This window comes from Moschus berezovskii, chromosome 8 (assembly GCF_049115385.1).
Source record: "Moschus berezovskii isolate FMDL1 chromosome 8, NW_MosBer_1.0, whole genome shotgun sequence".
In the NCBI taxonomy this organism is placed as follows: domain Eukaryota; kingdom Metazoa; phylum Chordata; class Mammalia; order Artiodactyla; family Moschidae; genus Moschus; species Moschus berezovskii.
In genome coordinates this window covers 85551911-85673806 of record NC_142467.1, presented here as the reverse complement: position 1 = coordinate 85673806, position 121896 = coordinate 85551911, and the positions used below count along the sequence as shown (strand labels likewise).

The 121896-nt window shown below is 41.3% G+C and overlaps 1 protein-coding gene across 4 annotated transcripts; it reads right to left on the bottom strand.

Annotated features, from left to right (window-relative positions):
- Window positions 1-4465: 4465 nt before the first annotated feature.
- On the bottom strand, window positions 4466-78375 carry GRAMD2B (GRAM domain containing 2B). Of its 4 annotated transcripts, XM_088838812.1 has the most exons (16): window positions 78105-78374; window positions 33333-33452; window positions 32391-32431; window positions 30836-30837; window positions 30014-30125; window positions 27637-27703; window positions 26639-26742; window positions 22483-22578; window positions 20544-20615; window positions 20351-20431; window positions 17508-17619; window positions 16713-16835; window positions 16065-16152; window positions 13391-13495; window positions 9970-10063; window positions 4466-5696 (listed from the first exon to the last, which is right to left on the bottom strand). In XM_088838812.1, the coding sequence occupies exons 1-16, from the start codon at window positions 78166-78168 to the stop codon at window positions 5655-5657; spliced, it is 1323 nt and encodes a 440-aa protein (XP_088694938.1). In that variant the 5' UTR covers window positions 78169-78374; the 3' UTR covers window positions 4466-5654. The 4 variants fall into 4 exon arrangements, with proteins under 4 accessions (XP_088694938.1, XP_088694937.1, XP_055285229.1 ...); XM_088838811.1 differs by lacking the exons at window positions 30836-30837; window positions 32391-32431 and adding an exon at window positions 56722-56827 and having other exon boundaries at window positions 16065-16155; window positions 78105-78375; XM_055429254.2 differs by lacking the exons at window positions 30836-30837; window positions 32391-32431 and having other exon boundaries at window positions 78105-78369.
- Between the last annotated feature and the right edge of the window lie 43521 nt (window positions 78376-121896).

The window sequence follows — 121896 nt, the reverse complement described above, 5'->3', positions numbered from 1 at the left end:
CATTTCCTTCTCCAGGGGATCTTCCCAACCCAGGGATCGAACCCAGGTCTCCCACATTGGAGGCAGACGCTTTAACCTCTGAGCCACCAGGGAAGCCACCAGGGAAGCCCCCAGGGGCAGGCAATCCCTAGTGCCAGGTCCTGGGGAAGATTTCTGTTAGTTCCTACTGTGGCCCATGGATGTGCAGACAAAAAGGAATAGAGTTCACAGTCATAATCTTTGTATGGAGAAAGAGTGAAGGGGCAATAGGATCACTGCCTGGTCAGGACCAAGAATGAGGGAGGGCAAGAGCCTATACTGCTTGGGTCCAGAGATTACTGGCTATTCACAATTCCACCATTGTAATAAAAGAAGTATTCTCATTATTTTGTATTTCCTTCCAGGGATTTGTCCACAAAGCTGAATGTTTTTATGTAGAAGTTGCCATATAATTTTGCACTCAGCTTTTTTCACTGAACATAACATCAAATATATCTTGGTGGCTTTTAAAAATATTCTTTGAGGAAGAATTCTTCTCTATTCTCTATAGGAGACAGAATTAAGACCTAGAACAGCCATTTAGGAGATTAAAAACAGACACTGAAAAAGAATTTTGCCTTAGCAAGAGTAGCTAAAACCAAAATTTCTTCTTTTTTAAAAATTGAGGTATAATTGACATGTCCCATATATTAGTTTCAGGTATATGACATAATGATTCGATACTTGTATATATTGCTAAATGATTACCACAATAAGTCTAGTTAACATCAGTCACCATACACAGTTGATGATTTTTTTTCTTGTGATAAGAATTTAAGATCTACTCTAGCAACTTATAATTATTCAATACAGTATTATTAACTATAGTCACCATGCTGTATGTACATTACATCCCCATGACTTATATCATAACTGAAAGTTTGTACCTTTTGATCTCCTTCACCCATTTCAACCACCACTTCCACCCCACCCGACTCTGGCAACCAGGAAACTGTTCTCTGTCTATGAGCTTGGTTTTCATTTTTATTATTTTTTAGATTCTGCATATATATGAGATCATAGATATTTTTCTTTGATTTCTACAACTTAGCATAAGGCCCTCAAGATCCATCCATAATGTCATAAATGGCAAGATTTCATTCTTTTTATGGGTGTGTGTGTACACACCCCACATATACTACATTTTCTTTATCCATTTACCATATATAGACACTTAGGTTGTTTCCATATTTTGGCTAATGTAAATAATGCTGCAGTGGACATGGGGGTGAATATATCTTTATGAGTTAGTGTTTTCATCTTCTTAATATAAATACCAAGAAGCAGTATATTGTTGGATTCTATGGTAGTCATTTTTTTAAGTTTTTGAGGAAACTCCATACTGGTTGCATCAACTTACATTCCCAGCATCAGTACACAAGGGTTGGTTCCCTTTTCTCCAAATTTACCAGCATTTATTATTTCTCATCTTTTTAATAATAGACATTCTAACAGATATGAGGTGATATCTTATTCTAGTTTTGATATACATTTTCCTGTTTAGTGACTTTCAACATCTTTTCATGTGCCTATTGGCCATCTGTATGTTGTCCTTAGAAAAATGTCAATTTAGACAAAAACTGTTTTGAATCCATTTTTGAGTGAATTTTTGTGTATAAGATAGAGGTGTAATTTAACTTTTTTGCATATGGCTGTCTAGTTTTCCGCTCACAATTTATTGAATTTTCCCATTGAATATTCTTGACTCCTTTGTCATAATTGGCCATATATGTGTGAATTTATTTGTGAGCTCTCTATTCTGTTCCACTGATCTATGTGTCTGTTTTTATGCCAGTATCATACTATTTTGATTACTGTAGTTTTGTAATTTAATCTGAAATTGGGGGTGTGGTGCCTCCATTTTTGTTCCTCTCTTTTGGTTGCTTTGTTTGGCTCTTTAGAGACTTTTGTAGTTCCAAACAAATTTTAGGATTGTTATTTTTGTGAAAAATGCTATTGGAATTTTGATAGGGATTGCATTGAATCTGTACATTGCTTGAGTAAGGCTTAGCATCTGGAAAAAACAAAAGTGCTGGAAATACTAGTGGTTAAATATGCTCCATTTAATGTCTTTGATTTTGTTTTGTAAAGTCAAGAACTGGTAATATCATTATTAGCAAGGACAGGCTTAAAAGAAGTGCATGAGAAGTATTATATCACTGAGTTCCTTTGTAAGAAGACCAGGTTATGGATCCCAAATGACAGTATTAACTGTTACAGATTAGTAGAATTCTGACTTTAAGACAATCCTTGAGAGCAAAATCTACTGGGCTGTCTATAACATGTTAGTGTCCATGTTATAGGTGTCCATCCATCCTTTAGATCATCAGAAACAAATAAACAAGGAAAGTATCACCCGAATTGAAATTTTAGGATACATAAATCAAAACAGCATGCAACACAATTAACATATAGTTTGGAAAATTTTCAGTCTGACTGTATGAATTTATGAATTAAGGTGAGTTGTGGAAGGCAAGGAAAAAGCATTAAATAATGTGTCTGGTAGGGAATTCTCTGTGAGTCCAGTGATTAGGATTCTGTGCTTCCAGTGCAGGGGGCCTGTGTTCAATCCCTGGTTGGGCAACTAAGATCCCTTAAGCCTCATAGCACAGCCCGCCCCCCCCCCCAAAAAAAAATGTGTCTGGTAGAAAACAAATTTATGGTGACAAAGGGAAAAGGAAGTGGAGAGGAATAACTTAGGAGTTTGGGATTAGCATATAAAAACTATATATAAAACAGATAAACAACAGGGTCCCACTATATAGTATAGGGAACTATACTCAATATCTTGTAATAACCTAGAGTAGAAAAGAATATGAAAAGGGTGTGTATATGTGTGTGTGTGTATATATATATATATATATATATATCTGAATCACTTTGCTGTACACCAGAAATAAACACAACATTGTAAATCAGTTACACTTCAAATAAAAAAAAACAGGAGAGAGACAGGAATGTATTTAGTTTGAAAGGATTGCTCTTTCTGCATCTGTATGTAAGTGTATAATAATTTTTATTTTCTAAATAAATTAGGCTTAATACATTAAAAAATGTGTCAGGGATGGTTTTAAATAACTACATAAATGAATAGCTGGGAAATGCCTTGGAGTGTTGTGTATATTTAGGAAAATATCTTCAATATTCACACAGCTTGAGAGATCAGTAATCATGTCTACTTTCCATATGTAAGACTGGTAATTTCTATTCACCTAAATAGTATGTTTTTAATCACAGATTGTCTATGTAAGTCTGAAGATAGGTTCATTTGTGTCATATTTTAGATTGAACATGTAAGTGACATCATATGGTATTTTTCTTCTTCTGAGTTACTTCATTTAGTGTGATACTCTCTAGTTGCATCCATGTTGCTACAAATAGCATCACTTTTTCGTGGCTGAGTAGCATCCCATCGTGTATATGGACCACATCTTCATCTATTCATCTGTCCGTGGACGTTTAGGTTGTTTCCATGTCTTGCCTATTGTGAGTAGTGCTGCTGCGAACACAGGGGTGCATGTATCTTTTTGGATTAGAGTTTTGTCCGGATATATGCCCCGGAGTCAGATTTCTGGATCATATGGTAGCTCTAGTGTTTTGAGGAATCTCCATACTGTTTTCCATAGTGACTGCACCAATCTTCATTCCCACCAACAGTGTAGGAGAGTTCTCTTATCTCCACATTGTCTCCATAAGGCTTACCTTTTTTATGCTATTTTCTGTGCCAATTTTTGACAGTGACATTCTAAATAGTGACATAATTTAAGTGCTTTGCTACTATTCAGTAGATGTCACTAAGGTTCTGCCCTTAAGGCTTCAAAGAATATTCTTGTATGTAAATCTTTGAGGAAATCTCTTATTGCTTTGGGATAAATTCCTGGATAGTCTTACTAATTTAGTGAAATAACTTTTAAAGACTCCTCACACAGTTGCAAAATTCCTCTCCAGAGATGGCTGACACTCCTGAATCTTTAATGGTTTTAACTATAAAACATTGATGTAGAACTTTGATAACACCTGTCAGACATGCAAACATTTTAAGAAAAAATGAATACGGTTCCTATTAAAAGAGTATACTTCTTGCCCCACAAGACTATCAGCTTTAGAAAGATTATCACATTTAATTCTCACAATGACACTTTTCCTTGGTACTTTTATCCTCATCAACAAAATGGGGGAAAATAACCAAATATCTGCTTATAGTCACATAATTCAAAATGAGGACCCAGGAATCATGCATTGATGTTCTGATATCAAAGTTCATTTTCTTTCCCCTATATTGTTGCAACACAAGAACTTAAATCAGTGTTTTTGCAAGTGAGTATTAGGGAGGAAAGAAGTACGGGTGAGTTGGAAGTAGTAGAGAGGGATGAGAAGCAGTTAAAAAGCGGTTAAAAAGTCTTAGTTACAAGAAGTTACAGACTGACAAAAGACAGTGTTAGCAAGGTATTTAAACCAATGAGTATTTATTAAAAGCCAGGGGTGCACCAGGCACAATTCCTGTCCAGTAGGCTAACAAATACAAATGATGTAACCAATTCACTTATTAGCTTATCTGATTAAACAAAATACATTTCATAGAAATGATTATAAAATGCATTATAGATAAACAGAATATCTTTTATATTAATAAATCTTAGGGTACCTAAATAATTATTAATAAAAACCATCCAACCCATATGGTAAATAGAAGTTAGCAAACCACCAGTTATATATTTTAGTCAGCAAAAGAGAAAAGCATGCTACCATCATGCTGATGGGTTTCAAAATTAATTATAGACATCCTGTTTCAAAACAGACACAGTCCACCTACAATCTTAACATGCAGTATCTTCCATCCAGTATCAAATCACTATTATATTTTTTGGTTTAAAGATTAGTTTTGGTTTCAAAGTCAGTTTAAACTTAGTATTTTAGTCTCAAGTCTCACAGATTCTTGACCTGGGGTGGGTGAGAATCAATCCTATCAAGTATTAATGAGAGGAACAAAACAAAACATAAAATGGGATAGTTTAATCAGCTTTGCCTGATTTTCTGGCCAATACGTAGCTGAGAAGTTAAGATACACATGTAACTTAAACCAGAACATAACATCAGAAAGGGAAAAAAACCCCAAAACTCAAATGTTACTTGTTTGAAGCAAGTTTGTCCATCAGAGTTTTTTTTTTTTCCCCCTTTTGGAAAGTCATGGCAAATTCTTTAAGGGACTGCATCGAGTTTGTTGGCACATGATATATCCCTTACGTTGAAGGCTGGTTGAGGCGGGGGTGGATACAGGAGAGAAGAGGCAGATGGGTAGGACTGAAAAGGCTGGAGTGGCATGTTTGCTGACACAGTCACAATAATCTGCTGAACCACAGTCATCCAAGTGTCCGCTGGGCCCGTCCTGAGACCTCCAGAGACGGGTCTGTTTTCTTCAGGCAGCAGCACTGAAAACTTCCTCAGAGAGTCAAGGTCAACTTTTATTGCACAGGAACCAGAATTATTCCCCATTGCCCCCTTTCCTGAGCCTGAGACCTCCGAGGCAAGCGAGGCCGCCCGCCCGCTAGCTCCTCTGGCCAGCAGGGGGCGCTCCACCAGAGCACCCCGGGAGCAGCTACTTCAAGGGAAGTGCGAGGCATTGCGTGGCTCCAGCTTCAGTCACCGTTCTCAAGCAGCTTTTGTAAGTTGTTTTGTATCTTGAAATAATGGAGAGAAAAGCTCCTGTTATTACATAGAGTGGAGTATACAGTAACGGCGTATTTGCTATGATTCATATAATGCTTGAGATTAATCTCTTCTATCTTGAATAAAAAGCTATACATGGGTTAAATTTAGATCAGGCAAATAAATGCATTATCATGGCATAAAACTGTTTGACAGTCCACTTTAACATGAAAAAAGATAGGGCAAAAAATGAAAGAATGGCACAAAGATGACCATGTCAGTAGAGACTAAGAGAAATAGAGCAAAAACCTTGGCGACACCAGGTGTGACCCAAATGCATTCAGAGACAATGGGAAACGGTCCTTGACAATGCCCATGTAATGGTCTGAATCGGACAAACACCACAATATAACATTTCCCAGAAGACAGAATTTCACAGGACATTGCCTATCTGTGGATCTCAAGACCACAGGATAATGTTGGGCATTGAAAATGGGTTTGGTAAATGTTTGGGTAAATGAATTTGAAAGAATCCAGAGCAGGGTGTTTTTAAGGACCAACACTGTGAAGGGAATGGGAACTCTGTGGAACAAGAGAAAGAGAACATAGTCTTCTTTTGCAAGAATATTCTGTGATGTCCTACTGGTATCCACAGAGTAAATGGAGAGGAAAAGGTCTAAAAACTATGTCCCAGGAACTTCACGGATGCTCACCTTAACCACACACACGTTCACACACAGAGGCAGGTTTTCTACGCAAAGGTAAGGGCTAGAGACACTATATAACAAGACTAGTCACACAGTAGGTGGCACAGTAGGGAAAAGAACAGATATCTGACTCCATACAGAAGTTTATGCTTTTTCTTCCGCACTGCTGCTGCTGCTAAGTCACTTCAGTTGTATCCGACTCTGTGCGACCCCACAGATGGCAGCCCACCAGGCTCCTCCATCACTGGGATTCTCCAGGCAAGAATATTAGAGTGGGCTGCATTTCCTTCTCCAATGCAATGCATGCATGCTAAGTCGGTTCAGTCGTGTCTGACTCTGTGCGACCCCATGGACAGCAGCCCACCAGGCTCCTCTGTCCACAGGACTCTCCAGGCAAGAATACTGGAGTGGGTACTGCTCCAACATTAATGCCACTTCCAGTACTAAGAAAATAAGTATTTACTTCTTTACCTGCAGAGGGCACTGCCTTCATTCCCCATATTCTTACTTCACAACTTCCCTACCTATCCCATAGGACCAAAGATAAATGGAAAAGCAGGAGTGGGAAGGGAGAAAAAGAAATGATAAAAAAAAATTGATATACAAAATATTTAAAATGCCTTACAAAGACAAAAACCCCAAAAGTAAAACAAAGAGGATAAATAGGCAGTTTACAAGACAAAACCCATAAGAAGAATATATATATATGAAATGATGTTCAACCACAGTATTAATCAGAAAAATGTAAATATAAACCATGAGATCTGACTTCACACTCAGTCTAGAAGGTGGGAGGGGGCCAGAATGGGCTAAGATGGTGTCTACATTAGAGAATCTGAGACATTTGAAGATAGACTAATTAGTGGACAAAGTCTTGTGCAGTGTATCAGTGGCAAGTAAAAAAAGAGGAAGGAGTTAAAATATTCTTTAGTTTTCCATAAGAATGATTGAAAGGGCAGTGATGCCATGAACAGAAATGGGTAAGATATGAGCGGGCAGATCAGGAGGCTGAGACATGACCAGTCCCTGTGGGAGAATAAAAGAGTTGCTGGTGTTGAGTAGAAACAGCTGAGACCTGGTTCCTACCTCCCCATAGCTGCTGCGTCATCACCAGCCTGCCTCTGGGGAGGGTGGGGCTGGGGGTTATAGCCTGAGCAACAAGCGCAAGGGTGTGCCCTGGTGACTGTTTTTATGCTAAGATTCCTATGAGCAATGTGTGCAACTTATGATTATTTATAACGTCAACACGTGCATTTTGACCCTAAGTCTCCTCTCTCCCGCTTCTGCTTTGGGACACAGGTTTATTTTGGCACCCTAGCCGAGTGGCTGGGTTCTGCGCAAGATGTGGCCAGCTGTCTCTCCTACTTTCCTGTCCCTCATTACAGAAAGTGTTGTCCCTGCCAGGATCCACAGGAGAATGGGAAGAAATGCACAAGAGGGCGGCTGGGTTCTGCATGCTTCCCAGTGAATATCACCATGTGCCAGCGTGAACAACAGAGAAAATTACCACTCCATTCTCCAGGTCAGCAGGGAAGCCAAACATGTCTAAAGTGAAAGTCACTCAGTCACGTCCAACTCTTTGCGATATAGTCCATGGAATTCTCCAGGCCAGAATACTGGAGTGGGTAGCTTTTCCTTTGTCCAGGAGATCTTCCCAACCCAGGGATTGAACCCAAGTCTCCTGCATTGCAGGCAGATTCTTAACCAGCTGAGCCACAAGGGAAGCCCAAGAATACTGGAGTGGGTAGCCTATCCCTTCTCCAGCGGATCTGACCCAGGATTCCTGACCCAGGAATCAAACTGGGGTCTCCTGCATTGTAGGCAGATTCTTTACCAACTGAGCTATCAGGGAAGCTCTAAACATGTCTAAGCATTTCATCAAAGAAATTTTATCTTCAATTCTAGCAACTGATGTTTTAGAAAGGAAAACAGTTCTGGTTGCTACTCCATACCTTCTCTAGCTTGATTATGGATCGAAAAGAGAAAATGTCTGAGTCTGCCCACTGATACAGTGATTCAGTGGGAATTATCTGTCATGCCTTGGTTTAGAACAGAAACCTGTGGACTCCTTTGCTCTCCATACTTAAGTGGTTAAGTGCTAGATACCATCTTTGGTATCACAGGACAAACTTAATTTGACTCATTTGTGTTTTATGTTTCTTCCCAAGTAAGCATAACTGTACTATTATGGAAATCCACCAAATACCAAGCATTTGTGGCAGCAATTAGAATTGAATAATTCATGAAGCCTTTCCTGAGATAAGGATCAAAACAAAGCATCAGAGGGGAAGGGATAGACATGCTGAAAGGAGAGATAAGAAATGCTAACAAGGTTTAACTTCAGGATATTTCTGGCTGCCTACCATTTTCTCCTGTTTGCCTCACTCTTCAGTGACCTTATCCCCAAGCGTAAGGTTGGATTTTTGGGGAGCAGTAAAGCAGAGGGCTTCTCAGGACAAATGTGGGAGTCAGACCAGGCTCAAATTCCAGCTCTGTCAACTTTCTGGCTCTGCCTCCTTGAGGACGTTAACTTGAAACTTTGATCCTTTTGTCAGATGGAAACAATGACATCTACAAGACTGAATGCAAATATCTTATGTATGGTGGCAACCAGTCTGGGTGGAGCTGGGGCTGCCCTCTCTGGTCAGGACACTCCCCTACAGTGTCCCTCCCTGGAGCGCCATGTCAGATATCACTTATCCTTGGGGCCTAGGACAAGAAAATAATTTCTAACCAAGGAGGAAAACAACAAAACCTACTATTAACAACAAGAAAAATGAGCTGAAACGTATTTCTTTGTGAAAAATCCCCTGGTGAGGTTTAGTCTTTTCAATGGCCTGTTGCACACCCATGTGTGTGTAACCCCTGCCCTATGGTGGTAGGGGGCCTATAGTACCAACATAAACCTGTGTCCCAAAGCAGAAGCAGGAAAGAGAGGATTTAGGGTCACAATGCATGTGTGGACATAATAAAGTCATAAGCTGCACACATTTCTTCATAGGAATCTTAGCATAAAAACTGTCACCAGGCAGTAAGACTAATCTAGACAGCATATTAAAAAGCAGAGACATTACTTTGCCAACAAAGGTCTGTCTAGTCAAGGCTACAGTTTTTCCAGTGGTCATGTATGGATGTGAGAGTTGGACTGTGAAGAAAGCTGATCGCCGAAGAACTGATGCTTTTGAACTGTGGTGCTGGAGAAGACTCTTGAGAGTCCCTTGGACTGCCAGGAGATCCAACCAGTCCACTCTAAAGGAGATCAGTTCTGGGTGTTCATTGGAAGGACTGATGCTAAAGCGGAAACTTTAATACTTTGGCCACCTCATGCGAAGAGTTGACTCCCTGGAAAAGAGTCTGATGCTGGGAAAGATTGAGGGCGAGAGGAGAAGGGGACGACAGAGGATGAGATGGCTGGATGGCATCACTGACTCAATGGACATGAGTTTGGGTAGACTCCAGGAGTTGGTGATGGACAGGGAGGCCTGGCGTGCTGCTGTTCATGGCGTCGCAAAGCGTCGGACACGACTGAGCGACTGAACTGACTGACTGGCTGAGGCAGTAACAGTGAGTGCCCCAACACAGGAAAGAAAGCACTCACCTTTTCTAATCTCATTATGTTAGCTGTAAGCTCTTGGCACAAAGCCTCCACATTTAACTGTACTTGTGACCCCAGGCCAGATGGTGCTGTCTGTCTGTAAGAACCAAGAGAAAAATTACTGTGGGCAGGAATGGCAAAGAAACAAGTGGAATGAACACATTTTAAATTTATTTGAACAGAAAACTAGGTTATAATAGAAGACAGTGTGCATTTAACCTGCTGACATCAGAAAGGCCCTGCAGTAATCCACAACTCCAGACTACATGTTTAGGGGACTAATTCTACAAAGATCAGCTGGAAATCCCTTAAGCTATTTTTGTCTAAGTGGCTGCATTGTACCTTGGCTTCCGAACAAGAATCAATTATTCTCAAGCATGTGGTTTCTTAGACTCCTTTTATTAATTGCTGTTACCTTCTCTCTGTCCATGATGGCATGCATTTTTAAGGAGTATTGCTTTTCTCAGTCATATTCATACTGTTTATGGGAGAAGCAATCATTTACACTAGAACTTTCATAATGTTTGGGCTTCCCTGGTGGTTCAAATGGTAAAGAATCTGCCTGCAATGCAACAGACCCAGGTTTGATCCCTGGGTCGGGAAGATCCCCTGGAGAAGGGAATGGCAACCCACTCCAGTGTTCTTGCCCGAAGAATTCCATGGACAGAGGAGCCTGTCTTTAATCAAATTTCTGTTGATGTATGTGACTTCTGTATTTCCTTCCTTGAGACCTGCCATATAAATGTAATTGCCCTTGTCTAGTAAGTAATATAACTGATGTATTCACTATCAGCCACTCGAGTGTTAAAGGCATGGGCTCTTACTCTGGGGTCCACTGGGGTCCTATACCAGCTAAAACTGTAGGACATTTAGAGATATGTATACATTTTCCTGCAGAGCTGCTCAAAAACCATTGATCAGATTATCATGTTAAAGTCAAGCAGCATGGTTGGTATCTCCTCTGTTTCTTGGCTGTAATTTAATTTAAGCTGTAAAGTTTTTTTTTTTAAGTATAGTTGCTTTACAGAATTTTGTTTTTTGTCAAATCTCAACATGAATCAGCCATAGGTATACATATATCCCCCTCCCTCCCATCTCCCCCCACATCCCACCCCTCTAGGTTGATACAGAGCCCCTGTTTGAGTTTCCTGAGCCACACCACAAATTCCTGTTGGCTACCTATTTACATATGGTAATGTGAGTTTCCATGTTACTCTTTCCATACATCTCACCCTCTCCCCTTTCCCCATGTCCATAAGTCTATTTTCTATGTCTGTGTCTCCATGGCTGCCCTGTAAATAAATTTTTCAGTACCATTTTTCTAGATTCCGTATATATGTGTAGAATACGATATTTATCTTTCTCTGACTTACTTCTCTGCATAACAGGCTCTAGGTTCATCCACCTCATCAGAACTGACTCAAATGTGTTCCTTTTTATGGCTGAGTAACATTCCATTGTGTATATGTACCACAACTTCTTTATCCATTCACCTGTGGATGGACATCTAGGTTGCTTTCATGTTCTAGCTATTGTAAATAGTGTTGCAACGAACAATGGGACACATGTGTCTTTTTCAATTTTGGTTTCCTCAGACTGAATCCAGTCCCCTGCATTGGGAGTGTGGAGTGTTAACCACTGAACCACCACGGAAGTACCTGGTGAAATCTTTTGGTTTCTAAATGAGGGATCTGAGACTCAAGGTACTGATTTATCCACATGAAATTCTGACAGTCCACAGGCTGTGAATCCACTAACAAAGCTAGTACAATGTATATATTAAAAAAATGGTTCTGCACCAACGAAAGCAGATTACAAGTGTGGATTTAGCTAGCTGGGCAGCATGGATGGATGACCCTGGATGAAGAAAGATACAGAGGAAATTCAGGTTCTATTAAATTACTCTATTAACAGACTTTCCCATCACAGATGTTCCCTGAACTCATGTCATATGTGACCTCTGTGATTTTCCTTTTAAATGATTGCTTTTCAGACTGTTACCTCCTCTTGGGTTGACTATCTAAATAGTAGAATAAATATTCCATTTGACTTTCATTAATAGAATTTCCCCCTCATTGTCACCAAGTTAATTAAATGATAACAGGACAGGAGGTACATTTCCCTAATAAAATCACTTATATCACTTACATGATAGTGAACTAATATTTTTACAGTAATGTAGAGTCGCCTCCTAAGCTCTAGGTGTATTATTAACATTCTGAACAACATGGGAGAGAGTAAGGGCAGGGTATAAATCTATCCCAAACCATTCATTAGACTTCTTATTATTGGTTCAAATGTATGTTCATGGTACAAAAAAATCTGTGTAACAGTATACACATAAGCCATAGAACAAAACTTTTAGGTAACTATTAAGAGTGTCAAGAAAGGCCCCAGAATAGTATAGCATAATAGTTCTTAGAGTGTAGACCCCAGGCCAGCACCAGAAGCTTGCAGAATGGGCCCTGCAGTCTATTTTAATAAGCTGTCCAGATGATCCTGATACACAATGAAAATATACTGACTCACTTCTCGGCTATTCCTTACACTCAAGGAACCACTGGTGGTCTAAGTTTCTATGGTCATATAGACCTGAATCCTGATTCTGTTGGATTTTTTTTTTACAAACTATTTCTCTGAGTCTCAGTTTTCTCATCTATAAAGGAGGGAATCACACCGATTTTTGAGGGTTATGGTGAAGATATAATGAGAGAACATTGTTGGTGTGTGAAAGTATCTATTGTAACAGTGTCTCTAGCACATGGTACATACTCTAAAAAGAAATAACTCCACTTTTAAAACTTCAGCTAGCAGTATGCTTTTATTTTACTTTTTAGGGAATGTGTCAAAACCCTCACGTAAATGGGTTTATAGGAAAGACCGATATGTCAATAGATTTAATTAGTTGGGGCCTATTAAAAATACCGTGGTAGAAAATCTTTACAGACACATTCAGCTAATTACTGGTCACATGGATCTTAATAGTGGTCAAGACTTTTGTAAATAAGTGAGTTCCTATAAAGAGCTATAAATGATGAAATGTGCTGGGTTACTTGAAATTGCTTCTTTTTTGTGAATGACTTGACTCACTGCCATTTTACGAAGATAAACTTGAATATTTTAATAAATGGGCCAAGGTCACAACAGAGCTTAGGATAAGAGAACAAGATAATGTAAAATTAGGCTTGTTTCTTGCCTTCTTGCTGGCAACACTATAGCAACTCAAAAACATGCAGAGTCAGGTCATTCATTTTTTTTCTCCAGGGCCCACCTACCTCTTTATTTTCTACATGTACACTTAGCAAAACGTCTCATACAGAATGTATCCTCAATTAATGCTTGCCAGAAGGATGCCAGGCTCAGGTCAAACATTATACTAATGTGAAAAGCAAGCAGAAGACAGCACTGGAGGGAACTGTCTTACTCGGTCTGATGGGTGTCCACAATGGAGGTTAGTGACCCCAGCTGCTCCTCCAGAGTGTTAATTCTGTATCTCATGTAGAAGGTGGAGATGATCAGTCCACAGACACTGGAAAGGGATAAAAGAGAAATTATCAATGGGTTAATGGCCAGGACCTGACTGATGTTCCTAAAGCAATAAATGTAAACTCTGTACATTTGAGGCAAAGTACCAAAATAACTTGGCTACAGAGACTTTAAAAAGCTCATTTTTTTTTTTCAACAGACTGATGTTTGCACCAAACTTTAGAACTAGGATATTAAATTCTCTAGTCCCTCAATTTACAAATAATGGCCATTCAGGAATCTTACTCAAAGCCAGCCAATGTAGATTGTCAAGCTGGGGCTCCTCCTCCCACCAGGTACTGTCGGAAGTCCTGGCCAGTGGGTGTCTGGTCTTGTGACTCACAAATTCCCTGCTTTATCTGAAAACCAAACCGGGCACATCCTCCTCGGTTGGGAGGAACAGCCTAGAACTGGGTCAGGCTATTTTTAGAAGAACAACTGGTTACAGAGTGGAAGCTGAGGGGGAAGTTAAAAAAAGTCAATGCCTAAGTTTTTATTGAAGGGGATTACTTTTCTAAAAATTGAAGTACAGTTGATTTACAGTGTTGTGTTAATTATTGCTATACAGCAAAATGATTGTTATACATATATTTATATTGTCTTTAGTACTATTTTTTAATATTTTAAAAAATATTTTCCATTTTTTAAACATTCTTTTCTATTATCCTGTGGTTTATCATAGGATATTGAATGTAGTTCTCTGTCCTATACAGTTGGACTTCGTTGTTTGTCTTATACAATTATGTTTTATAACTGTATATAATTTGCATCTGCTAACCCCAACCTCCCACTTCATCCCCTCACCCCCTCTTGGAAGCTACCAGTCTGTTCTCTGTGTCCATGCTGCTGCTGCTGCTAAGTCGCTTCAGTTGTGTCTGACCTCTGTGCAGCCCCACAGACGGCAGCCCACCAGGCTCCCCTGTCCCTGGGATTCTCCAGGCAAGAACACTGGAGTGGGTTGCCATTTCCTTCTCCAGTGAATGAAAGTGAAAAGTGAAAGTGAAGTCACTCAGTCGTGTCTGACTCTGTGCGACCCCATGGACTATAGCCTACCAGGCTCCTCTGTCCATGGGATTTTCCAGGCAAGAGTACTGGAGTGGGGTGCCATTGCCTTCTCCCTGTGTCCATGAGTCCGTTTCTATTTCACAGATAGGTTCATTTGTGTCGTATTTTAGATTCTGCATATAAATGATATCAGTATGATATTTGTCTTTCTGATTTACTTAGTGTGATAATCTCTAGTTACATCCATGTTGCTGCAAATGGCATTATTATTTCATTCTTTTTTATGGCTGAGTATTATTCCATTGTGTATATATACACACACACCATATCTTTATACATTCATCTGTTGATCGACATTTAGGTTGCTTCCATGTCGTGGCTACTGTGAGTAGTGCTACTATGAACATAGGAGTGCATGTGTCTTTTTGAATTATAGTTTCGTCTGGAGATATGCCCACGAATGGGATTGCCGGATCACATGGTAGCTCTATTTTTAGTTTTCTGAGGAAACTCCATACTGTTTTCCACAGTGGTTGCACCAGTTTACATTCCCACCAACAGTGTAGCAGGGTTCCCTTTCTCCATGCTCTCCAGCATTTCTGGGCTTTTTAACAATGGTCATCCTGACTGCTGTGAAGTGGGACCTCATTGTAGTTTTGCATTGCAATTTTCTAATAACTAGCAGTGCTGAACACCTTTTCATGTGCCTCTTGGCCATATGTAGCTATTCTTTGGAGAACTATCTATTTAGGTCGTCTGCCTATTTACCAGTTGGGTTGTGTTTTTTTGTTGTTGTTGGGTCGGATGAACTGTTTGTATATTTTGGAAATTAAGCCCTTGTTGGTCACATCATTTGCAAATACTTTTCCCAATCTGTGGGTTTTAATTTTGTTTACAGTTTCCTTTGCTGTGCAAAAGCTTGTAAAACTTTGACTAAGCCCCATTTGTTTATTTTTGTTATTATTTCTATTGCCTTGGGAGACTGACCTAAGAAAACATTGCTAAAGATGTTTTGCCCATGTTTTATTCTAGGAGTTTTATGGTGTCATGTCTCATGTTTAAGTCTTTAAGCTATTTTGAGTTTAGTTTTGTGTATGGTGAGATGGTGTGTTCTAACTTCACGGATTTACTTGGAGCTGTCCAATTTTAAGGGGAGGACATTTTAAAGTTGTTTTGGTTTCTAACTGGAGGACATTGGATAGACAAAAAAAATAAACAAGAGCAAAGATGCGTCATATTTCAGGCAACAATTTCTCTACTAAGAGTATCTACTCAGAACTTATTCTTCTGCTGGATCTGGTATATTTTGCTCTTCTTTCTTCCCTTCTCCACTATTTATTTCAGTAAAAAGGGATGAATATGAAAATGTGACCTAAGTTTAAGAAAAAAATGTTGAAGTAGGAGATGAAAATTCCCCCCGAAAGATCTGGGTCACATTAGAGACATTAGAGATTCATGGCTCTTGACAAAGTGAAGAGATTTTTCCTTTAGTGAAATGAATCATTTTCTTAAGTCATTAACAGTAAAATACAAGTCTTAAGTCATTCAGAGGAAATACATTTACTTACACAATTGCATAGAATATAAGAATATGGTGGAGAGTTGGACATTTCTCAGACTTTACTCTGGGTATGAGTCCAATGGTTTCTGACTGACCTGCTGAATGGAAAACAAAATATATGTTTTAAAGTGATAACATATCTCCTTCATGCAGCAGTATCCCTATAGGGAAGAAGTACTTGAGAGACAGAATTATTTCCAGGCAATAGGAATCAGAGAAAATACTATCTGAAGCCTTCCAGTTTTCATTTCAATCAGTGGTTACAATTCCTTCCCACATGTTTCATTCAATACATATTTGTTGAGAGCCTTCTCTGTGCCAAGCCTTGGGATAGAGTGAGTGACCAGTTATGATAATAATCAGTAAATAATAATTAAATAATTTAGTTTTATGGGTAATTTTTGAATCATAGTCTCAATGTATTCAGAATGATGAAAGGTCCTCTACAAAAGCGATTCATCTTTGTATCCCTTACAGTAAAGCACAGAACTGGGTACTGTCTGTTGAGCGAATAAATGAACTAATATGCAAAGACCTACAGCAGGAAGGGAGGAGAGGGAACAGGAAAGGCAGTCATAAAGTGAAACACGAGGATCTTTTAAAGTTACAAGCAGATGCCCCCACTACCCGCCTGCCATCGTAATCCATTCCTTACCATGCCCAGGGAGACTCTTGGCTTTTCCCTCAGGTACTCTGTTCACAAGGGGATCTGCCCGAGTTGGTTTTGCTTCTCCCTTGGAGACATTCAGAACTGTCTGGGATTCTGTCACATGGAAATCTACCAAGATGAAACAGGGCTGGGTAAGTTTTCCCTCCAGTGCGTTTACACACATAGGATCAACCACAAAGCAAATCAGTCCCTGAATATATACATAATGGTCGGGAATATAAATGGATCTTCTCACAAGCTAGTTGAGTGGTTTGGGGATGAAATTCCATGTTTAAGCAAATAAGAAATAAAACGATACAAAGGCAGTTTGTCCTTATCCCACTGACTCATGGGGATCATTCGGCCATAATAATTAATAATATTATAAAGAAGAGGTAAGAAAATATCGCATGCTTCTATCTTTCGACCACTCCAATATCATGTCTATTTAAGAGATGATTTTTTTTCCCACCACACCACACAGCTTGTGGGATTTTAGTTCCCCAACCAGAGATTGAACCTGGGCCTGCTGCAGTGAAACCGTGGAGCCTTAACCACTGGACCATCAGGGCATTCTCAAACAGACTTTCGTTACATGCATATAAAGAGAAATGGGTTTTTACCACATAGGCAATTTGTTTCCCTTGAACTTTCAAACTACCCTTTGTTTAGAGTCCTGTTTTAACTGTAAGCTCAGAAGATGTGTTGTTTATTGGTTGGTTTTGTTTTTTTGTTTTTGGTTGAGGTAAGGATGCTTTGTGGAGAATTAAGTTTCAGTAAAGATACAAAAATCTCCCAGACCTCGAGAGTTCTCAGATTCAGGGGTCTGAGATCCAGAACTACTGTATCCTTCCATGTCTTGCCTTCTTTGCCGCACCACTCCATCCAAATCTGAGAATTCATCGTTGAAATCCTGAAGGGAAATAACGAAATGCGAAGAGGCCATTATCCTTCATTCAACATGCAGGCCTTTCACTTAGGCCTGACCTACAGAATACAAATAGTGAAGGATTACCCCATACTACTGGGTTTCCTCAACAGAGTATCTGGTTACTGATTTTCTGGGCAGTCAGAATTCTGTTAACACACAGTGGCCAACTTGTTTGAAACAACAAATGTCTAGGGAAAAAACTGGAATGCTGATGACAGAAAAGCTTCCAGGTAAAGCTGGAGAAGTCTCACTTGCATTGTGCAATGAGAAAAAGTGACTGAAATACATATATATAACAAAAAAGTAGCTAGAAAGTTCTAAATGTATGTTCTAAATGCAGAGTCCTTTGGACAGCAAGGAGATCAAACCAGTCAATCCTTAAGGAAATCAACCCTGAATATTCATTAGAAGGACTGATGCTGAAGCATCAATATTCTGGTCACCTGATATGAAGAGCTGACTCAATGGGAAAGACCCTGATGCTGGGGAAGATTGTGGGCAGGAGGAGAAGGGGGTGACAGAGGATGAGATGGTTGGATGGCATCATTGACACAATGGACATGAGTTTGAGAAAATTCCTGGAGATAGTGAAGGACAGGGAAGCCTGGTGTGCTGCAGCCTGTGGGACCACAGAAGAGTCAGACGTGACTTAGTGACTGAGCAACAACAAATGCAGAGAAAGGTTTTTTCAAATTATAGTTTTAATAGAGGTATTGGAAACAGAAAAGGAAAAATGGCTTAAGCAAATTGGACACTGAAGGGAAAGTTTTAGCTTTTTTCTTCCCTCAAACAAATCAAAACAGGGTCAGTAACATACTTCTAAATGACAGAAGGGTTATATAGGAGTGTGGAGTTGGGAAAAGCAGGATGTTTTTGCTGTGTACCCTACTTGTTCCCCAAAGTGCTTAAGAAATGAAGAGACAAGAGATGTCACTAAAATTTGCCAGTGAAAATTTGTCACTAAATTTGCCAATTAAGCAATTAGGCAAAGGTACAATTAGGTGAGCTTTTCACAATTTATTTAGCGACCAAGTGAAGAAAAGGAAATATGGCCTGTAAGCAAATTACCAACATTTCACCTTCAATTAGCTGTCTCTTGATCATTTCAACAGCCATTGCATCTTCACACAAGAATTTACAGGGGAAAGAAAATTAAACAATTCAAATCTCTTCAATTTAATAAGTATTAATGGAATGCCTATCTTAGATCAGGCAGTATGCAAAGCTCCATACATATGATTTCATGACTGCATTTAATCTTCACAGCCATGTAAGGACCTTGGCATTTTACCAGATGAAGAAACTGAGTCAGAGTAATTAAAGAGCTTGCCTGATGGCATAGCTCAGCTGGCTGGAACTGAGATTTGAAACCAGGTTTGATGGATTCCAAATCATAAGTGTTTTATCCTATTTCTCACTGTTTTTTTAAGGTAGTTTGTTTTTTTTAATTGAGATAAAATTCACTGGTTTAAGTATACAATGTAGTGGTTTTCAGAATAATTACATTATTGTACAGCCATCACCCCTGTCTTATTTCATGATATGCCCATCTTCCCACCAAAAGAAACTCTATCTATTATCAGTCACTCCAATTTATCCCTCCTTTCATCCCCTGGCGACCACTAATGCATTTTCTGTCCCTATGGATTGGTCTATTCTGAACATTTCATACAAATGAATCGTACAATATGTGGCCTTTTGTGTCTGCCTTCTTCCCCTTAGCATAATGTGTTCAACATCTATCCACGCTGTATTATGTATTGATAGTTCTTCCTTTTTATGGTCAAATAATATTTCACTATATAGATATATTACATTCTATTTATCCATTTATCAGCTGATGGGTATTGGGGTTGCTTCCACTTTTGGGCTGTGATGTATAATGAAGCTATGAACATTCTGGTTTAAGTTTTTGTGTGAACATGTTTTCAATCCCAGTACTTTTTAACAGCTCTGAAGAAAAAATAAAGATTTGTAGATGTTGAAACTCTGGACTCATCCCACTTCACCAAAGGTATTAAAAGATTTAACAATCATCAATTCAGGAATAACTATTTGAACAACATGGCTGGGACTTCTTGGGCTCATATTATACCATGTCAGGTATGAATCTTGTACAAATGGGGGGAGCTATTTCCCTACTCTGTAGTCAAAAAGTCTAAGGGAATTAAAGAATCTCTGTGCCTTTCACTTGGGCTTTAAAGCTTCCTTTTTCCACAGTTATTTCTAGCTAACCCTCTTCCACAGTTATTTCTGAGTATCCCTCATCATCTACTAAGCTGTAAAATATTTGAAGATAAGAACTAGTTTTGATTTTTCCTGGTGTCTTTATGGGTATACCATGCTAACATGGTGCCTTGAACACAGAAGATGTTCAATGACTTGTGGGACTGAATCATGCCTTCCCCAAATAAATTAGTGAATCCCTCTGAACAATACTGATAAATACATCAAGATTTGATGAATCCCTTTGTGGACCTGTAACTGGCCAAGTCAGCCCACTAACATGTTTCTTTTCTTTTGCAGGATGGCTCTTCAATTACCTGAATAAATTTATGACTTCCTATGGTCCTCTCTTCTTCAGGGCAGAAACTATGCCTCATATACCATGGTCCTAAGTTCCTCCCACACGCTGGTCATGGTGTAAGGAGCAGTGCCATTGTGGGACCTTCTCACTTTCTTTTGCATTTTGATCATTATGTAGGCAACTCACCAGAGGCAGAGATGAAGGGCGGTCTGCCCGGAAACTGTTTTCAAGAGAAGATGGACTGGGACCACTGCCAATACCTGTATTCTGAAATTATCGAAACAAAATTATTTTCACAAAATGGAAAAACCAGATCAACTCCAAAACTAAGAAATACAGAAGAGAGACAGCAGTTGAGGCTCAGAGATGTCATACTCACTTCTAAGTGTCCACACACAGATTTCAGTAGTTTGTAAGTTGAATCTCTGGAGAGTAAGGAGACAAATATGTACTGAAAAACAAAATAATAATTATTAACAGATACTGCTTGACTAGAAGTAAGAGTTAAAAATTTTATCTATCTATATTTTTTCAAACAATGTAGCCTACATTCTATATAGAGTCTATTCTCTCATTCCTCTCACTCACACATTGAGTTTTTATTCCATTCCTGGAATAAAGTGATTATGTTCTCCCACAATAGCAACAAAACTCTCAAACCCAACTTAAATGATAGAGAAATGTATAGCAAAAGGCAAGCTCTGATACCCTAACCTTGGTGCCCCAGACAGGCTTGGGCAGAAAGAGACCTGAATAGTAAAGAAAGGCCCGTGGTGTTTTTGCCAGGTCTTCTTTTAAGTCTCTCTCCCTCCCCTCCCCACCTCCTTTTGAGAAGGTATTTAACAGTTCCCAAGGGTCTGCTGTCTCTGCTCTGACCTAGATTTCCACTGAAAATTTCCCAGCCGCTCTCACAGGCTCATTTTTTTTCAAGCCACTTCCAGATTCTTTCTTGGACAAATATGGAGATTTCCGAGTGGATGCTTATAAGTACGTTATGAGAAAGAAGTAAAGTCAGAGCTAGACAAGTCATTTGGAGACAAATAACACAAGGAAAAATGATTTTACCATCAACCATATGTTAACAATAAAAAGGCTCACTCTTTTTCCATCTGTTTGAATCACATAATCTTTTTACACTCGCTTTCCAAAGTTTGTGACTTCCCTCTCTTGCTCAACCATGAGAGAACTTGATATACTTTCCAAGCAAATACTGTATTCCAAAGTAGTTAACATTATGGGTTCTGGCAGTAGATGGACCAAGTTGCAAATTTTGGCTCCATTACTTACCAAGTGGGTGACACTGGGCAAATTGCTTATTTAATCCCTCTTAGTTTCTGTTTTCTTAACAGTCCCTACCCCTCATAGTATGGCAGTGTGGAATAAATGTGTACACACAAGGAAAGTATCTTGTGTACGTCTGGCAAGAAGTACCTGATACTTGCTAGCCATTAGTATTAAAAAAAAAAAACTCACAATATCTATCAACATATTTTCTAGCTCATCAGAATAGCGTTTTTTAATCTTCCCTTCTCTTTCCTTCCCTCTTTAAGTTATTCAGTAGGGTTAGAAATTAGCTTTTATGCTTTCATAAAAGCAGTACGGAAAAGATATAAAAAACAATTTCAAGTGAAAAATGAGTAACGAAACCCTTCCACTGCCTCTCTCTTGCCAAGAGGAAAGAGACACTGCTCTCCATGCAAATATCTCAGGTTGTCCATGCCTGGGGTAGCCCAAGGCCAATGACAACTCCAGAACTTCTGTATTGAAGAGGGGCAGTTAAGGCAACCTGGAAGCAGAGAGGGCCTAGATTGGGCCTGAAGCTGCACCCGAATAGCAGACCCCACTTTTATGTTTTCAGGTTGGCTCTGGAGAGGCACCAATGGAGGTTACGGGGAGACTGGCCACCCCCACCCCAGGGACTCCTCCTATCACCCTGCCTCACCCTGTGAACAAGGCAGTGGTAGTGTTTTAAATAATAATAAAGAAGTGAAATATATTCCTTTAGCCTGACCTGACCTGAAAGATGTTAGGGAAAGGGAAGTTGGGAAAGAATTTTAATTTTTTGGACCTTGGTCAAGCAAGTATAATGAAGTCAGCAGGAAATTCAAAACAGGCAATGATCAGAATAAATCACCTTGTCAAGGGAAACCACACTATACAAATGTCTGAAGGGGGCTGTGATTTTAAAAATTAGTCTTCTAGAGGAACTCCCAATTCATGGTATTTATGCTTCAGGGTCTTGGTACTTGGCAAGAGGCCCCTAAGGCAATGAAACCCAGAGCAGGAGAAAGCAGTGCCCACGCCTGCTGCGGACTCACCCTGTCTGTGACTGTCGCTATAATCAGGGCATTCGGCACCAGGAGGGCAGTTTTGGTTTTCTTTATCAAGGTTACTGAGAAAGCTGGAATTGAGATCTGAAACAGAATCACTGAGTTAACATGGGTTCAGGCTTCACAGAGCAGCATTCCAAAGCTTCATGTTAAAGGAAAAAGAAAAGATAAAACCAACAGCTGGCTCCTCAGTCTCCATGAAAAGGGAATCTTAAAGAGTGGTATGGGTGGGTCAGCGAGGTCTCAAAGTGGTGTTTACAAAGCTGGAGGATAAGTGTGGATCATCGAGTCTGTTGAAGGGTTTGGTGGGAAACCTTTATCTTTAGACATGGGAAAGGGAAAGTGAAAGTCACACAGTCGTGTCCGACTCTTGGCGATCCCATGGACTGTAGCCCACCAGGCTCCTCCATCCATGGAATTCTACAGGCAAGAGTACTGGAGTGGGTTGCCATTTCCTTCTCCAGGGGATCTTCCCAACCCAGGGATCAAGTCTGGGTCTCCTGCATTGCAGGCGGATTCTTTACTATCTGAGCTACTAGCGAAGCCCCTGAAGAATGCAAAATGTACAGTCATTTTAAAGGTGATCCTAAGCCCCTAAAGAAATTACGTGCTTGTGGTAACCCACTCTGAGCTCATCTCCAACCACCCTGCTCTCCTCTGTCCTTAGGGGAAGAGGCTGAAAGCACTGGTGTGGTAGACCCATTTGGGGACAGGAATCCTGGGACCTGAATTCTCAGTTCTGTTACTATCTACATGAACCATCCAACCTCATAAGCTGTCCTTTCTTGGCCTTAGTTCCCTGACTTATAGAGACAGTCTTACCTACTGCCCAGGATTTTCTGTGGATTAAATAAGATAACAGATGGAAAATACCTAGCACTCAATAAAAATGTCATTCATTTCCTCATCTGTCTCTTAAAAAAGAGAATGGGTAAAATAAAAGAACTCTTAAGTTCTTTTCTGATTCAGACAATAAGAAATAATGACGATTACAGCAGCTACCATTAGTTCACTAGATGAAAATTTCATTTAATTATGACATTCCTATAATGGAGATATTCAACAGATAAGAATGTTTGTTTAGAGAGGTATATGACTTTCACCAGGACTTTCCTGGTGGCTCAGATTGTAAAGAATCTGCCTGCAATGCAGGAGACCTGGGTTCGATCCCTGGGTCAGGAAGATCTCCTGGAGAAGGGAATGGCTACCCACTCTAGCATTCTTGTCTGGAGATTTCCATGGACAGGGGAGTCTGGTGGGCTACAGTCCATGGGGTCTCAAAGAGTAGGCCATGACTGAATGACTAACACACATGACTTTCTCAGGGTCATAAATAAGTTACAAAGATAGAATCTGAACAAATCTGATCCAAAATAGGGGTTCTTTTTTATACAATGAACTACAAGAATGTACCAGATGCCACAAATAGTAGATATTCCTCATATTTTAATCAAACACGGTTGATTTTTATGAGATCAACCAGGTTTGATCTCAAAGGAAAATGGATCACATCACTTTGATTCCCGAAAACAGAGGCACCCACACTCCTGGTAACAAGGGCCTGAATTCGCCCACAGGTGCACACATTCACGTGAATATAATTTTGTAAAAATGCTTTATGTATTCCGAAAGAAATCAACAAGGTCAGCTGGGGGGAGGAAGGCCTTATGCTAGTACTTCCAGCTTGAACGACCAAAGCTGAACTTGTAATTTTCTTAAGCTTAAATTTAGGATATTTGCGTTCATACTGAGGTTTACAAGATGGAGTTGTTCTACTGCCCCAGATGGGAAGACTATGAAGAAAGAGGGGCTGATCTAAATTAGACACTAGAGGAAAGAAAGCTATTTCACCAAAGAACTCTACTCACAAAACTTTTGAAGTTGGGGAATAATTCAGAAGTGATAAACTGGGATTATTTTGGAAAAAAGAACTTAGTATCTTCCAAGAAAGATGATGATATAACACTGAGTCTAATTTCGATTCTCAGTAGCAACACAAATGCACAGTGACAAGAGCTATAAATTTGGATTTTTGCAGAATCTGAGGCATGGAACACCCTTAAGATGGAGTTTTCAATCAATTGCTTCATAAGTATAAAATGACAACTAGATAACACTGGAGAAATAAAGCATGAATCATTTCTCTGTTTGAGCTTAGATGGAATGCGATACATGCCTGTAATTTTACTAGCATCTGAAAATACACACAGGCCGAAAAGATCTTGATTAAATTAAGATTACACTTTATTATTAACATCTCTCCAGGCAGGGTAGGGTGCTTAGAAAATTCCCCTTCCTGGTGCAAACTGTTTGACTCCTTTTAGTTCATGCTAGATCGCGTTGGGCCAAGGTCTGTTGGCAGGGAGCAAATTCTGCCAGAGGACTGAAGCCCAAGTTTCCATGACACCATTCTCAGTGGGGAAGGAATGTGCAAGTCACTATTGTTCTTATCTTCCCACCCCTCTTAGATTAGATACAGCACAGGCAAAAGCAATCCCATGTGTCCTTGTCTTGAAATAACCAGGTCAATCCTTTTTTTTTTTTGGTCAGTTCTTTCTTAGCTAGAGGAGGGATTTTGAAACCATTACTAGAATAATATTAGCTTGAAACCACTTACTGGCTTTGTGAATTCCTCATCCCTTAACAAAGGCTAATTCTTTGTTCTCTAATGTTTTCAATGCCTGCTGCTTTGGTCAGAGGTGTTGGCTTTTGCTATTCCTGAGAATTACCTTTATCCCACAGAACTGGAAATCAGTCCCCTTATCCACTCTATGCACAAGAGCTTATAATCCAGAAATCTAGAAACATGGTGTGATATTACTCAATATGGCTTTCCATTATACCGATTCAAATAATACTGTGAATCTAAACTATGTTTATCTCAGCACAACTCTATACAATAAAAATTACATGTTTGATGCTAGTCTGCTGACTCAAAACCAACATAAAGAATTTCCACTATATTTGTTAAGTGACCTTTATTTATAAGACTGCCAGTAGCTTTAGGGAGAGTATTTATATAAAACATATCTATCAGTCAAAACAAAAGGAGTTTTTAATCAGCTACTTCATGAATATAAAAGTTGTTTATTCATAATCATGAATCAGAATGATTAAAAACTCACCAAGGTCACGCAAACCCCAGGTGTCTCTTTGCCTCCTTGTTCGGCTTGACTCAACTGTGTGATGTGACGTCATAGCTCAAAGGGAAAGAATGTCAGTGGGAAGGAATGAGCTTTTTCCTTTCTTACACCAAACTCCCAAGGGCCTTGTTTTAAAAGGCGGTGCCCTGGGAAAACTACCAACTCCTTCAGGCTATTCTCCTTAATGGCTCAGGTATCGTGGGACTCTGTTCCCCTAAATCTGTATTTAGTGAGAAAGAAAAGATGTCAGCCTACTGGAGATTGTATATGACTCCCAGACCAGGACCAAAATGCTCCAAAGCCTGCTCATTTTGTACTAGTGACAAAAGGAGCTCTAATAAGTAGCTTATTTATAGGCCTGTTTGCCTAGATTTCTCATGGTAACTGTGTGAATGTGGTGTAAAATTTTTTTTTTAAAGAATTGTTTTGGGTTTAACGTATGTCTTTGAAACAAATTACCGCACACCCTCCATATGAAGAACTTTGAGTGTGCTGGTGACATCTTGGTAAAAAGGATTTAAGGCAGGATTTTAGGAGGGATATATGTAAGGAAATGAACGAAAAGAGTGCAGGTTGGGGAAAAAGAGAAGTTTGTGTCATCTGGAGGCATTTAGGGGGCTTCCCAGGTGGCGCTAGTAGTAAAGAACCTGCCTGCCAGTGAAGGAGATGGAAGAGACACGGGTTCTATCCCTTGGTTGTGAAGATCCCTTCGAGAAGGGCATGGCAACCTACTCCATTATTCTTGCCTGGAGAATCCCATGGACAGAAGAGCCTGGCAGGCCATAGTCCATAGGGTCACAAGGAGTCAGACATAACTGAAGAGACTTAGTACTCATGCAGAGGCATTTAGAACCTGTAGTATTTGGGACTACAGTAAAAGAAACTTGGTATAAAGGTATAATAATGACACAAATATTTACAGACATTGCTACATTTAACAATTAATATTAACAATATGTAAGAAAATGCAGGGTTAGTTTTCTTTTTAAAAAAATACTAACCTTAGTGTCTTTTCCAAAGACCTTGGAATGAAAACAAATCCAGTTTTCTGATACAAAGAGCTTCCCTTGGTATAATATTTCTTTCTGTAGAGCACACGTAAAACCTGAGAAGATATACACAGGTATAACATCACTTACAATTTCCATTTAAAATGAAAACGAAAACTGTATATATTTGTTGATGACTCAGGGATGGGCAGAGATAACACACTCATATGCTCAAAAGATCTCTCCCCTGTTTTTCAGTCATCTTTAGTGGAATAAAGCTATGGAGATGAGAGTTTGTTTTTTAATTCCAATTCTTACAAACTTCAGTATAAACATCAAAATAGAAAGGCAAGGCTGTCATTGCAGATGAGGGTTCAGAATGATGTTTCAAAAATCTGTTTGGGAAGGTGTGTCGTCCCTGTGCTAATGTTGACACTGCTGCCTGCCCCTCCTTCCCTGGGATAGTCATAATGACTCTTTTGAAATAGATGGTCTCATTGTGGGAAGAGCACATGACCCACACCTTCCTGTGTGGAGATAATGGTAGGAACCCAGCATGCTGCCTTAGCATTTGTGTACTGAGGGAGGCTGGAATGGAACCCTGGGTCCCTCTGCTCCCAGGTGGATCCAAGCAGGTGCTGAATGGTGTGCTGGGCCAGGTGTGACGGCTGAGCCCTGAACAATGCAGGGGTCGACATGTCTGTCAACCTAGGTCTGTGTTGCCTTCTTCCATTCTGGTCTTGCTCGTTATCTTAAAACTCAGCACGGTCCAATCACAATGCATCTTAGGACAAATATGGAAGGTGAGGACATTCTGGAAACCTCTGGGACAACTCTGTATCACATGGAGAGAGTCAGTTCCCCATTCTACTCTCTTATCTCTCAAAGTGCTGGGTGAGAGCTGAGTGAGGTCAGCATTATGGTCATTCCCCTTGGTGATTCAGTCCCCAGACTCTTTCACCCCCCAAACCAATTAGCATCTTTTCAAAGTCAACCAGGTCAGAACTCACTTTGCCTCAGGGGCTCCTCCGTGGGGACATCTAGAAACAGTTTGTGGAAGTGCATGTTTGCTTTGTCCTAAAAGGAAGACAAAACACAGACAGAAGTCACTGCTCTCGGCGTTCTTGTCAAACATGAACAAATTTTCACTTCAATTGAAATTACATAACAAGTCTCCCCACTCTTAAATAAAGAATCTTTAGGAATTCCTTCTCCCTGATCTTATAGTCTCCAACACAGTCCTTCAGTGAAAAACAGTGGAGATCACAAAATCCAACAAGATTAGTAACTTGATGACTGGACATGTATCTACAATCATGAAGTAGCTGCTGGACAGCCTTCTGCAGGAGTGGCTAGACGAGGGTATCCCTAATAAGAAATGAGGTAGAACTGTCAGAAATCTCACCAGGTAGTGAATCCCAGGGCACTCAAGATCCCAGTACTCTCAGAAGAGGGTAGTGGTTAAAAGCTCTGTATCATATCAGATAACCCTGAGTTTAAGTCTTGGCTGCACCTCTTCTGTGGTATGTGATCCTGGCCTAGTAACTTAACCTCTCTGGGCCTCAGTATTCTGTAGCTGCATCAGAAGGATGTCCTAGGGCTTAAATGGGGTGATACATCTCCAGGACCTGCTACTGGGTTTGTCCCTATCACTATTACCGTGGTGAAGGTATTTCCTTAACCAGTGCTGGGGGAGATGACAATTAGGATTTCACATGAAAGATTTAGCTCTCCAGGGCAGTAGAAGGCTGAAGAGTCTGAAATGCTACAAATCACTTCATCTTCAAGGCACCTGTATCCAGTTATGATAACAATGTATAGACAGCAATTTACAGCCGGTAAAGGGCATTCACAAAACACCACTCCCAGCTCCACAATAACCTGGGAACTGATGTTCGTACTGCACAGTTCAGGGACCTGTGCCTCAGGGATACTTGGGGACTTAACTGGCTCCACATATCTACTAAGAGGCAGAGCTGGGCCCTCTGTCCACAGGATCACTCTTCTTCAAAAGCATCCAGCAGGCAGAATCTTATGAGCAGAAAAGAGATACCACAAACTGGCCCTTGATGATTTATTATTTAAACTAGAAGTGTTCTCAATGGCATAAATGGTCCTAGTATTGCCATAAAGGTCATTCATATGACAGACAGTCCCCCCAAGACAACTAATTCATAGATGAACACTTCACATAAAGTAGGTTAGCTCCTGCTGCTTCTTGGAGTACATCTGGCATCCAGAAAGGTCCCTTTGATTAAAGCGAGATGTTGTTCTAAAACTTACGGTTACCAGTGGGGAAAGTGGGGGTGGGAGGGAGGCATAAATTGGGAGGTTAGGATTGATATATACACACTGTTATAAAGAAACAGATAACTAATAAGAATCTACTGTATAGTGTAGTAAACTCCAGTCAATACTCTATAATGGCCTATATGGGAATAGCATCTAAAAAAGTGGATACATGTATAACTGATTCACATTGCTGTTCAGCAGAAACTAACACAACACTGTAAATCAACTACACTCCAGTAAAAACTTAAAAAGCTAGGTGTTCTATCAGAGCTTTGCTGAGATTTTCTTGTTAATGGCTATAGCGAGTACTTGCTGCATGCTTGATTTAAAAATATCCTGGGCCATGAAATCTTAAAAAATGTGAATAAAAATCAAATTTTAAAAAGGCAGGGACTGATCTAAATTAAACGTGACATGACAAACAAATGCAATGCATGGCTCAATTGGATTCTAGAGAGCAGGGGAAAAAAAAAACCTCTGGAAAAGACATTGACTATTGGGACAACTGTGGAAACTGAAAACGGATTTTACATTAGTAATATTTTCATAAATTTACTATTCAGTTAAATTTCTTGGGTGAGTCAAGTTTCTTGTTCTAGTGGTTAGGAGACACATATTCAAGTATTTTTAGGAGTAAAGTGTCAAAAAACCCCAAACTGTTGACCCCAGTATGTCATACTCTATGACACAGATCTGTCTGGGTATATTTCAGAGCAGATTCTTCTGGAGAAGAATCAAAACCCTGTTCCAGGTTCTCCTCCTCTGTATGCACTTGGGAGGCCTTCTATTCACACAGATGCCTTATCAGACTATAACTGCAGTGCAAGGCTGTCACAGCTCTCCTGGTCTTGGCTAATTATTAGACAAGCACATGAATCTGGGTTGGCCCCTGCTCTCTGGGCATTTGTCAGAGTATGGGGCCACAGTGCAGGACCCACCACCATTCAGCATATGCTGCAGGGTCAGCTGTGAAATCCAGTGTTCTCTAAATCTGTACCTGCGTTAGTCCTGGCCCTTGAGTTCCTTCCTCCAGCTGGCTTCAAATCAATGCCCCTTTGGCCCTCTGAGACGATACACATCTCATTCCTAAATTACCTGGCTTGAAGATGAGGACTTTTTCCTTTCAATCTTAGAGTCATTCTTGCTTTCAGTTTTACAGTCGCTTTTCTCATTTGCTAAAGGGGCACCATCGAAACTGGATTTTGACCTGAGGAGAGAAAATCCAGGGAGTCTGTAAAATTAAATCTTTTATGCTACCCACTAATTTTATTACTACATCTTAATTATCACGCCAGCTCACACCAAAGCGTTTCACTGGTTTTCTCTTCTAGATATCAATGATCACTCAGTCCTCTAAAGGCATTTACCCAGCATGTGATGGGGGTGATTTCAGCAGCTGGTCATCCCAAACTGCAGAAATCATACCTGATGGAAGAAAGAAGTACTGATCGAGCTGTGAAGGTAATTATATCATCTCAAAAGTACTGCAGGCAGTATACAGAGTAGTACTGGAGGCCAATAACGGAAGCTGCAGCTATAGTTCAATCCAGGAATATTTTGGTTTCAAAATTCTGTCAATACTTCACAAGTGTTAATTGAGTGAGGTGCTGCATGAAATGCGTCAGAACAGACAAGGCAGTCTTTATCCTTAAGGAGCCTGTGCACACATCAAGCATCTCTTTAAAAAGGCAGTATGTGATACAGCATCAAAACAAAGCACATCACAGGCGTCAGAAGGAGATACAGAGACAATAAGTCCAACAGGAGGTAAGAGAAGAGACCAACAGGACACGGGTTTAATACACTGGGCCTGCCGAACAGGATGAGCAGGAATCGGGTATGAGGAAAAGAGAGGCAGATCATCACAGAGTGGGAATACAGAAGTGAAATCACGATAAAAAAGACCATTTTTGCAACTCCTTCCTTGGTGCTCGTGAGGGCAGAGGTCAGAGCTCCCCGACTTCTTTCCCAAACAATTCCAGTCCTGCTTCTCCATGTGGGTAGCATTTGCATCTTCAACCATACAGCAAACCACAGCCATGTCAGTGTGGATTGAGTGCACGACTTTTAGAGGTATATGCATGAACAAGTTTCGTGATACAATTATATAGATTTTTTTCTGTTTCTTGTGGGGAATATGGCACATGAAATTTACGATTCCACAACAGGATTCTTTAGATCAGGTACAGTTAAAAACAATGTTTGGTTCAAAGTGAATTTAAGAAGACTCTTAAGCAATTGGGGTGGCATATGGTAGGCTGCAGTCCGTGGGGTCGCTAGGGGTCGGACACGACTGAGCGACTTTACTTTCACTTTTCCCTTTCACATATTGGAGAAGGAAATGGCAACCCACTCCAGTGTTCTTGCCTGGAGAATCCCAGGGACGGGGGAGCCTGGTGGGCTTCCGTCTATGGGGTCACACAGAGTCGGACACGACTGAAGTGACTCAGCAGCAGCAGCAGCAGCAGCATGGGTGTGACACAGAAACAGAAATGAGGTTAGAAGAGACTTTAGGCTCTGGTTTTCTCAGCTATGAGGCGATGGACCATGCAATGTCCGAGGCCTCTGCCAGCCCCAATAGTTTGAATCCAAGATACCTATCATTCAATTCAAGGCACAGACATTTGGATTCAACTACTGGCCATTGAACCAATTTATGGATATAAATGCCTTTAGAATTCTAGGAATTACTTAAAAAAAAAAAAACTATGAGTAAACATTTGTATTCTACTTGAAAATAAAATTGTTTTTACAAAGGTCAAATTACCTATTATTTATATTAGCTACTAATTTGAATTTATCACCTCTATTGATTCAAATTAATAAATGTTAATGGTACTGTCAAGGCAATGATCAGACCTTTCAAAGAACTATGGGCTGTAAGCAACTGTGACAGAAGGGCCGCTGTGCCCTTGGTTTCAAGTGGCACAAGCCGAAGGGTTTGTCTGCATAGCACTGGCCTGAAGTAAGGGTGGGTGGGATGTTCATTTACATACATGATTTCTTTGTGCCTTTTCAACTTCTCACTTCTTACAAATGACTATGAGCAGGACCTGAAGCCTAGTGCAAAAATTTTTATTCAAAAATTCAGAATTTCCAGATAGTGAGAGCAGAGCCTTCAACCAAGTGCAGAGCCCTCTGCACTACACAGATCACACACTGGAGAAGTTTCACAAGCCCTGGGGCTTGGTGTAAGACGATGAATATTAGTCTCGTGTAAAGCCTGGGGAAGGCGGAGTAACACGTGTAGTGCATTTCAGAGCACCTGTGGTAGCCAGTCAATGGTGCTGAAAGTCACAAGAAACAACAGGCTTTAAGTCTTTGCTGAGTAAGGCGGGATGCTCTGACAGGAAAACAGCTGTAGAAAGAACGGTTGAAAGTGAGATGCAGCAAAACAGACTTGCAGAAAAGATGGAGAGAGAATTGGGAGTGATAGAAAAAAAAAAGCAGGGGGCAGAGTAAAGACTTAGGCTTGGTCCTGTGTGAGGAATAGATTAGCAGAGAAGACATGGGCTGGGGTAGCCAGGAAGGAAGGGAAAAGTGGGAGTCACTGAATCATCCTTTCGCAGAGGCCCAAAGACGTAGAAGGCAGCAGTTCTGACAGTTCCAATAAGGGGAAGAGAGCTATCGCTCCACTCGGCGTAGATGAACGGCCAGAGTTACTTGTGATTGATCGTTGGCTTAACCATTCTCCTTGAAGGGCAGAAAAGCAACTTGAAGTTCCTACTTCTTGCTTCCATGTGGAAAAAAGCACACAATTGGTACCCTTGAGAGTGCTGTGATTCACAGGGTCGCAAAGAGTCGGACACGACTGAGCGACTGAACTAACTGACCGACAGAGTGAAGGGGAGCAGAGGTCCATGTCTCAACCTCCTCTCTCCTCACAGCCCCACACCCAAACTGAGCCTGGTTTCCAGCACTGGCCCCCGGAAACAGGCAGTGCACCCCCTGCCCAGGGATCCCAGGCAAGGTTTTCTCCCCTACTCTCTTTTCTGTGGCTGCCAGGAAAGTGAGACGGCAGGTGTGCACACCCGTAGGCTGAGCACACAATTCAGCTGGGGTGGCCTCATCAGTAACCCTGCCAGTCTTTCCAGGTGCTTTCTAACTCTGTGCCAGAGAGGGGGCCACCCCGGCTTTATCACGTAGAAAATCAGTGCTTAAGAAAAGGGCAGAAAGTTTGCAGAAGACTGGGGCGGGAAGGAGAAGAGAGACTGCTAGGAAGAGCTCAGAGAGAAAGCAGGTGCCAGTGCCTGGATGTGAAGGAAAAACACCTCACTTCTTTCTCAGGGGCGTCCCCTGCCTGTAGGAGAGCTTCCATCTTAGCCACCACCATAAAACTAGAAACACCAGCTCTTTCCAGCAACCCCTCCCCCTGAAAAGCCAAAAAAACGGAGGGGGTCATGTGAGGACTCACCGCAGGGAAATGGTTCTTTTCTGGTCCTGGGACTCGGCCTCGCTGGACAGGGTGGGAGACAGCGCTGCTGGCGACCTGCATACCTTCTTCTTCTCCTCCACACCATTCTCAGCCTCTGAGCTGGGGAAGAGAAAACGCTTCACCTTAGACATCCAGGGTGGGGAGGGTGGAAAGACGATGACGTGACCTCACTTTTCTGAGAGTGGAATGATCTTCAATCCTGTGACAGGCTGAAGTCAACAAGGACAGCTGTGCCCTTCCCATCCCTCTATTTTGGCCCCTCCGCTGGTGCCAGAGGAGGAGCAGCTCTGGGTCATGCCGGCTTCAGATACACCTGCAGGTTTATGTGCAGGTAAATGTCTGGCTTTGCAGGCACTCGCTGGCTCCCAGGTCTGTGGCGCATGAGCCCTGTACTGCCCGGCTTGGCCCTGCCCAGCACGGAGGTGGCAGATCGCCTGGAGGCTGGGAGGGCCTCCTGAACCTGCTCACGTGTGGCCTCCTGCCAGGTGTGAGCCATCCCCCTGGGAGCTCCCACCTGTTTTGTTTGCACTTACATCACTTATCACCTTTTGTTGTAGTCCTATAGGACTTGGCTTGGGTGGTTACTAATTTCACCAAGTGCCTCTCTCAGCAATTACAATCTCTAATCGGCACCACCACCTAGGCTAGCTGGGAACTACTACCCACATTTCACAGAGGAAGAACCTGAGGCTCTTACATGGTGAATTACTTGCCCCAGTTCATAGAACTGGCACCTGTCTGAGTTGGGATTCAAACTCAGGTCTGTCCATCTGAGAGGCTTTTGTGTAGAAGGCCATACTCAAATTTTCTTTCTGTGTATTCATCCATCCCCCCAACCACATATCTATCCTCTGAGCCCTCTTACTAGTTCTGTGATGTGGGAGCCCCCGGCTGGGGTGAAAATCTCATTGATCTTTATACTGACCTCAGGGTCTAGGACAGTGCTGGTATGTAATCGTGTTTAATGGGCTTTTGGAAAACTAGGTCTGACCTTGGTGACAGAGGGAGAAGAGGGGACAGTAAGTCAGAGGGCCGCTGAACCATTAAGGGATGGAGGAGGGCCAGTGCGGTGGACACAGGAAAAAAGTTCCCACAACCTAGTCAAGTAAATTGAATAAACCAAAAAAAGAAAAAGAAATCCACTTGAGAGTCCCTCTTGAAGTAGGGAGACAAAGTGTGTATGGAACTTCAATAATCCACTTCAGCATTCCTTCAAATATTTATCAAGTTCTCTGAAGGGTCAGATTCAGGCCCATCCTGCACAGCACATTTGTGGACTCAGAAAGAGCCATGCCCAGTCAAAGGCACCCATGAAAAGGGGCTGTCTGTCTGACTGTAGCCCTGTGGACACATGGCCTGCCAGAGAAACGGTGCCCCTTGCTCTGGGCAGAAAGAGCCCAGTGCCAAGATGTAGAGGAAGCAAAGCGGCCTGATGTCAGCCCCTCCTGGCCCCACCTATCCTGACCAGGCACTTATGTGCAGTGCGGGGCCCTCAGCTTCCACCAAGTGGGTGACTCTGCTGCAGGGCCCCTAGCTTAGCACTGACAGATTTAGAGACCCTGCCCCTAAGTCAGCCCATCCAAGCCATGCCTGTCAATGACAGAACATTCAGGTATGCATAGGTTAAAATGGCTTCTATATAGAAAGTTTCCACCCTTCTCTTCCCTAAACTGCTGCCTGGTCTCCAGGACTGGTCCTCCCAGGAAGGTCCTCCTCAGCGACACAAACTCCCCAGAACCTCCCAGCCCCATCGCCCCATCTCTGCTGTTGCTGTCTCCATAACTCACTGGATCCCTCCTTGATTCATGCCGTGGACTGTTAACATTTTTTTCCCAACTGGCTTATCAATCCAACTATGAGACTGAGTTCCTTAAAAGCAGGGAACTTCTGTTTTTTCCACTACACTCAATTTAGCATTTTGCTTACTGTGGTCACTTGCCAGTGTTGACCAATACGGGATTGACAATTATTGATTCTGTAATGTCTAAAGCGGAAGTGCAATTCATCTATAGGCCAATTCAATTTGGGGTTTTTGTTTACTCAAAGACGCTAAGGAAACTCAAGCAAGCTCATTCCTAACACTGGTGAGATGATTCTTGCAGGCAGCCCTTATCCCAGAGGTCGTCTTGTCAGCAGCAAACTCACTGCTAGAATCCGAAAAGCAGACTTGCCTGTGCTTGAGTGAGGAGGCCGTAGGGGAAGAAAAAACCACTTCCTTAGTGCCTCTCAGTCACTGTAAAGTTAGTCAGTGAAGCTGAACTCTCACCGACAAGGGAGATGAAATAACAGGTCTCACTTAAGTCAGGAAAACAAGGAAATCAGTTTAAAAAACAAAACAAAACAAAAAGAAGATAAGGTTCTTTCAAGGACACTAACTATAAGAATTAACTAAAAAAAAAAAAGCCAAGTCAACGATCCTTTTCTCTCAACAAACGCTTGTTTATGGGTCCCTGCTGGCCCAGCAGGATATTCAGAGCTGAGCGGGTGAGACAGATAAATGAGTTTCAGTTTTAAGGAAGCAGAGAAGCGGGAGAAGATGCTGGGAACAGGGTATTATTTCTTCTCCAATCTCGAACCCAATTTAAGCATCAGTTATGGGCCCTGAAAGCTTCTCAGTAGGGAGTTTCTGAGCAATTGCCATCGATAGACAAGGGTGGCAATGCTTGGGAGATACGACAGACACACTTATACTCACCAAGCCTGAGTTTACCTGCTAGGCAGTAGCATATGTTATTACCAGCAACCACACTGAAACCAGTGCTGGTTCCAATAAGACACTGCCACACACAGCTACACAATCTAGAAATTAAAAAAACAGGTTGACAATCCCTATCAACAGTCTGATATTCCTTACTTCCTAGACCTCATTAGTTTGATGATGAGTTGATTCAGACTTCACAATGTTTCAGAATTAGAATTTTTATGTGGAGTCCACTATTATTCCTCCTGGGAAGTCTCTATCTGAGTTTAGAGTAAACTCAATACCTCTCTCCTGTCGTATCTATCTCCCAGGCTCTTTGCCTCTCCTGCTGAGGCTGTGTTGTACTCAGGCACCATCACATCTCAGTGATGATTAGGTTCTGTCTCAGGTGAATGATTATACTGTATCTCAGATAAATGCAAACAAGTGCCTCACTTTGGTTCAGTCCAGGACGCTGTGTTCCTTCCTAATTACAGTGATAAACCTGTGTTTGTCTCCCTTCAAGTTAAATTAGTCTAAGCTTGGGCATAAAAAAGTCAGTAAATTCCTTTACCAGTGAGATAGTTTTACATCCACTATCATTTAAAAAACTCCCTGATTACCATTTCTCGAAACCACAGTCTTGCCCAACAAAGGTTGAGAAGTGACTTGAAGATAGCATATGTTTCACCAGAAAATAAAACCCTGGAAATCGGATGGTCATGATTAAAGGTCAGGTCTGTGAAAGCACAGTGACACTGAAACCCTGTTCTGAAAACTAGGCTGCCCCTGGACTTGCCAAGATCTGTAGCCTCAGACTGGTTTCTAGTATGCTGCCTGCTTGGTGACCCCGTGGCCGGTGGGCAAGAGTGGCAGTACTTGGGAAGCAGAGGGATGGGCTGTAGGGGCAGAGGAGGACTCTGGGGACCACTGGGCAGCAGCCATAGGGCAAACAGAGAAACATAGTAACGGAAAGCAGAAAGCAGCACGGGGTGCACACGGTGCAGGAGCTGGTGATGGAAATCAGTACCTCTCCCAGACCTCCTGGCCTCTCCCAAGTGCAAAGGAAACTCAATCTAGTTTGGGAGCAAACTAGATTTTTGTAAGTCAGGAAGAATGGTCTTTCATTTACAATTCTGATGGAAGTATATCTTTATCTGGAAACTTTACATTGTATTTATCTATTGACATATTTATTCCTGAGTAGGTACTGCTACTGCTAAGTCACTTCAGTCGTGTCCGACTCTGTGTGACCCCACAGACGGAAGCCCGCCAGGCTCCCCCGTCCCTGGGATTCTCCAGGCAAGAACACTGGAGTGGGTTGCCATTTCCTTCTCCAATGCAAGAAAGTGAAAAGTGAAAGTGAAGTCGCTCAGTCGTGTCTGACCCCTAGCGACCCCATGGATTGCAGCCCACCAGGCTCCTCCATCCATGGGATTTTCCAGGCAAGAGTACTGGAGTGGCTTGCCATTGTACTAGAAGCACAACAATACAATTCAAAGTTACAAATGGAAGAAAAAATCTCCCTTGTGCCCACCCCTGTTTCATGGTCGCCCTGTTTCTCTCCAGAGGCACCTAGTGTTCCCAGCTCCTGTGTATCCTTCCAGGGAATCTGAGTGCATACGAGTGTGTGTGTGTTTCAAGCACACGTGACAGCATGCTATTCTATACCCCTGACCCTTTTTTTTCAACTTACGATATTTTGGTACTCTTTTCCTGTTAGTACCCATAGAGCTTCCTCATTCTTTTTAATGACAGCATAGAGTTCCACTGTAATGGCTGACTTATAATTTAACCAGTTCCTTATTTATGGGCATTTAGGTGATTTCAGTCTTATCATAAATACAGACAACATTACTAAGAATGTCCTCGTATGTTATTATGTGTGAATACATCCATACGATAATTTCCTGGATATGAAACTGCTGTGTTAAAATGTACACAAATAAAAAAATTTTTACAGTTATTGCCAAACTGCCTTTAGTAAAGGTTTTGTGACTCACACCCATAATATGTATCAGAGTTTACACATTTCTACCAAAGTGTTAAACTTAAAAAAAATAATTCAGAGTGCCTAGCAGGTACCTAGCACAGAGAATAACAATTTTACAAATGACTAGTGTTAAAAGTTTTTTTTTTTAAACTGTTAAAATTTTTGATCTCTACAAATGTGAGAGGTAAAAAAAAAAAAATCCCATTATAGTTTTGATTTGATTTACATTTCTCTTCTGATGAGTAAGGTTGAGTGTATTTTCACATGTCTGTTCTTTATTTCCTGTTTTGCAACTTAGCTGTTTGTATGTACATTTTGCCAATTTTTTTTGATGGGCTGCCGTTAGAAACATTTAGGGAAAACAATTCTGATCATAACTGCATCACCAAATTCTTGGCAATATCCTAGAATTGAGTTTTTAAATAAATAAACATTTAGAAAAGTTAAATGGATATTAGAGGTCAGCATAACATTAAAATAAAACATTAATGACAAATTAACTCCCTTTTTTCTTGATAGGCTTACTGGCAGATTTTAAAAACAAAAGCATAGCAAAAACATAGCATTCTTTGGTTTCAGAAAAACCTGTGATGAAACCTGACAGGCTTCTGTTAAAATGAGAAATAATAATCCTGCTTACAATAATGGTGGGAGACCATCCACAGAAGAGTGATTTCCCCATACACCTGGAAAATGAAAGCGAAGTACAACATGAGCTCCTGTGGCAAAGCAGAGGAAGCCGTATTTTAGAATTTGGGCACCAGTGGAAGATAAGAGGACAGTAAGTTGTTTCTGAGAGTCCAATAAGCTGCTACAACAGGACGATATAAGAAGTGTGGAAAACATTAAACAAAATTAAAGGTGTGTGTGTGGGTGCTCAAAATCTCTGCCCATTCTCCACCTCGCCACCACCCCCCGCCCGACCTCCACACCAAAATGTCAGAGAGTCAGCTACTCAGCCTGTGAGAAAAAAAAAAATTAGAAAGGTTGTCAATTTATTTTTTTTTAAATATAAATTTATTTATTTTAATTGGAGGCTAATTACTTTACAATATTGTAGTGGTTTTGCCATACATCGACATGAATCCGCCACGGGTGTACGTGTGTTCCCCAACCTGAACCCCCCTCCCACCTCCCTCCCCATCCCATCCCTCTGGGTCATCCCAGTGCACCAGCCCCAAGCACCCTGTCTCATGCATCGAACCTGGACTGGTGATTCGTTTCACATATGATAATATACATGTTTCAATGCCATTCTTCCAAATCATCCCATCCTCGCCCTTGAAAGGTTGTCAATTTAAAAAAATGAATAACTTAGCAGCAGAAAATCAAGGTACCTAGTAAGGAGGCTGAAACCCCAGAATAAATCCCTTCTCTTCTTTCCATTTTGAACAAAGTGGTCCCAAGCGAAGTACCAACACCCTATCCATGTTCTACTGAACTACTCTGATTCCTCATCTGACCCCCCAGCGCCCACCAATCCCTCATTCTTAAATATTAAATGACAGCAAAGGATTGCTAGACCCTTGAAGAAAATCTGAAGTCTTAAAGAAAAGACCAGGAAAACCAACAAGAAGGTAAAACCCCTAGAAAACTGACTTCAGAGAACAGAAGAAAATAAACACGCAAACAAGAAAGACAGAAACCCAAAACCTACTAATTAATATCTTCAGAGAGAAGACAGAACTCATAAAACAGACCACAGTATTATGCAAAAGGATTGAGTTCAAATCCTTAACAGCCTACAAAGCACTTCCCGAGCTGCCCTCTCTGCCCCTCCGGATTCCTCGAACCCCCTTTCCTCAGTTCATGCTCCCACAAGAAAATCTGTGCACTGGCTGTTCCCTCTGTTGGAGTGCTGCCGTCCCCATAAAGGGCAACACGCGACTTTCTCTCCTTTCCTTCCCGTTCTCAAGAAGCACCTGGAGCAACAGGCACATTTGGCCTTGGAGCACAGAATGAAGCAGGGCAAAGAGAATGCACTGGTCATAGCAAACACCCTCTTCCAACAACACAAGAGAAGACTCTACACATGGACGTCACCAGATGGTCAATACCGAAATCAGACTGATTATATTCTTTGCAGCCAAAGATGGAGAAGCTCTATACAGTCAGCAAAAACAGGACTGGGAGCTGACTGTGGTTCATATCATGAACTCCTTAATGCCAAATTCAGACTTAAATTGAAGTGGGGAAAACCACTAAACCATTCAGGTATGACCTAAATCAAATCCCTTATGACTATACAGTGGAAGTGAGAAATAGATTTAAGGAACTAGATCTGATAGACAAGTGCCTGCTGAACTATGGATCATCGAAAAAGCAAGAGAGTTCCAGAAATATATCTACTTCTGCTTTATTGACTATGCCAAAGCCTTTGACTGTGTGGATCACAATAGACTGTGGAAAATTCTGAAAGAGATGGGAATACCAGACCACCTTATCTGCCTCTTGAGAAACCTGTATGCAGGTCAGGAAGCAACAGTTAGAACTGGATATGGAATGACAGACTGGTTCCAAATAGGAAAAGGAGTATGTCAAGGCTGTATATTGTCACCTTGCTTATTTAACTTATATGCAGAGTACATCATGAGAAATGCTGGGCTGGATGAAGAACAAGCTGGAATCAAGATTGCTGGGAGAAATCTCAATAACCTCAGATATGCAGATGACACCATCCTTATGGCAGAAAGTGAAGAAGAACTAAAGAGGCTCTTGATGAAAGTGAAAGAGGAGAGTGAAAAAGTTGGCTTAAAGCTCAACATTCAGAAAACAAAGATCACGGCAACCAGTCCCATCACTTCATGGCAAATAGATGGAAAAACAGTGGAAACAGCGGCAAACTTCATTTTTTTGGGCTCCCAAATCACTGCAGATGGTGACTTCAGCCATGAAATTAAAAGATGCTTACTCATTGGAAGGAAAGTTATGACCAACTTAGACAGCTTATTAAAAAGCAGAGACATTACTTTGCCAGCAAAGGTCAGTCTAGTCAAGAGTATGGTTTTTCCAGTGGTCGTGTATAGATGTGAGAGTTGGACCATAAAGAAAGCTAAATACCAAAGAATTGATGCTTTTGAACTGTGGTGTTGGAGAAGACTCTTGACAGTCCCTTGGACTGCAAGGAGATCCAACCAGTCCATCCTAAAGGAGATCAGTTCTGAATATTTATTGGAAGGACTGATGTTGAAGCTGAAACTCCAATACTTTGGCCATCTGATGTGGAGCTGACTCATTTGAAAAGACCCTGATGCTGGGAAGAATGAAGCTGGGAGAAGAAGGGGATGACAGAGGATGAGATGGTTGGATGGCATCATCGACTCAATGGGCATGAGTTTGAGTAAACTTCAGGAATTGGTGATGGACAGGGAGGCCTGGTGTGCTGCAGTCCATGGGGTCGCAGAGTCGGACACGACTGAGCGACTGAACTGAACTGAATGAGACCTATTTATGTAATCAAAGGGTTGGAAAATAGCATCAAGATACAGAAATTTGAAAAGAGAAAAAGTGAGAGGGAAAACAAGACATGTTTAAGCCAGGTACTTCTATATCAAATGAATAGGAATTCTAAACAGAAAGAAAAAAAAGGAGAAGGTATTATTAAACAAAAATCATGAGCGGTAAAGAGGTAAAAGAACAGCAGAGGTTCCTAACTTCTTATCCTAAAAAGTTGGGAGTCAAGTTAATTTCACAAGATGTTTTGGTCAGGGTGTTTAAGAGGCAAATCCATGAAAATAGGAAGGAGAAAGTGATATGCCGGAAGAGAGGCAAGCAGGGAAGTTAGTATAAATGAGCTGACACGTAGGTTCCATCAAAACAGGAAGCTGAGAGAAAGCAGAGAATTAGCAAGCAAGAAAGAACAGGATGCACACATTTTTATAGGTAATGAAGTAACACTACCACTAAAATCAAGCCCAGTTAAAAGTTATTGGGGAGGCAGATGAAAAACTTAGCTGTTTTTTTTTCTGGAGTAAGGCAGCAGAAAGAAGCAAATAAAACTGTTGTTAAGTTTGGTTCTTAATGAGAGAGGGCTGTGTTTAGACTTTATTTGGTTGGCAAATAAAGATTTTTAGACTGAAGGAATGAAACGATGAAGATGAGATATTACTCAGTGCTTACCTCTTCTGGCACATACATCACAAGGGGCTTGATGATACACGTGCTCATGGAGGGTTACACTCGCATCAATGTATGAGAACAGGGAATGGGTGCAGGTGGGGGCTGGAGATGGTGAGAAAACAGAAAGGCAGATGGGGAAGGAGTTTGACCTCCAGAGAGGCAGACACTGGAGAGATAATTGAGAGATAACACCAGATCGAGTGGGAGAACAAGCAATGGAGAGGAACATCCAAGATAACCCAAAGGTTATCTGGGGAGTGGAGAAGATCAGCACCACCAGGGATAGTTACAGGGAACACAAGAAGAACCGTAGTTTTGTGGGAGTGATTTTGCAAATCTAGTTTGCCATATAATAGACATATATGGTAACAGGTAAAAAACTATATATGAAAACCAGCAGAGCCCAGGGAACAACAACGAAAAGATACTGTCTTCACAGAGGAAGGTTTCTGTCAGTTGGAAATGATTTCTGTTGAGTCCCAAGCACACTGCCATAGGGAGTGAAAGTGAAAGATGCTCAGTCATGTCCAACTCTTTGTGATCCCATGGACTATACAGTCCACGGAATTCTCCAGGCAAGAATACTGGAGTGGGTAGCCTTCCCCTTCTCCAGGGGATCTTCCCAACCCAGGGATCAAACCTAGGTCTCCTGCATTGCAGGCAGATTCTTTACCAGCTGAGCCACAAGGGAAGCCCAAGAATACTGGAGTGGGTAGCCTATCCCTTCTCCAGTGGATCTTCCCGACCCAGAAATTGAACCAGGGTCTCCTGCATTGCAGGCAGATTCTTTACCAACTCAGCTATCAGGGAAACTCTAAATCTTAGCTGCAATATCAGGGCTGGAGGAATGGCTAAGCACAGACCACCAACTGGCCCCAACATAGCCCTTTAACCTGGTTCCATAAACAATCACGTGATTCATTCCTACCTTTATACCTACTCCCAATTCTATTTTCAGCATTACTGGTTGGGGCATAGACCTGGATTACTGTGATACTGAACGGTTTGCCTTGGAAACGAACAGAGATCAATCTGTCGTTTTTGAGATTGCATCCAAGTACTGCATTTTGGACTCTTTTGTTGACTATAATGGCCACTCCACTTCTTCTCAGGGATTCTTGCCCACAGTAGTAGATATAATGGTCATCTGAGTTAAATTCACCCATTCCAGTCCATTTTAGTTCACTCTAGTCATCTCCTGTTTGACCACTTCCAATTTGCCTTGATTCATGGACCTAATGTTCCAGGTTTCTATGAAGCATTGTTCTTTACAGCATCGGATTTTACTTCCATCAGCAGTCACATCCACAACTGGGTGTTGTTTTTGCTTTGGCTCCGTCTCTTCATTCTTTCTGTAATTATTTCCCCACTGTTCTCCAGTGGCATACTGGGCACCTACCGACCTGGGGAGTTCATCTTTCAATTTCCTATCCTTTTTCCTTTTCATATTGTTCATGGGGTTCTCAAGGCAAGAATACTGAAGTGGTTTGCCATTCCCTGTTCCAGTGGACCACGTTTTATTTAATAGGACCCTCCACCATGACCCAACTGTCTTGGGTGGCCCTACATGGCATGGCCCATAGTTACACCAAGTTAGATAAGGCTGCGGTCCACGTGATCTGTTTGATCAGTTTTCTGTGACTGTGGCTTCCCAGGTGGCTCAGATGGTAAAGTGTCTGCCAGCAATGCGGGAGACCGAGGTTTGGTCCCTGGGTTGGGAAGATCCCCTGGAGAAGGAAATGGCAACCCACTCCAGTACTCTTGCCTGGAAAATTCCATGGATGGAGGAGCCTGGTAGGCTACAGTCCATGGGCTTGCAAAGATATGACTGAGCAACTTCATTTTCACTTTCTTTCTTTGCTGTGATTGTGGTTTTCGTTCTGTCTGCCCTCTGATGGATAAGGATAAGAGGCTTATGGAAGCTTCCTGATGGGAGAGACTGACTGAGGGGAAAACAGTCATCTTGTACTCATGGTGGGGCCACACTCAGTAAATCTAATCCAATTTTCTGTTGATGGGCGGGGCTGTGTTCCCTTCCTGTTGTTTGACCTGAGGGTAAACTCTGGTGGAGGCAATGAAGATAATGGCTGGCGCATGCACTGCTGCACTCAGTGCCCCCTATCCTGCTCAGGGGGGCCACCACTGACCCACACCTCCGCTGGAGAATCTCAGACACTCACGGGGAAGTCTGGGTCAGTCTCTTGTGGGGTCACAGCGCCTTTCTCCTGGGTCCTGGTATGCATAAGGTTTTGTTTGTGCTGTTCAAGAGGCATAAGATTTAGAAAAGGCAGAGGAACCAGAGATCAAATTGATCCTTTGGATCACTGAAAAAGCAAGAGAGTTCCAGAAATACATCTACTTCTGCTTTACTGACTATGCCAAAGCCTTTGACTGTGCGGATCACAACAAACTGGAAAATTTTTAAAGAGATGGGAATACCAGACCACCTTATCTGCCTCTTGAGAAACCTGTATGCAGGTCAGGAAGCAACAGTTAGAACTGGATATGGAACAACAGACTGGTTCCAAATAGGAAAAGGAGTATGTCAAGGCTGTATATTGTCACCCTGCTTGTATAACTTATATGTACAGTACATCATGCGAAATGCCAGGCTGGATGAAGCACAAGCTGGAATCAAGACTGCTGGGAGAAATCTTAATAACCTCAGATATGCAGATGACAGCACCCTTATGGCAGAAAGCGAAGAAGAACTAAAGAGCCTTTTGATGACAGTTAGAGAAGAGTGAAAAAGCTGGCTTAAAACTCAACATTTTGAAAACAAAGATCATGGCATCTGGTACCATCACTTCATGGGAAATAGATGGGGAAACAATGGAAACAGTGACAGACTATTTTTTGGGGCTTCAAAATCACTGCAGATAGTGACTGCAGCTATGAAATTAGAAGATGCTTGCTCCCTGGAAGAAAAGCTATGACCAACCTAGACAGCATATTGAAAAGCAAAGACATTACTTTGCCAACAAAGGCCCATCTAGTCAAAACTATGGTTTTTCCAGTAGTCATGTATGGATGTGAGAGTTGGACTATAAAGAAAGCTGAGCGTCAAAGAATTGATGCTTTTGAACTGTGGTGTTGGAGAAGACTCTTGAGAGTCCCTTGGACTGCAAGGAGATCCAACCAGTCAATCCTAAATAAATCAGTACTGAATGTTCATTGGAAGAACTGATGCTGAAGCTGAAACTCTGATACTTTGGCCACTTGATATGAAGAACTGATTCATTTGAAAAGACCCTGATGCTAGGAAAGATTGAAGGTGGGAAGAGAAGGGGATGACAGAGCATGAGATGATTGGACAGCATCACTGATTCGATGGACATGAGTTTGAACAAGCTGTGGGAGTTGGTGATGGACAAGGAAGCCTGACGTGCTGCAGTCCATGGGGTCGCAAAGAGTCGGACATGACTGAGTGACTGAACTGAACTGAATTCTGTTTTCCTTGATTTTCTTTCAAAGCCTAAGGTAACTCACATAACTTCAAAGTGTGTTCAAATATCAAGATTTTGATTCTGAAGGAACAGAAGCCCAACTCAAACTGGCTTATGTTTTTATTTTTAAAAAGCCACCCGCAAGGGCTTCTGTCACTGCTTTAAGACGAAGCTAACAGTAGAGAAGAGATGAAGCTGCAGACATGTCCCCTCAACCTTAGAGACACACCGCGGTGATCTCCAGGGTCTCCCTCTCCAAGTCTTCTGGGGCATCAATGCCCCATTCATCCCCCTGAGACACTGCCTCCATTGTGTCACGCCCCTGTTCCAGAACTAACAACAGCTTCCTATTGAGCCTCAGAACGAGGCATCTGGATGTGAGTCAAGACTCTCCAGAGTTTTGCAGTCTCTCTCTACTTTCTAAAACGATTCCTCCATTCCAGTCATGTTGGTCCTCTCATCACTGTGGTTTAGTTGCTAAGTTGTTTCTGACTCTTGCAGCCCCATGGACTGTAGCCTGCCAGGTTCCTCTGTCCATGGGATTCTCTAGGCAAGAATACTGAAGTGGGTTGTCATTCATTTCTCCAGGGGATCTTCCCACCCAGAGATAGAACCAGGGTTTCCTGCATTGCAGGCGGATTCTTTACTGATTAAGTCACCAGGGAAGTCCATAGCCTTGCTTATGTGTTCCATCCTTCCTCTGTGTATTGCTCTTGACTCGTCTAGCCTAGACTGTCCTTTCTGCTCCCTCCTAACGACCCACAACTATTCATTGCTCCATGCCCAGGACATGTCCCTCTTGATATTAGCCCCTATCTCTTTACCTCTAATGTCTGGACATAAAAAAAATATGTAATTACTATTCATTGACTGGACAACTTTGAGTATGTATAAAGTTCAGAACAATAATCAGCATTGGAAAAGGGGCTTGAGCTTAATCTCAAGAACTATGTAGAAAACTCCTTCCCAAGTGTGATTTTAAATCCTGTTGGAAGAGGACCAGGCTGAAGGTGGAAGAGGGAGGAAAAAAAGTCGTCTTTTCCTTTCATTGATTCAGCATTGTGTGCAAACTTATCTCTCAAACTGATTATGAGTTAGGTGAGTAATAATTTGAAATATATGAAAACTGACTGTCTTCATTGTTGGAAGAAACAACAATTGTAAGCAAAATCATAATCAAACTAAATAACTTAACAACAGTGGTATTTTGAGGCCAAGTACAACTAGAAAACAACAAAAGAAAGTGACAAGAAAATGGATCAAGGAGACAGCAATTGACTTTTCCAATTTCCAGTAAAGGTAGATTGATGGTGCTGATAGCTCTGTTTTGTTATTTACACCCTCAGCATGTAAACGGGATTTTGTATAGTACATTGCTCATGCTAACAAAAGTTTCTAAACTATATATCTCCTTCAAACTAATAATCTTCCCAGGGGCAAGGACTTTAAATATTTTTTTGTATTTCTATCTCTACTCTTGTTTTGAAAGTGTTCTTCCACCAACTGACACTTTTAATATACCTAAGATATGTTAAAGGAAATCTATTTAATTAAGGCTTTGGCCAGAAGGAAGTGTTTGGGAAAGACCTAGATTTTTAAAAGTGTAATGAGAAACTTACCAAAACAGAAAGATAAGAATGAAAATTTCAGGTAGGGCATGAAATTCAGGAAATTGCAACCTATTCCAGTATTCTTGCCTGGAGAATCCCAAGGACAGAGGAGTCTGGCGGCCTATAGTCGGTGGGGTCACAAAGAGTCACACACAACTCAGCAACTAAACAACAACACAGGATTAAGAAATTTTCAGCTATTATGGCAAACATTCAAAAGATCATAAATATCAAATAAGACTGGAAATTACTCAGGTACTGTAGATTCAGTCAGTTCAGTCGCTCAGTCGTGTCCGACTCTTAGTGACCCCATGAGCCGCAGCACACCAGGCCTCCCTGTCCATCACCAACTCCTGGAGTCCACCCAAACTCATGTCCATCCAGTTGGTGATACCATCCAGCCATCTCATTCTCTGTTGTCCCCTTCTCCTCCTGTGCTCAGTCTTTCCCAGCATCAGGGTATTTTCCAATGAGTCAGCTCTTCGCATCAGGTGGCCAAAGTACAGGAGTTTCAGCTTCAACATCAGTCCTTCCAATGAACACCCAGGACTGATATCCTTTAGGATGGACTGGTTGGACCTCCTTGCAGTCCAAGGGACTCTCAAGAGTCTTCTCCAACACCACAGTTCAAAAGCATCAATTCTTTGGTGATCAGCTTTCTTTATAGTCCAACTCTCACATCCATACATGACCACGGGAAAAACCATAGCTTCGACTAGACGGACCTTTGTTGGCAAAGTAATGTCTCTGCTTTTTAATATGCTGTCTGGGTTGGTCATAACTTTCCTTTCAAGGAGTAAGCGTCTTTTAATTTCATTGCTGGAATCACCATCTGCAGTGATTTTGGAGCCCAGAAAAATAAAGTCTGACACTGTTTCCACTGTTTCCCCATCTATTTGCCATGAAGTGATGGGACCGGATGCCATGATCTTAGTTTTCGAAAGGCAAACCACTTCAGTATTCTTGCCTTGAGAACTGTAGATTAACCACACACAGAAGAAAACTAAACCCACTGTCAAGACAACCCCATTAAAATCCAGAATTAAAAAAAAATGTTAAGACCTCTATTTTGGGTTTTTCAGAAGTAAGTGGAATCCTTCTCAGAGCAGATTAGTTTGGAGCTCCATTTTAAAGGAACAGAGGATCAAGAACTGGGAGGATGAGGATTTCAGGCAAAGTCATAAAAACTTTACAGTATGCAAAGAAGGAGAAAAAAAAGAACAAGTGCTTTGTATATCAGGAATGCCAATGAGAAGGTTTTTGTCGTGTTAGAATCTCGGAGGTGAGTAGGACTACAAAGAACTGGGTGTCTGAGGTGCTGTACGCAAGCCTGGAGGGATGAGGGTGCAGCTGAGCAGAGGAGTTCTGAGTCTGCAAGAGATTACCAGAGCCCTGCCACGGACTCCTGAAACGAGGCTCAGCTTTATGAAAATGCTACTCCTAAGAAGACTGATGGGTATTTTCTGATACGTGGGTACTGGAAGAGAGTCATGTTAGGGAGTTCCATTTTAGAGGCACTCTTCCAGGAAAGAGAAGCAATGAGGTCCAGGTGGTAAATGGGAAAAGGAAGAGGAGGGAGAGACACCTTAAAGAGATGGAGTCTGAGTAAACTGCATTGGTAGAAAACTGTTTTATGCTCACAGAAATTCCTTTTGAGTTAGACTTCCCTTCTCTTGTTACCATACCTACAGTAATAACTTTTATCTGGACAGCAACAGAGAGACAGAATGTACCATGCCAGAAATGCATGTATTTAGCCAGAAGGGAATATTTTACCTATGAATAGCACAGTAACATTTAAGGTTAAAGAAAACTGTAAAACTACAAGGCCATTTAGAAGCCGACTAGGGAAGAGAGAAACATTTGCTTTGTTTTCAGGAATCCTGGTCCCTAAGGAGACCAGCTATGCTCCTCCGGCCCTTAGCTATTGCAGGAGGTGTTTGGACTGGAAGCACTGGAGATATGAGCTGTCTCCTACTACCCTGGTGGCCATCTGTGATGACTTAAGTGTTTTCTTTCCTCTTACACCCTTCATTTCCTGGAACTCTATCTTTCTGTTTCATGTAGGGGAGGAGGAGAAAAGATCAAACGAGAGAGAGCTGAAAGACCAAGGTACGTAGGCATTGCAGCAGAGTTAAAAGTTGCCACAAGAATCCAAAATAGTACCAGAGAGCCATCTAGAAACTTATTTCTCCTTTGATTCCCCCACTTAAAACTGGCAGAACCACTGTCTCACTGTCCTGTATTCTGATCTCAAGGTGCAGAACTACATGTGTATGAGAACAGCTCAGGATGGAGCACACGGGAATTTCCCAGAGGTCACTGGGAAATGCCACATCATCCCCAGTGATGAAAATGGACATGGGACCTTATGGATGTCATTACCACAGATGAAAATTCTCTCTGCTTGAATGCTAGATAGTATTACTGAAACTCAGGATTTCTTCCTAATGAAAAAGTAATGGGACTCAATTTCTAAAGAAGAGAGAGACTATCACTTTTTAAAAAATGGGAAAACTCTACATTAGAGAAAACAGTTTTCTGTAAAAGGCTTTGGTTTAACCAAAACACTTCCAAACTAGATATACTTAAGGGAAGAACAGTTTATGCTACCCTATGGTGAAAATAAAAGAGTACATTTTTAGTTATTTCAATGTGGAATTCCATAATTATATAATATATATAAGTAATATATCATATATGATTATTAATATCATAAAATATCATAAATAGTACATATTATATGCTGTATAATATCATGTATTATATAATATATAATTGATATATGCATCAAAATATGGAATAATTGTAGAACTAGGAACTCTGTTGAAAAGAAATGATTATAATTAATGTAATTTATACATAATAATGAGTACCTCTTTCAAGGAAATAAACAGTAAAAGTCTAATAAATCTTATATCTGATATCCTTATTTCCTATCCTTTATCTCTCCCACTACAAATATGCATTTTCTCTACCTGTGCTAAAACATATGTTGCTTTGGAAAGTATCTATTCTTGAATCCTCCCCTATTCTGTGCCACACCCTCCCAGTGGATTTTCCAGATGACATTACCCTTGCAATGTTCTCAGAGCATTCACACCCACACCACCATGCCATACTAGGCCTCATGCCAACCTTACGAGGCAGATATGTAATACAGGTATTATCCAAATCTCACAAACAAGGAAACTGAGATGAGAGCCTCGAGTGACCGAAGAACAATCTGAGTGACTGGAACCTCCATAGTTCTAATACTTTGACTGTCCGTCTCCTACCAAAGCTAGTCAGACACCAAGCCCTGTGGATTTTACGTTGTTAACATATTCCAGTTATGACCCCTCCTGCTCTTTCCCAGTTCTACTGGGTTAGTTAGGGTCCTCAGTGTCTCCTGTCCAGACCCCTAAACTTCCCCACCTCATCTGAATGATATCCAACACTTTCTCCTTCCATCTGTGTGGAAGATCACATTGTCCTGTGATTTTTGAAAAGCCCAAATACACTATAATATTCACATCATCTCCCCAACCTCGCCTCATTTAAAAGCTTTTTTGTTCTCCACTGCCTACAGGATAAAACTGAAGTTGAGTACAGGAGGCATTCTGCAATCTGGAGCCTCCTCACTGGCATTCACCCTCTTGCCATGTTCTGTCCTGCCCTGTGCTCAGACTGCCCTAGCCTTCTTTCATGGTTCCGGCAAGCACTGGTCATCTTCCAGGATTTAGCTCTGGCTGGGGTCTCCTCCTACAGGAAGCCTTCCCCAATCCTCTCTGTGCCCTGAGAACCAACCCTCCTTTACTTAATGATTCTCCCTATCCCCTAAAAGGTATGACTGCCATGGAAACTGCATGCTTTAATATGGGGTTTAAGAATTATGAATGGGCTACTATGTGTTCACCTTTACTCTTAGATCATAACCCCCGGAGGGCAGGGCCTGGGTATTATCTATCTCTGTATGGGATGTGGGGGTGGGGGTCAGGGAGGGGGACTCTATTCATTTCATGTTCCTTATATCACAACTGAGGCCAGGTATCTTATTTCTAGCCCAGAACCCTTTTTAACTACACAGGCCTTATAAATAGCAATAAGAAGTGATATACTCCACTGTGAATTGGGAAAGAACAGGGAATATTTCTGCTGGAGGCTGGGTCATGTTTGGCAAACTTAGATTAAAACTAATCAAGAGCAGTTTCAGTGAGGCCATAGCCTGCCTTTCCAAGCCTGCCAGACAAAGATCGGACAAACTGAACCTGCAAATGTTGGGGGCAGAGAAGAAACATTTCCATTGAGGAAGCTTCCCCATTCCTTCCTTCCAAACTGGGTGAAAGGTAATGGAGTCAGCCTAAGGAAGGGCAAATGAGCTGTCATACAGCTGGGAGGGGCTGTTACACCCTATGTGGCTTTACTTTAAGAGTTTAAAGGGCAATGCTTGGTTATTGCAGATTCTAAGAAACAGAAAGAGAACAGGATTGCTTTTCTTCATTTTACACCTCTGAACTGGATTAAGGCTCAAGGAGAGGAATCAATGCTGTGACTTTCTAAGAGTAACCCAATGCATGGTTTCTGGGAGTGGCATCTTCATAAGGGATGTTTATCATATTTCAGTGTCTCAATAAGAGCCTGACTTTCTCACATCCACACCAGATCCTCCCTTCCACAGCATGTGTTACAAGCAATACTGCACAGAGTTGCTCTCTATCACATCAAACTTGATTTTAGAAAACATATTCTTTTTTCATTAAAAAAAAAGGGGGGGGCATAAAGGAGTTTAGAAAATGTATGCATTTTTCTATTTGACCAATGAAGCTAGGTGGCACTGACAAGAGGAATAGTGGCAATTTTTGAAGATCAGGCATAGATTTCATTAGAAAAACTCGGACTCTCTACATCTTGGGGTTAATAATTTACATCATGTGTTGTGCTGTGCTTAGCTGCTCAGGTGTGTCTAACTCTTTGCAACTCCATGAACTGCAGCCCGCCAGACTCCTTTATCCATGGGGATTCTCCAGGCAAGAAAACTGGAGTGGGTTGCCATGCCCTGCTCCAGGGGATCTTCCCAACCAGGGATCGAAGCCAGGTCTCCCGCATTGCAGGTAAATTCTTCACCAACTGAGCCACCAGTGAAGCCCAGGAACACTGGAGTGGGTAGCCTAACCCTTCTCAGGGCATCTTCCCAACCCAGGAATCGAACAGGGGTCTCCTGCATTGCAGGCAGATTTTTTACCAGCTGAGCTACCAGGAAAGCCCAATTTACATCATAGCTGAGTAATTAAAAGTACCCTTTCACTTACTTCCATAAATGATTGCAAAAATTTCCAACCACCTATTATGAAAATGTTATGAAATAAGGTAGGCAGAAGAATGATTTATCTACTCATAGCACAGATGAGTATCTTGCTTCACCTGTATCTCTGTCCATTCCTCCCACTTCATATTTTTGTGCAACAAAAAACCACATTTTCTTCACATCTGTAATGAATATGTAGCTGTAAAAGACAAGCACTTTTTCAAAAAAGATAAACATAATACCAGTAACACTCAAAAAAAGATTAGTTAACTAATTGTAATTAACTAAAAAACACGTGAAATCTAGCTGTTCTTCAGGGAAGGTTTTGGCATTATAAATTATTGTTTTTTTTAGAATAAACACTTTATTATTTCAGGGTGGAAGACAATTTCTTTTTTTTTTCTTTTTTTTGCCACGCTGTTCGGTGTGTAGGATCTTAGTTCCCTGACCAGGGATTGAACCTGTACCCCCTGCAGTGGAAGCACAGAGTCTTAACCACTGGACCGCCAGGGAAATCTCTAGCACTATGAATTATTATTGAAGAGTAGCAGACCATGCTACCCTAAAAGATGTCAATTTGGCATTATATAACGATTTTGAGCTACTTGTAGGTACCTGAAGAACAGCAAATGCAGGGAGGGGCTTTCTCTGAATGCCTCATGTCTGCCTAAAGACAGATTCTCCCAGAGGAACTCAACTGTCATAAATCCCCTCCCCAAGTTTCATCAACCAGGGAGGACTGACTTCATCACAGAGAGGAGACTCGGAGCTTATACCACACCCAGACAAATTCTGTCACAACTATAATACCTCCCCTCTATTCTATGGGCCCTTCATCTTTCCTAAAAATCACTTACTCTCTCCTGGGAGGACTATATCCTCTCTCCTCTTTCTTTATTAAGATGGCATTTAATCCTGAATTCTACAACCACCAGGAGTTACTCATTTTCCCTTGGGGAATCTCCCATGTATACACGAATTGTACCTGTTAATAAACTTCTCTTTGTTTTTCTCTTGAGAGATAAAAAAGCCTTCCTCAGTGATCAATGCAAAGAAATAGAGGAAAACAATAGAATGGGAAAGACTAGAGATCTCTTCAAGAAAATTAGAGGTACCAAGGGAACATTTCATGCAAAGAGGGGCTCGATAAAGGACAGAAATGGTGTGGACCTAACAGAAGCAGAAGATATTAAGAAGAGGTGGCAAGAATACACAGAAGAACTGTACAAAAAAATCTTCACGACCCAGATAATCACAATGGTGTGTTCACTCACCTAGAGCCAGACATCTTGGAATGTGAAGTCAAGTGGGCCTTAGGAAGCATCACTATGAACGAAGCTAGTGGAGGTGATGGAATTCCAGTGGAGCTATTTCAAATCCTGAAAGATGATGCTGTGAAAGTGCTGCATTCAATATGTCAGCAAATTTGGAAAACTCAGCAGTGGCCACAGGACTGGAAAAGGTCAGTTTTCATTCCAATTCCAAAGAAAGGGAATGCCAAAGAACGCTCAAACTACTGCACACTTGCACTCATCTCACACACTAGTAAAGTCATGCTCAAAATTCTCCAAGCCAGGCTTCAGCAATACGTAAACCGTGAACTCCCACATGTTCAAGCAGGTTTTAGAAAAGGCAGAGGCACCAGAGATCAAATTGCCAACATCTGCTGGATCATCGAAAAAGCAAGAAATTTCCAGAAAAACATCTATTTCTGCTTCATTGACTGTGCCAAAGCCTTTGACTGTGTGGATCACAATAAACTGTGGAAAATTCTGAAAGAGATGGGAATACCAGACCACCTGACCTGCCTCTTGAGAAACCTGTATGCAGGTCAGCAAGCAACAGTTAGAACTGGACATGGAACAACAGACTGGTTCCAAATAGGAAAAGGAGTACGTCAAGGTTGTATATTGTCACCCTGCTTATTTAACTTATATGCAGAGCACATCATGAGGAACGCTGGGCTGGAAGAAGCACAAGCTGGAATCAAGATTGCCGGGAGAAATATCAATAAACTTAGATATGCAGATAACACCACCCTTATGGCAGAAAGTGAAGAGGAACAAAAAAGCACCTTGATGAAAGTGAAGGAGGAGAATGAAAAAGTTGGCTTAAAGCTCAATATTCAGAAAACTAAGATCATGGCATCTGGTCCCATCACTTCATGGGAAATAGGGAAACAGTAGAAACAGTGTCAGATTTTATTTTTGGGGGCTCCAAAATCACTGCAGGTGGTGACTGCAACCATGAAATTAAAAGACGCTTACTCCTTGGAAGGAAAGTTATGACAAACTAGATAGCATATTTAAAAGCAGAGACATTACTTTGCCAACAAAGGGTGTAGTCAAGGCTATGGTTTTTCCAGTGGTCATGTATGGATGTGAGAGTTGGACTATAAAGAAAGCTGAGCACCGAAGAATTGATGCTTATGAACTGTGGTGCTGGAGAAGACTCTTGAGAGTCCCTTGGACTGCAAGGAGATCCAACCAGTCTCTCCTAAAGGAGATCAGTCCTGGGTGTTCATTGGAAGGACTGATGTTGAAGCTGAAACTCCAATATTTTGGCCACCTCATGTGAAGAGTTGACTCACTGGAAAAGACTCTGTTGCTGGGAGGGATTGGGGGCAGGAGGAGAAGGGGACAACAGAGGATGAGATGGCTGGATGGCATCACCGACTCGATGGACATGAGTTTGAGTGAATTCCGGGAGTTGGTGATGGACAGGGAGGCCTGGCGTGCTGCGGTTCATGGGGTTGCAAAGAGTCGGACACGACTGAGAGACTGAACTGTTAATCTGTCTTGTATTACAGGTGTCTCAGAACCTATATATATGTATACATATATATAGCTAAGAACTCAGAAGGGTAGAGAAAATTATTTTTCCTGCTGTCCAGTTTTTAGGACTCTAGGAACTGAATCATCTCTAAACAGAACTGGATATTTGAGCATCCAATATGGGATCTGGGAGAGTTCACATTTCCTGTATGAGTCCACGTGGCTGTCACCAGCTTAGCAGTAGAAGGTACCCACCCTGGAATCTTTACTTGCTAGGGGTACCTTTTCTCTTGGGAGCCTAGCTGCCCTGGCTACTCTGGGAAGAGCAAGAAACAGACATGAAATTTCCTAATCTCAATATGTGGGCCAGATTAGGTTTTCTTGGGGGTGAAGGAAAAGAGATTCAAAATTACATGCGTCAACATGAAGCAAGCTATAATTATGAGCAAAGAGCATCCAATTGAATGAGCTACCGTAACTCTAGGTGGGACCATGGAGTCACGCCTGTAGCCTGCCTGCGCCTCATGCAGCAGCTGCTCCTCTCCAACCTTCCCCAGCTCACATCCAAAGGATAGCCTCGAGAGAAACCTGAGCAGAGCAGACACAGTTGGTGACGTGATAGTTCAACCGCCATTTCCTCTGACCCATCAACAGTAGGTGTCAGTGAAGCCCCGGGTTGTCCTGGCACCGAGACTGTCTGGGCTTTCCCACACACCTGCTCCTCTGCCTTTGAGAATTTACAGGGTTAGGCCACACCTCCTGAACACAGAAGAGTGTCAATTCTGCACCATATAAAAAGCAAGCTGGATGGAGGTTTGAAACACAATCTGGAGTCCTAGGTGCAAAGAGTAGCACTCTCAAACCACTAGATTCTGCCTCACACACGTCAGAATGGCCATCATCAAAAAAGCTACAAACAATAAATGTTGGAGAGGGTGTGGAGAAAATGGAACCCTTTTGCACTGTTGGTGGGAATGCAGACTGATACGGCCCCTGTGGAGAACAGTATATAGGTTCCATAAAAAACTAGGACTAAAACTACTCTATGACCCAGCCATCTCACTACTTGGCACATACCCTGAGAAAATCATAACTGAAAAAGACACACGCACCCCAATGTTCATTGCAGCATTATTTGCAACAGTCAGGACATGGAAGCAACCTAGATGTTTACTGATAGATGAACAGATAAAAAAGTTGTGGTACTATACACAATGCAAAAAACTCAGCCACAAAAAGGAACGAATTTGAGTCGAACTGAGGTGGATGAACCTCGAGCTTGTTATACAGAATGAAGTAAGTCAGAAAGAGAAAAACAAATATTGTATACTAATATACATATGGACTCGAGATTGATCTACATATTAATATATATACAGAATTACACACACACACATATATATACATACATATATATATATATATGTGGAATCCAGAAAAATGGTACTGATGAACCTACTGATATATGAAGTAACTGAGGGCGTCTTTCCACCACAGCAAGGTCAAAGTCATCACTGTGTCAACATCTCCACGGGGACAGCAGTAGGTGACTGGGTAGAGGGTGACTTTGGAAACGCAAGAGAAGAGAGATGTGAAAGTGGATGTGGGAGGACTCTGTCCTCAAGGTTTGGCCTGGATCCTATTTTCTTTTAACTAACTAATGGAACTCGGGGCTTGGGACACAAATACACAGACTAAAACAACACATACCAAAACCAAGACTGAGAAGACAAATTAGGCCAAAAAATGTTTCTCTCCTCCAGGGTGTATATTTTAGGTGTGCCTGAGCCATACAGTTTCTGGTAAGATCAGTCTACAATTAGTGGTTCTCAAAGTGGGACCTAAGGACCTTCTGTCTCAGACCCATCTGTGGTTAGGGGAGGGTCTTGTGAAAATGCACGTTCTTAGCCCACCTTCAGACCCCTTGAAGTCTTAAAATTATTAAAATCTTGAAACTGCTGAGTTGAGTGTCAACCAAGCCAAGATTACTGAGCTGAGTGGAAAACAACTGACTTGTTTTTTTATTTAAACCAGCAACTGTATGATGAGGACTGGAGGAGAATGGTTAATTTATCAGCACAAAAAAGTACTTCTGGAAAAATAATCCCCCTTACTGATGAATGTGTAATAATACTTTAGGAATCAAGTTTCTATATTAGTTAAATGCACTATCTAAAATTCCTTGGTAGACAAAATTACTGGTTGTTTCCTTTTTTTTTTTTGCTTTGATTTATGGTTTAAAAGGAGAAGGAAATGGCAACCCACTCCAGTATTCTTGCCTGGAGAATCCTGTGGACGGAGGACCCTGGTGGGCTGCTGTCTATGGGGTCACACAGAGTCGGACACAACTGAAGCGACTTAGCATGCATGGTGTAAAAAAAAACAGAGCAAAAATAAGATGGAGAAGCTCTATACAGTCAGCAAAAACAAGACCAGGAGCTGACCGTGGCTCAGATCACGAACTCCTTATTGCCAAATTCAGAATTAAACTGAAGAAAGAAGGGAAAACCACTAGAGATCATTCAGGTATGACCTAAATCAAATCCCTTACACAGTGGTAGTAACAACTAGACTGAAAGGATTAGATCTTACAGAGTGCCTGAAGATCGATGAATAGAGATTTGTAACATTGTACAGGAGGCGGTGATCAAAACCATCCCCCCCAAAAAATGCAAAAAGGCAAATGGTTGTCTGAGGAGGTTTTACAAATAGCTGAGAAAAGAAGAGAAGTGAAAAGCAAAGGAGAAAAGGAAAGATAAACCCATCTGAATGCAGAGTTCCAAAGAATAGCAAGGAGAGATAAGAAAACCTTCCTAATTAAACAATGCAAAGAAACAGGAAAACAACAGAATGGGAAAGATTAGAGATCTCTTCAAGGAAGTTAGAGATATCAAGGGAGCATTTCATGAAAAGATAGGCACAATAAAGGACAGAAAGAGTATGGATCTAACAGAAGCAGAAGAGATTAAGAAGAGGTGGCAAGAATACACAGAAGAACTGTACAAAAAAGATCTTCATGACCCAGATAACCATGATGGTGTGATCACTCACCTAGAGCCAGACAGCCTGGAATGTGAAGTCAAGCGGGCCTTAGGAAGCATCACTACAAACAAAGCTAGTGGAGGTGATGGAATTCCAGTGGAGCTATTTCAAATCCTAAAAGATGCTAGCAAATTTGGAAAACTCAGCAGTGGCCACAGGACTGGAAAAGGTCAGTCTTCATTCCAATCCCAAAGAAACGCAATGCCAAAGAATGCTCAGATTACTGCACAATTGCACTCATCTCACACGCTAGCAAAGTAATGCTCAAAATTCTCCAAGTCAGGCTTCAACTATATGTGAACCGAGAACTTCCAGATGTTCAAGATGGATTTAGAAAAGGCAGAGGAACCAGAGATCAAATTGCCAACATCAGTTGGATGACAGAAAAAGCAAGAGAATTCCAGAAAAACATCTACTTCTGCTTCATTGACTATGCTAAAGCCTTTGACTGTGTGGATAGCAACAAACTGTGGAAAATTGAGATGGGAATACCAGGCCACTTTACCTGCCTCCTGAGAAATCTGTATGCAGGTCAAGAAGCAACAGTTAGAATCAGACATGGAACAATGGACTGGTTACAAACTGGGAAAAGAATATGTCAAACCTGTATATTGTCACCCTACTTATTTAACTTATATGCAGAGTACATCATGTGAAATGCCAGCTGGATGAAGCATAAGCTGGAATCAAGATTGCTGGGAGAAATATCAATAACCTCAGATATGCAGATGACACCACCCTTATGGCAGAAAATGAAGAGGAACTTACAATAATCATAGATGTTGTCTGGGCTTCCCTTGTGGCTCAGCTGGTAAAGAATCCACCTGCTAGGAGGGAGACCTGGGTTCGATCCCTGGGTTGGGAAGATCCCCTAGACAAGGGAAAGGCTACTCATTCCAGTATTCTGGCCTGGAGAATTTCATGGACTATTAAGAGTCCATGGGGTCACAAAGAGTCAGACACAACTGAGTGACTTTCGCTAAGATATTGTTTAAAAGTTCTTTACATCTTAAATAGGGTTTTGAAGAAGCTTATTTCAAAATGATGACTGATGTAAATACTGAGGTATATAAATACTATATCGTCCATGGGGTTGCAAACAGTTGGACATGACTGAGCAACTTTCACTTTCACTTTAGTAGGTATATAGTTTTACTTTAAGATCTAACATCTATCTGGAAGTTTTCAGCTCTGAGTCTTTTCTTCCTCCAGTTTACTTTTCAAATTAGCTTTGTTAGAAAGTAATTGATTCTTTAAAAACATTTTATTGGCTTATAGTTGACTTAAAGGGTTTCCCTGACAGCTCAGCTGGTAAAGAATCCACCTGCAATGCCAGAGACTGTGGTTCAATTCCTGGGTCAGGAAGATCCACTGGAGAAGGGATAGGCTACCCACTTCAGTATTATTGGGCTTCCCTGGTGGTTCAGTTGGTGAAGATTTGCCTACATTGTGGATGACCTGCGTTCGATCCCTGGGTTGGGAAGATCCCTTGGACAAGGGAAAGACTACCCACTCCAGTATTCTTGCCTGGAGAATTCCATGGACTGTAGAGTTCTTGAGGTCACAAAGAGTCAGACACAACTGAGCAACTTTCACTTTCACTATAGTTGACTTAAAATGGTGTGTTAGTTTCTGCTGTTAATTTTTAAAATATTTCAGATAATTAACTTATTGAATACTCTTTTTTCTAACTTTGTTAGCTTACTTGATTTTAAAAACTGAAATTAATTTTTACCTATGCTCAGCATACAGAAGGTCCAACCTCCTATGAGTTACACTGACCTAGTTCCTTATTGCTTTCATCCTCTAACATACCGGTCATGTTCTGTTTCTCGAGAACGTTGACACATTGATACTTCAAAGTTCAACGTTCACGAGGGATGGCATCCAACAACTTGGCATTAAGTCCAGTGACCTTTTTTTTCACTTCACAATTTCCCAGTAGATCAGTAGTAAAGAATCTGCCTGCAAAGCAGGAAACATGCGCTAGATCCCTGGGTCAGGAAGATCCCCTGGAGGAGGACACAGCAACCCACTCAAGTATTCTGACCTGAAAAAATCCCATGGACAGAGGGCTACAGTCTAAAAGCTTATAAAAAGTTGGACACAGCTAAGCACCCACGCACAGAACAGAATAAACCACCACCAGTGTCTTGCTTTCATCATTATTCAGATTGCTCCATCCAGAAATGGGATCATCCAGAAATTAGGATATCTCCAACTTTCTACTCTCAGCCTGTAATCTCTCCAGTTCCCACCTCATGTACTTTTTGGCCTCACACAGACTACAGTCCTCGATATTTCCATGTTCTTCTAGTTGAATCAATCCCTTCTGGATTTATTTCTTGAAGCAGCTCAGACCCCACACACATATATACACACACATGACTGATCACCTTTAGTTTCCAGTTATGCCCATTCTTTTGCACAGCCATTCAGCCCAAATACCCCAAGACCAGCTCTGCACACTGTTAAAGGGGGAGAAATTAGCCCTTACGGTGGGCTGGTACATTTGTTGTCAGCTGGGCCCTCGGCAGTTCTCTCCTATTCCCTCAACTTGTGTGCCAAACATTCTCCAGGCTCTTAAGTCCCTAACCAAACACAGTTCATACGTTTGGATGAAAGGGGTTCCCTTATCACCGTGCTGAGTCAATTGAAAACTGAAGTATTCAGACAAGGGCATGTCTTCCCCTGACTACAATCACCCAAACCTGCATCTACTGCACCATACCTTCCTCCAGTTTCAGAAGAAAGTTTCTCTCTTCTTGATGTTCAAGCCCACTTTCTGATACCTCTGGGCTTGTTCTTATTCTACCTTTGGGCCACATTTTCATCTTTTCCCCTTTGCTGGTTCTTTCTCCTAATTAATATGCAGGCTCACAAAGCTCTCCATCAAAAAAGCCAAAATCTTATTTTGTTCTCACTTCCTAAGGTTACCTTCCTGTCTTTCCTTCACTTCTCAGCCAAGGCTGTCAAAGCCATGGTCTACCCATGCTGGGTCTGTTTCCACACTTCCCATTAACCCACTCCACTACAGTCTGGCCTCCACTCCCATTGCTTCACTAATGTTTCTCTGGCAAAGTTCACCAGCAATCTTTCCATTGCTAATTGCCGATGGCATATAAGGAGTTCTCTCAATGCTGCTATTGGTGGCACCTCTCATTGTTGACTGGATCTTGAGATTTCCCTTCTCTTGCTTTTTTTCCCTCCTGTTTCTATACCATTCAGTTTGTTTGCTTTTGCCTTATTTTCTGCTATACTATTTATTCTCCATCACCTTTGCAGCCTCTTCTTTGACCTTTATCTCAACGTAGCATCATTCCTAGGTTCTCTCTTTGGTCCTCTTCGCTCCACTGGGAAATTCCATCCATTCCATCCACTGGGAAAATTCTATCCACTGGGAAATTCCATCCACTGGATTTTAGCTATCACTTCTATGCTGGCATCTTCCAGCTCTGTGTCCCAGCTCTGACCTTCTGGGGTATTTTCTGACACCAACAACCAATTCTCTGATTCTCCAGATACCAACTGGATATCCAACAATCCAGTTCAATTCTGGCACTAACGACCCACAGTTGGATCCAATCTCATAGGTTAAGGGCTTAGTTCTACTTAAGACTGTCTCTACTTCAGATGCCAGCTGCAAATCCCAAGCCAAGTGTCCATAAATCAGAGGTTTCTAGGACACCTCTCTCCTCCCCCATTAGGTTTGATACTTTGCTAGAATGGCTCATAGAACTCAGGGGAATGCTTAACTTACATTTACTCTTTTATTATACAAGATGACTCAAGGAGAGCCAGATGGAAGAGTTGCACAGGGCAGGGTATGGGGGTGTGTGGAGTTCCCATGTCCTCTCTTGATGTGTTCATCAATCAAGTGCATCAAATCTTATTATATTGCTTAATCTCTTGGTTCCCTCCTCTCCTAGGAGGCCTGGATGGGGTCAAAAGCTCCCAACCTCTAATCACCTGGCCTTGCTGGTGGCCAGCCCCATCCTGAGGCTATCTAGGTGTACTGCCCTAAACCATCTCATTAGCATAGACTCAGGTGTGATCAAAAGGCATCGTTATGAATAACAAGGGACACTCCTTCCTATCAGGAAATTCCAATCTGGGACTCTGTGCCAGAAACTGGAGACAGAGACCAAATATATTTATTACAGCACAGACTTCCATCCCAATCTCTCTTTTCCTATGTTCCATGGCTTAATTAACAGCATCACAATCCATGCAGTCTTCCTGGAGATAGAAACTAAGACTCTCTCCCTTCCTTCTTCCGTCAATCCAATCCATCACCTGGTTCTTCCGATTTTATCCCCTTGACATTTCTCAAACCTGTTCTCCCATTTTCCTACTAAAGCAATCTCATTTGCATTGTTTCACAGACAGCTAATCCTTGCTTCCTATTTTGTTCTCCATCAAGTCTACCTTAAACCTTGCTGCTGCTGCTGCTAAGTCGCTTCAGTCATGTCCGACTCTGTGCGACCCCATAGATGGCAGCCCACCAGGCTCCCCCGTCCCTGGGATTCTCCAGGCAATGGACCTGAAAAACTAAAACTTGACTTTATCACATACCTGTTAAACCTTTCAGTGACTCCCATGTCTTATAGGTAAGTCCAAGCTCCTTCTCATGGCATACAAGGCCATCCTCTGTGACCTTCCTTCAATCCATTGCGCCTGCCCAGGTACTGCCACTGAATATATATTTTATGTTCTAGTAATATTAGTTCCCCATAATCACCAGACTGTTTCACATTACTCTGCATTCATCTAGGCGATTCTGTTTGGATAAAATGACCTCTCTAATTTTTTTTTTTTTTTTTTAGCTAACTCCTATTCCTCCTTCAAATTTTGGGTACCATCATTTCTTCTAAGAAAGCTTTTACACAATCCCTGCACTGGGCTGGTTGGTTCTTCACTATTCTCTTAAAATGCCCATACAATATTCTTATTTATCACAATAGGCTGAAGCTGGTATTCAGTGTCATGGTAAGATACTGCTCAAGTTATAGTGAAATCTGCTGTGATGTTCGTGAGGGCAAGGTCCACATCTACTATATCCTAATATTCCTATAACACACTATAGTGCTTGACAATAGTGTCAAGCGCTTAACACAAAAACTGTGCTAAATTCCAACTACTGCTACAAGTAAAAGTACTTTAAAGGATACAAAGTGCATTAAAATGCTGTGTGTGTTAGTCACTCAGTTATCTCTGACTCTGCGACCCCATGGACTGTAGCTCGGCAAGCTCCTCTGTCCATGGAATTCTCAGGCAAGAATACAGGAGTGGGTTGCCATTCCCTTCTCCAAGGGATCTTCCTGACTCAGATACCAAGTCAAGGACACCAGCTTACCCTTTCCCATTAAAATGCTGTAATACTTATTAATTGGAAAGGATAAGCTAGTATCCTTGACTTTGTATCCGAGGAAAGGGCTTTTTAACTTTAAATTGTCTTTTGTATTCAAGTACAATATATGATTATTTTCAGATTTGAAGTAGACCAGAGAAACCTGCGGTTCCATTGATAATGAATATGCTCCCCATTTGTGTTATAGGTTTTACACTGTTACTTGCTTAGCCCTTTCTAAAAGTTGTTCAGAAGGCACTGTGGTCCTGTCACCTGTAGCCAAAGGGCAAGCCAGGGTTACCCAAAAGCGATATGGATGCTGATATGTATCTATAAATATGTAAGAGGGGACTTGAGGTATGTTCCAGCGGCAGTCTGCCTTAACCAAGTTAACCGAAAAGAAGGGGGCGGGGGGAAAGAGGCCAAAACAAGTAAGAAAGTAAGGATTCTATTCTTATTCAAAACACCTTCCTCAGCGTGTTCAGTCTGATAGAATTCTTCACACAAAGGCTACAGAAGAACGCAGAGAAGTAGGGCAGTTTCTTCAAAGAACTCATACTCTTCAGGTTGGAAGGGATTGAACAAATTGGGTCACTCAGCCCTCTCTCTTTATAGAGGAGTTAATTGAAGACCAGAGGAAACAGCTTCCCCAAAGTTCCAAAGAATCATCAGTATAGACAAAGCCAGAAGCAAAGCGCAGAGAGCCAAGCAAGGGGAATTCTATTGGTAGATGGGGGCTCCAGGTCCTACCCAGTTCTGCTTTCCTGCCCTGAGCAGTCAACAGTCCAGCCACAGCAGACCCCTAAGGATTCATCAAAAACACACATTTGAACTTCCAAGCCTGTCCTTGTTCATCCCTTGCCTGGAATAATTTTTCCCTTAGCTGAGGACAAATTCTTTCTTACCCATCAGCTGCACTTTAGACACCAGCTCTTAGGTCAGCTCACCTCAAAAACAAACAAACAAAAAAACCAGAAACAAAACCCACAAAGTTTTCAGAAGCCAGGCATAGAAGTGAGATGGAAGTCTCCTTACTGTGGTGCCCCCAATTCAGTGACGAATCTATGTCTGGCACATGGCACTCAAAGTCTCTAAGGGAGCTGTCTGGAGGTAATGAGCTATATACCATTTCTATTAGCATTTGATAATTATTGTGGAATTTTTATCACATAGTATTGCCTGTGTGTGTGGGGTGTGTGTATGTGTGTGTTCCACCCTCCTCTCCCCAGACTGAGAGCTCTTAAAACTCTCACTCAGATGCACTGTCTGCATCTCACTCAATCATGCATTCCCAGCGCAGAGGACATGATTAAGAATGAGGTACCATCTCACGCCGGCCAGAATGGCTGCTTTCAAAAAGTCTACATGCAATAAATGCTGGAGAGGGTGTGGAGAAAAGGGAACCCTCTTACACTGTTGGTGGGAATGCAAACTAGTACAGCCACTGTGGAGAACAGTGTGGAGATTCCTTAAAAAACTGGAACTAGAACTGCCATATGACCCAGCAATCCCACTGTTGGGCATACACACCAAGGAAACCAGAATTGAAAGAGACACGTGTACTCCAGTGTTCATCGCAGCACGTTTAGAATAGCCAGGACATGGAAGCAACCTAGATGTCCATCTGCAGACGAATGGATAAGAAAGCTGTGGTACGTATACGCAATGGAATATTACTCAGCCATCAAAAAGAACACATTTAAATCAGTTCTAATAAGGTAGATGAAACTGGAGCCAATTATACAGAGTGAAATAAGTCAGAAAGAAAAACACCAATACAGTATATTAACACATATATATGGAATTTAGAAAGATGGTAATGATGACCCTATATGCGAGACAGCAAAAGAGACACAGATGCAAAGAACAGACTGTTGGACTCTACGGGAGAAGGCAAGGGTGGAATGATTTGAGAGAAAAGCATTGAAATGTGTATATTATCATATGTGAAATAGATCGCCAGTCCAGGTTCCATGCATGAGGCAGGGTGCTCAGGGCTGGTGCACTGGGATGACCCTGAGGGATGGGATGGGGAGGGAGGGGGGAGGGGGGTTCAGGATGGGGAACACATGTACACCCATGGCTGATTCATGTGAATGTATGGCAAAAACCACCACAATATTGTAATTAGCCTCCAATTAAAATAAAAAAGAAATGTTTGCTTAATTACACTGAATTAGAGAAGAGTGGAGATATGTTACATAGAAGTTACCAAACAACACGAGATTCAAATCAGATCTGCGATACGCTATGATAAGGAATCCATTTCAACTCAAAAGCAAGAAAAGGGATTAACAAAATATGCTTGCTTTTAAGTAGGCTACAGGACTGGTAGGTAGTAGACCAGTCAGCTCACAGATATTAACTGCTGCTGCTAAGTCACTTCAGTCGTGTCCGACTCTGTGTGACCCCATAGACGGAAGCCCACCAAGCTCCCCTGTCCCTGGGATTCTCCAGACAAGAACACTGGAGTGGGTTGCCATTTCCTTCTCCAATGTAAGAAGGTAGAAAGTGAAAAGTGAAAGTGAAGTCGCTCAGTCATGTCCGACCCTTAGCGACCCTACGGACTGCAGCCTACCAGGCTCCTCCATCCATCGAATTTTCTAGGCAAGAGTACTGGAGTGGCTTGCCATTGCCTTTTCTGGGACAGATATTAACTAGCAGGTAATGGCAAGCCACTCCAGTACTATTGCCTAGAAAGTCCCATGGATGGAGGAACCTGGTAGGCTGCAGTCCGTGGGGTCGCTAAGGGTCGGACATGACTGAGCGACTTCACTTTTCACTTTCACACATTGGAGAAGGAAATGGCAACCCACTCCAGTGTTCTTGCCTGGAGAATCCCAGGGACGGGGGAGCCTGGTGGGCTTCCCGTCTATGGGGTCACACAGAGTCGGACACGACTGAAGTGACTTAGCAGCAGCAGCAACAATTAGAATGAAAAAAAACAGAACAGAAAAATGGAAAGCTTCACGAGCGTCATAGCTAATTGATTGCTATCATACGGGAAAGGTATGAATCATGCCTTGAATACACCAGTGGGAAAGTCCATCTGGTATAAACTGAGGATACAGGGAGTGGACCTGAGAAAATACAATGTGTATACAAATTCCCATAGTGTGCAATGAAGCAGAAGAGAGAACAAGATGATTGTGACAGCTGAGCCTTTCGCTTACGTCACTGTCTAAACTCAGGGAAATGTTTTTCAAAAGCTGTTTTCCATTATTCCTACGTAGGGCATACTCCTCAAGAAAAAAGTCATCACCTGTTACATTGTATCCTCAAAGTATTTTTAAATGCCTATCACATGCCCAACACCTACATAGGTAGATTATATACACTGAAAAATGATTTTAGTACAGAATAATAAGTAGAACATTTTACTGTTTTCATAATGAGGTTACAAAGTAATAAGCCTAAATTGGGTGTAGAAATTGGTTTGTAAGTCTCATTAGAAATTCCAACTTATTATTTTATAGTCACATCTTTTTGGATCAAAAATGATCTTATCCATAGATTGGTTTAAAGGTGTTTAAACTATTCTTATTCACCAAATTTGGTTTCAGGCTGTTTCCCAAAATTGAATTCATTCTCAAAGAAAGAGGATTTGCCAACCTTATGACTATTCAAAGAATGAGCTCCAGGCTCTGAAAGTAACTTCGTAAGAATTTCAAAAAGATTCTGTGCAATTGCAGAATTTTTACAAAAGTTCTTGGTCCCTTTGGCAATTACTTAAAAAAATTCACATGGTTTTAAAAACAAAATTGGTCACATTACTTTACAGAAACACTATGTATTTCTGCAAAGAAAAACCGAACCATGGTTTTTAAAAATCGGAATCTGAATGATTGCTATGCTAATCACCATGTGAAGCTGGAACTGAAACAATAAAGTTTCAGGTCTATATAGTCAAGTCTGAGCTCAGATGGAGACAAAAGAATCCAGAAAGGCACCTGTGTCTGACAGTACTCAGAGCACTAGCTCCCGACTGGCAGCTACAGGTGCCCTATCTACTCTGTCCTCCATAAGACCATTAGAAATCCTTCCAGTGTTAGAACTGGAGAAAGAAAGGAAATGAGTCTTGGTTTTATAGTTGAGAAAGCAGACCTATAAAAGTTAAGAAATCTAAACTGGGCTGCACAGACACCTAATGGGAGCCACTTTGCCTTCTGCATTTTTTGTTCTTCCCAACTCTACAGAGCCTATAGAATTTTTTAGGAGCCTGGCTCAGATTAGACTGCCTATATTTGAATTCTGGCTCCAACATTTCAACAGCTATTATAAACTTGGGCAAGTCACTGTGTCTCTGTTATGCATAAAAACGTGATGGTAACTGTCCCTTCCTTTATACGTATATATATATATATATATATACAAGTACTTTGAAAAGGGTCTAGCATGTAACAATGATATTATCTCATCTCATCTAAATATATCAACTGCTATATTTGATATACACTTTCTGAAGCTACCTAGTTTCTTCTTGGAAAGAAATCTCAAAAAAAAAAATTCCTTTCCTTTATTCTTTTTTGTATGGGCAAAGGCCCCATCTTTATCATGGAGACTGCCATGACACTCAGCACAGTGCCCAATACACGGAACTCCTTAATAAATGTCAGCTGACAACATGAGCAAACTCTCTGGTCCTTATCAACTGTTAAAATATTGCTTTTCTCCTAGCTCATATACCATTTATTACTCTCTCATCTCAGGTTCTGTTGAAAAATATGACATTTGGTGATTTCAGAATTTGAATTTAGAAAATATGTTGTGATTCTTTGTATATAAAAATTTCAGAAAAGATTCTGATCAAATCAGGAAAAAGTATAAGCTATTTATCAGCTTCATGTCAAAACTAGTTCAACTTCAGACGAGCGGAAGGGAAAGAGGGAGGGAAAAAACATTCTTGACAGTTTATATAGGCTCTCAGAGGACCACGTTACATGTTATACAAACATTTAAGTTGTTAAGATCAAATGAGGAACTATTTTCCTATGAATTACAGAAACAGTACAGTGATAATAAAAGTTGTCATGATGACAACTTTTACTTATAGTTTTTCAGTTTTACTTCACTGTTGACATATGGCAACTCAACTCACAATGCAGCTTTTATAGCTGATGTTTCAAAATAATCTGTAGAATCATAAGATAACTGTTTTCAGATAATAATCCTTAACAGTAAAAGACACAAAAATTACAGTATTCTGAGTTCTTCCCATTTTTTAACTCATTGAAAAGGATGCAAGACACAATTTGAAAAATCTAGATGGTAATAAACATGATATAATCATAAACCTGATATATACAGACTTTAAGAAAACACCATCACCTGTATAGAGATTAGCATCTCCATTAGGGAAGCAGAGGCATGTCAGCCACCCAGCTCAGTGCCTGGGATTTCAGGGACAAGACACAGCATAGCACAGGCAGAGACAGGGAGGAGCATCTCCCAGGAGAGAAGGGGGAGATTAGATAGGTCAGTGGTGAAGTACCACTTGTTTTTTCATCTTTTCAGTATGACTCAATCTTCCTCCTGTCTTTCTAAAGCTCTTCTATTCTCTCCCCATCTGCTTACTCATTGCCTCCAATGTCGCATTTCCAGTTCTCCACTCTGAGTCTCTGCTCTGTTCAGGTCTCGTCACTACTGTGACTTCTATCTAGTTGCTCACGAGGCAGTCCAGATTTCTTGCTGCTTTATTTGACTAGAAGTCTTTCTAGGCTCATCCAGGGAGGACAGAGGCACAGAAAAGATTAGAAGATGAACCGGTAACTTGAGGATGGGTCAGTAGGACATCAACTCTTCCATCTAGCACTCCAAGTCTACCTGGCTAAGGCAAACCTCTGTTCTCATGGACTTATTTATTCATCAATATTTAAACTCTGTATGTCATCTTGCTTGTGTTCAGTCGCTAAGCTGTGTCTGACTCTTTTTGACCTCATGGATTGCAGCCTGCCAGGTTCCTCTGTCCATGGGATCTCCCAGGCAAGAATACTAGAGTGGGGTGCCATTTCCTTCTCCAGGGGATCTTCCCAACCCAGGGATGGAACCTGTGTCTCCTGCATTGGCAGGTGGGTTCTTTACCTCTGAGCCACCAGAGAAGCCCAGGTCACCTAGATAATTAATTATTCTGCAAAGAAGTTTGGGAAAAGTTGTTCATGAGAATAATGGCTGCTGTTTATTGAGCTCTCTTACAGTGTACAGTCCAGATACTGTAGGATCACACTTAATCCTCCTGACAGCCTCACGAGGTGCTTCACTGTGCCAAGTACAGCACACTTAGAGTCATATTGGAAGGTGGATATTCTAAAGAAAAAGAAAAATCAACAAAAAACTTGACTGGCTTTAAATGACAACAGCATAAGAACAGAATCCAAAGGGACTTCTCTGGTGGTCCAGAGGGCAAGACTCCGTGTTTCCAGTGCAAGGGGCACAGGTTCGATCCCTGGTCAAGGAATTAGATCCCACATGCTGAAACTAACGATTCTGATGCCCCAACTGAAAAAGACAGCCTGCATGTTGCAACTAAAAGATCTTGCATGCCAGAACGATCAGTGATCTCAAGTGCCACAACTAAGAGCCAGCAGCACAGCCAAATGAATAAATAAAATACATTATATATAAAAAAGAACAAAACCTGAACCATTGGCAAATGGTTACCTTTGAGACAAGGAACTGTCAGGTAGAAGAGAGGAGAAATACCTTCACTTTTCAATTTATACCTATCTATACTATTTTAATTTTCTAGCTTTTAAATATGTTAGCACGTATGGGGGAACATTATAGTCTCGTTTAAAAATTTCTTCTTTGTAAGTTTCATCATTAAAAATAATCTAGTAATAAACGTTATATGCAAAATTTTAAGAGACTGCAAAAACAGGACCCAAGTATGACAGCCTGAGTTACCTTTTTAACATTGTAGTTCGGGGGAGTTTTCAAAATCCTAAGTATTAATGTCACTCAGTTAACAATGCAACAGATATCTGTTATGTTATTAACTGTAAGGTACTGATGTATCTTTAAGGTGCTTACAGTCTTGTTTCCCTGCTCTGTGAAAGCACTTTCTCTTAAATCTAACCACGGGCCCTCATACACTGCTGCTGCTGCTAAGTCACTTCAGTCGTGTCCGACTCTGTGTGACCCCATAGACAGAAGCCCACCAGGCTCCCCCTTCCCTGGGATTCTCCAGGCAAGAACACTGGAGTGGGTTGCCATTTCCTTCTCCAATGTGTGAAAGTGAAAAGTGAAAGTAAAGTCGCTCAGTCATAGCGACCCCATGGACTGCAGCCTACCAGGTTCCTCCATCCATGGGATTTTCTAGGCAAGAGTACCGGAGTGGCTTGCCATTGCCTTCTCCGTCATACACTGCTGGTGGGTATGTAAAATGTTGTAGCTGCTTTGGAAAACAGTTTGCCAGTTCCTCATAAAGTTAAAACATAGATTTACAACATGATCCAGTAATCACATTTCTAGGTACATGCTTGAGAAAAATGAAAACATATATCCACAAAAAGACTTTCACACAAGTATCCAAGGCAGCATTACACATTATGTTCATGAACAGGTGGACATACAGACAAATGGTCTAGCCACATAGTGGAGTACTATCCGGCAATGAAAAGGAATGGGCCACTGACCTATGCTACTTCATGGATGAACCTAAAAAACATGATAGTAAGTGAAAGAAGACAGATACAAGAGATCACATATTATACATGACTCTAATTGTATGAAAAGCTCAGAAACAGGAAATTTAGAGAGACAGAAAATAGTGGGGCTGGGGATGAATTTTGACTATTTTTTAAATTACAATTTATGTCATACTGTCGCAGAGAGTCGGACAAGACTGAGCGACTGAACTGAACTGAATGGGAGTTAGTGTAAATGGGCCCAATAGATCTTAAAGGGGAAGTGTGTGAAAACGTTCTAAAACCTGGTATAGTGATGATGCACCACTCAGGAAAGTTATTAAAAGTCACTGAATTGTCTACTTGAAACAGGTAAATTTTATGATGTGTAAAATATGCCTCAATAAAGCTGTTAAAAATCACCAGCATCTTTGGTCATCACGTCCCATCGTGAATGTGGGAACCTCTGGTATGTGTGGAGTGACCAATGAGAACATATTAATTAGTTTATTAATAAATTAGGGACTGGAGTTTAAGTTGGTTCTGCTTCTCTTCTAAGGGTAAATAATCAAATTTAGGCGCAGATAAAAATACCCTCTTTTCTTTAAGGAGTAAGAAGTCACTTTAAGTCATTCAAGTGGCAGTGGGGGAGTTTCTCTCGAGGACCTGTGCTTTATGGCACTTGAAAATGTGCAAAATGCCTAAAGCTGGGCACTTAAAGAATTAGGAAAGATGCTGAAGGACAAGTCTACTGACACTTAGCAAATGGAAACAACTCAGCAGTTTAAAGATGAGGAGCCATGAGGCTGAGCTTCCTCACCTGCATCTCTTACAAGAGTCCTATATTAATAAATCTATTAATATTGCTTACCTGTCAAAGGAATAAAGATGAGGAGCCATGAAAGAAAAGCTCAGAACCAGGACGCAGGATATATAAGTCAACGGGTCAGAGAAAAATGCACTGACAATAGATGCGTGCGTGTGTGTGTGTGCTCAGTCTTGTCTGATTCTGTAACGCCGTGGCAAGAATATTGGAGTGGGTTTTCATTTCCTTCTCCAGGGAATCTTCTCAACCCAGGGATCAAACCCGCGTCTCTTGTGTATCTTTCATTGGTAGGCGGATTTTTTACCCCTGAGCCACCTGGGAAGCCCTGATAGTAGATGGGAGAACACCAAACCAGTAAGCAACATGGAAATGATCTGGCAGGCCACTGAAGAGTTATGGCATGGGATCCTTTTAGCATAAAGTAAAAGCCAAGATTGGAGAAGGCAATGGCACCCCACTCCAGTACTCCTGCCTGGCAAATCCCATGAATGGAGGAGCGTGGTAGAATGCAGTCCATGGGATCGCTAAGAGTCGGACACGACTGAGTGACTTCACTTTCACTTTTCACTTTCATGCATTGGAGAAGGAAATGGCAACCCACTCCAGTGTTCTTGCCTAGAGAATCCCAGGGACGGGGGAGCCTGGTGGGCTGCCGTCTATGGGGTCGCACAGAGTCGGACACGACTGGAGCAACTTAGCAGCAGAGGCAGCAGCAGCAAAAGCCAAGATGTCAGGTTGGATTCATGGAAATGTTTAGTGGCTATCATGAGTGCCAGATAAGTCTAGTTGATGGAACAGAGGCTTACTTAACAGGACACTGGTACCTGCGACTGTGAGAGCTAGGCCTTTTGAATTTTGCCTATTTTGTTTAAGTACATTTTATGTCACCCTTCCTCCCCACCCCAGAGCATGTCCCAGACCTTCAACAGCAAGCACCACCACCTGATTTATGGAACACTAACCATTTCAGGAACTAGGTGAAATGAGTTTCTGACGTTTTCCAGTTAAACCTCAAAGTAAACCTATATGAAACAGCTGACTTTATTTATTTTTTGCCGTGCCATGGGGTTTGTTGGATGTTTCCCGACCAGGGACTGAACCTGTGCTCTGGGACAGTGGAAGCTTGGAGTTCCAACCACGGGACTGCCAGGGAATTCCCACAGCTGACTTTATTATTCTTTATATAACAAAGCTTGGAGGTGCTAAGTAACACCTCCAGGGTCACACTCCTAGGAGACAAGAAAGTCATATTTCAAATCCTCGTTTCCTAGAGTTTGTGTTCTTAATCTTTTTCTGTACTGCCTTGACAAATCAGCAATTTCTAATGACATTTAGCCATGGAGCTGATTTGGGTCATTAAATTTCTTTTCAAAACAGTTCAAACTAGAACACTGTTTATTTTTCTACAGTTTTTCAAACTCCTCAATTAAGCACTGTACCTTAATATAATTTAAATATTTTCTAATATGTTATAATTTTTTCCTCTTATCCAGAAGTTTATATTAAATATTACCATGGATAACCTGTCAGAGTTACCTGAAAATTAGAATTAAAAATGAAAAAAAATATACACACCTATGGGAAGATATATTATAAACAGATAATTATAGAGATTTCCTTATTAAATAGGCACTTTCAAAGTCTGGAGTTAAGAAAGCACTAAGAAATCAAGCTATACTCAAGAAGTATTCATCTTTACTCCTCTTGCGTCCAATGCAAGATCAAGCCCTGACTGCAACCCTTATTCTGTTTGTCAAGTACCCACAAGAACAGTGTAATTGGAAGATAAATGCCTTCACTCCAAGTAATTTATTTTTACTTGAATTCACTATTTAATCTCGCAAATAATTATTATTTCTTGATAATCCCAGAGAACTTCCTTCTAACGTAAAAATGCTTATATTGCATGCTTCCCTGGTGGCTCAGTTAAAGAGTCTGCCTGCAATGCGGGAGATCCAGGTTCAATCCCTGGGTCGGGAAGATCCCCTGGAGAAGGAAATGGCAACCCACTCCAGTATTCTCCCCTGGAGAATCCAATGGATGGAGGAGCCTGGTAGGTTACAGTCCACAGGGTCGCAGAGTTGGACACAACTGAGCGAATTCACTCTTTCATTTACCTTCTCTTTCTCCACATATAAGAAACTGAAAAATTTCTAGAATTGTTATGTTCTAAGGTATCAAAGCTTAAATGTTTAAAATTCAAACTGCAGGGACTTCCCTGATGGTCCACTATTTAAGAACTCACCTGTCAATTCAGGGGACACAGGTTAGATCCCTGCTCATGTGGGCATGCCAAGGAGCAGCTAAGCCCACTGCTTTAGAGCCTGTGCTCTGCAACAAGAGAAACCACTGCTGCGATGAGAAGCCTGAACATTGCAACTAGGGAGTAGTCCCTGCACGCCATAACTAGAGAAAGCCTGCATGCAGCAACAAAGACCCAGTGCAGCCAAAATAAATCAATAGCTGTGTACCAAAAAAATTAGTATTAAAAAAACAACTTGTATTACAAGTATATGTTATATGTGATGTAATTCATTATTTGAAATATGAATCAACTGCCCAGAATTATGGATTAGTTTTAGATACGTTTTGAAATTCATTAAAAGTAACTAGGCCATAACTAAATTAGATCCATCAGAGACTTTAAGAAATAAAAGTGTATCTAAAAAAGTTAGTCTATGTTAGAAATATCTATATATTGTGAATGTGAAAGAAATCAAGAATGAAAAAGATAAAGCAGAGAAAAACTAGGCTCTCAAAAAGAAATATGCAGCGAAAACTACCAATTCTTGGTTTAAAAAAAAGTGGGGGATTATTTTTTAAGTCAAATATGTACTTTGGTGGTAAGTAAATGTGCAGTCTCACTTCTAGTACAAAGATGAATAAATAAGCCACAGCTCTCAGGCAAGTAAAGGTATCTAAAAATTCTCCTGCTACTGACAGAAAATTTGATTAAAAGTGTAATTTCCCCTGAGACAGTCAAACTGAAAGTCAGCTATAAGCATATTACATACCTTAAGTAGGTGGATGGGTCTTAGCCTTCATACCTCATCAACAGATAGTTACTGAAAGTGATTATTTGCCAAGTTCTTTGAGAAATTCAACACACAAAAAAAATGTGACTGGAGTTTGCAATTTATTTGAGGACAGTTAACTAAGGTACACTGGACTAGCGTCTGAATTAAGAGATGTTAACAAAGCAGTACTCTGTAATACTAAATGTTACGTAAACATTAACTATTAATAAAAAGTAATAACAGTAGCAGCTCACGTTTCTGGGCTGACCACATACATACAAAGTGAGTACTGGTTACTACTAAAAATGGCCATAATCATAGTGTCAATCTGAATTTGTATGAAAATGAATGCTAAGTTTTGAGCACATGGCCTGTAACATAGCAGGCATTCTCCATAATTGGCATCTATTATTAATTAAGAGGCTAAGGTCTTAGGTGATGAGGCTCATGTGGGTGAAGTTACAGATGTAGAGACTGGGGAGGGAGCAAGCCATTCTAACACTCGTGAAGAAAATGTCCTTTGGGACACCCAGGTTTCAACAATCTGGAGTTTAGTGATAATTAATCTAAAATAGGAAATGCAAAACAGAGAAGTTAGACTGAGTTTCCAAGCATAAAAATGTCACCATGATTTCAAATATGGAATTATCACACCAGTATATCACTGTGATAATATATCTACCTATGTCTTTAAATGACATTTATTCTGTTACCAAAGCAAGAGGTTAAGAGCTCGGAATAAAATGGTATCTAAAATCTTAGACTGAATCAGAAGTGACTTCAGTGGGTCTAGGAATTACCACTTTGTTGGGAAAAGCAAACCAAAAACCCAATAAACCAAGGACTGCCAAATGGATAAACATCCAAACTGTGAAGATTCAGTTGTAGGCCAAACATTTTACAGATTCTTTCGTGTTTAACGGTAATATACATATGTGCCTCCCCTCAATGCTACTCTTGGAGTTACAGAAGGATGGCTACCAAATCATATTCATTCTTGTATTCCCCACCATTATTGAAGAAACAGTAAGTATTCCAATATTTATAGAACTGAAATGAATTTGTGAAATGGAATGTTCCAAAGGAAGGGGCTGGCCGTTTGGGGCCTTGAGCTTCAGTGCTGTTGTGCTTATATTCTACATAATTATTATCTCAGTATCTAAAGAGTTTTAATTTAACCAAATTAGTCTAAATAGCAGACATTTAGTCTATAATAGACGTTTTCAATCAATCAAAATGAGCTCCTTGACTGAGTACCTAAAGGACTGGAATGTGACAACTTAAACCTTAAGATCTGTGGGGTAGACTTGACTCATTCTGCCTTGTGTAGCTGGAAATAAATACTGCCTTTGGATGAGTTCTGAACTAGGAGTTTAGAGTTCCAGTTTTCCCTGTGCCAATTACCACCTCAGTCATCTATGAAATGGTGACACCTCTTATTCAGGGAAGTAAAGTTTATAAAAGAGTGATTAAGTACAAAGGAATATACGTCATTTGCTAGTTCGTCTTTTTCTTGGGTTTGAATTATTAGTATAAAATAAGGATTTCATTTTGGGGCGAGGAAATGAGTATGTTGTGAGAGTTTTACCTACAGGAATTCTTCCTCAATCATCTTTTTTCAATCAGTAGAGAGGAAAGAACATCAGCTTAAGCTGACGAAGATGAGGGGAAAGTGTAAGAGAAGCCAAAGAAAGCAGGCACTGGAAGAGACTGACCAAAGCTTTTCAAACCACAAATCAAAGCAGTGAATAAAAGCTATTCTTTTGTCTAAAAGGTCAGCTCAAACTTCAATAAATGGGTGGAATATGCTTTTGCAAATACACAGGCTGTGTTTTTAAAAACCAGTAAGTGCTGAAATAATGAATGATGGGGATTGAATTTTTAAAATCTTTTCTCTTTTTTTTTGGATTGAATCTTTACTATTAAAAAGTGTGTCATCTTTTTATATTAGTGTCAATAAAGCATTTTAGACACCCAACAGATTGGTACCATAAAAAGTAAAACTGGGTTTATTCAGATATTTACTTTACTCTCACTTAATGTTATAGTGTAGAAAATAAGCAAATAAAGATTCTTCTCCTTTTTAAAAGAAGAGTTTGGGAATAACAATCATACAACAACCATACTTCTGGATATATATATATATATATTTAAAGTACACGAGATAAATGTGACAGGAAGCCAATCCTTGTGATCAAATATTTGAGTTTTCAGTTTCTTAAACCAGAAGAGTTTATAGATCAAACAATGTGCAAATCCTATTAACCACAAGAGTCCTTTAAGAGGACAGTCACCGTCCAATATTTGTTGTGTTTTGTTATACTTTCATTGTGCTTCCCCACCCCACCCCCGCATCCTCCCTTTTTATACACTTTTAAAAAGTGTGTAACAAGTTTGCGTTAAGTATCCAACAAAGGTAGGCAGTCTTTGCTGGGGGTGGGTGGGAAATAAAACGTGTTTCATGTTTTCCACTATTTTTGCGGTCTCCAGAGGGTAAACAGGGAAGGGGATGAGGGGAAAACACCCTCACGTCCCCATCAGAATGACAAAATATGCATCGCTGAGAAGCTGACGAGATGCCATCTACGGGACAGCTGCATCTCCATACGCGTCATTAAGAAGTAAGACAATTAGAATAAACGTGAAGCGCTGTTTCTCAACTTGGCATGGAGATCTGAAAGTTCGTCCCAGACCTCCCTAGGGATTTATAAAACACCAACGGTGCTTTCGGCTCAAATAATTTCCAGCCCCGCGAGAATGCATGCTGCCGTGCATTCCAGAAAACTCTGCCATGCCTTTTCTCAACTATAGAATCGGTGCAAAAAAAAGAGACCCGGCGCGACAGAAAGAGTTCAAGCACAAGTCTGTCCCACGTTTAAAGCTCCAGAAAGCCGTGTCCACTTCCAACTCGCCCCTGGCGGAGAGGTTTGGGCAGCAGCGCGCGTTCTCCCGCCCCGGCTGGGTCCAGCGGAGGATACTTACTGGGCTGAGCCAACTTTGCTCTCCCTCTTCCCGAGCACTTTGACAGACTTTGTGTCGTCCACATCTTGCTGTAGTTCGGTCATCAGGGCCACGTCTGGAGGGCACCTTCACACAGTCTCCTCCTCCCCGCTTCCCCGGCTCCCACCGTCCGGGTTGCAGACCCCGCGAGCCCGCCGCGCCCGCCCCTGCGCCCTGGGCCGCTCGGTGCATCCGGGCCGCCCGCGCCGGGGGCCGCCGACCTGGACGCGTCCGGGCCGGCGCGATTGGTCCGGGCGAGAGGGAGGGAAGGGGAGGGTCGAAGCGAAGTGACAGCCTCTTCTCCCAACCCAGGAGGCAGAGGAAGAGAAAAAGGAAACCTGTAGAACTCGTCTTTCTGGGAGAGGAAGCTAATTGGCCAAACAGGTGAAATATTTGCCTAACCCGTCGCCCTATAAGTAGCCTCCTAGTAAACTGGGCCTTTTTTTTTTTTTTTTCCTATCTAGACTGTTGAACAGTGGGCAATCAGCTGTAGATACAGGAAATTATAGGGCTTTTCGCGCACGGATGCGCTGGGTGGGCTGGCCTGTTCCCCAGCCCAAATTATTCAAGCAGGGTGTAGCCTTCTTGAGGACTGCCTGACAGCTTAAGCAACAGATCGACCGTGTAGCAGAGGTGATATGAGCTGGTTGCCTGGTTAACCCTTCCTAGTTGATGAGGGCAGAGGGGAGCATGGAGAAGCAGCCAGCACAATCTCACCAGCAACTTGCTTACTATGCGCCCAGCCAATGAAACGAATGCCAATGAATCTTGCTGATTCTGTCTGAAGTTTTGTTTGGAGCATCCACTCATTTAAGGAACTTTGAGAGCTACCGTGTTCTAGGCATTATTCTAAACATCCACTTAGTAGAGAGAGGAAAAAAAAAAACTTTCCTCTGCCCTTCTAGGTTCTTCTGGCTAGTTGAAGAATTACACTGAAGTGAGATAGATTAACAGGATAAGATCAAATTTAATTACCTGCGTTCAGGGGACTGCCCAAACATATGAGACCCAAGGAAAAGTTAGGCAATTGAGGCTTATGAGCCACCTGAGAAAAGAGAATGGGGCAGGCAGGGATTTGGGACTTCAAAGTGTCGAATGAAAAAAAAAAAAAAAAAACCACCAAACCAAAACCTGCACAACCTAAAAGTTGAGAATTATGTTTTATTTGGCAGACTTAAGCCCAACAGACAGCCTTTCAGATAGTACTAAAAGACTGACCTGCAGTTAGGGAAGAGCCAGGATATGTAGGAGTTTTGGCAACAAAACCCTTAAAAGATGACTATTAATCAAAGAATACTGGAGCTTCCCAGGTGGCGCTAGTGGTAAAGAACCCACCTGCCAATGCAGGAAACATAAGAGAGGTGGATTCCATCCCTGGGTGGGGAAGATCCCCTGGAGGAGGGCATGGCAACGCACTTCAGTATTCTTGCCTGGAGAATGCCATGAACAGAGGAGCCTGTTGGGCTACAGTTGATAGAGTGGCAAAGAGTTGGACACAACTGAAGTGCCTTAGCATGCAAAGAAAAAAGAGACATCTCAGTTAATGAATTTAGCACTTTTCTATGTATGGGGAGATGCAAGACTCTGTATTTATTGAAATCGTTCCTTGATATCCACTTAACTGTCTAGGGCCAGTGTCCTTTTTTCCATCCTAAATCCCATCAGGGTGCACAGTTGTGGGTGCCATGTGGTTGATGACTTGATGGGGCTATAATATCTGTTGTTTACTGATACGGCAGGCAACATTCTTATCCACAAAAGGGAAAGAAGGCCATTCACAGAAAGACGAAAATGAGAAAATGTTTGATAAAATGTTTGCTGGGCCATACAGAAACAATGGAACACAGAGAGGAATTTTAACAAACAGACTCTGCTTAGGTTCCTCCCTATGTACACACCTAGTTTGTATTATACTGTAGTAATCTACAGTGACAAGTCCCTTTCTGGATCAGGTCTTCTAGCTAAATATTTTTGCCAGTTAGAGGAGAGGTCAAAGACTCTTCTCCAATCTTTTGAGCCTTGATTATTTTTAGCTTGAAATAATCTGCATGCCAAATGGATACATTTCAAAATGGCAAATTTTGCTCCCCTACAATAGCAAATAGGGTATGTGTTGGTAGATTTCTGATTTACTATGGAGTAGTACTCTTGCAGGGAAAATCCCATGGATGGAGGAGTCGGTGGGCTGCAGTCCATGGGGTTGCTAAGAGTCGGACACGACTGAGCGACTTCACTTTCACTTTTCACTTTCATGCATTGGAGACGGAAATGGCAACCCACTCCTGTGTTCTTGCCTGGAAAATCCCAGGGACGGGGGAGCCTGTTGGGCTAACGTCTGTGGGGTTGCACAGAGTTGGACATGAGTGAAGCGACTTAGCAGCAGCTGCAGCAGTTAGGAATAAGAAAAACTAGTATAAAACCCTATTGTTGAAGTTTTAACTTTATGGCTGGGGAAAAAAATGACTAACTCTATGCTCTGGGGCTGCTTTCAATTTTTCTTCTAAAAATGATTTTAGATTTAAAAATAATTACAAAGAATAGGCAACCATAGCATTTATTTGTGGAGGAAAAATGTCGCCTGCCAACAAGCCACGGGAGTTACCCACAACTGTGCACCCTGAGGGGATTCACGATGGAGAAAAACAAGATACTGGCCCTAGACAGTTAATGTGCACATCAAAGGTATTATTTCAATAAATCCGGATTCTTGCATTTTCCCTTACATAGAAAAATGCTAAATTTATTAATTTGAGGTTTCTGGCTTTCTTTAACAGTAATCTTTGGTTCAACTACCTGTGTTGTTAGGGCTTTGTTTTTGTTTTTTGCAAAAACCCTTACCTCTTTGAAACAGTCCCTCAGAGCACTCTGAGAAACTTTCTCCCAGTCCATGGAATACAATACAATACTCAACTTTTAGGTTGTGCATTTTTTCAGTCAACAACGTGTGTGTGTTTGTGTGTGTGTGTATTAAGAAAACAAAACCTACCCTTCTAAATAACCTCAAACACTTTGAAAGTGAAAGTCCTTTCCGAAGTTTTCCTATTCCCTCTATGTTTAGTAGCTGAGAGGACAGAAGCATCTTTTTGTGACCTTCTTGATCCAAAAATGACTCATGACACTTGAAAAGTAAGTAAAAGAAAAAAGTTTACAGAAATTCCATTTGAGTTGGCTTGGTCAGATTTCTCTTTCTCCCTGTTTTTTTCCTACCTGACCACCACTGCATGAGCCTGGCTGGGCAGGGTGGGGAAGGCTCTGGGTGACCCAGAGGCTTGGAGATATTATTGATGCCTTCAGGCTCCCGGTCCCTTCTCTAGTTCACCACTACTTGGGATGGGAGTGGACTTTAAAAATAGAGGAGGTTGTCACCATCCCAGACTCTGGGTAGTGACTCTCCCATTAAAACTCAGGTGTACTTCAGGCCACCCTCACTGCAGGATTCAGATCAGAAGTGACTTTTTGGCCCCCTAAGTAATTTTTTTATTGCTGTTAAAGCTACGTAACGTAATGTTTTAAGCACTGGTAAGTGTACAGTTTAGGGACATTACATTCATGATGTAACCATTGCCACCATCTAGACCCAAAACTTAAAAAAAATCACCCCAATGTAACTATTCAACAATAATTCCTCCATCTCACCTTCTCCCAGGCCTTGGTAACCTCTATTCTATTTTCTGTCACTATGAATTTCTCTATTCTAGGGCCTTCATGAAAGTGGAATCAGACAACAATTTTCCTTCTGTATCTGCTTTATTTCATGAAGCATAATGTTTCCAGGTCCATCTAAGTTGTAGCATTTATTAGTACTTTATTCTCTTTTTTGTTGTTGTTAAAGAATATTTGATTGTATATGTATATTCCACACTTGTTTATTCATTCATCCCTGGAACACTTGGATTGTTTCTACCTTTTGGCTATTGGTCATAATTCTGGAATGAACACTGATGTACAAATATTTGTTTGAGTCCCTACTTTCAGTTTTTTTTGGTATATACCTAGGAGTGAAATGCTGGGTCTTTGGTAGTTCTAGGTTCAACCTTTTCAGAAACCATGGTCAGATCTCTTCTGATGCATGAGTAAGGGCAAGTGTTCATAGCTTCCCCTCACAGGCTTACAGTTGAACTAAGGAGCACTCAGTTGCCCTGAAATGTGTTCCTCAGTGCCTGAGATGAGAAATTCCAAAAGTGTGATCTTAAGTGAGAGAAAGGTAGGGGTAAGGGAGGGATTTGAGGAGGAGCAGGTGGGGAAAATAGTTAATAGAGTGGGGAGGAAATAGAAAGGAGCTAGGGGGACTTCCCTGGTGGTCCAGTGGCTGAGAATCCCTGCTCTCGGTGCAAGGGGCCTAGGCTTGATCTCTGATCAGGCAACTAGATCCTGGATCCTACAACAAAGATCCTGCGTGCTGCAACGAAGACCTGGTGAAGCCAAACGAATTTTAAAAAAAGAAAGAAAGGAGCTAGTAAATGACATTATTTTACTTAGTGGCATTTGATTAAGTGTAAATGATGCTGTCAGACAGCTTCATAATTTGTTTATTTTGGGAGCTGCTCTACAATAGGGCTTCCCTGGTGGCTCAGTGGTAAAGAATCCTCCTGCCAATGCAGGAGACCCAGGTTCAATTGCTGGATCAGGAAGACGCCCTGGAGAAGGAAATGGCAACTCATTCCAGTATTCTTGCCTGGGAAATTCCACGGACAAAGGAGCCTGGTGGGATTCAGTCCAGGGGGTCACAAAGAGTTGGACACGACTGAGTGACTGAGCATGCACAGCAGTGAAACAGTAGGGGAAACTTAATTATAGCATGATAAAATAGACAAAGGATTATGTCTAAAATACATTTTGGGATACTCTTTGATTTCACACCAGTGGAAAAAAAGCTCCACCCTCTATTTTCCTTCCTACAAGCCTCTGGGAACAAAATTTCTTCTTTCTGATATCAAAGAAAAATTCTAGGGGATACTTTTTCCAGGTGTTGAAGCAGTTCTAGCAGAAAATGCCTAACCCATCACCTTTCAGAATATAGGGGTTTCCATTCAACAGCTTAGAATACTGTGAACAGAGAACATTGCCTGACATTTCCTAAACAAAGTACGTTGCCCATCATTCCTTTTCTACAAGGATCAAGCCATTAGCCACTCCAGGTACCCATCGATGGTACACCCTGAGGGGAATTCAGGATAGAGAAAACCAGGAAGATTTTTTGTACTGGTCCTAGATATTAGATAGTTAAGATGCATACATATATAAGGAATAATTTTAATGAACTGAATCTTATATCTTCCCACACATAGAAAAACATTAAAAACATTGAGATGTCTGTTCTTTGTGATTAGCAGTGATTTTTTGACATTTGACTGCATATTTTTTTTCCTCCAGCATAAAGCTCATATACATCCTGGCTCTTCTGTTACCTCCTCTATCTCTCTTTGCTATGAGAGACTGTCTCCTGGGACATAGTCCTCAGTAAGATCCTCAAATCAAACTCAACTCGAAACTTGCAAGTTGTGCAGTTTTTCTTCAGTCAAATATTGATCAGATTGTGGTCTGCTTTTAACATGATCAGACACACTGGACATCTGTCCATAGTCTTGGGGCAGAGTTCAAATATGACTTTGGAGATTTGAGTAGCTATTTGGTTGCAATGTATGGTCAAGTAGTTATCTAATTTACAACACAGGGCAGGGTATGTAATTATTAGCCAATATAAGCACATGTAAAGTGTCATACCGCACAATTGCACTCATCTCACACGCTAGTAAAGTCATGCTCAAAATTCTCCAAGCCAGGCTTCAGCAATATGTAAACCGTGAACTCCCAGATGTTCAAGCAGGTTTTAGAAAAGGCAGAGGCACCAGAGATCAAATTGCCAACATCCGCTGGATCATGGAGAAAGCAAGAGAGTTCCAGAAAAACATCTATTTCTGCTTCATTGACTATGCCAAAGCCTTTGACTGTGTGGATCACAATAAACTGTGGAACATTCTGAAAGAGATGGGAATACCAGACCACCTGACCTGCCTCTTGAGAAACCTGTATGCAGGTCAGGAAGCAACAGTTAGAACTGGACATGGAACAACAGACTGGTTCCAAATAGGAAAAGGTGTACGTCAAGGCTGTATATTGTCACCTTGCTTATTTAACTTATATGCAGAGTACATCATGAGGAACGCTGGGCTGGAAGAAGCACAAGCTGGAATCAAGATTGCTGGGAGAAATCTCAATAACCTCAGATATGCAGATGACACCACCCTTATGGCAGAAAGTGAAGAGGAACTCAAAAGCCTCTTGATGAAAGTGAAAGAGGAGAGTGAAAAGGTTGGCTTGAAGCTCAACATTCAGAAAACAAAGATCATGGCATCTGGTCCCATCACTTCATGGGAAATAGATGGAAAAACAGTGGAAACAGTGTCAGACTTTATTTTTTTGGGCTCCAAAATCACTGCAGATGCTGATTGCAGCCATGAAATTAAAAGATGCTTACTCCTTGGAAGGAAAGTTATGACCAACCTAGACAGTATATTAAAAAGCAGAGACATTACTTTGCCAACCAAGGTCCGTCTAGTCAAGGCAATGGTTTTTCCCGTGGTCATGTATGGATGTGAGAGTTGGACTGTGAAGAAAGCTGATCGCCGAAGAATCGATGCTTTTGAACTGTGGTGTTGGAGAAGACTCTTGAGAGTCCCTTATTCTGCAAGGAGATCCAACCAGTCCATTCTAAAGGAGATCAATCCTGGATGTTCATTGGAGGGACTGATGCTAAAGCTGAAACTGCAATACTTTGGCCACCTCATGCGACGAGTTGACTCACTGGAAAAGACTCTGATGCTGGGAAAGGTTGGGGGCGGGAGGAGAAGGGGACGATGGAGAATGAGATGGCTGGATGGCATCACCAACTCTGTGGACATGAGTTTGAGTGTACTCCGGGAGTTGGTGATGGACAGGGAGGCCTGGCGTGCTGTAATTCATGGGGTCGCGGAGAGTCGGACATGACTGAGCGACTGAACTGAACTGAACTGAAAGTGTCATAACATGCCTGCAATTTTATGCATATTGTCTGATGACATATGTCTTAGAAGATGTTGATGCTCTTATCAATATGCAACCTGGAAGTGCTGTAATAATTTAACTATGCATAGTATTTAATATGCATCACAAGTCAAATAATTTTAGGAATTCTCTTCAGACCATTCCTGTTTTCAATCTAAGGTCACTATGCAGAGGAGAAAATGGGAAGAAATTGAGAAAGTTCAGAGGAGCACTAGTACAGTGCCACTGAAGAACTTAATTATATGACTTTTTAAACAAGTTATATGAAAGTTGAGAGGCATTATGTGAAGGGGACCTTTATTGAGTGATTTTTGTCCAAAACCAAAGGAAAGTTTCCTAATGAATACACTCATTAAATGTTGGGGTGGGAATTATAATAGGCTATGATTGCAGCCATGAAAGTAAAAGATGCTTACTCCTTGGAAGGAAAGTTATGACCAACCTTGATAGTATATTAAAAAGCACACATTACTTTGCCAACAAAGGTCCGTCTAGTCAAGACTATGGTTTTTCCCGTGGTCATGTATGGATGTGACAGTTGGACCGTGAAGAAAGCTGATCGCCAAAGAATTGATGCTTTTGAACTGTGGTGTTGGAGAAGACTCTTGAGAGTCCCTTGTACTGGAAAGAGATCCAACCAGTCCATTCTAAAGGAGTTCAATCCTGGGTGTTCATTGGAAGGACTGATGCTAAAGCTGAAACTCCAATACTTTGGCCACCTCATGCAACGAGTTGACTCACTGGAAAAGACACTGATGCTGGGAAAGGTTGGGGGCGGGAGGAGAAGGGGACGACAGAGAATGAGATGGCTGGATGGCATCACCGACTCTGTGGACATGAGTTTGAGTGAACTCCGGGAGTTGGTGATGGACAGGGAGGCCTGGCGTGCTGTGATTCATGGGGTCGCGGAGAGTCGGACACAACTGAGAGACTGAACTGAACTGAACTGAATGAAATCTCCTACTGTAGAGGCCTTTGAAAGTATTAAAAAATTCAAATAGAATGGGACGTCCCTGGTGGTACAGTGAATAGAAATCCACCTGCCAATGCAGGGAACACACATTTGATCCCTGGCCTGGGAAGAACCCACATGCCAAAGAACAACAAAAGCCTCTGTGCCACAGCTACTGAGCCTGAGCTCTACAGTCCAAGAGCTGCAACTACTGAGCCAGAATACTAAAACTACTGAAGCCTGTGTGCCTAGAACCTGTGCTCCATGATAGAAGCCACAGCAGTGAGAAGTCTGTGAACCACAGCAAGGAATAGCCCCCTTTCTCACTGCAGCTAGAGAAAGCCTGCACACAGCAATGAAGACCCAGTGGAACCAAAAACAAATGAATGAATTAATTAAAAAAATCAAATAGAATGATTTTAAGCCAGTATTTCCCAAGCCAAGTTATACTGCAGACGGGGAAATTTGAAATGCTCTATTTCTTTCTCTAAGGATGAGGCAAGAACTAAGTTTAGCACCTGTATTGAAATGAAAAGGCAAGATCATAAGGGCTTACTGCTCTAGGGGCAGATAGTGGTTGGGAAAAACTAGTATAAATCTGTTCCTATAAGAAAGCAGAAGCAATAACAAAACTCTTCCAGCTCAGTACTCTGTTTTTAAATTGAAAAAAAAAAGGAGGGGTCTTCCCCAGGGGTCTAGTGACTAAGACTTCTCTCTTATGCAGGGGGTCAAGGTCTGTTACTGGTCAGGGAACTAGATCCCACATGCCACAACAAAACATTCCGAATGCTGCAACTGAAAGATTCCATGTGCTTCAACTGAGATCCAGTGCAGCCAAATACACACGAAATAATAAATAAATACTTATATAAACAAAAAAGTAACACCATATGAACAATAAATGAAAATCTACCCTGAAGTTATGTGTCTATTTTCCGTGTGATAAATGTTAAAAATCACAACATGTAAAGTGGGGAGGCCTCTGAGACCACCCCGTATAGTGCTTTTCACACTGGGTTCTGGCTGACTGGTGAGGGGAGGAGCTGGCATGTGAGCTTAGGGCTTCTGACTCCAGTCTCTACTTCTGACCAATACTCCAATATATAGCCTGTCCTGCTTCCAACAGAACTCTTCCACTTGTATCTCTTCCATTGATTTCTGTTTTGTGTTAGTTTCAGTTGGAGGGAGGGGGAAAGGGTTGTCTATCACACACTACCCAGAGTTAAAATATCAAACCCCCACTATGATTTTTCATATAAGAGGAGAGTGAAAAAGTTGGCTTAAAGCTCAACATTCAGAAAGCGAAGATCATGGCATCTGGTCCCATCACTTCATGGGAAATAGATGGGGAAACTGTGGAAACAGTGACAGACTTTATTTTTTGGGCTCCAAAATCACTGCAGATGGTGACTGCCACCATGAAATTAAAAGATGCTTGCTCCTTGGAAGAAAAGCTATGACCAACCTAGACAACATATAAAAAAGCAGAGACATTACTTTGCCAACAAAGGTCCATCTCGTCAAAGCTATGGTTTTTCCAGTAGTCATGTATGATGTGAGAGTTGGACTATAAAGAAAGCTGAGCGCCGAAGAATTGATGCTTTTGAACTGTGGTGTTGGAGAAGACTCTTGAGAGTCCCTTGGACTGCAAGGCGATCCAACCAGTCCATCCTAAAGGAAATCAGTCCTGAATATTCATTGGAAGGACTGATTCTGAAGCTGAAACTTCAATACTTTGGCCACTTGATGTGAAGAACTGACTCTTTTGAAAAGACCCTGATGCTGGGAAAGATTGAGCGCAGGAGAAGGGGACAACAGAGGATGAGATGGTTGGATGGCATCACCGACTCAATGGACATGAGTTTGAGTAAGCTCTGGGAGTTGTGATGGACAGGGAGGCCTGGCATGCGGCTGTCCATGGTGTCACAAAGAGTTGGACATGACTGAGTGACTGAACTGAACTGAACTGAACTGATGATTTTTTCAGAGCTTGAGCTTCGGAGAGTTTAGTGACTTACCCAGAATTACAGTGGTCGCATGAGGATGAAGACCCAGCTTTTCTGACTCCAGTGGGTGCTTGTGAAGGAGAATAAGAGAGTGAACAGTGCAAACAAAGCTTGTTAATGGCAGAGACACCTGCTTTATTAAAGAGTCGGGGGTGGGCAAAGCCCAAGGACCCTTAGACATTATGTTATGCTTACAGGGAGCATAATGTATGAATCTAGAGCTATCTTTTTTTTAATATAATTCAAAAATTTTCTTTATTAATTTGGCTGTGCTGGGTCTTCCTTGCTGCACAAGGTTTTCTCTAGTTGTGGTGAGTGGGGGCTACTCTCGAGTTACCGTACACAGGCTTCGCGCTGTGGTTGCTACTCTTGTTGTGGAGCACAGGCTGTAGGGTGCAAGGGCTTCAGTAGTTGTGGCACAGAGGCTCCACAGTTGTGGCACATGGGCTTAGCTGCTCCGCGGCTTGTGGGATTGTCCCAGATCAGGGATTGAACCTTTGTCTCCTGCACTGACAGGTGGATTCTTTACCACAGAGCCACCGGGAGCTAGCTTTGGTGGCTGCATTTCACAGTTATCTGCAGTTATTGCTGTGTAACTAACCACCTCAAAGTTTGGTGGCTTAAAACAATATGTATTACTGTCTCTTATGGTTCAGTATACTGATGGAGCTCAGCTGGCTAGTTCCCATTTGGGGCCTCTCATGCAGCTGCTGTCAGATGGCCCCAGGGTTGGAGTCATTTGAAGGCTCAGCTGATGGATGTGCGCTCTCGTATCCGTGCTTCAACTGAGATAGGTGAAATGGCTGGGGACTAGCTGAACATTCGATTCTCTCTGCATGGCCCTCCATGTGGCTAGATTGGGCTTTCTTACACATGGAAGTCCCAGTATAGTTGGACTTTTTGACTTGGGGGTTGGCTTCCTCCAGAATATGTGTTCCATGATACCAAGATGGAATCTTCAAGGCTTCCTATGTGATAGCCTGGGACATCAGGTGTCACCTCAGATGGTGTGACCATCTGTTGGTCACAGATGAGGCACAGTGCCAGCTTAGGTTCAAGGCAAAAGAACTACCCAAGGTGTGTGAATACCAGGAGTGCAGTTCACTGTGGGCCAACTTTGGAGACCAGCTACTACAGTACAGATAAGAGATTAGGTCTTCTGAGGCTAGATACATTGTCATTGGGCATGTGGGTAAATGGGCATTTCTAACAGCACTGTTCTAAACTTGAGAGATACGGACATGGACAAAACAAGAAAAACCCATACTGCTGGGACTCTTACATTCTAGTGGAAGAGATCAAAGACTGTTTTACATAGGAAGATCAAGGAAGCCTCTGTAACAGGTGACATCTCTGCTGAGACTTGAAGGAGGGGAAGACAGAAGCTATATGATGTCTGGGGGCAAAGCTTACCAGCCAGAGGGAAGGGCGTGGGGAAAGGCCTCCAGGTGGGACTAAGCTTGGCATATTCGAGGAAGGGCAAGAAGGTCACTGTTGTACACCTCACCTGGAGTATAAGGAGGGAAGAGAAGAGTGGAGGGAGATGGTCTCATAGAGATATTATCTTCTCTGCCCATTTGTTTATTTTATCTGTTCTCTCCTACCTGAATGGAATAGTCTCAAAAATAAAGGACTTCTCTGTTGTGTTAGCCACTGTATTCACAGTGCCTGGTTCATGTTAGATGCTCAGTGAATATGTGCTGAAACAATGAATGAGTCATTGAATGGTTGTTTCCAGCCCGTGGTTCTCAACCACACTCCAGCTCACCTGAGATGTTGATGTTGAAAATATCAGTCATTTTTTTTTTTCAATTTGCAGGGGGTAAAAAAAGAGTGCATGAAAAGAAATATAACTTAAATCCTTTCTAAATCCTCCCTCCCAATTTAGGAAGGAAAACCTTAGGCCTGTGCTACTTCTCACTTGTCTGTTAACTGAGTACAAGTGCTTCAAACAGGTCAGAGAGGTCACATGACTCCCAGATGGTCTAGCTCCGGAGGAAGTCCAAGAATTACTGTTTATAACCCATGGGCAACAATTTAAAGTGTTGGAATCACTCCTATTTTCTTAGAGAAACATTCATACAGCTACTTCCTTTCCTTGTTTTGGGAACTAATGATCAGGCCATCAGTAAGTGGACTGGCCTTTCTCTTTCCTTGCACCCTGGTTTGGCTTGTTCTTTTTCCCTCCCTGTGAAATGTTTGACAAGGCAGTCTATGTAGCACAATCAGCACATTGTTTCAAAGCCAGGTAACATTTAATTATTATTAAAGTAGTTTCTTCAAGTTGCATTTTTTCTTAATGTGACCAATATCATAGACTTTTAATTGCTTTTCATTCTTTTTTTACATACCTTCATTTTTTTTGACAGTTCCTGTTAGCCTTTTGTTATCTCTTCTTCCAATCTGTTCTCCATGTAGCACTATTTATTTAAAAAAATGTATCTAACAAATAACCTGACAAAGAAGAAACATGGGAGAGGGAAACAAAAAACACCTCAGGCAAATAAAGTTTATCTATCTCTCAAGTTTACTTTGCTTATACTTTTTGGTTGACTCATAAACAGAACCTACATTTGAAGCAAATTGTGCAGTCTATCTGTCCTTTCTTTTTCCCTTCCTTCCTTCTTCCTTTCCTTTTTCCTTCCCTCTAATCAACACTTTTTTGATGCCTTTTATGTGCAAGGCTATATTCTGGGTGTGGTTTCCCTATGGCTCAGCAGTAAAGAATCCCCCTGCCCATGCAGGAGACGTAAGAGATGTGGGTTCAATCCCTGGGTCAGGAAGTTCCCCTGGAGAAGGAAACGGCAACCCACTCTGGTATTCTTGCCTGGAGAATCCCAGGACAGAGGAGCCTGGTAGACTATAGTCCATGGGGTTCCAAAGAGTCAGACATGACTGAGCACTCACATAGTCACACAGTCTGCTTGCTGTGAGTTTGCAGTGCAATGGGAAAGTTCATTATACAGATATTTACAAAACATACACATACAAAACCTTAGTCAAAAACTCACTTTCATATATCACAACAAGACACTTGGATCAAGTAACATCATGATGTAAAGCCATGGGAGGGGCAGGTGATGGACGTTTGATTCTTCAGGTTCTTGCTTTTTGGGTCACACACCAGCCACCCCCTCCTCCACCCCCCGACATCTGTACAACTTGTTGAAAAGGCTCTAGGCTGGGAGTCAGGAGGCCTGGGCTCTAGTCCAAGCACTGTGCGTGGAGCAGGAATGTGGATCTATTCATGGAACATGGCATTGAAGTAACAACGCTGGCCTCAAGGGAGGGACCCTAAATCTCACAGTTAGAGCTTCATCACTTTCTGCCTTACACAGATTGATTGTAAGAATGAGGGAAAAAACACAACACCTTTTACACAGAAATGTTGCATTTACCCATTGCAAAGTGCCAATTTTAAATAAATTAATTTTTTACTCTCTCATGAGGAGAGAGTAATTATGGAAACCTATTTCCTGTGGGAAGCTAGGGCCTTGACCTCCTTCCTGTAGGACTTTGTGTTTCTTTGCATTCGTTTCTACTTTTAAAAACAAACCAGATGAAAAGAGAATGTTTTCCTATGTGTTAAGATCACAGACTAATTAAAATCAGAATTTAATTTTTAGTTTGAGTAGTAGTCAACAAAATGAAAAGTTCATCCTTCCTCCGTATCAAAAAATGTGTTTTTTTAAAAAGTAGAGGGAGATTTAGACATTGGAAATGCTTGGTGGTATAGAATGCCAAGCCCCCAGGTTTCAAAAATATATTGTAAAAAATTGTAGTAGACACTGCAGGGAAACAGGAGATGAGAACTGTTGGGAATGGTTTTGGTTCCTAGCTTCTCAGTTGCCTGCCCCAGGTGCTCCTACAGTATTTGCTTTTCTGCCCTTGATATCTAAGGGTTTTTCCCGTGCTATCCTGCCAGTAAACATATCTCTTGTTTGAGTTGAATGAGTTTATCCCCAATTAAAGAGCCCTAGGAGGGGTGGAGAAGGGAATGGCTACCCACACCAGTATTCTTGCCTGGAAAATTCCAAGGACAGAGGAGCCTGATGGGCTACAGTCTATGGGGTTGCAAGTAGTTGGACATGACTCAATGACTATCATTTTCACTTTCAGGAGGGGTGGATGTAGTGTAAAACCAGAGAGCAGCTAAGAGTCAGACAGATCTTAGAGTCCTAATATGCATCCTGGACCAATGCCTTAACCTCCTCTAAGCCTCAATTTCCTTATCTGTGGGGAAAGAATGGGAACAGAAGTTAAATTATCTTGAAGGATCTTTGGGGAATTTAAAGAGCAAATATATATAAAGGAATTAGCACACGTTGCCAGGTACATAGTAAGCACTCAAGTTATATAAACTACTGATGATCCTTATTACATTATTACTGAGCAAGATAATATCTTAACAAATGAGGATATTGCCCTCCCTTAGTTCATCAGCTCTCAGGATTTAAAGACAGTGTGTGGAGTATTATGTCACATGCTAGACGAATTTACAAAAGCTATAGAAATAACTTCTCTTCCTCTGAGTCCTTGACCCTCTTCAGGTTGTTTTCTTCATGTCAGAAGCTAAGGCTGCATCCTTGTATCAATGGCATTGATATGTTTAACTTGCTGGATCTCAGCTATAGTCTTTAGGTCATCCATTTTTTTCTCTCTCTCTCTCAAATGTCTTTGCCACTGTAAAAGCTTTAGCTTAACTAGTAAATGAATCGTTGGAATCGAGAGTTAATCAGTATGAACTTTTATGGATTGGAGGCTTGTGATAGCTAAGGTGACTGGTTTGCTTGGGTTAGTCCTGATTTAGTTCTACTGTTCTGGCATAATTATGATAGTGGCCCCTTTTACTCTCAAAAGGTGTGCCAATTTGGATAATTAATTGATAGCCAATGTATAGTACTGGCCAAAGTGAAATATCATGTCCATTCAGTTGTTAGGCTCGGCATCTGATGGACCAGACTTTTGGATCTTATTGTCTTGCTGCTCAGTAGGGTACCCTCTGTCACTCACTGTACCCCAAAATTTATTTAATAACCTGAAAGTATGGAATGCTGGGGTGAAAATCAGTGTATGCAAGATCAAATTACCACAGTTACTTGAAAAGAGAACTCAAAGTTCATGCTCCATTAGTGTCAAATTGTCCACAGGGTTGATAGCTTCATGATCCAACTAAGAGTTTGGGTCTAAGTGTCTCATTGGTATTACTTATCTTGACTTTGCTAAACACAATGCAGACTTTTTGCTTAGACCTAATTGAGTTGTACTTATGTTGATACTGAGGCTGTAAACAATCCAATTTAATTCTCCAGATGCTTTCTTTTATCATGTGTCTTTAGAAGAAAGAACTGGGCCACCTGACTCTTCTACGGAAAGAATTTGAAGTCTGCTGCTTCTGTTAACCAGGCTATGAGTTTTAGTTTACCACCTAGTGAGCTAATTCCTTAGAGCCTTGGGTATCTAATGGTTACTAAACCACCAATGTAAGTTTTGTAAAGAAAAACTCTTAGAACAGAAAAATATCAGGTTTAGGATTCCTTTACTTTTTCATTTATAATTTTCTATTTTTGTTACCTGCTTTGTTTAAAATGTGAATAGCAGTTACCTTGTGGGTATTGACTAAGAAGGGGGTAGAGGACTTTCAAGGGCACTAGAAATGTTCTCTATATAGATCTGAATGTGGTTATGTGGGCATATGCCTATGTAAAAGTTTTTGCGTGTACTGCCGAAATCTGTGCATTTTAGTGTGTATAATGAAATGAGGAAAGTCACTCAGGTCGTGTCTGACTCTTTGTGACCCCAGGTAGCCCTCCAGGCTCCCCCGACCATGCAATTCTCCAAGCAAGAATACTGGAGTTGGTAGCTGTTCCCTTCTCCAGGGAATCTTCCCGACCCGGGCATCGAATCTGGGTCTTCTGCATTGCAGGCAGATTCTTTACCATCTGAGTCACCCGGGAAGCACAAATGTACATATAAAGTAAACCTCAATTAAAAAAAGTAAAATGAAAAGCCTCAAATCTCTTTAGTCAGAGCTGGTTAAAAAAATGTATTCTGGTTAATAAAGTAACAGAAAAAAGAAACAAAACACCTACTTAAATAAAGCTCTTTATAGATTTTTTTTCTCTTGAGTATCAATGTGATCTTTGTTTCTTACTCTTTTCTATGGATGTATATCATTATCTCCATCTTTGATAATAAAAGTTCAGATTATGACAAAAGAGTTTTTGGATAGGCCTTTTTCTTCTTACTTCCATTCACAAGTTTACTTCAGTATGTAACATTACGAAGTTTTAAACGCTTAACTGTGAACCTTTTGCACAACCCATGCAGTATCTACTGAAAGCTTCCTGAGCCATATCAGTCACAGCTTATAAATAGTATGTAGCTTCACCTCTTGATTTCCAGTTTATCATGTGATGGTTTAATAAGTCAGCTGAGTTATAGAAACAAAAAGCAAAAGAAGCAAACAGCATTTATAAAAAGTGAAAGCGAAAGTCTCTCAATCGACTCTGAGTTTTTGAAATCCCATGGACCTCAGGATGCTCTGTCCATGGAATTCTCTAGGCAAGAATACTGGAGTGGGTAGCCATTCCCTTCCCCAAACAAATGCACTGCAAAATAGATCTAACGTATATTTTAGAAAATATTCGATGCCCTCAAATATGCTCTTTTACTTTACTATCTGCCTCCAAATGGTACCCTACTATTGTGTAGCCACACAGTGACCTAAGATTTAGGTCAATTCAAGAACTTAAATTATATACAGTTAAAGAAAAAGTAAGGGGGACGGGGTTTCTCAGGTGGCGCGGTGGTAAAGAACCCGCCTGCCAAAAAAGGAGACCCAGGAGATGAGGGTTTGATCCTTGTGTTGAAAAGATCCCCTGGAGGAGGGCGTGGCAACCCACTCCAGTTTCTTGCCTGGAAAATTCTATCCACAGAGGAGCCTGGCAGGCTACAGTCCATGTGGTTGCAGAGAGTCGGACATGACTGAGTGACTGAGAATAGTACACACAGCTAAGGGAAAAGAGACACAAAAATTACTTGAGTGCCTTCTATGTGCCAGGCACTGTGCGTAGATAGCTAACCTTCACAACAACCCTATGAGGATTTTCTTATTGCATCAATGAAAAAACACTAAGGTTCAGAAAAATAAACAACTCTCCAGAGATCACACAGCTAATAATTCAGTTGTGTTGATTCCTGAAGCTTACTCCTTTTGTGTTATCTCCAGTAGTATCACAAGAGTGATAATTCTGAAGTGATTAAAAGAGTCAAAGGGATTTTAGAGGAAATCTCATCAGTCCCACTTGTTTGGAGGTAAGGAACTGGGTCTGCTAAGTCACTTCAGTCGCGTCCGACTCTGTGTGACCCCATAGACGGAAGCCCACCAGGCTCCCCCATCCCTGGGATTCTCCAGGCAAGAACACTGGAGTGGGTTGCCATTTCCTTCTCCAACCTTTTGAAAGTGAAAAGTGAAACTGAAGTCGCTCAGTCATGTCTGACTCGTAGCGACCCCATGGACTGCAGCCTACCAGGCTCCTCCATCCATGGGATTTTCTAGGCAAGAGTACTGGAGTGGCTTGCCATTGCCTTCTCCGAAGGAACTGGGTCTAAGGAGGCTATATTTTGTCTATCTGGACAGCACACAGCTCAATTGTTATTTCTTTTTGGAAGCTCCTTCTATATCTCTCTTCATCTCCCTACCTCATCCTGCCTCACTAACCTACCCTAATCAGAATTAAAATCATTTGCATATATTTTATGGTATGACGAATGACTTTTGGAGCCTGAGTTTAAATCCCCTATCTACCATGTATGAGCTGTGTGACCATGATTAAGTTACTTAACCTTGCTGAGCTTCAGTGTCTTCATTGTGAAAAAGAAGAAAATAATAGTACCTGTCTCATAGAGTGGTTGTGATAATTAAATGTATTAAAACATGGATAGCCTTTCCCCCAATAAATCTATGTTGGACATGTGTAGTGAGCAAGAAACTTTGTTAGAGACATTGAAATTTTGTTCTTATTCATTCCGTTCCGTCGCTCGGTCACGTCCGACTCTTTGCGACCCCGTGGACTGTAGCCTACCAGGCTTCTCCGTCCATGGGATTCTCCAAGCAAGAATACTGGAGTGGGTTACCATTTCCTTCTCCAGGGGATCTTCCCGACCCAGGGATCGAACCCGGGTCTCCCGCACTGGAGGCAGACGCTTTAACCTCTGGGCCACCAGGGAAGCCCTCTTATTCATTACCACAGTATAAGTTCACTTCATGTGTTTCAGGGTATTTCTGGTCAGTCTCTATATACAGGACCTTTTTTCTTGACCATGCATATATTCACTAACAGTGGAAAAAAACAGGTAGATTGATGTTCGTGATATGCCTCATTGGCTTTATTTACAAGTGGAACAATTTATTGTCATGTGATTAAAATGTTCATTGCATCAGATCATACTTTCCCTTTCTCTTTCCCTTTGGAAGCCTACTAGCAGAAGACACTATAGAAATTTAAGGGCCCTGGGGACACAGAATCTGCCTCTATCAGAAAAATAAACAAAAAACCACAGATAGCCCTTTACAATGGGGTATGGTATGTAATAAGTGTCTTATGAATATCAGTGATTCATTTTTGTTGTTATGTAGCATAATATTTCTCTCGATTTATGGTTACACATGTGTAGGCTTGCCTTTCCGGTGGGATTGAGATGGGTCTGGCACATCTTGGTAATTCTCCCTTCAGTGCTAAGATTGATGTTTAACAAATCTAGACACAGGAGTTCCTCAGCAATCTAGTGGTTAAGACTTTGTACCCAAAGGGGTGCAGCTTTGATCCCTGGTCAAAGAACTCAAGTCCCACATGTCAGAAGTGGAGGGGTGCAACAAAAAACTAAAAAAAGAAACAAAAAACCAGTTCTAGACACAGAACAAAGACCTATTGAATTGATTTCATTTACCTAACTAATGAGTTTTCAGATCTTCCAAATATCACCAGTTAACAACTTCATCAAGTACAGAATCCAGACATTATCCTGCTATTCTTGACAACCCTGATTATAAAATTTCCCAGTTAGCATTTATCCCAAGAATTCCTCATTGCTTTTAGAAATCTAAAAGTACAGGGATAGTTGCATTTGCTCATGATTCAATTCAGGAATTAGTTATTTCTCTGTTGTTCCTTTAGGGGATTAACATCAAGCATGTGTTGCCTTTCTATCATTGGTGTTATGTGGTTGATGCAAACTGGACTAGTGTAACAAGCAAGGAATCCCAGCATGTGCTGTCTGCCTATAGCTTCCCATTTCCGTCAGCACTGTTTCTTTAACCCCACCTCCAAGCTGCCAGGAGAAAAAGTAAGGTCTTATCTCTTTTTGCTTCCCTTCACACTGCACTCTCTATCAAGCATTCCCATCACAGAAAAGTCCAAGGCTTCATTTCCTTGGGTTGTGTCGAGACTGTGGAGTCCTGAGATTTCCTGATTTCAGGGAGGTCGCTATTGTTTTTTGATTTCCACTCAGAAAATTTAATCTCTGCATTTCAGTAGCACGAAACTATTGTTTTCCAAAGTATGATATATGGAATGTTTCTAAAAATGTGGACTACCACAATCAAACATTAGCATTTCATCCTTTTTGGCAAAGTTGTGTGTGTGTGTGCTTACAAATTCAGCACTATTGTCTTAAGATTCAAATATTGTTCAATGTCTCTGAGTTTTGGAAAAATGATACTATTATTCCACTGTGTAAGTTGTTCCTTCCAGATAACCTCTTCCTTAATAGCAGAACCCACAGGGTGAATACATGTATTTAGAAAGCCTCCCTGGCCTTTGTGATGGTTTGGAGCTGCTAGTGTTGCTGCTAAGTCACTTCGGTCGTGCCTGACTCTGTGCCACCCCATAGACGGCAGCCCACCAGGCTCCCCCGTCCCTGGGATTCTCCAGGCAAGAACACTGGAGTGGGTTGCCATTTCCTTCTCCAATGCATGAAAGTGAAAAGTGAAAGTGAAGTCGCTTAGTCGTGTCCGACTCTTAGTGACCCCATGGACTGTAGCCCACCAGACTCCTCCATCCATGGGATTTTCCAGGCAAGAGTACTGGAGTGGGGTGCCATTGCCTTCTCCTCAAGGTTTGGAGACTTTTGCGTTATTCATTGTGAATCTTTGAATGTGTCAAACTCAGTATCAGGAAATCTGAAATTGCTTTTAAATAAGATAAAACTCATCATGCAAGTGTTTTGATGTATAAATTACAGGAGAAATGTAACTTTATGGATACTTAATTTTACACTAAAATGAGTTTACTTCAAGAAGAGAGCATAAGCAAAACATTCTCTGATAAATCGTACCGAGATTTTCTTAGGTCAGTCTCCCAAGGCAATAGAAATAAAAACAGAAACAAACTAGTGGGAACTAATCAAATTTACAAGATTTCGCACAACAAAGGAAACCATTAAAAAAAAAAAAAGAAAACCTACAGAATGAGGAAAACTATTTGCTAATGATGTGACTGACAGGGGCTTGATCTCCAAAATATACAAATTGTACAACTCAATAACAAAAGAACAAACAACTCAATTTAAAAATGGACAGAAGGACTTAATAGATATTTCTCCAAATAAGAAATACAAATGGCCAGTAAGCACTTGAAATGATGTTCAACATTGCTGATTATTAGAGATATGCAAGTCAAAATTACACTGAGTTACTACCTCACACCAGTCAGAATCAGTTCAGTTCAGTTCAGTTCAGTTCAGTCCAGTTCAGTTCAGTCGCTCAGTCGTGTCCGACTCTCCGCGACCCCATGAATCACAGCATGCCAGGCCTCCCTGTCCATCACCAACTCCCGGAGTACACTCAAACTCATGTCCACAGAGTCGGTGATGCCATCCAGCCATCTCATTCTCCGTCGTCCCCTTCTCCTCCCGCCCCCAACCTTTCCCAGCATCAGAGTCTTTTCCAGTGAGTCAACTCGTCGCATGAGGTGGCCAAAGTATTGCAGTTTCAGCTTTAGCATCAGTCCCTCCAATGAACATCCAGGATTGATCTCCTTTAGAATGGACTGGTTGGATCTCCTTGCAGTATAAGGGACTCAATATAGCCATCATTAAAAAGCCTAAATACCAAATGCTAGAGAAGATGTGGAGAAAAAGAAAACCCCTACAATGTTGATGGGAATGTAAGTTGGTACAGCCACTGTGGAAAACAGTATGGGAGGTTGCTCAGAAAACTAAAAATAAGTTACCATATGAACCAGCAATCCCACTCCTGGATATATACATGGACAAAACTGTAATTAAAAAAGATACATGCACCCCTCTGTTCATAGCAGCACTATTCACAATAGCCAAAACATGGAAACAACCTAAATGTCCACCAATAGACTAATGGGTAAAGCAAATGTGGTACATATATACAATGGAATACTACTCAGCCATGAAAAGAACAAAATAATGCCATTTGCAGCAACATGGATGCAACTAGAGATTATCATACTAAGTAAATCAGAAAGAGAAACACAAATACTATACAATATCACTTACATGTGGAATCTAAAGTATGGCACAAATGAACCTTTCTATAAAATAGAAACAAACAGACTCATAGACCTAGAGATCAGACCTGTGAATGCCAAGGGAGAGAGGGGAGAACCAGAGGGATGGGCTTGGAGTTTGGGGTTGGTAGATACAAATTATTACATTAAGAATGGATAAAAAGCAAGGTCCAATTGAATACTATACAGCACAGGGAAATGTATCCATCTCCTGGGATAAACCATAATGGAAAAGAATATTAAAAAAAGAATGTATGTGTGTGTATATCTGAGTCACTTTGCTATACAGCTGAGATTGGCACAGCACTGTAAATCAACTTTACTTCAATCAAAAAAAGAAAAAAAAAGATGAGCTTACTTTCACATTTTTTCCTGCTGTCTCTCTCCCTAGCATCTAAACTGTGTGAGGGCTGGTTCATTCTCTCTTGTATTTCCAGTACCTACGAATCAGTTCAGTTCAGTTCAGTCACTCAGTCGTGTCCGACTCTTTGTGACCCCATGAACCACAGCACGCCAGGCCTCCCTGTCCATCACCAACTCCCGGAGTTCACTCAAACTCATGTCCACAGAGTCGGTGATGCCATCCAGCCATCTCATTCTCTGTCGTCCCCTTCTCCTCCCGCCCCCAACCTTTCCCAGCATCAGTGTCTTTTCCAGTGAGTCAACTCGTCGCATGAGGTGGCCAAAGTATTGGAGTTTCAGCTTTAGCATCAGTCCTTCCAGTGAACACCCAGGATTGAACTCCTTTAGAATGGACTGGTTGGATCTCTTTGCAGTACAAGGGACTCTCAGGAGTCTTCTTGAACACCACAGTTGAAAAGCATTAATTCTTCGGCGATCAGCTTTCTTCACAGTCCAACTCTCACATCCATACATGACCACGGGAAAAACCATAGCCTTGACTAGACGGACCTTTGTTGGCAAAGTAATGTCTCTGCTTTTTAATATACTATCAAGGTTGGTCATAACTTTCCTTCCAAGGAGTAAGCATCTTTTACTTTCATGGCTGCAATCAGCATCTGCAGTGATTTTGGAGCCCAAAAAAACAAAGTCTGACACTGTTTCCACTGTTTTTCCATCTATTTCCCATGAAGTGATGGGACCAGATGCCATGATCTTTGTTTTCTGAATGTTGAGCTTCAAGCCAACATTTTCACTCTCCTCTTTCACTTTCATCAAGAGGCTTTCGAGTTCCTCTTCACTTTCTGCCATAAGGGTAGTGTCATCTGCATATCTGAGGTTATTGATATTTTTCCCGGCAATCTTGATTCCAGCTTGTGCTTCTTCCAGCCCAGCGTTCCTCATGATGTACTCTGCATAGAAGTTAAATAAGCAAGGTGACAATATACAGCCTTGACGTACTCCTTTTCCTATTTGGAACCAGTCTGTTGTTCCATGAACAGTTCTGACTGTTGCTTCCTGACCTGCATACAGGTTTCTCAAGAGGCAGGTCAGGTGGTCTGGGATTCCCATCTGTTTCAGAATTTTCCACAGTTTATTGTGATCCACACAGTCAAAGGCCTTGGCATAGTCAATGAAGCAGAAATAGATGTTTTTCTGGAACTCTCTTGCTTTCTCCATGATCCAGCAGATGTTGGCAATTTGATCTCTGGTGCCTCTGCCCTTTCTAAAACCTGCTTGAACATCTGGGAGTTCACGGTTCACATATTGCTGAAGCCTGGCTTGGAGAATTTTGAGCATGACTTTACTAGCGTGTGAGATGAGTGCAATTGTGCGGTAGTTTGAGCATTCTTTGGCATTGCCTTTCTTTGGGATTGGAATGAAGACTGACCTTTTCCAGTCCTGTGGCCACTGCTGAGTTTTCTAAATTTGCTGGCATATTGAGTGCAGCACTTTCACAGCATCATCTTTCAAGATTTGAAATAGCTCAACTGGAATTCCATCACCTCCACTAGCTTTGTTCGTAGTGATGCTTTCTAAGGCCCACTTGACTTCACATTCCAAGATGTCTGGCTCTAGGTACCTACGAATAGTGCTCAGTAAATATTTCTTGAACAATGCTGCTGCTGCTGCTGCTGCTAAGTTGCTTCAGTCGTGTCTGACTCTGTGCCACCCCATAGACAGCAGCCCACCAGGCTCCGCCGTCCCTGGGATTCTCCAGGCAAGAACACTGGAGTGGGTTGCCATTTCCTTCTCCAATGTGTGAAAGTGAAAAGTGAAAGTGAAGTTGCTCAGTTGTGTCCGACTAGTAGTGACTCCATGGACTGCAGCCCACCAGGCTCCTCTGTCCATGTGATTTTCTAGGCAAGAGTACTGGAGTGGCTTGCCATTGCCTTCTCCGTCTTATGAATGATGACAATTAGAAAAACACTGCATATTACAGGCAACATCCAATGTAGAAATGCATTGTGTTCTAAATGGGCATTTTGCATATCATTATTTGGGATGCAGAATACATTTTTTTTCACATTAAACAGTAATGTGAAAAGAACTCAGATCCATAGATTCATTCTTAAAAGTGAGCTTATCCAATATTATAAATTCTACTGCTTTTGTTATGCTAGGAGCAAACTTTTGGGGGGTTAGCTCAGGAATCAAATCATCATTTTAAAATTTGTATGGTGATGAGATATTTTATCCCACAGGGAATTCTGCACTGAATTCAAGAACAGGTTTCTCTCATGTAATTTCTGCCTGGGTGAATATTTGTCAAAGGAATCTAGAGAGATAGGGCTTCCCTGGTGGCTAAGAGGTAAAGAATCTGTCTGCAGCATAGGAACTGCAGGAGATGAAGATTCAGTCCCTGGGCCAGGAAGACCCCTTGGAGGAGGGCTGGGCGACCCACTCCAGTATTCTTGCCTAGAAAACCCTGTGGACAGAGGAGCCTGGTGGGCTACAGTTCATAGGGTTGCAAAGAGTCATACATGACTGAAGCAACTGAGCATGCATGCAGGTGTCCAGAAAGACGAGGAACTGGCTGTTAAGGGGTAAACACTGTCTTCTCCAGGGCTTTGGGAGACACTCTACCCTTATTCCTGGCTCTATAGAGGTACTCACTTTCCATTAAATTACAAGGACTTTCCACTCAATTATGAGGACTTCTAATTTTCTATTCATGGCCTCTCCTTATTAGCCACAATCCTATATAATTACTTCAGTCCACTGTGGAAAATATTGGAAAAAACCTCTGGAACTAATTTTGACACTAGTACTGATTTAACAAACCTATATCCAAAACTCTTGGGGACAGGTGTGTTTTGGAATTCAGAGATATTTTTGGATGGTAATATGACATATATTGCATGTTACATAATATCACCAGCTTGTAATTCAACACAATAATATTCCTTTAGCTAAATGTGTGAATATTCCCATGAAGTGAGATAAACAGACATTGTTCATAGCCTTAAATCTCTTCAATTCAGTTCTGCAATGTATGCATGTGTGCTGAGTTGTGTCCAACTCTTTGAGACCTCACGGATTGTAGCCCGCCAGGCTCCTCTGTCCATGCGGATTCTCTAGGCAGGAATACTGGAGTGGGTTGCCATTTCCTTCTCCAGGGGATCTTCCTGACCCAGGCATTGAACCCGTGTCTCTTGCATCTCCTCTATCGGCAGACAGATTCTTTACCGCCAAGCCACCAGGGAAGCCTGTTCTCCTGTTTAAATAGAAATAAAGTAGATCTAAATCCAGAAGTTTCCATAAAACACTCCTTCTCATTCTAGAAACTGAGTAGTAGGCTCTCTCCTGCTGCTTTTGACTTTTCAGTCCCTGACATTGTTTTGTTTTTTCTTCTTCTCTTCTGAACTTCTGCATTCTAGCTTTAAGACATAGCTGGCTTTTAGAAGTTTTGGGAATTAGTCTTTGCAATAAAAATAAAGTTTTTTTTTTTTTTAATTTTAAAGAAATGAGCTGAGCTTTTGTTAGTGCCAGAATATTTTCCATGAAGGATATTTGTGATTTCTCTGTTGCCTGGAGCCATGCTGGGAGGTTCAGTGAGTCTAACCATCTGGAATTTCCCCAAAGTTCCTCTCCTCTGCCTCCTGACAATCTATGCAAACTCTAAGGTGCCTTTTAGCTATAACAGGTCATTTTTCCAAGTTATCATGTGATCCAAGTCTAAGATCATAGTTGTTAAATTCAGATTAAGGTAAACTAATCATGTCCTGGAATGTGCTGATTAGGTAAATAATTAGAAATGAACTTCAATAATTAACATTAATAGGCAAGGATAGATTATAAATACTTAATCAGCTTTGTTCTTAATTCTGAGACTAATGTTTTTAATGTTAACCATTAAAAAAAAACTTTTTCAATATATACTTGTGTTTCTTTCCTAATTATGAAATGCTGTTATTCCATTTTTCTAAAGGAAAACTATTAGGTTGGCCAAAAAGTTATTCAGAAAACCTGAACAAACTTTTTGGCCAACTCAATATCTTCTAACCATGAAACCTGTTGCAAGAGCAACAGGATGATTCTAAATAACTCACTTTAGGTAGATAGACTTCAGGTTCCTTTATTATTGCAATTTGGAGACCTACAGTTATAACTTCAATGGCTTGATCCCAATAGTATCCTAAATATTCTTTATGCTAGCCTTCAGTTGTTTCATAACTAAGGGTTATTAATCTGGTTGGCTCATTCTTGGTAGGAATAAAAGCATATCTGGGGCTCTTCAAATGTAGGGAAAAAATATGGATTTTACTTCATAGTTTCTTGAGGTTAGGAAAAATTTCACAGGTCCTGTCTTAGATGTGTGTTTGAGTCTCCTCTGTTGGACGAGGACAAGAACCATGGTTATTTCATTTACCTGTGTGTAGCCTATGTTGAGCCTTCAGAGTAATTATTTGATGAAAGGAATGTAGAATATTGAATGAAACTATAAGACTTGAAACCTCTGACTACAGGAACTCATTACCATTCAAAGCAACCCAGTTCATGCTTGGGCATTTCTGGTTGTTCAGAATTTCCCTTTATAATGACTGGGTTGTCATCTCTTCCCACACATTTGTTCCCTTTTACCCCATCAGGCTGCAGAGACTTGCTCTACAATGTGACAAACCTTTAAATATCTTACCTCACCCTCATGCCCCACTCCCCCCGCCTGGCCTCTGGGCTTTGCTTCTGCAGACTAATAACCCTAGTTCATCCACAAGTGCTGTAGATATTAGTGTCTCTGCATGCTTTCAGATTCCCCTCTGAGTATGGCCCAGATTATCACCTGTAAGTAGGCAGGATAGTCAGAGAAGGCCTGACCTGCATGGGATGGTTACCTTCTGCATTCTAGAGTCTATTGGTGCTTTTTAATATCAAATTAACTTTCTAATTTTTTTGAGAAATCAATTTTTTCAGCTTTTCATCAGTCAGTTCAGTTCAGTTCAGTCGCTCAGTCGTGTCCGACTCTCCGCGACCCCATGAATCACAGCACGCCAGGCCTCCCTGTCCATCACCAAATAGAGAACTTCTAAGTTAGTCTCAACAGATCCTACCTAAAAGGAAGGCAAATTAAATGGGAGATAATTATTATCTTGGAGGCAGGTTTAATCTGCTAATGGTTCATCTGTTGTGTCTTGTTTCTAAGAGAACTTATCTGGATTCAAGATAATTTGAATCTTTGTGAAGATTAAATCTAGGGAGTTAGATGGAGCATTTCTCCCTGGGTGATCGCTGTCAGGAATGTTTCTTTTGTGGCATCCAAGCCAATCATTAGGACTGCCAAATCTGATTCTGGGAAACTAAGGTCTCCCCACGTGGATGCCTGACAGTTATGATAGAATTCTGAAGATTTTGAAAAGCAGTTTCTGAAAAAGAATTTACTATATTTTCCCCCCATAGGGGTAAAGGCACAATTTAGCAAAAAGAATTTATTGATTTTTCATGAACTTTCCGTTCCGTTCCGTCGCTCAGTCGTGTCCGACTCTATGCGACCCCATGGACTGTAGCCTACCAGGCTTCTCCGTCCATGGGATTCTCCAGGCAAGAATACTGGAGTGGGTTACCGTTTCCTTCTCCAGGGGATCTTCCTGACCCAGGGATCGAACCCAAGTCTCCCGCATTGGAGGCAGACGCTTTAACCTCTGAACCACCAGGAAAGCCCTCATGAACTTTAATATTGTCTAAAGATAATTTTAAAATCAAACTATTAATTGAGGGCAGGAGAAGAAGGAGGCAACAGAGGATGAGATGGTTGATGGCATCACCGACTCAATGAATGTGAGTTTGAGCAAACTCCAAGACATGGTGAAGGACAGGGAAGCTTGGTGCGCTGCAGTCCATGGGGTTGCAAAGCATCTGATACAACTTAACAACTGATCAGTAACAATGACATTAATGTAGAAGATGCAGGTACATGTAAATATGTAGGTATTTTTACTAGAAATAATCTATGAGTGAGATAAAATGTTCACATTTGGGTAGAGAAATAAAATTGTAAAAGAAAATTCTTTGCAGCTATTTCAATCCTCTGAAATTACAGTCAGTTTATAATTATTTGGGGAGGTAGGATGATGGAAAACAGGAGAAGCAAAAGGAGGAAGCTGATGGGTGAAGGTAGGGAGTGGAAAGGAGGAGAGAGGTGGGGAGTGAAATGCGACAGTGAAGGTAGAATGTCTAAGTATTTCCAAGTGGCCAGAGAGTCCTTCCCTGTTTTCTTGCATGCACTTTGAATTCTGCATTATGATATATTTAGTAACTCAACGGTCAAAGTTAAACAATTCTTATGTAATAGAAATTCATTGCCCTGGGAAAAAAGACTTCTTTTCACTTCCCTTTCATTTCCTTTTCTAGATGTATTCTAGTTGATTTATGGTGTTAGTTGGTTCAAAAAGAGCGGGAACAGCCAACAGATTCTTCTACATTTCCATGAGATAGAAGATTATTCTTATTCAGTATTTGCAGGAAAGAAAAGGACCAAATTGGAGCCCTCCTGCTCTGGGCTTATTCCTTAAGGTTACATTTTTGATGATCAGTTCAGTTCAGTTCAGTTCAGTCGCTCAGTCGTGTCCGACTCTCCGCGACCCCATGAATCACAGCACGCCAGGCCTCCCTGTCCATCACCAACTCCCGGAGTACACTCAAACTCATGTCCACAGAGTCGGTGATGCCATCCAGCCATCTCATTCTCTGTCGTCCCCTTCTCCTCCCGCCCCCAACCTTTCCCAGCATCAGAGTCTTTTCCAGTGAGTCAACTCGTCGCATGAGGTGGCCAAAGTATTGCAGTTTCAGCTTTAGCATCAGTCCTTCCAATGAACATCCAGGATTGATCTCATTTAGAATGGACTGGTTGGATCTCCTTGCAGTATAAGGGACTCTCAAGAGTCTTCTCCAACACCACAGTTCAAAAGCATCGATTCTTCGGCGATTAGCTTTCTTCACAGTCCAACTCTCACATCCATACATGACCACGGGAAAAACCATTGCCTTGACTAGACGGACCTTGGTCGGCAAAGTAATGTCTCTGCTTTTTAATATACTATCAAGGTTGGTCATAACTTTCCTTCCAAGGAGTAAGCATCTTTTAATTTCATGGCTGCAATCAGCATCTGCAGTGATTTTGGAGCCCAAAAAAACAAACTCTGACACTGTTTCCACTGTTTTTCCATCTATTTCCCATGAAGTGATGGGACCAGATGCCATGATCTTTGTTTTCTGAATGTTGAGCTTCAAGCCAACCTTTTCACTCTCCTCTTTCACTTTCATCAAGAGGCTTTTGAGTTCCTCTTCACTTTCTGCCATAAGGGTAGTGTCATCTGCATATCTGAGGTTATTGATATTTCTCCCAGCAATCTTGATTCCAGCTGGTGCTTCTTCCAGCCCAGCGTTCCTCATGATGTACTCTGCATATAAGTTAAATAAGCAAGGTGACAATATACAACCTTGACGTACACCTTTTCCTATTTGGAACCAGTCTGTTGTTCCATGACCGGTTCTAACTGTTGCTTCCTGACCTGCATACAGGTTTCTCAAGAGGCAGGTCAGGTGGTCTGGGATTCCCATCTCTTTCAGAATGTTCCACAGTTTATTGTGATCCACACAGTCAAAGGCTTTGGCATAGTCAATGAAGCAGAAATAGATGTTTTTCTGAAACTCTCTTGCTTTCTCCATGATCCAGCGGATGTTGGCAATTTGATCTCTGGTGCCTCTGCCTTTTCTAAAACCTGCTTGAACATCTGGGAGTTCACGGTTTACATACTGCTGAAGCCTGGCTTGGAGAATTTTGAGCATGACTTTACTAGCGTGTGAGATGAGTGCAATTGTGCGGTAGTTTGAGCATTCTTTGGCATTGCCTTTCTTTGGGATTGGAATGAAGACTGACCTCTTCCAGTCCTGTGGCCACTGCTGAGTTTTCCAAATCTGCTGGCATATTGAGTGCAGCACTTTCACAGCATCATCTTTCAAGACTTGAAATAGCTCAACTGGAATTCCATCACCTCCACTAGCTTTGTTCGTAGTGATGCTTTCTAAGGCCCACTTGACTTCACATTCCAAGATGTCTGGCTCTAGGTCAGTGATCACATTATCGTGACTATCTTGGTCATGAAGATCTTTTTTGTACAGTTCTTCTGTGTATTCCTGCCACCTCTTCTTAATATCTTCTGCTTCTGTTAGGTCCATACCATTTCTGTCCTTTATCGAGCCCATCTTTGCATGAAAAGTTCCCTTGGAATCTCTAATTTTCTTGAAGAGCTCTCTTGTTTTTCCTATTCTGTTGTTTTCCTCTATTTCTTTGCATTGATCACTGAGGAAGTCTTTCTTATCTCTCATCACATCTGGGCTAATAAGAACATCTGAGCTGATAAGTATTTCGAGGGTGTGTCGTGAACTCTGCTGAAATGGTCTGAACCATTTCAGCATCTGTTCATCTGTGAGGATTCTTTCTGGAATGCCAGGGCATTCCATTCTTACCTTTTGGTAAGAATCAAACAATGTTTGTAATTCAGACATCCTTCTTTCCATTACAATATGGTGATGGCCAGAAAGGAACAGGGGTTTGTTTACTTTCACTTGGAAGGCTGGAGAGTGGAAGGCCGGAGAGTGGAAGGCCATGATGGTGATAATAGATAGGACTTTAAGCTAGAAACTCCTGGGACTACTTCAAAGTGATCAGGCCTAAGTGGTCCTAAGACTAGTGAATCAATCTTCTTGCCAAGGTTGTGGGGTCAGGAGACTTCTGACTTGAAAACCTAACCTTACAGTGTCCCCCTGGCCCTGAAACCCTGCTGAATCTATTTCAAAATCTCTTAATCCTCTTCCTCTTTCCCTCAAGAATCTATTTTCATTGATGCTGGTTTTGAGATCTTCATTTTCCACTCCTGTGCAGAGAAGAGGTAACATAGCATGTCTGAGACTTCTAAGAAAGACCTGTTTGCAAGGTTGACTCTTAGTTGGCATTTGGGAATTTAGATTTTGGGGTATTTCCACTGTTCTCCACCTCACTGAGCCTAGAATATGCAGATAATATAATTTATGCCTATCATCTGCTTTTTTTTTTTTTTGGCTGCATTACACAGCTTGTGGAATCCTAGTTCCCCAACCAGGGATTGAATCAAAGCCCTCAACTGTGAAAGTGTCAAGTCCTAACCACTGGACCACCATAGAATTCCCTGATCATCTGATTTTTTTTCTAAGAGTTTGTATTTGGAGTATGAACTAGACAGAGAGTGCCCGAGTGACTAGCTGGCAATAAAAACCTTGGGTCCTGAGTCTCTAATGGGCTTCTCTGGGCAGAAATATCATAATCATGTTGCTATATTTTTGTTGCTGGGGGAGGTATGCATTCCCTGTAACCCAGGGAGGGAGAGAGCATTAGGAATCCTGTACATAGATTCCTGATTCCACCAATATCTTTTCCCCTTATGGCCCAACTTACTATGTCACTGTAATAAATCCTAGCCACATGTCCAACCATATGCTGAGTTCTGTGAGTCTTTCTGGGGCTTCCCTGGTGGCTCAGGTGGTAAAGAATCTCCCTGCAATATGAATCTCTAAGTGTGGGCTGTTCTGGGGGACCTCTGATACAACCCCTAACTTATAGTACTCTAGTATTCCTATCTTAACGCTACACAATTCTGGTGAAATGGTAAAAGGGAAGCATTGTTAAAAAGTTAAGTGGCAAATAAAGAATATATGGATCTAGAAGTTCTGGTTCAGTAAAAACATGTCATTCCTTTATAAAGTCAGGAAGCTAATTTATCGAGCTTGCCAGGTGGTTCAGTGTTAAAGAATCCACCTACCAATGCAGGAGATGCAGGTTTGATCCCTGGGTTGGGAAGATTCCTTGGAGTAGGAAATGACAACCCACTCCAGTTTTCTTGCTTGGGAAATTCCAAGGGCAGAGGAGCCTGGCAGTCTACAGTCCATGGGGTCACGAAGAGTCAGATATGAGCACTCATGCACAAGCCAATTCATCAGTCATGGAACACTTATTTACATACTTTATACTTACAGAATATGAACTTTCAAAAAAATAAATGATTTCTTATAATCTTTCACTAGCATTTAAAAAAAATAACAGCTTAATTGAGATATATGTCATATGCCATAAAGTTCACTCTTTTGAAGGCTATATAATTCAGGGGTCTTAGTATCATTAAATAGAGTTGTGCAGCTGTCACCACTAATTCCAGAACATTTTCATCACCACAGAATGAAACCCTGTCACCATTAGTAGTCATTCCCCATTGTCCCTTTTCCTTAACCCTTGGTAACCACTAATCTGCTTTCTATCTCCATAGATTTGCCTCTTCTGGACATTTCATATAAATAGAATGATTAAGTCTTTTGTCACTAGCTTCTTTCATCCATGTTGTGACATGTAATAGTACCTCATTCCTTTTTCATACCAAATAATATTCCATCCTGTGGATATAAAACATTTTATTGATCGTTAGATAGACATTTGGATTATTTCCACTTTTTAGCTATTATGAATATTCATGTTCAAGTTTTGGCCTAGACAGGTGTTTTCAATTATCTTGGGTATATACTTGGGAGAGGAACTGATGGATCACACAGCTACTTTAAGTTTAGATTTTAGAGGAAATGCCAAACTTTTTTCCAAAGTGGTTGTACCATTTTACACTCCCAACAATGTATGAGGGTTCCAGTTTCTCAAACATGCTCACTAACACTTGTTTTTCTCTTTTTTGAGTATAGTTATTCTACTAGATGGGAGGTGGTATCTCATTGTGGCTTTAATTTGTATTTTCCTAGTGAATGATAATGTCGATCACCATATTACTTCTTATTGGTCATTTATACATCTTCTTTGAAGAAAAAGCTATTCAAATCTTTTACCCACTTAAAAATGAATCGTCTTTTCATTATTGAGTTGTAAGAAATTCTTTATATATTCCAGATGCTATACTTTTATCAGATACACAGTTTATAAATATTTTCTTTCATTCTGTGGGTTGTTTTCATTTTCTTGATGGTCTTTGGTATTTATTGTTGATGAGGTCCAATTTATTATTTCTTTTGTAATTTAGGCTTTTGGCATCACATGTAATTCTCCAGTTTTGGTGGGGATTTAAATCACCCCACTTACTTTAGAATGTCCACACCCATTAGCCAGTACTGTTACTCCATGATGGAAGGAGATTAAAAGTAGAAAGGGTTGGAGTATAGTGAGATAGAAAGAGCATACGCCTAATATCTAAAGGTTGAGTCCAACTTATCTGTCCTGGAATATAAGTACTTAATTTTCCAAACTTCAGCTTTCTATTTGCAAAATTGGGTAGTTACTATTTCATAAGGCTATTGTGAAATTTGAATTAGCTAAATTGCAAAAAGTTTACCGTGGTACCTGGCACACAGGAGATATCTAATATACACTAGGCTATTGTCATTTTTGTTACGAGAAGGTGGAACTGAGCCTGGACCTAATTAAGAATTCCTCAATAGAAGTAGAGCTATCACTCTGTTTCTAACTGTGTATTTTGGATAGGCTGCTAAAATTACATTGAACTGCCGATTTGCTTATTATTATATAGTTTTCCAGCACTATGGAAAAATCTGATAGGCACACAGTGGGATAATTTTATTTCTTTTGAATTCAGGAATAAACAAAGCTATTTCTCTTTGGGATCCAAAGAAGAGACCTAGACCCAAAAAACTGTGGTGTCAGCATCACCATGTGTTTCTTATTTATCACTAATTAAGGGTCATTTATACAACTGTAAAATGAACAAAACTCCCTACCTGTCACTTAGGTAAGGGACTTTAAGAATGATCACTCAATATTTCCATTAAATATTTACCATACTTTACAACATTACTTTAGAACTAACTCAGTCATTCAGTATTCACATAAACAGAGTGGTTTAGGGCATAAAAACATACTCTGCTTTATTATGATAAACCCAGATATTGGGGAAAGTTCAAAGTAAAATCATCTCGATAGGCTTCTCCTGTGTGGCAGGTAGACTAATAAATGAAGCACCTTCCAGTAGAAATATCTTACTGATACTTAAGAGAAAGAAACTTTTTAATATCTTCTGTTTAACCAACTCAACCCAAAATTTTGTTATTTTATTCATCATCAAAAGTTCAACTCTTGCTCAGTAATAGGCATAATTATACTTCTTAATGTGGAAAACTTAGCAAATATTAAAAACCCTTTTGAAAAAACCCATAATAATCCTATGCTATGAAACATTTAAGCTATGCCACATGATTTTCTTTTTTTTTTTTTTATTTTACAATATTATATTGGTTGGTTTTGCCATACATTGATATGAATTTGCCCCGGGTTTACATAAGTTCCCCCTCCTGAACCCCCCTCCCACCTCCCTCCTCCCTTTATCCTCCCTCTGGGTCATCCCCGCATGCCAGCCCCGAGCATCCTATAACATGCATTGACCCTGAACTAGTGATTCGTTTCACATATGACAACATACGTGTTTCAATGCCATTCTCCCAAATCATCCCACCCTCACCCTCTCCCACAGAGTCCCAAAGACTGTTCTATACATCTGTGTCTCTTTTGCTGTCTCGTATACAGGGTTATCATTTGCATCTTTCTAAATTCCATATATATGTGTTAGTATACTGTATTGGTGTTTTTCTTTCTGGCTTACTTCACTCTGTATAATAGGCTCCAGTTTCATCCACCTCATTAGAACTGATTCAAATGTATTCTTTTTAATGGCTGAATAATACTCCATTGTGTATATGTACCAAAGCTTTCTTATCCATTTGTCTGCAGATGGACATCTAGGTTGCTTCCATGTCCTGGCTATTATAAACAGTGCTGCAATGAACATTGGAGTACACGTGTCTCTTTCATGATTTTCTACTTCACTGGTTCTTAAGTTGCAATTCAGAAATGTTTAGTGATTACTTCTGTCCTTAATAAGGCCAGAAGACTAGCCAATAAACTTAAGGGGATACAAAGATGAATAACACATTCTTTCTGACTAAAAATTTGGCAGTTCAGTAGGTGATCTAGAGGCAATATGCTATCATTAATGGGAAAATGACTAGGATAAAATGAAAAATTTCATAAAGTTGATAAAGCAATTTTGTGAGGTGGAAGCCAAAGTTAGAAATCAGTCAAAGGTGTGTTAAGTAACATTTATTGCCTGGAAAATTCCATGGGCAGCTGAGCCTGGTGGTCCACAGTCCAAGGGGTCGCAAAGAGTTGGACATGACTGAGCATACAAGTTCACATGTAGCATTTATATACGGTAGGCAGATTTCTAAGCACTTAAATCCAGTCACTCATTCAATCCTTACAACAGCTTTTTGAGGTAGGATCTATCACCCCTCCTCCACTTTAATAGGCAAGGTAAATATTCTTGCCTGGAAAATCCCAGGGACAGGGGAGCCTTGTGAGCTGTCATCTATGGGGTTGCACAGAGTTGGACACGACTGAAGTAAATTAGCAGCAGCAGCAGCAAATGAAGTACAGACATGACAAGCTACTCACATGAGGTGGGCTCCCAGGCAATCTGGCTGAGGAATCGGTCTTCTTAACTATTCTCCTATGCTACTTAACTCAAAGAGGAATTATTATTAGTAGAGTAGCTTTTGGATTTCTGGAACCTCTATTTCTTCAAAACTCTCCAGATGTGGAATATAATAATGGATATAAATAAAAGATCTGATAACTCCTTTCTCTCTTTAAAAGATGTTACCACCTTTATGTTTTACTCTAAAATTAAATTCTACATTAAGTATATGTCACATATTCTAGTATATATATGGATTATATAATGTGGTCATCTTGTATGACAGTATGAATGGTCTCCTTCAAAGTATGTCTATGTAGGGAATAAGTTTTATTTCCATATTTTCCAATTTTGGGAATACCCTTTCATACCATCACAATAGCTTCTTGCATAGATTTGTTAAACTGTTAGGTTATTTCCCATTTTACTTTTATGAAATATGGATGATAATGTCCATTAGTCTTGACTGAAAAATGCAGCAACTAGAGCAGGCTCAGTTTTGTAGGGTCTAAAGCCTAAACAATATGGAGGACTTCTTTCAGAAGCACTACAAAATTAGGTGCAAAGAATGAATATTGAATTAGAAGTGCTTCATTCTGATAGGCCCTAAAAGTTTCAGCTTTATTAGCCTGAATGATAAACCACCACTTCAGATAGTAACTAAAATAAAATTTGAAAAAATTCCACAAGAATAAAATACCCAAAAAGAATGCTTCACTTTTTTTTTTCCTCAGAAGGATCTTGTAATTTTAAACTTTATATATATCACGTCATCTGATTTTTTTTCTCCTTTTAATTTCTCAGTAGTCTGGAAAAACTATTCACAACAGATCTCTCCATTTTGTGAGATGAGGAAAAAGAAAGGGTCAGTGATTTGCTCTAGATCACAGAAGCCTGTTAGGGGTCTTTCCACTATTCTTTTCAGCAGATGAATTTGAAGAAAGAATATTTTGTATCAGAAACAAAGAAGCCTCTTTTGTTAGGGTCTTTAGTGTTGTTTTACTGGAGAAGAAGCTAAGCTTGGACAAATTTACAACAAAGTGAAAGCCCAAAGTGTGGAATTCCTGAGTACAGAACATTGTTGGACAAATTTACAACAAAGTTCAAAGCCCAAAGTGTGGAATTCCTGAGTACAGAACATTGTTTCACCTTGTAACTGGTAGCACTGTCGGGAAAACCTTTCATTTTGATGTGACACAGACATTTTGAACCTGTTTTTTTTTTTACTAGAGATAATCACATCCCTCCCTGCCCCCTGCCTCCCCACAAAGTAGTGTAATTTTGAGGAAACTACTTAGCCCAGCAGCGGTTGTTGTATTTTTTTTTTTAAAAAACCCTTATTTTCATATTTTTCTAAGACCATCATAACATGAACTTCAGTCAAAATGAAGAAATGTGATTTTGACAGCTGCTTGGCTCTTCAAGTTTGAATCTTAAAGTTCTCAAGTGTTTCCATGTTTCAAATAAAAAAGTATTCTTTTTTTTTAGCTTCACCTACTTTCCGTTCCGTTCCGTCGCTCAGTCGTGTCCGACTCTTTGCAACCCCGTGGACTGTAGCCTACCAGGCTTCTCCGTCCATGGGATTCTCCAGGCAAGAATACTGGAGTGGGTTACCGTTTCCTTCTCCAGGGGATCTTCCCAACCCAGGGATCGAACCCGGGTCTCCCGCATTGGAGGCAGACGCTTTAACCTCTGAGCCACCAGGGAAGCCCTACACCCTGTTTTTAGCTCTCATTGAGTTGTTTTATTGCTTAGTTGACTTTGGGAAGATCTCCTGGAGAAGGAAATGGCAACTCACTCCAGTATTCCTGCCTGAGAAATCCCATGGACAGAGGAGCCGGGCGGCCTGCAGTCCATTGGGTCACAAACAGTCGGAGACGACTGAGCAACAAACATCCACACCCGGGCATCATTAGCCCCGACCCTGTTACCAGGCAACGGTTGTGCAAGTCAAAGTGAGAGGCATCTAACCGGGTCTCTCCCGCACCGCAGGCAGAGTCTTGAACGCTGAGCCCGCAGGACAGGTAGTGGTCCCACTTAGTCACCGGTCAGCGCCGCAGCTGGACCCGCCCACAAGCAACCGTCAGAGAGCCGCCAGTTAGGAGTGCATTGAGTCAGTGGTGGGCCTGCGCAAAGTGGGGGTCTTCATACAGAGAGCAAGGAAAGAGGCCAGTCCTGGCCTTCTACCCCAGACCCTCCAGTTCACAGGTTCTGGGCCAGCAGGTGAGCGGTGGGTGAGGGGTTGGGGGCGGCGGGCCCAGGGAACAGGCTGGGGGCTATGTTTTGCAGGGCTCCAGAGCCCTCAGCAAGGCTGGTTGGGCCACGGTGGAGCCTCTCCCCGATCCCTTGCCTCTGCGACCTAATGGCAGGAGCCGTTTGCTTCTATGGGACCTGACTCCCATCGTTTGGGTGGCCTGAGGAGCCTGAAGGCCAGTTGGCTCCTGGGTGCCTGGCTCCCTCAGGGATGACAGCTGGACAGGGTCTGGGAGCCCGGCCCTGAGGGAGCTGCCAACTGATATCTGCTTCCTTAGCCAGGACCGGGACCTTGGAGGGTGAAAACTATGCCTTGGGATCTTGCCCTTTTTTGTCAGAACAGAGAAAAACATTCATTTGGTAGAGACTTACAGAAACATCCTTATCTGACCATGACCCGAACTCAAGAACAAAGGATGTGACACCAAGGAGTTTGCAAAAGTTTCCTAGAAAAGGGCTTTGCTGAAAGCTTTCTGGGAGCTTGGGAGTTTTTCAGGCATGATGACCTGTCTCTTTGCAGTAAACCTTTCTCTGTTCCAAACTCTGACATTTTGGTATTGTTTGGCCTCTGTGTATTGGGCACACGGACTTTTGGTATTATTTATTGTTGTCGTTTAAGTCGTCATATCTGACTCTTTTTGGGACCCTGTGGACTGGTAGCCTGCCAGGCTCCTCTGTCCGTAGGATTTCCCAGGCAAAAATACTGGAGTGGGTTGCCATTTCCTTCTCCAGGAGGTCTTCCCGATTTAGAAATTGAACTCTGGTCTCCTGCATTGCAGGTGGATTCTTTACCATTGAGTTATCTGGGAAGTCCCATGGGGATAATAAAACAAATTGGCGGGGGGGAGGGGGGAACCCTTAAGATTTGACACAGTGTCTGGATTATGACTTCCTGTTGTATTTCTATAGTAACACTTCACCAACCTTGTCACTGTAACAGCAGTTCTTGAGTGCCTTACTTGCTACCACATACTGCGGATGCCTAATCCTCAAAACAGTCCTAAGAGGTGCTGCTTGTCCCATTTTACAGATGAGTAGTAGTAGTTTTGGTGTCCTCTACAAACTGCTGAGGTGCCCCGCCTCCATGATGATCTCAGGTAATCCCCCCCTTTCTGGGGTTTCTCCCCCTTGATGGTTCCCATGCCCACTGAATATGCTGGGCCAACCTGTGTAACCAACAGGATATTGCAAAAATGCAGAATACTTGTTGGTTAAGTATTGCTTGAGGGAACTACTATCCCAGGCAGAGGGAAAACAGGCACAGAGGTATGAAGCTATGAAAATGTGAGGCATCTCTGAGGGATTATTTATTAAACTAAAAACCAATGTTTATTAAATTATTTGTATTTATTAATTTAGTTTTAGAGTAATTAAGCTTATTAGGCTTAATTCAGTGTAGAATTAAGTTAAAATTAAGCTTATATTTATGGAAACAGGAATTTCAGCCTATGTTGCCCCTCGTAGCCTTTCAGTTGTGTACTTTTCTATTTTCTCTTCCCAATGGCAAGGGTAAAGCACTTGGGACCGTAGTGAAGCAAATAGCAGTTGAGATCTAATAATGAATTAGAAGAAGAGTGAAATTAGTGGGAGAGTGAAAAGATTCTAGACTTGGAGTCAGAAGATCTGAGAGGTCATCTGACTTTGCCATTAGCTGTTCTCTCTGTACTGAGCATATTACCAACTTGTCTGCTCCTCCTCAGCCTTCCTGGGTGTGGTCAGCAGCACCCCAGAAAGGGTCAACTATTCCGGTCAACTCAGGGGAGCTCCTTATGTATCCAGCATCCATCACCATTCGTTCATCCAACATTTATCATTGTTTAGCTTAGGCCAGGAACTGTGCCGAGTGATTGGTCAGGAATAAGAGGCAGAGTGTAAGGAAGAGAGATATTAACAAGTAAGATTGAGTATGTGATAAATGCAGTAATTGAAATAAACAAAAGTAAGTCCAGAGAAAGAGGGGTAAGGTCAGGGTAGACTTTCTGAAGGCAGTGGTACCTGGTTCAGCTTTGAAAGACAGCTCAGACTTTACCTTGCCCGTGTGTTGTAGGCAGTGTGTGTGTGTTAGTCAGTTGTGTCCGACTCTTGCAGGCAGAGAAGAAGGTTCAAAGGCCCAGAACTAGCATGTGTGGCTGGAGTGTAATCTCTCTGGGGTACAAACAGGGCAAGAGATATGACAGAGAAGCCGACCAGGTCACAGAGTGCCCTCCTCACAGTCCAAAGGACAATGCTCAGAGATAAATCAACACACTTGTATGATATGACCATTCCTGCTTCCAAGTTTCTTTTTTCCTTTTGCAGGAGGATGGTTGGAGTGAGAAAGGCTTCCCAGGTGGTGCAGTGGTAAAGAACCCACCTGCCAAAGCAGAAGATTCAATAGACGTGGGTTCGATCCCTGAGTTGGGAAGATCCTTTGGACTAGGTAATGGCAACCCGCTCCATTATTCTTGCCTGGAAAATTCCATGGACAGAGGAGCCTGACAGGCGACATGGGGTTGCAAAGAGTCCGACATGACTGAACACATATGCTTGGAGTGAGGCTTGTTCATGGCACCCTGTTCTGCCCCTTTGGGTTTGTTGGAGGGAATAAAGTAGAAGTTTCTTTTCCTCCAGGATCATCCTGGCAGCTGTGAGACTTCCACATTAGGAAAAGTTTATTTTGTCCCACTAAACATTTGAAATGTGTAGTTTATTTCTAGATCTAAGTATTGCAACATTGGCATTAACAGGAAATATGCTGTGGGAAATTATAGCTTGGAGAGTTCGGTCAATAATTTAATCTTTAAGGTACATGCACCTTCCCTACCCTTTATGATTGTCTGAGTGTGTGTCTGTCTCCAGCAGAAACTGAAGTCCCTTGGAAATGGGAGCTTATTCTTTAGCCATTTCTTTAAATTTTTTTTCTTTTTATTTTAATTGGAGGCTAATTATTTGGTTTTTGCCATACATTGCCATGAATCAGCCATGGGTGTACATGTGTTCCCTATCCTGAACCCCCGCTCCCACTTCCCTCCCCATCCCATCCATTCTTTAGCCATTTCTTTACTCCACAGAAGTCTCTCCTTATTATAGAGTTTCTTCTTTGTGCTAGGTGCTAGGGATACAGAGATAAGGATGTATTCCTAGCCTCTTAGAGCTCTAGGTGACAAGTGAATATTACCATTATTACTCTCCCATTGCCTTATAATAATCACACCTAGTGTCAGAACATTTGCTGTGTGCCAAGCACCTTCTGTATTATCTCAGTTAATACTCTCCACAATCCTATGATTATCTCCATCTTACAGTTGAGGAAAGTGAGGCACAGAGGAACTACACAGTTTAGAAAGTGATGAAACCAGATGTACACCAGGCAGTCCCCCCTAGACAGAGCCATCCCTACACAGAGATCTTAGAAAGTATTCTATAACTTTCTAATAAATGAAATTACCCACCATACTTGTTCTTTTGTCATTGCTCAAAAGTACATAGAACAAATACCGTTGTCTTTTAACATAAATTTAACTGAAACTCACAGGATCATAAAAGGACTAAATGTAAAAATCAGAATCCCAGAAAAGTCTTCTTAACTTCAGTTTTTCAAACAGAGAATTATGCCTGTCTCTGAAACCAGTGTCCCCTCTGGGGTTGTAAAAATCACCATGAAGAAACTGAATGAAATGACCCTTGAAGGCTGGATTTGATTTTTGGAAGTAGCCCAGATAATTGGAGCCAAGCCAGGTGAATAAATTGGTTAATGAAGTTGGATAACTATTTTGGTTTTGTAACTGGCTGCGTATTCACTGTATGAATTCATTTCATTGGTTCAGTTTTGCCATATGACAACAACAGAAGACTTCTCTTCCTTTTCTGTTACTTGCTTTCCTCACCTGAGCGGCATAGAGAGTAACCATAGTCCATCTATCACAGGAAAAAGCCACCAAAGTTTATAAGGTCATATCTGTAAAAAGTTCCCATGAGTATGCCACGGTGCAAATAGAGGAGACTATTATTGTTACTGTTGGCTTATGTAGAAACAGTTATTCTTCACTTATGTACTTCTTGGCAGGGCTTTCAGTTTCCCTCATCCAGCCCCAATAGATACCCATGGAGGAAACTCCTAGAATTTCCACATCAGTTACCCTTGGCTGGTTTTATTTTGTTAAACATGTAGGAGAGGTAGGAGGGAGGAAGGGAGGGAAGGAGAGAGAGAGAGGGAAGGAAAGTGATGAAGGCATGGAAATGAATCTGCCTTTTAAAAATCTGTTACAACAAAAAAACCCTTAATGAAGTGGAACTTTAAGCTAAACTTATCCATATCCATAGATTTCCATGAGGTTTTAAGACCAAAAGGCTCAGCTCTCCTGGAGAACACAGACACAGAAGCAGTTAGAATCAGGAGTATATCAAGAGTTTGTGGATCGAAGGCTTATACTACTTTAGGGTCTTCTTTAAGAGAAATTATGAACAAAAAATTAGGCGTGAAAGGGAGTATATATTTAGAAAGAGAAAAGAAGTCATTTGTTTAGAAATAGCTGACAAACTCCATCAATATCTCCAAATCCAAAAAACTAATGTAACACTCATAAATTAACTGCCTGACATATTACATGCTGTTTTCTTATTTTTAACTGATATTTGTTGATCCTTTCATATGACACAAGTTTTGTAATATTCAATTAGAGATAATATAGTCTTTTCTCTAGAAAAAGTTTGAAATTGAAAGTCTTAGTCAGTCAGTCATGTCCAACTCTTTGCAACCCCATGGACTATAGCCTGCCAGGCTCCTCCATCCGGAGGATTTTTTCAAGCAAGAATTCTGGAGTGGGTTGCCATTTCCTTCTGCAGGAGATCTTCCTGACCCAGAGACTGAAGCCGAGACTCCTGCGTTGCCAGCAGACTCTTCACCATCTGAGCCACCGGGGAAGCCACGAGTTTTATCAATAGGTTAGATATGTTCAGACAGTTTCAAACCTGTTTTTGATAATGTCATGCTAAAATGTACTATGTGACACACACAGACACAATGGCTGTTTTTAGTGTTACCTTGGGTTTATGCTCCGTAAAGAATTCTGATAAATTATGTAATAAGCATAAATAAAGTTTGGTATACTTATATCAGCTGCATTATCAAGTATCAAGTCTTAACAGGAGAGAGAATTTCTGGTTTGACTTTGTGTTAGTGAGAACAGAACCCAGAAGTTACAATTTACACATGTGATGATGGGAAGACCTTGCTGGAGATAACCTTTGGCTCTATACATTTCCAACTTAATTTCTCTTCCATTACCTACGTGCTTCTGATGCCTGGCACTTGGAGGGCATGTTTACATGATGGTATCATCTTTGGTCCTGCATCTTTTTTCCCCCTAACATTTATTTATTTGGCCATCACAGATTTTAGTTTTAGCATGCGGTATCTTCACTGTGGCATGTGAACTCTTAGTTGTGGTATGTGGGATCTAGTTCCCTGACAAGGAATCAAACCTGGGCTCCCTGCATTGGGAGCACAGAGTCTTAGCCACTGGACCACCAGGGTAGTCCCTGGTCCTGCACTTCTGTGTTACCACGCAAGGTGAGTTTGCTTAGTAGAGTATTCCTGGAAGCCAGGAGGACTAGTGATAACTTAGCACGTAGAAATGATGCCAAATCGCATAAATATATTCCGCTTATCTCTGATTAAATATATCTCCAACAACTTCCCCTTAGTTCACAGTGCCAAAAATGGCCTTGGCTACCTGACTGGAGGAGACATGTAACAGAGAGAAAATTGGAATGAAGAGAAGGCAATTATAACTGTAGATAAAATATTATCTGAAAAGTTTATGAAAATGTACAACTACATGAATATCTTGCTAGGGACATTCCCAGGGCCTTGGAAGGGCCCAAATAAGTGAAGGTAGAAGATTAAACTTCTTTTTATAATAAATACTTCATTTTTGACAATACATTCTGATACATAGTTAATATGGGATAATAAAAAAAGGCTTCTATTTTTGAGGGCCAAAGTAAGGGGGCAAGGGAAGAGCTCTGATGTTATACTAAACCTTTCAGGAGGTGCATCTGGAAAGATGAATGGGAATTTTC

Coding starts and splice junctions, on each gene's coding strand:
- GRAMD2B (XM_088838811.1), bottom strand. CDS start 78,168: ATGTGGACGACACAAAGTCTGTCAAAGTGCTCGGGAAGAGGGAGAGCA. Junction 20,432..20,543: donor CTGTGTGTGGACACTTAGAA/GTGAGTATGACA, acceptor CGATAATTTCAG/AATACAGGTATTGGCAGTGG. Junction 5,697..9,969: donor ACATAATGAGATTAGAAAAG/GTGAGTGCTTTC, acceptor CATTATTTCAAG/ATACAAAACAACTTACAAAA.